General features: G+C 44.0%; 1 protein-coding gene across 1 annotated transcript; it reads right to left on the minus strand.

Moving 5' to 3' along the window:
* Window positions 1–71,833: 71,833 nt before the first annotated feature.
* On the minus strand, window positions 71,834–118,669 carry TNFSF14 (TNF superfamily member 14). The gene is made up of 4 exons (XM_073622828.1): window positions 118,262–118,669; window positions 81,923–81,965; window positions 80,033–80,074; window positions 71,834–75,763 (listed from the first exon to the last, which is right to left on the minus strand). The coding sequence occupies exons 1-4, from the start codon at window positions 118,478–118,480 to the stop codon at window positions 75,351–75,353; spliced, it is 717 nt and encodes a 238-aa protein (XP_073478929.1). The 5' UTR covers window positions 118,481–118,669; the 3' UTR covers window positions 71,834–75,350.
* Window positions 118,670–121,896: the final 3,227 nt, after the last annotated feature.

Consider the following 121,896-nt stretch of genomic DNA (forward strand, 5'->3'; position numbering starts at 1 on the left):
CCAGGGTATAATACTATTCTTTACTTAGTCATAAATTATGAAGTCTAAAATTAATTAAAACACATTTAGCCGATGAACATTTCTCATGCAAAGCACACACTTTCCCAAGGTACTTGGATCGTTTGGAATCCTTTTGAATTTATGACTATATTAAGAAGAATGATATTCTTTGAGTGCCCTGGACTTCATTTTCTTTGATTACTGCATTTGGCTATTTACTTACTAGGATCACCTAGGCCCCCTGTTGTGATTTCACAGAGGTCAGAAGTGTGAAATCTTCACGGACAATCTTTTTACTATGCTCTCTGTGCTCCCTCCCGAGTTACTAATGGTGAGTGCCACACATCTACTTTAGTTGCAGAGTCAGTAGTATGTAACAGTGCAGAGGTCAGGAGAAAGTCATGCAGAGTGCAGATGTTAGAAGCATAGAATGCAGAGGTCAGAAGCAGGTAATGGAGTATGTAATGCAGAGTGCAAAGGGCAGGATTAAGTAACGCAGAGCAAAGAGATAACAGTATGTAATGCAGAGTGCAGGGGTCAGGTGTATGTAATGCAGCATTCAGAGGTATGTATTATGTAAAGAAGAATGCAGGGGTCAGGAGTATGTAACACAGAGTGCAGAGATCAGTGGTATGTAATGCAGAGTGAAAAGGTAAGATGTAAATATTGCAAAGTGAAGAGGTCAGAAGGTGTAATGCAGAGTTCAGGGGTCAATAGTATGTAACACAGAGTGTAGAGGTATGGAAAAAGTAATGCAGATTTCAAAGGTCAGGAGTAAGTAATGCAGATTGCAGAGGTCAGTATCCCTGCAGCCCCCTGTGAAGGAACATGTTGAATACTTACCTGGCATGCAACAAGTCAAATTCTAAGGCATGGGTGCTAAATCTGTGGCCTTCCAGCTGTTGTGCAACTACAAGTCCTATGAGGCATTGCAAGCCGCTGACAGTTACAAGCATGTCTCTCAAGGGCAGAGGCATGATGGGACTTGTAGTTCCACAACAGCTGGAGGGCCACAGGTTGAGCACCCATTTTGTAAGGTATATATGGACATTGCTTCTCTCTAACACTTTCAGGTGTGTCAGATAGTGTGTCCCCAACATCTTGTGCTGCCTTCTACTGGCCACTGTCTCACTACAGGACACAATAGTGATGCAGTGGTCTGAGGGAGGAAAAAACAGCATACAGTAGGGGGGTATGCTGTTAGATAGCAGTGGATTCAGTGGTGGCTGGTGCTCAATATTTTGGGGGATCTGGCAATCCATCACTACCCTCCACGCGGGAGACAGACGGGAAGACGGCGACCCCCCCCTCCACAAAAGATGGACGGGAAGGCGGCGATCAGAGGCCTCCTTACCTTAGGAGGCAGATGACAAGGATCCAGGGTATGGCTGCTGCTTCTCGCTTCAGCTACTCCTCGCTCTGGGGCTGTTGCTTCTCCTCCTGGCCAAACAAAATGTGGGTCCTGAGACCTGAGTCCTAAGGAGTCCTAAGTCTCAGGACCCTCTTCTTGATTGGCCAGGATGGGAATCAGGAAGAAAATAGCAAATGTTAATTTGTTATTGTTACACAACTGGGTGGGCTTAGGGCGCAGTGCTCTGCTCCCCAAGCCCACCCTTTATTGAAGCCAATAAAATAATATAATTATAAATAACATCAGAAAAAAAGAGTATTTAGTGGAAGTCTACAATATATTATATTTATATGTCTGATAAAGAAAAAACCCTTTGAGCGTCACATCTAGGCTAGGTGGACCTCCAGATTACTGTCTTAAGGTTAGGTTCCCAGTAAGCACAAGCAGCTGTGATGTTCACAGAAAAAAAGACATGTTAAAACATTTACAGGGCAAATATAGCAAAGAGATTTAGGTCCTGATTTGTCAGGGTGCAATTAAAATAGAATAATTAAGGGTCCATTCTTACATTGCCGATCTGGTGTGTTGCAGTAACTTCACACGGAGGGCTTTTAAAATGAAATAAAATGTATAAAATACGTTAAATACACGTTAAATACACATATGCCTTTATTGGAAGGTTTGGTCTCTTTAAAAGCCAAGTCCCACAGTATCACACTTTTCCTTTTTTCCCCAGTTACTCTATTGGGAACACTTGAAATACCTGGTACTTCTAGGTATGAAGGAGCATGTAAGTCACCCCATGTGACAGCACCACTGCTTAGTGATTGGCTCAGTGCTCTTACATGGGTGGTTTTGGGGATAAATCCATCCCTGAGTATGCTTTGACTGTTATTCCAACTAGGAGCTTACGCAGGGTGTTCCCTTTTTCCCCATAACTGAAGGGGAGATCGAAAGGAAGGGTAAAGTGACACTAATCTCTGGTTTAAAAAATAAAATTCTATTCAAATATACAGTGGGGACGGAAAGTATTCAGACCCCCTTACATTTTTCACTCTTTGTTATATTGCAGCTATTTGCTAAAATCATTTAAGTTCATTTTTTTCCTCAGTAATGTACACACAGCACCCCATATTGACAGAAAAACACAGAATTGTTGCCATTTTTGCAGATTTATTAAAAAATAAAAACTGAAATATCACATGGTCCTAAGTATTCAGACCCTTTGCTCGGTATTTAGTAGAAGCACCCTTTTGATCTAATACAGCCATGAGTCTTTTTGGGAAAGATGCAACAAGTTTTTCACATCTGGATTTGGGGATCCTCTGCCATTCCTCCTTGCAGATCCTCTCCAGTTCTGTCAGGTTGGGTGGTAAAAGTTGGTGGACAGCCATTTTTAGGTCTCTCCAGAGATGCTCAATTGGGTTTAAGTCAGGGCTCTGGCTGGGCCATTCAAGAACAGTCATGGAGTTGTTGTGAAGCCACTCCTTCGTTATTTTAGCCGTGTGCTTATTGTATTGTTGGAAGGTAAACCTTCGGCCCAATCTGAGGTCCTGAGCACTCTGGAGAAGGTTTTCATCTAGGATATCTCTGTACTTGGCCGCATTCATCTTTCCCTCGATTGCAACCAGTCATTCTGTCCCTGCAGCTGAAAAACACCCCCACAGCATTATGCTGCCACCACCATGCTTCACTGTTGGGACTGTATTGGACAGGTGATGAGCAGTGCCTGGTTTTCTCCACACATACCGCTTAGAATTAAGGTCAAAAAGTTCTATCCTGGTCTCATCAGACCAAAGAATCTTATTTCTCACCATCTTGGAGTCCTTCAGGTGTTTTTTAGCAAACTCCATGCGGGCTTTCATGTGTCTTGCACTGAGGAGAGGCTTCCGTCAGGCCACTCTGCCATAAAGCCCCGACTGGTGGAGGGCTGCAGTGATGGTTGACTTTCTACAACTTTCTCCCATCTCCCGACTGCATCTCTGGAGCTCAGCCACAGTGATCTTTGGGTTCTTCTTTACCTCTCTCACCAAGGCTCTTCTCCCCCGATAGCTCAGTTTGGCCGGATGGCCAGCGCTAGGAAGGGTTCTGGTTGTCCCAAACGTCTTCCATTTAAGGATTATGGAGGCCACTGTGCTCTTAAGAACCTTAAGTGCAGCAGAAATTTTTTTGTAATCTTGGCCAGATCTGTGCCTTGACACAATTCTGTCCTTGAGCTCTTCAGGCAGTTCCTTTGACCTCATGATTCTCATTTGCTCTGACATGCACTGTGAGCTGTAAGGTCTTATATAGACAGGTGTGTTGCTTTCCTAAGCAAGTCCAATCAGTATAATCAAACACAGCTGGACTCAAATGAAGGTGTAGAACCATCTCAAGGATGATCAGAAGAAATGAACAGCACCTGAGTTAAATATATGGGTGTCACAGCAAAGGGTCTGAATACTTAGGACCATGTGATATTTCAGTTTTTCTTTTTTAAGAAACCTGCAAAAAATGTCAACAATTGTGTGTTTTTCTGTCAATATGGGGTGCTGTGTGTATATTAGTGAGGAAAAAAATTAACTTAAATGATTTTACAAATGGCTACAATATAACAAAGAGTGAAAAATTTAAGGGGGTCTGAATACTTTCTATTCGATGGAATATCAAAAGTCCATAACAGTCTATGAAAACTTTAAATTCATAAAGTTCATGAGATGTCAAAAAGTTCCAGTAAGGCAATGAGAATAATAAAAATCTAGTTATACTAGAGGCTGCTCCAGTTTGAGGTTGAACTGATCTCTTAAAAAACATAGAAAAGGACAACAAGGGGCACCAACTAAGTGTAGAAAATCGGTACTTTTATGAAAAAAGTTGGCTTGAGAAAGGAGCTCTGATGCTCCGAAATGCATAGCCACACCCCGGGTCTGCACTCTGTGTGCACTCCAGGGTGCTGTCAGGGGACCTATACTCTCACAGCTCATTCTTGCACAGCTAATGCTCATTCCCATGAAGCTAATGCTCATTTCCGTGCAGCTAATGCTCGTGCACATGTACCAGCACACAGACGAGCTCGGACTAATATCCAGCCGTACACTGACACGTAGACGCATCTGTGTATGCCAGCCTGCATGGCCACACACATAGGCACCAAGCTTTACCTTTTCAAAGGTAACCCGGTGTGTTCTTCAGCTTTCCTATAACTCACGCTAAGCGCTGGTTGTTCTTCAGCTGTCCCATAATCCGTGCTTTCGCTGACTGCTGTTCCATTGCTGACCCTCTCCTGACCTTGCTCTGTGGATTTTGGTTACCAACCTTGACTTGCCTCTGACTATTCTCTACCTGTTCCCCTGGTACTGACCTCAGCCTGCTATTGGACATTGCTCTGCCTGCTTCCCTGGTACTGACTTCAGCCTGCTTCCTGACCATGCTGCTACTTCACTATGTATGACCCTGGCTCACCTTGACTATGTCTCTGTCCGTGGCAATTACCTGCCTCCAAGCTACAGGCACCCATGCTTCTTTGAGCCTTGTACCTTACCACATTCAGGGGTACTCAGACCAGAGCCGCAAGGGAAGCCCTCTCGTTAACCTGACCTCCATCCAAAGTACATGGCAGGTGCTTTCGGGACTTCCGGGTCCGGCTCACCAGCATTTTGTGATCCATCCAGCGGCTGCACCAGCATCCTACCCTGCAAATTTTTGCCACCAGGCTAATCAGCAACACTGGCATATAGTATGAGATGAGCAATTCTTAAAGTGGACCTTCAGTCATTTTTTCAACTTTCCATCTATTAAATCTCCTGCCCTTGTTGTTTAAACTTTGGATAGTAAAACATTTTTTTTCTGCCAGTAAATACCTTATACAGTCCACTTCCTGTTTCTTGTCTGGTAAAAAGCCTAGGCTTATGACATCATGCACAGCTCTCTCTCTCACTCCCATGAGAGTTTGCCAGGAAAGGAGGGGGCGATGAGTCATAAGAGGGCCAATGAGAGCTGCAGAGCTGGAGGTGTGCCTCTGTGTGTCTGTGTAAATCCAGGAAGTGAACAGGCAGTAGCTTCAGCTGCCCATAGTTAAAATGGTTGCAGCCAAACTCAGTGGAGGGAGATTTCTACAGCATATTTGGCAAGTACAGAATCACAGTATATTTAAATAAATACGCAAAGTGGTTGGAGAGAAGCTTCAACATGGCAAAGATGTTTTTATTACAAATTATGTGAGCAGACTGCAGTTCCTCTTTAATGTTTTACAAGTTAGTTGCCATTTGTCTTTTTTAATGAAAGTACTGATATACTACACTTAGTTGGCACCCCCTGTTGTCCTTTTCTATACCATGGAAAATAATTCTTTGTTTTGACCATCCACCATTGCTGCTCCTACTGCTGCTCATGCTTCTGTCTTTTGCTGCTATCTACCACCAACAGAGACCACATTCTTTTCCCCAGGCTCTAGGTCACCCTTTCTCAACCAGGGTTCCTCCAGAGGTTGCTAGGGGTTCCCTGAACTGTGACTGATTGACCTCCCACAGTCATGGGCCAAAGCCAGCTTGCAGGACATCAACAATCTTTTTAGCTCTCTGTATGTGTGGCCTTCTGACCACCACTGTAATGCCCCGTACACACGGTCGGATTATCCGATGGAAAATGTTCGATGGGAGCCTTTTATCGGAAATTCCGATTGTGTGTAGGCTCCATCGAACAGTTTCCATCTGAATTTCTGTCGCACAAAATTTGAGCTCTGGTTCTCAAATTTTCCGACAACAAAATCCATTGTCGTAAATTCCCATCGTGTGTACACAATTCCGACGCACAAAGTGCCACGCATGCTCAGAATCAAGCAGAAGAGCCGCACTGGCTATTGAACTTCATTTTTCTCGGCTCGTTGTACGTGTTGTATGTCACCGCGTTCTTGACGTTCGGAATTTCCGACCAACTTTGTGTGACTGTGTGTATGCAAGACAAGTTTGAGCCAACATCCGTCGGAAAAAAAACATGGATTTTGTTGTCGGAATGTGCGATCGTGTGTATAGATGGTGCATTCTTTCCACAGGCCACCAATGTAAGGGGTGTTTTATCCGCTGACCCCCAATTAATAGGTTTTAGCAGGTGTTTCCCAAGACCCAAAAGATGACCTTCAAATCACCACTGTTATGCCGCGTACACAAGAAACACACAAACTTTACGGCAGACTTGGTCTGGCGGACCGGACTCCGTCGGATAATTCGATCGTGTGTGGGCTCCGGCGGACTTTTTTTTCCCAAAAGTTCGACGGACCTAGAAATTAAACATGTTTCAAATCTTTCCGATGGACTCGAGTCCGGTCAAAAAATCCGCTCGTCTGTATGCTAGTCCAACGGACTAAAAGCGACGCTAGGGCAGCTATTGGCTTCTGGCTATCAACTTCCTTATTTTAGTCTGGTCGTACGTCATCACGTACGAATCCGTCGGACTTTGGTGTGATCGTGTGTAGGCAAGTCCGTCTGTTTGTAAGTCCGGCGCACCTACGCTACAAAGTCCGTCGGAAAGATCGTCGGACCAAAGTCCGCCGTAAAGTCCGCTCATGTGTACGTGGCATAAGGGGTGCATTCTTTCCACAGGCCACCAATATAAGGGGTGTTTTTCTCACTAATTGGTTTTAGCAGGGGTTCTCCAAGACCTAAAAACGATTTCAATGGTTCTTTTAAGGTAAAAAAATGTTGTGAAAGGCTGCTCTAAAGTTTCGCTTAAATAAAAAAAGGTACATTTTCACCAAGATAAAGCTGGCTACAATGCAGCAAACAGCATACTTCCACACACAAAAAAACACCCTAGAATGCCTTATAGTTACATTTTGAAATGTGATGATTCAGCAAGAGGAGTTCAGTCACGTGGAGCGAGTTTTGGTCACACAATTCTACAGCTGGCAGCAGAGCAAAAGTTTCATGAGGTGTGTGAAACACTTTAAGTGTCACATCTCACTATGGGCCAACAGTGTTAAAAAGAAAACCAAAGGACGGGCCATGACATCCTACGCTGCTTTCATTTGCATTACAATGTGATTATGAAATATTTTTGTTTTTTGGTAATGGTAGATTAAAGTGAAATTTAAAAAAAAAACATATAATCAAGCATATATTTGTAAATCAAGAAAGTATCTTCTAATCCTGTCAGTCTCCTCAAAATCTCTGAATACTTTTCTATTTTTGATGCTTTGATCTGACTTTCTGTTAGAGGGTGGCTATGTTCATACTCCATGGTCCCTGTACGTAGGAATGTAGCCATGCTGTTTTGCTTGCTCCTGAAATGGAATATGTACTATGGGCTATATGAGCTATGGAATCTGTAGTGTACATTGAGCAGTGTGTATGTGGAGTAGTGGATGTGTATGGGTTATTTGTGGATATTTTTCTGCCATTGTTGCAGAGACAGGGCTTTGCTTTTCTATATCTGAGCCTCTACAAAGAAGAACTGTGACACCATCAAATCTCATTTCAAATCTCTTATGACTAGTAGTCAGAGGCAGCAGTGCCTTAGATCTTACACTGGAGATATACAGCTATGCGGCTGTAGACATGGGAAGCACAGGTGTGCCCAGGCACAAGCGCATATGTGGCCTCCCGTCTGCAATGCTAAGTGAAGAGGATCGGCTGCAGGTTCATTTTGTCTGCTGCTGCCCTTGTTGTTCATGTTTGCCGAGAGATATGGCCAGGGCTTTTTTTCAGCAGGAACTAGGGGGAACTCAGTTCCACCACCTCTGGCATCAGGTCTTCTGCTCCCTGCTCACCACTATCACTTGGTAACACTGAAGTCTAGCTTCTGCGTTTACAAGTGATAGCTTATCTCCCAGTAGCTCCCACAGGTCAGATCTCCTGTGCAGATCCCACTGAGTGCCTGACAGGGACAAGGGAGATACAGAACAGGTGCCCAGGGTTCAGTGCAGTCATAGGCAGGAGAGGGTGCGTGGTAGGCTGCACCCTCTGTGGTCTCCATTTTTTCCCTGGCGACCAGTTGTTGATACTCCTACTGCATGATCCCCCTTGCAAGTGACTATAGTATAGTATAGTATGATGGGAGGTACTACAGCCGGATAGGTGTTTCAACTTAATATTGCAACAAAGGTAAGACATATGACAGATGGTGAAGCTTTTAAGGAGGGGGGAGAAGATGAGGGCAGTGGAGGGAGGGGGTTGTATGCAGAGGGAAGAGCTACTATTTGATGCCATTTGGCAGGTATGTGTGTGGTTGGCATGGTTGAGTTCCTGCACCTATTCTCTGAGAAATAAAGCCCTGGATATGGCAAACAAATGCCTATGTAATGCACAGCTGTAAGATACTGCTATCCTGGAGCTGTGTATAGCCAGTGTTAAAGTAGAACTATAGGCAAAACTTTTTTTTATTTTGGATAGCGTAAGAGATGGTCATAACCCCTGTGAATTTATTTTTTGCTATCTGCATCCCATTGTGGAGATTTACCTTCACTTCCTGTCCCATAGCCAAACAGGAAATGAGAGGAAATATCTGAAAATTAAGGGAATCCCTAGGGGACCCCCAGGTCACCAGAACTAGTGTCCCCATTGGAAGCCAGTCCTCTACCCCAGTGTTTCTTAACCTTTTTTCAGTCAAGGCACCCTTTAAAATCATGGACAATCTTGAGGCACCCTCCAAAATTATGGACAGGCTTGAGGTGGCCCATTCTAAAATGTAAAAACTATTATAATAGTGTTACTTAATGCAGCAAAATCAGTACACGTAGGACACCCATCGTTAGAGGTAATTCATTCTTCCAAAGCAAATACATTTATGCAAACTGGTACTGACTAGTATTCCCAAGTTTCTTTTCTCCCTCAGTTTTTCTCCATCACTTAGCTAATGAAACCCCAAAGGAGAGAGTCAAGGGAGGGTCAAACAAGGATGATATGCAGGCAACTGACATCCTCCTTATCAACTAATGATGTTATTGGTCGTCAGGAGGTTGGCAGCTAGAAGGTTTTAATGGTGTGCAATGAAAACCTGTGGCTTTGTGTAACTAAAAGGCAGGTTTCATCCAACCACCGGCTTGTATACAATTTTTGCCCAATATTTAAGCATTTTGCTAAGGCACCCCTGAAGAAACCTCAAGGCACCCTGGTTGACAAAGTCTGGAAGAGGAAGAGGATGTTAAGTACTAGGAATATTGGGAGGAATGGAGGATTATGGAAGGTTTAGTTTTTTACAGACTAAGCTGGCTTGGTAGACAGAGAAAATAACGATCCTGTATTCACTGGAGCTCATAATAGGAGCAGTTGTTGTATCTGGACTGAGGAGAAGAGTGTGGAGGACATTCAAAGGGACTTATGCTGCGTACATACAAGCGGATTTTCTATCAGAGTAGACTCTGACGGTCTCAGACGGAGTTCCGCTGAAACCGACTTGCCTACACACGATCACACCAAAGTCTGATCGTTTAGAACGTGATGACGTATGACGGGACTAGAAAAAGGAAGTTCAATAGCCAGTAGCCAATAGCTGCCCTTGTGTCGTTTTTGGTCCGTCGGACTAGCATACAGACAAACGGTTTTCCCTATAGAAACTGAGTCCATCGGAAAGATTTGGGATGCTGACAGAGTACACTGGGGACACTGACCAGGAAACAGAGGGACATCACCTGCTATTACAGGAAATGGTAAAAGGCCACTGGCAAGACCCCAATACATTTTGACGAGGAACAATGTTGCCTGCAGGTATTACAGTGCTTGTGCCTTTATCAGTGTTTAAAGAGACATTCTCCTGAGCGCTCCAACAAAAGAGTTGGGCCCCAACAAAATGGGCAGCCGGCAAAAGAGAGAGAGAGGGTAACTTACTGACTGCTGAACTGTTATGATGATTTGCTCCAGTATAGGGTTTAGAAGGGTTTCTCTCCACACTAATTGTTTGTTAGTTTGAAGTATATTTCTTGCCACTGTTCACTTATTTGCAGCATATCTCTTGCAATTGTTTATCTGTTTGCTGTGTCATTACTGTGTTTTATATCTCTTTTGGCACTGGGGTACTTTTAACCCCAAAGAAAGGGTTAAAAAGGCCTGTGTTGCGGCGCTTCCGAAGCGCTTTTCAGGCGCTTCGGAAACACTGCCCATTCATTGCATGGGGCAGGGCATTTTGGGAGTGATGTATACAGCGTTCCTAAACTGCCCCAAATATGCTGCTTGCAGGACTTTTCCTAACATCCCACAAGCGCACCGCCACAGTGTGAAAGCACTCTTTTTCATATTCAGACGGCATTGGAGGCAAATTTTAGGCACTTTACAGGCGCTATTTCTAACGCTAAAACGCCTGAAAATTGCCTCAGTGTGAAAGGGCTCTAAGGCCTCAGTGCTACCTGACGTTCTCTCCTCTTCTATGCCTCTGAAACAGTAAGACCCCTTTCACACTGAGGCACTTTTCAGGCGCTTTCACAAGCGCCTGAAAAGCTCAGGAAAACCTATTTCTATTAAAATCAATGAATGCTTTCACACTGGGGCAGTGCGCTGGCAGGGCAGTGAAAAAATGCCCCCCTCCATTGAAATGAATGGAAAGCTCTTCAAAAGCACCTGAAAAGCTCTTCAAAAGCGCTCAGTGTTTTACTGGCAGATAAGATAGCGCCTCAGTGTGAAAGGGGCCTGATTCTCAAACTGTGTGCCGCATGAGATTTGCAGGTGTGCCGTAGGAGTTTTAAAAAATATTTAACATTGCCAACGTTTTGAAACCTTGAACATATTGAAAAATGAAATGGTAAATCAATGTCACAAAAGTTAAAAAAGTAACATATAAAATGCAATCTCTGTCAGTCTGTCATTCATTGCTTCCTTTCAAAACCCAAGACTTGTGTGAGATCTCGGGAGAACTCGATCGCTCTAATTATATTATAATAATAGAGACCATTCCATTCCAACTTTGATGCTTATAAATAAAGTTTGTTAATTGTTTAGTGATGGAGAAATACTTAATCATGTCTGGAACTCTGAAAGAGAACCTGTTAAATGAAAAGCAAAGAAGCAAGCGAAAGTACAAAGAAGATTACAATCGCTTTGATCGGATTTGCTCTTGAAAGCAGGCATATCCTTCACATTAAATACAGTGGGGAGAACAAGTATTTGATACACTGCCGATTTTGCAGGTTTTCCTACTTACAAAACATGTAGAGGTCTGCAATTTTTATCATAGGTACTCTTCAACTGTGAGAGACGGAATCTAAAACAAAAATCCAGAAAATCACATTGTATGATTTTTAAAAAATTAATTTGCATTTTTTTGCATGACATAAGTATTTGATCACCTACCAACCACTAAGAATTCCGTCTCTCACAGACCTGTTATTTTTTCTTTAAGAAGCCCTCCTGTTCTCCACTCATCACCTGTATTAATTGCACCTGTTTGAACTTGTTACCTGTATAAAAGACACCTGTCCACACACTCAATCAAACAGACTCCAACCTCTCCACAATGGCCAAGACCAGAGAGCTGTGTAAGGACATCAGGGATAAAATTGTAGACCTGCACAAGGCTGGTCTACAGGACAATAGGCAAGCAGCTTGGTGAGAAGGCAACAACTGTTGGCGCAATTATTAGAAAATGGAAGAAGTTCAAGATGACGGTCAATCTCCCTCGGTCTGGTGCTCCATGCAAGTTCTCACCTCGTGGGGCATCAATGATCATGAGGAAGGTGAGGGATCAGCCCAGAACTACACGGCAGGACCTGGTCAATGACCTAAAGAGAGCTGGGACCACAGTCTCAAAGAAAACCATTAGTAACACACTAAGCCTTCATGGATTAAAATCCTGCAGTGCATGCAAGGTCCCCCTGCTCAAGCCAGCACATGTCCAGGCCCGTCTGAAGTTTGCTAATAACCATCTGGATGATCCAGAGAAGGAATGGGTGAAGGTCATGTGGTCTGATGAGACAAAAATAGAACATTTTGGTCTAAACTCCACTCGCCGTGTTTGGAGGTAGAAGAAGGATGAGTACAACCCCAAGAACACCATCCCAACCATAAAGCATGGAGGTGGAAACATCATTCTTTGGGGTTGCTTTTCTGCAAACGGGACAGGACGACTGCACCGTATTGAGGGGAGTATGGATGGGGCCATGTATCATGGGATCTTAGCCAACAACCTCCTTCCCTTAGTAAGAGCATTGAAGGTGGGTCGTGGTTGGGTCTTCCAGCATGACAACGACCCGAAACACACAGCCAGGGCAACTAAGGAGTGGCTCCGTAAGAAGCATCTCAAGGTCCTGGAGTGGCCTAGCCAGTCTCCAGGCCTGAACCCAATAGAAAATCTTTGGAGGGAGCTGAAAGTCCGTATTGCCCAGCGACAGCCCCGAAACCTGAAGGATCTAGAGAAGGTCAGTTATGGAGGAGTGGGCCAAAATTCCTGCTGCAGTGTGTGCAAACCTGGTCAAGAACTACAGGAAATGTATGATCTCTGTAATTGCAAACAAAGGTTTCTGAACCAAATATTGAGTTCTGCTTTTCTGATGTATGAAACTTACAGTATGTCATGCAATAAACTGCAAAAATTGCTAAATCTTTTCAGGTGTGCCGTGAAAACTTTTAGATCTTTTGCTGCGCCGCGAGAAAAAAAAGTTTGAGAAACACTGCTCTGAAACATAATGATATTGCACACTACAAAATGATTGGAGAGAGTACAGATTCTTTCAAACCTTGTTTTTAACTGAAACATTGCATGTCTACATACAACACCACTTGACTGACTATAAGTGTTTGTTACTCATACCTTCCAGCCATCCCGGATTCCGCGGGACCGTCCCACAATTTCCTCACATGGTGAAGAGCCTCTGACGGAGACTCTTCACCATGTGATCAGCAGTGTCCAATCACAGCTGATCACAGTGTAAACAGGAAGAGCTGTTTATCGGCTTTCCCTCCACTCGCATCTGAAAGACGCAAGTAGAGGAGAGCTGGCTGCTCTCCTGACAGGGGGGTCTGCGCTGATTGATTATCAGTGCAGCCCCCCTGAGGATGCCCACCCAGGACCACCAGGGATGCCACCCATGTCTACCAGGGATGCTGACCATGGATGCCCACCCAGAGCCAATAGAGATGCCACCCAGGACCACCAGGTATGAACTTTAGAGGTGCCAATCAGTGCCCATTGTAGTTGCCAATCAGTGCCCAGCAGTAAAGCCTGCCAGTGCCTCCTCATCAGTGCTGCCTATCAGAGCCATCTAACAGTGCCCATCAGTGCCGCCTATCAGTGCCACCTATCAGTGCCCATCAGTGCCACCTATGACTGCCCATCAGTGCTGCCTATCAATGCCCATCAGTGATGCATATCCGTGCCACCTATCAGTGCCCATCAGTGCTGCATATTAGTGCCTCATCATCAGTGCCCATCAGTGCCACCTCATCAGGGCCACCTCACCAGTGCCCATCAGTGCCACCTCATCAGCGCCCGTCAGTGAAGGAGAAAACTTACTTATTTACTGCATTTTATAACAAAAACAAAGAAAAACTTTTTTTTCCCAAAATTTTTGGTCTTTTTTTATTTGTTTAGCAAAAAAAAGAAAAAAAAAAACAGTGGTGATCAAATACCACCAAAAGAAAGCTCTATTTGTTGAACAGAATGCTAAAAATTTTGTTTGGGTACAGTGTTGCATGACCGCGCAATTGTCATTCAAATTGCAACAGCGCTGAAAGCTGAAAATTGGCGTGGGCAGGGAGAGGGGAAAGGTACCGGTATTGAAGTGGTTATTAAGCATTATATGTTCAAGTTAACCATAATCTAGTTTAAGCATGTAACTTACAAATAAAACAATAGACAAAGTTGAAAATTTTATGTAAAACAAAAACTCATCAACAAATCAAAAATCAAACAAAAAAAGGATAAAATATTTCTGAATACTAGAACATAGGAAAATAATTGACCACCCCCCCCAAAAAATGCATTTCTCAAAGTTAAAGCAAATACACACATCTGTACAAGTGTACAGTCATACAATGTATAGATACCTGGTATGGTGTAGTGTAGAGATGCCAAAACAGCCCCTTGTTCCTCTGACCTGCCTGCAATACATGTAAGTGACTAAGCTCTGCTTCACTTTATATGCAATTCATCACAATTCACCAACATGAGGTGGCTTTAGATTTGCTAAAAGAGTTTAATCTTCCTAAAAAGGACATGTTTTATTATGCTTATTGGACAGTGTGTCTATCCTTTGTTTCCACTCACTATCCAAGTCATTAGCATTTTAATACTGGGAGAGAATATAACAGGAAGGAAACTTAAATAAATATTATACATGATGACTGGCTCAACTGATATCAACAACCGATGACACAATCATTTCTTTATGAATTGAATTGACCATCAAATACTTTGTGGTCTTTCCCCAAAACTGTTTGTTTAGATATTGTTGCATGAATGACATGGATTCTCAAGTAATCAGTTATATTTAGGGTGTCTTTAAACTGACCCATCCTGTCACTAATTCATGGCCTAATGTGATTCTCAGCACAGGTTCTGCTTTATAAGTATATCATAGAAGTATATCAAAGAAGGTTATAAAAAGGTGCTAACCTCCTTCTGAAAATGCTGTTTGCTTTCTCTTTACTGACCCTCTGACCCCTGAGCTGCATAGATGATCTGTGCCAGTGACACAAAATACAGAAACCACAAGGTCAGTATGACATCTCTTCTCTCTCTCTCTATTTTCTCTCTCTCACTTTTCTTTAACAAACACCTCTGCCCTTCAGAATACTTGCTATTACAAATGTGTGGGAGAGGATCTAAAGCTCACTTGTGAAATATCACTTTATTGGTCAAAACACAATACTAGTGTGTTCCGGGGTCCCACGGATCTGGGTTAGAGTCCTGGAAAACACCCTTCAACCCTGCACTTAGTATGTAGCACACCCCGCAACCCTGCACTTAGTACGTAGCGCAACACTGCACTCTGTACGTAGTGTGCCCCACTACCCTGCACTCTGTATGTAGAGTGCCCCACAACCCTGCACTCTGTACACAGTGCACCCCACAACCCTGCACTCTGTACGTAGTGTGCCCCACAACCCTGCACTCTGTACACAGTGCACCCCACAACCCTGCACTCTGTACGTAGTGTGCCCCACAACCCTGCACTCTGTACACAGTGCACCCCACAACCCTGCACTCTGTACGTAGTGTGCCCCACAACCCTGCACTCTCTACACAGTGTGCCCTGCATCCCTGCACTCTGTACGTAGTGTGCCCCACTACCCTGCACTCTGTACGTAGAGTGCCCCACAACCCTGCACTCTGTACACAGTGCACCCCACAACCCTGCACTCTGTACGTAGTGTGCCCCACAACCCTGCACTCTCTACACAGTGTGCCCCGCATCCCTGCACTCTGTACGTAGTGTGCCCCACAACCCTGCACTCTGTACACAGTGTGCCCCGCAACCCTGCACTCTGTACGTAGTGTGCCACACAACCCTGCACTCTGTACACAGTGTGCCCCGCAACCCTGCACTCTGTACGTAGTGTGCCCCACAACCCTGCACTCTGTACACAGTGTGCCCCGCAAGCCTGCACTCTGTACGTAGTGTGCCCCACAACCCTGCACTCTGTACACAGTGCGCCCTGCAACCCTGCACTCTGTACGCAGCACGCCCCGCAACCCTGCACTCTGTACGTAGCCTGCTCAGCAACCCTGCACTCTGAAGGTAGCGCGCCCAGCAACCCTGCACTCTGTACGCAGCAACCCTGAACTCCGTACATAGCGCACCACGCAACCCTGCACTCTTTATGTAGTAAAAGAATGTAGTAAAAAAATGCAGACTCCAAACACTCCTGACCCTTGCATTCTGTGCATTACACCCTCCTGACCCCTGCATTCTGTGCATTACACCCTCCTGATCCCTATGTTTTGTGCATTACACACTCCTGACCCCTGCATTCTGTACATTACACACCCACATTTTGCCACGGCATGCACCACAGGTTGTCCCCTGCCTCAAGTGTCCCTCATTGGGAAGTTCAAAAGTTGGGAGGTATGGTTATATCAAAATATGAGTTTAACCACTTAAAGGAGTTGTAAAGGCAGAAGGTTTTTTATCTTAATGCATTCTATGCATTAAGATAAAGAAACCTTTTGTGTGTATAAGCCTTCCCAGTACCCCCTAATTTCTTACCTGAGCCCCATCTCTCACCAGCGATGTCCACGAATGTCTAAGCCGTCAGGGACACTTCTCCTGATTGGCTGAGACACAGCAGCGGGGCCATTGGCTCCCGTGGCTGTCAATCAAAGCCGGTCAGCCAATCAGGGGGGAGAGGGGGCGGGGCCGGGTTGGGGCTGACTGTGGGGGCACTGGATAGGAGGGAGGGTCCAGGAGCAGCAAAGAGGCACCCAAGAAGAGGAGGATCCGGGCTGCTCTGTGCAAAACCAACTGCACAGAGGAGGTAAGGCTAACATGTTTGTTATTTTATTTTTTAAATGAGACTTTACAATCACTTTAAGGACCAAGCCTTTTCCGACACTAGTTGTTGCTTACAAGTTAAAATATGTATTTTTTTTGCTAGAAGATTACTTAGAACCCTAAGAAGATTACTTACAAACATTACAGTAAAACCTTGGATTGCAAGCATAATTTGTTCTGGAAACATGCTTGTATTCCAAAGCACTTGTATATCAAAGCAGATTTCCCCATAAGAAATAATGGAAACCCAGGCGATTCGTTCCACAACCATTTATTCATAAGTCCTTCAGTTTATAGTCCATATAAAAAGATTATAGCAATGTGATAGGTTGTGTAACCATAAAATGTCCATCCACAAGGGGATTAGAAGAAAAATCAAGCAGGAGCTACACAGTATAAAAGAGAAGAGAGGCTCCTCTAAGTGTAGCAATATGGTTACATTTAATGAAGGTACAATATTTAGCAACTCACATGGATGATAATTTATACAGGCACATCTAAGTATGGAGGCATCCGGGGTAAAGCTGTCCACATAGACCGTCCCTCGCACCGCCGGCTCTCATCGCTATCAGTTTGCAAGCGTGGCCGGGAAGACAGTAGAGCGATCTGAAAGCGAGGCTTGAAGCGCTCGTAGAGCGCAGCGTGAGGGATGACATCAATGGCGGTTAATCATCAACCATGTGAGTTGCTAAATGTTGTACCTTCATTAGATGTAACCATATTGCTACACTTAGAGGCGCCTCTCTTCTCTTTTATACTCTACTTTATAGTTGTGACGTGACGCTACTTGTATATCAAGACATCGCTTGTATGTATTGTATGTATTAAAAAATGTTGCTTGTCTTGCAAAACGCTCTCAAACCAAGTTACTCTAAAAAAATGGTACTGGGGTGAAGCCTGCAGCTGCAGGCTCTGCCCCGGTGCAACCACTTCCTCAAAGCAATGTACAGGTACAACGTTTTGTGGGAAGTGGTTAAGTTATGATGTATGTAACAAACCCTTTTTAAAAAATCTTTGAATATGACTCATGTACCTACACTATATTATAAATATGATACTCCTTATACCTCTGATGAAGGAGACGTGAACTCTCCGAAATGCGTTGGGTGGCAGAAGATTCAACATATTTTCATACCTTTCACAGTTGGTGTAATAGTAGCCTAGTTAGCGATGTCTCTTCTTTTTATATGTTAATGTACCAATAAATTCTGTTTTTATGCGTTTCACTTCTCATATATATTTTTGTAATTCAAGTGCCTTAAAAGTCCCACAAAAATAGCGGAATTTCTCTGGCTGTATACATTTAACTATAGAGATGTGGCACTTTGCCGAGGTTTGTCACCTTGAGTCTATATGACTGCTGCACTCTATAAATTATGTTATATATTACCTACTACTGACCCCTACACTCTATCCCCTGTGCTGTACATTACATAGTCCTGACCAAAGTGTTATGCCCTGTACACACGGTCGGATTTTTCGACGGAAAAAGTGCGATCGGATTGTGTTGTCGGAAATTCCGATCGTGTGTAGGCTCCATCGGACTTTTTCCATCGGAATTTCCGACACACAAAGTTTGAGAGCAAACTATAAAATTTTCCGACAACAAAATCCGATCGGTTAAATTCCGATCGTGTGTACACAAATCCAACGCACAAAGTGCCACGCATGATCAGAATAAATAAAGAGATGAAAGCTATTGGCTACTGCCCCGTTTATAGTCCTGGCGTACTTGTTTTACGTCACCGCATTCAGAACGATCGGATTTTCCGACAACTTTGTGCGACCGTGTGTATGCAAGACAAGTTTGAGCCAACATCCGTCGGAAAAAATCCATGGATTTTGTTGTCGGAATGTCCGATCAATGTCCGACCGTGTGTACAGGGCATTAAAGTTTAGTCAAAGAAAAAAAAATCAGCACAAGGGGCAGTCACTGCTGAGGCCTGATTCACACCTGTGCATTGTTAGTGCTTTTTGCATTTTGCAGATTTGCACTACAGCCCATTTAAAAATGGTTTCCTATGGAACATGGTCTGTAGTGTAAATCTGCAAAATGCTAAAAGCACTAAAAATGCATAGGTGTGAATCAGGCCTTAGTGTCCCTTGTGCTGGTGGCTGCAAATTTAGATGTGAACTCTTCAGTTCACATGGGTAAACATCCCTCCCTCACATTTTTGTCATCATTTTTCGTGAATTTACGAAAATGTGGGGAAATTTTCGCTTAGTTTTCATCACTGAAAAATTGGCGCTGACAAAATTATGACCAAAAGGTTTTCGTCAATTAAATTAACACTGGGCTGTAGTATAGTTTCCATGAATGAAAAGCTATCTATGAATGGAGGAGGCAAACCTTGTGTTCATCTACCAGTCCTCCAATGCTACCATTTAATCAAACTGCACTCTTCTAGGAACCATAAACCAAGCAAACTTTGCCGAGTATTTTTTCACTTTTATCCGTTTATATTACTGTTACTTTTGTTTGTTTTGTATAATCTTTTCACACCACTTTCTCTTCTTTTTTTATCAAACAATATTTAAAAATCGGGATGCTGAATCTCTAAATGCTCTAACAAGGAATTAAAGTGGTTGTAAACCTCCATTTTCAGGTTGTTCCTATAGGTAAGCCTATAATAAGGCTTACCTATAGGTACAGTAAATATCTCCTAAACGTGCGCGTTTAGGAGATGTTTACTTTGTACCGTGCCGGTGATGTCATTGGCGCATGCGCTGTTAAGAAACGCCCCCCCTTGCCGTTTCTTCACTAGCGAGTGCCGTGGCTGGCGGCTCCTACGACTTTGCGAATCCGGCAAGTCACAGAGCCGGAAGGAAAAGGGGCGAACAAGAATGTGGCCTCCAGCAGGGACAGCGCGGGCTTTGTTTGCAGGTAAGTGTCACATAATGTGCTAGAATGTGTTGCATACTAGCACATTATGCTTTTACTTTGCAGGGAACAAAAAAAGGAAGTAAAACCCATCAAGGTTTACTTCCTCTTTAACCACTTCCATAACGGGCCATTGTCAAATATCCGCAAAAACACCTTGCCATCCCGGTTGGATATCATATGAAGGCCTCTACAGTGCGGCGATTGGGGATCAAGTGTGTCTCTCCGATCAGGGTAAAGAGCCAATGAAATCGGTTCTTTACCGCGTGACTGTCTGTGTCCAATCACAGCTGGTCACATGTTTTTTGCTCACGATCGTCCCTTGTGCGCGCCCCCCAGGACCTTGGACACAGCCCATCCCAGATCAGGGTAAAGAGCCAATGAAGTTGTCTCTTTACCACTTGACCGGCTGTGTCCAATCACAGCCAGTCACAAATGTCAACAAACCGCTGTAGCGCTGTTTCCGGTTTCACCTCCTCAGTGTTTGAGGAGGAGACCTGGCTTAAAAAATGCAGAAATGTGCCCGATTGCCCCCCCCAAATAAAGAGGACCTGTCACAGCCCATCTCAGTACCTGTCACAGATGCTGGTGACAGGTACTCAGATGCTGGTGACAGGTACTCAGATGGTGGTGACAGGTACACTGGAACTCGTGACAGGTACTCTGGGGCTGGTGACAGGTACTCAGATGGTGGTGACAGGTACACTGGAACTCGTGACAGGTACTCTGGGGCTGGTGACAGGTACTCAGATGCTGGTGACAGGTACTCAGATGCTGGTGACAGGTACTCTGGAACTCGTGACAGGTACTCTGGGGCTGGTGAAGGTACTCAGATGCTGGTGACAGGTACTCTGGAACTCGTGACAGGTACTCTGGGGCTGGTGACAGGTACTCAGATGCTGGTGACAGGTACTCAGATGGTACTCAATCAGCCCCAGAGTACCCGTCACCATCCTACAGCTCACCGCGGTCACCCGCTGCCTGATCCCGCACCAAGATGGGGTAAGTGCCGGGCAGTCAGAGAGCGGGGGGGGGTCACAGTGGCTGCATTTGATGGGCACAAGTGGCTGCATTTGACGGGCACAGTGCATTGATGGGGCATAGTGGCTGCATTTGACAGGCACAGTGATGGGGCACAGTGGCTGCATTTGATGGTCACAGTGCCGGCGTTTGAAGGGCACAGTGGTGACATTTGACGGGCACAGTGGCGGCATTTGACAGGCACAGTGGCTGCAATTGATGGCACAGTGGCTGCATTTGATGGTTTTTTTTTTTCAGTATTTTTCAGAATTTTTTTGTTTGTCTGCGCCCCCCCCAAAGATTTTGAGCACCAACCGCCACTGGTTTGCAGGAAAAGAAAGAGGAAGTAAAAACCTATTCCAGCGATGATCAATCTCGGTCTGTTGGTGCTTAGATTGTTTTCCCTAAGCAGGAAAATCTTTTCACAGGTTGGGTTCTGAGAGTGTAATTCGTCGTGTTCTTGTGCTGCCAGACAAAGCTGTGCTGTGTGGCAGAGCTGTGTAAATCTCATGAATGTGTGGGCAGAAATGCAAATCCTTTGGTGGGTAAAACACCTCCCTTATTTGCATTTCATCTGTCTATTTAGAGGTTGACCTAAGCTTTAAATGTCTAACACTTCCCTAAAAAAAATTCCAGTGCCAACTCTTTACCCAGACAGTCCTGCATTGTTGGCAAGTTTGGTTATGGTTTGAAAATTGTCAGCTTGCTATTTTTTCTTATTTTATATTTGAAGCCCTATGAATAGTTTCCCATTTTCAGTTTCCCTTCCACTCCTTCTGCCTTTTAATCTCCTCCTACCTCCCATGTGACCATTACAATTGTTGTTCTCGCCGGTTCTCCCACATTATTCTTTCGCAACCCTCTCGTTAATAAGCTGCAAGCCATTGCATGACAAACATTACAGGAGGCTTTCCGCTTTCACTCTGACAGATCTGTGACTTTCCAATTGTTTGGGTTGTGAAGGCAGCGAAGGAAATTTGACAGAAGTGTCACTATGTTGGATTTTTGGAGGGGATGCATTCAATTCCTCTAATCTTGTCTTCAAATAGCTGGATAGAAAGTAATCACAGGTGCTTCCAGAATTATGAGAAATCTCACACACTAAAAATAAATGTATGGTCACATGGTAGGAAATTTTTTTTCCAGAATTTTTTTTTATTATTATTATTTAATTATCAGTAAAACAAAGAAAAAAGAAATAATCCAGCTCATTTACTCTCAATACCTACTTCATGCATCCTTGGACCTCCCCCATCCCCTGCGCATCCTACGCAAATAAAAGTAAATAGGATAATATAATGTTAAATAGAATAATATTTAATAAAAATAATTAAAATAACAAATAACAAAAGTAAATTTAAACTAAATACAATTAAATATGTTAAAAGTAAATAAATACAAATAAACTGATTAAAGAAAACTAAAATAACAACATTAATAATAATAAATAAATAAGATAGGATCTTATAATATAATATCAAAACTTGCAAGCATCGTGTTTTTATCAGACGTCACAAACCAACAAGATCCATACCCGTTGGGAGTATGGAAATCCAACAATTGAGGTATGGGAACCAAATGGTGGGGTATGGGACTGAATCGTTAGATGAGGGTTTCTCAACCAGTATATAGTGGAACCCTAGGGTTTCTCCAGAGGTTGCTAGGGGTTCCTTGAGCAATAAGAGATTTCTGCTTCTCAGATGAGAAACCACTGACACCATTGATCTTTTTAGCAATCTGTAATAAGGATTCTTCCTAATGACCACAACTATAAGAAGCATTCTTCCCACCAGTGGTGGCCCATCCATTAGGGGCGCCTAGGCGCCACCCCCTCTCTCCTCGCAACCCCCTATATGCAGTGGATAGATTCATTCGTGCCCTTTCAGGGCACCAGGCACATGAATAACAGTCGCAAGGGTTTTTTTTAAAGCACCTGATTATAGCCAGAGGCTCTAATAGGCTTCAAAATAGGGTGGGCTCGGGTCGCAGAGGCTGCGTCCGGAGCCCACCCAGGTGTGTTGCAACAGCGAATGAATATTTGCTGTTGCAACACTGGTCCTCCTCCCTGCCACTCGGGAAGCAGGTATGAAACCCGTTTCCCGATTGGCCAAAATGTCAGGCGATCCTATTGGATACCTAGCACCGGGAGGAGCAGAGAGAAGATGCACTGCCTCCAGGAGAGGACACCGGAGCAGCTTTCCCGGAGCCCGCCACGCTGGAAGATGGCCGCATCATCCCCACCCACATTCAGGGTAATAACAGCGGGTGGTGGGGTGGGTATTAGTGCCGTGCCACGGGGGGGAGGGGGTAGGTGGCAGTTGTGCTAGTGCCACTCCACCATCAGCCCGGGGGTCGTTTGCCACCCCCCCAAAAAAAAACCCACCAGCTGCCAATGCTTCCCACTGACCATCACAATAATGTACATATAATAATTATTAGCAGGGGTTCCCTGAAGACAAAAAAGTTATTTTAAGAGTTCCTCCATGTTAAAAAGGTTGAGAAAGGCTGCTCTAGATAGTAAAAAAAATGAACCAAATGATAGACGTATGGGAACACAATGATGGGGTTATGGGGATCAAATGATGGGGGTATAGGTGTCACATTTTTGGGATATATACACAGATTAGCTATAACATTATGACCACCCACCATAACCCCTTCAGGCATGGATTCCACTAGACCTCTGAAGGCATGCTGTAGTATCTGGCACCAGTAGCAGATCCTTTAAGGCCTCTAAGTTGTGAGGTTTTTCCAGCACATCCCATAGATGCTGGATCAGATTGAGATCTGGAGAATTTGAAGGCAAAGTCAACACCTCAATCTATTCGTAGCGCTTCAAAAAAACATTCTTGAATTCATCAGACTGGGCCACCTTCTTCCATTGCTCCTTGGTCCAGTTCTGATGCCCATTGTAGGTTCTTTTGGCTGTGGACACGAAGCAGCATGGGCACACTGACTGCTCTGCGGCTATGCAGCCCCATACGAAATAAACTGCGATGCATTGTGTGTTCTGACACTTTTCTATAGGGACCAGCATTAATTTTTTTTAGCAGTTTGAGCTACAGCAGCTCTTCTATTGGATCGGACTACAAAGGCCAGCCTTCACTCTCCACATGCATCAATGAGCCTTGGCCACCCATGACCCTGTGGCCAGTTCATCGGTTTAAAGAAGGGCCCCACCAAGAGGCGGCCAATGTTAAATATCAGTCTCCAGGTACTTTCAGCCACATTTAGGAGTACTCCATACACTAGAGACACATACATCCACCTGCCATAGGGGGTTATAGGCATAGCATGCACAAAAGGACTTCTTTTTGTCTTCTAAGGTAGCTGGTGCCATTCTAGAGACTCTAGTTGCATCTGTTATTATAGTCCAGTTGAACCTCACTATAGTGCACGTTAGTGGGTTACTGACCAGTTACTCTATAGTGTCTGGGTATTTACTTGTTGTTGATTTACACCTAGTTTATCTGTATTGCCATAATACTGTAACCACTCCCCCATATGGGTTGCTGAATGTAATGGCTCACCCTGCCCAACCCGATATCCATCTCTCAGACACTCAGAGGCATACAACAGTCTAAGCTTTATTTTTTTTATTTTTTTTTTTATTGAGGAGATTGAACTTGGATGGGAAATGGGACATTATGGGATGCCCAGCAATATTCAGTGCAACTCGCTTGAGACTTCTATATACAGTGGATATAAAAAGTCTACACACTACTGTTAAAATGTCAGGTTTCTGTGATGTAAAAAAAAAGACAAATATAAATCATTTCAGAACTTATTCCACCTTTTTAATGTGACCTATAAACTGTACAACTCAGTTGAACAACAAGTTGAAATGTTTTAGGTGGATGGAAGTAAAAATAAAAAACTAAAATAATATGCTTGCATAAGTGTGCACACCCTTAAACTAATGCCACGTACACACGACCGGACTTTCAGGCAGAAAAGGTCCAACGGAATAATTCCGTTGGACATTCCAATCGTGTGTGGGCTTCATCTGACTTTTTCTTCCGAAAATTCTGACGGACCTAGAAATAGAACATGTTTTAAATCTTTCCGACGGAATCAATTCCTATCGGGAAAACCATTCGTCTGTATGCTATTCCGACGGACCAAAAACGTCGCAAGGGCAGCTATTGGCTACTGGCTACTGAACTTCCTTTTTCTAGTCCCATCGTACGGCATCGCGTTCTAAAGGATCGGACTTTGGTGTGATCGTGTGTAGGCAAGTCCGTTTCAGCGGAACTCCGTCGAAAAAACCGTCAGAGTTCATTCCGACGGAAAAAACGGTCATGTGTATGTGGCATAATACTTTGTTGAGGCACCATTTGATTTTATGACAGCACTCAGTCTTTTTGGGTATGAGTCTATCAGCATGGCACATCTTGACATGGCAATATTTGCCCACTCTTCTTTGCAAAAACACTCCAAATCTGTCAGAATGCGAGGGCATCTCCTGTGCACAGCCCTCTTCACATCACCCCAAAGATTTTCAATAGGATTCAGGTCTGTGCTCTGGCTGGGCCATTCCAAAACTTTAATCTGCTTCTGGTGAAGCCATTCCTTTGTTGATTTGGATGTATGCTTTGGGTTGTTCTCATGCTGAAAGATGAAGGTCCTCTTCATGTTTAGCTTTGTAGCAGAAGCCTGAAGGTTTTGTGCCAATATTAACTTGTATTTTTAACTGTTCATAATTCCCTCTACCTTGACTAAGGCCCTTGTTCCAGCTGAAGAAAAACAGCCCCAAAGCATTATGCTGCAACCACCATGCTTCATAGTGGGTATGGTGTTCTTTTGGTGATGTGCAGTGTTGTTTTTGCGCCAAATATATCTTTTGGCATTATGGCCAAAAAGTTTCAACCTTCGTTTTATCAGACCAGAACACATTTTCCCACAGGCTTTTGGCAGACTTCAGATGTGTTTTTACAACAGCTGGGCCTGTATGTTTTTCTTCGTAAGAAAAGGCTTCCATCTCGCCACTCTACCCCATAGCCCAGACATATGAAGAAAACGGGAGATTGTTGTCACATGTACCACACAGCCAGTACTTGCCATATATTCCTGCAGCTCCTTTAATGTTGCTGTAGGCCTCTTGGCAGCCTCCCTGACCAGTTTTCTTCTCATATTTTCATCAGTTTTGGGGGGACATCCAGTTCTTGGTAATGTCACTGTTGTGCCATATTTTCTCCACTTGGTGATGACTGTCTTCACTGTGTCTTCACTGTGTTCCATGGTATATTGATAGCCTTGGAAATTCTTTTGTACCCTTTAACAATGAGATGCCTCTGATGCTTTGGAAGCTCTCTGCGGACCATGGCTTTTGTTGTAGGATGCGACAAAGAAAACTCTTGCTTAGACTAGACTAGACTAGACATGTACATTGCCGAAAAATTTGTTTGTTTTTGTTTTTTTCGTAAATTTGTAAATTCTGAATTCTTAAACTTGTAAATTCAAAAATAAGAAAATGAGAAAATCCAAATATTGGAGTCTCTTAGCAGTGTACTCTCCCGCTGTCCTCTCCTTGCTCTCTCATGTGCTTCTCCTCCAGGATCCACTATCTCCTCCCAGATGCACCCGAGCCCTGCCCCAGGGTAACCCCCCCCAACTGGGGGGCTTCCCGTGGGCCCAAATAGCCTCCACACTCTCTGACTCCAGCTCTTCCACCCGACAACTCCTCCCCAGCTGGGCTGACCCTGGGTATTTCAAGGAGGCCTGCCCCCTGTCAATCCAAGTTGGGGATTGGTCAGGGCTCCTTAAAATACCCCAAACAGCTCCACCAGCTAGGTCTGCCTAAATGTCCCTACTCTAAAAAAAATCACTCTAGCACCAACCTACCTAACTAGAGGGTGCTACAATACATTCAGTTATTCTATCACCAAGCTGCCTGTGGCTTAATTCCTGTGCCCTTTTATGTAGTCATAGCGTATTAACATGTAAGTCACACAGGTGTAACAGACTTTTAGTCTATGATCAAGTGTATTAGTGGGGATTGAGCAGAGAGTCGGGAGAAAGTAGAGGACACACCTCCTGCACCATTAACGTGGGGTAAACGTGGGGGTAAACGCTACAATAGATAGACCCCTTTGATTATTAATATCCAGCCTATACTATCCTGTTCCAATTACAATGGTTCTACATTTATTCTTTAGTCACAGGCAGAGGAAGTAAAAATTCTTCCCAACTTTTTTCAAAAAGCCTAAAAAAAACAGCCCGGAGTTTGGCTTTAAACATATACCAAAAACTTGTGTGAATGTTCTTTTACTTACAAAATGATATAAAGAAAGTAAGTAATTGGTTTTTTTTTTCATGTTGCATCAACTAAAGGGCTATGGGTTGCATAATAGTCTTCATAGAGAGCATATTTCAAACCACTAAGTACATTTAGATCTAACATTTCAAGCTCAGTTTGGGTCTTCGCTGAGAGTTTCAGTTCACACTCAGCAAGTTATGTGTCATCAAAGGGAGGCCATAGAACGCTGGATTTTCCTCTGGTCATATGTCTGTGTGGGAAGAGAGAAAAAAACAGCTTTGTGCAGTGTAATCAAAGGAAGTACCCGAAACATGTGTATGTTGCATTTGTTGGAGAAGAGAAAAATTAACTATTTTTACTTTCATCGAGAAAATAAAAAAGTTACACCTGGACTAGTACACCCAAGCATAGCCAAATTCCTCTTTTATACAAGTGCTAAAATCTTTTCTCTAATATAATGCTAACCCTAAAAGGGCTGCTGATTGTTGACGATGAAATATAATAAAAGCACAATCTAAATCCGGGTACACACTACAGTTTTTTTTTTTTGTGCAAAACAGTCCGATCAGCACTCTCTGCCATTGGCTGAGAGCAGGGCCGGTACTACCACTAGGCAAACTAGACAGCTGCCTAGGGCTCACTGCTGCCTAAGGCGCCCGGCCATTGGTGTTCCTACTCTCATCTCTCTGCAGCAAGCAACTAAGTCTCAGCATTAGCAGGCAGCCACCGCTCCGCTCACACATAGTGTTAGTGGCGGAGGACTGTGTCTTCGTCCCAATTCCCGAATGAATAGAAGCAAGGGAACATTCATTGATGGGCGCTGGTGAGGCTGCATTTGATGGGCGCTGGTAGGCTGCATTTGATGGGCACTTCATTAAAAAGGTGGGGTATACATAGGCAGGGCAAAGGGGGTGGAGTCAAGGGTGGAGCCGGGGGGGGGGGCGGCAAAATGAGGTTTCACCTAGGGTGTCAAAAATCCTTGCATCAGCCCTGGCTGAGAGCACTGATCGGGAGTTGGCCGGCTGCTGGTTTTCCAGGTGGACATACACACAGCCGAATGTCAGTCATTTTTTTTTAAACCGGTCATTGTCTCCCGACATTCGTCCCGTGTGTACTAGGCTTTAGCACATCCCCTAAAAACAGCTGTACAAATGATGATGACCAGCAGGACCCCATACCGTTACTGGTAGTGAGGTAGCAGTGATACACTGGACAGGTGGATGTGGACAAGGCTTAGCATGTCCCTCCTACATGTAAATTACAGATACAGTGTACATTGACACGGGGACCTGAGAGTTAGCTGAACATCAGTTATGGTGCAAGTGTAAACTGTGTACATATATCTTTAAAAACAGAAGTAAAGGTACCTCATGTGTAGTCAAGTGATTCTGGTTCAGGTGCCGAGCATAGCCCAGAAGAACCCACTCTGGGGTAGGCCTCTCATGTGACCCTTGCTTGGTGCCCAACCAGGAAGGCAACATGGAGGATGTGACGACCATGACCTACCCACACACTGACCCAGTAACCAGTCTAGGGGATGTCTTTTTAGTTTTTAATGCTGAAAAACTTGTAACTGGGGAGGGGTGTAGGGCATGCGATACTCTGATTAATGATAGCTCCAAAGAAGTGGACACGAATGCTACTGTCCTGTAAATAGTACTTCTTGACCTCATAGACTGTAAAGAATGGCCAAATCAGGGACACTGTGGGAATCGTGCCCTGTAAAGCTGCAAAGGCTCTTATATCCTTAAAGCAATAAACATCACCCGGATCAGTGAACAGTCTTTTACTCACAAGGCCACCGAAAAACTGCCCAGACCTAGCTTTCTGTTGCCTTCTAGTGAGGTAGTAGTAGACTGGATCGTCAAGCGTGATGTCTCAGGGGTGTCTTTGTAGTTGCAGGTATGGGCCCTCCTGATGAGCCTCAAAATAGGTCAGCGGCAATGCCTTCAAAGATAGCAGCTTTCCCAGCTGGTAAATCTCCTAGGCCAAACGCGTAGGGCTGTCCCTAAAGCGCAGGCTAGGCCCCATTCAGACTTCTTGGCCCAGCAGCATAAACAGTTTCCCAACCTCCCAGGCCTCAGCTAGAGGCAAGAGAGCTAGGACATGGCCGCCCCAAATGTTTATACCCACCCCTTCATCATGCCCCACAGGTTCTGAATCTCCAACTGGGATGGCTGGGGGGAATATGAATATTCATAACTCAGCCTGGCAGGGAAACCTCATGCTGTAGCTGGTGGCACTAGTGACACCTACTGGCAACAGTGAGAAATCACAACCCCACTGAGCCTAGTAAGAAACCAAGTGCACAACTATGCTAATCAAAACTGGGTTAACTACCACCTAGTCAAACAAATGTAAATTTTCCTATCACTTAGCAACTTAATTAGGAAGGTGCTACACTAGTAAAGACGACCGTAACATTATTTATAAATGATATAATTTTATTTACCATTTCAATAATTTATAATTAAAGGAGCTCTACAAAATGACTGAGCAAAATGGTTAAAAATAAAAAAAAGTTTAAATATAATGGTAAAAAAAAGTAAAACAAAAATAAAAAAAGCTAAGGGAAGAAAGGAGAAGGGCAATAAGAACTAATTAGTGTTAAAGAGGCCCTGTCACCATCTACAAGAAATGTAGTTAAGAAAAACATGAAAATATTCACCTGTCCCACTTTCCACTGCTGTAGTAAAGTGATACCACTGGAGAATCTTTTGCATCTGACAAATGTCCAGGGGTGTTGGATACAGGCACTCCCTTTTTAATGTAGTTTTTTTTTTTTTATTTCACTTGGGTGGTTATAGGATCTCTTACTAATGCCTTCTTCCCATTCCCCTATAGCCCTCTGTGGTTCAATTTGCTGGTCCCTACATCGTTATAGGACACAGTAGTGAGATAGTGGTGGGCGATTAATGGGGAGAGAAGCATCCAATACTCCCTGGATGTGTGTGTCCAATGCCGAAGATTCTTCAGGTAATTCCACACAATGAACATCGGTGATGTGGGCAAAGGAATAGGTTAGTATTTCAATGTTTTCCTTTTTTTATTTCAATTAGATGTCAGTAGTCTCTTCATCTAAAGCATAAACAGCTAACCTTTCAGCAACAAAAGCTATAAGTGCATCGCAGGTGCTCAGTGCCTTCTCAGCCTAATGATGAAGACCTTTCCCCCACACTTCTATAAAACATAGTGAACTGGTAAGCAAGGATAGATTATGGTCTGTGGTGGCCTCTGGGTAAAAATTGTGTTGGTAACCCTAACCTCTTTGGATTTAGATGTTTCCTGGTATGCTCCAACTGACAAGTGAGCTAATCATTCAAATTGTATTTGGCTTGCTGCTTACCTCTTGGCAAGACAATGGAGGAGAAGGAGAAGTGGTTGTATGGAGGCAGTTGCTGGAGGCAAATGAGAAGCACAGTATAGAGGAGGTCATCAAGATGGAGGCAGAGAAGCCATAAATTGTGGAGCTAAATGAGTAAGCAACATGGGGTACAGAGGGAGGATGTGAGGCAAAAGCAGTATAGGAGAGCACTGGAGCTGGACGAGAGGAGCAGCATTAAGAGTGTGAAGAAGTGATGGGTGAATGGTGCATAAGTAGATCAAAGGATATGAAAAATGGGAATCCCGTTGGGGTAACACATAGTAACACTCACCACATATATTAAAGAGGGTGTGATCAAAGAACTATATTAAGAAAAAAGAAAAAACTAAATGACCAAGGCACACCAAAAAGAGTAAACTACAAAAAAGTTTATTAGCTATACAAAATTAAACACAAAAATATGCACAACCACCCCTAAAAGATAGATATGGTGGGGATACCAATATGAGGAATCCCACCAAACTATCTATACCCTCCCTGTAAACAGTATACAAATCCTCATAAGAAAGAGAGGAAGCCCGCAATTGGGGAGGGGATCCTCCCTACCCCAATATATAGCACTCCCCTATAGCACCTATAGACCCCCTACTACCTGAAATAACAGGCTAAACCATGCAATTCCTGAGGGGACAGCGTGGTAATACTAATGCACTAAATATTCACGCTGTTCCCAAACACGAATAGCTCAGTGGCAGACCATGGTACCTACAGTCCGTCAGTCAGTCAAGAGGAGAAATGGATAATAGAAAAAGGGACAACGTGGGCAAAAAAACAATGTGAGGACAAATTTTTTTTTTTTTTTTAAATATATAAGATCAAATGCTATGATGTGGGAGACAACAAAAGAAGCTGATTCCACCTAGTAGGAATGGCTTTTTCTGAGATATGTATCAACCTGAAATTCTCTTCCTGTGTTATTTGAGTAAAAGTATGTAAAATGTCCAGCATAGTTCATTTGCTTTTGGATATAGAAACGATGTTTGACCACACAGATGAGGACATGTGAGTAGGTAAGTATGCACTATACTCATATGCCGAGGAGTCTATGATAAGACGGTGTATCCTCACGGCTGGATGAGTGCTAGATGAGGACACAAATTCAATAGACAATTGATAGCTGTAAGTCCTCCTTATATTGTAGCAAGCATAAATGCAGAAAGAGTATATGCAAAGAAACCAAAGTTACTCACTGATGGTGGATAATATGGATGTTCCTTCGAGGTGATTAACCTTGGTGCAGATCTGTATGGTATATATATCCAAACAATGTTCCAATGTGTATTAGGGGGCAAATTTACCAAGGGGAGGCGTTTGAAACATATACCCCAGGGACTTTTAAGGTGCTTTTAAATATACAATATACTAGAAAATCGATAAATCTGTACAATCATTTTATAAAAAATCTATAGTTTTTATTAGAAAAATCATTATTAAAACCCTATGTCTCCAACAAGTGAGACATCATCATAAAAATTTTTTTTTCACAAATAAATCCACAAATAAACCCATTAAAGGCACATAAAGATAGAGCTACTTAATTAAATCCATGACAATCTGCCGCTCGACATGTTTCGCTCTGATACGAGCTTCTGCAGGAGTTTATGGCAAAGATTGTAGTAGACTCAGGCTGTTGTGCACCAGCAATGCATTGAACTTGAAATAGCTGATAAACTGCTAAATATTTTTTTCCAAAGTATGGGCTCTCATACATAGGGGTTCCCTTGTCTTGATGTGACCACAGGGGAATACAAAGTTTTGTATAGTCCTTAAATAGAACCAATTGATAATTGCTTGAGGCGAAACAACCTCCCAGCAAATAAAGATATTTATGACCGAGGTAGATTGATGTCCAATGGGATGGCAAATAATGAGGACTATGATTGGTTGTGCAGAGGAAGAAATCCCCTCTCAGCAACAGTTTTTGCTACAGGCGCCTCATTACAGGGAGTGTACGGATCGCTCTCAAGCCTATGTGCTGTGTGGATGTTTCACAAAAACTGTTGCTGAGCGGCCCCCTGTAGCAGTAAATGTGCTGTGGGGCAGTCGGCAGGTGGTTAAGCCCCCCTGCCATTGGAAAATGGTTTGTCTCTCCCATGTAAACTAACACATTTTGATGGAGAGCTTGCAATTTTGAAAATCAACAGACTTGCTGGCTGTACCATCAGATGAAAATAAAAGAAAGAAAGTATATAAAAAAAGAAAACTAATGCAGCCATCACATCTAAGACTAGGTAAGCTGCAATATAATAAATGTTTGCTTTTGGGTTTAATACCCCTTTAAGGTTTGCACACACTATAAGGGAAGGAGAATGCTTTGGCTGGGAGCCTTAAAGTGAAATTAAAGTCTTGTTTTTTTTGGGGGGGGGTTTGCACAGAGCAGCCCAAATCCTCCTCTGGCTCTCCTGGCTCCTCGCTCCTGCCGAGTGACCCCACAACAAGCAGCCTGCTATGGGGGCAACCGAGCCGCTGCTCTGTGTGTCCATTCAGACACGAAGCCGTGGCTTGGCCCCACCCCCTCTCTCTCCTCATTGGCTCATTGACTTTGAGAGCCAATAAGGAGGGAGAGTCCCGGACAGCGAGTCTCTTGCATCCAACGTTCCAACATCGCTGGATCAAGGTGGGGCTCAGGTATGTATTAGGGGAGCTGAGGGGACTGCTGAACACTGATGCAGAGTACACACGGGCGGACTTTTCGACCAGACTGGTCCGACGGGCTATCCGACAGACTTTCGGCGGACTTCCGACGGACTGTCCCAACGAACGGACTTGCCTACACACGATCACACCAAAGTCCGATGGATTCGTACGTGATGACGTATGACCGGACTAAAAAAAGGAAGTTGATAGCCAGTAGCCAATAGCTGCCCTAGTGTCGGTTTTTGCCCGCCTGACTAGCATACAGACGAGTGGACTTTTCGACCAGACTCGAGTCCGTCGGAAAGATTTGAAACATGTTTCAAATCTAAAGTCCGTCAGATTTTTGACCGAAAAAGTCAGCTGCAGGTCTGATGGAGCCCACACACGGTCGGATTGTCTGCCGGATTCGGTCCGTTGGACCAGTCCGGTCGAAAAGTCCGCCCGTGTGTACACGGCATGAAGGTTTTTTATTTTAATAAATAGAATGCATTAAGTTAAAAAAAAAAAACTTCTGCCTTTAGAACCACTTTAAAGTCAGCATTATTTGTAACTCTTTCTAATGCCCCGTACACACGGTCGGATTTTCCGACGGAAAATGTGTGATAGGACCTTGTTGTCGGAAATTCCGACCGTGTGTAGGCTCCATCACACATTTTCCATCGGATTTTCCGACACACAAAGTTTGAGAGCGGGCTATAAAATTTTCCGACAACAAAATCCGTTGTCGGAAATTCCGATCGTGTGTACACAAATCCGACGGACAAAGTGCCACGCATGCTCAGAATAAATAAAGAGATGAAAGCTATTGGCCACTGCCCCGTTTATAGTCCTGATGTACGTGTTTTACGTCACCGCGTTTAGAACTATCGGATTTTCCGACAACTTTGTGTGACCGTGTGTATGCAAGACAAGTTTGAGCCAACATCCGTCAGAAAAAATCCTAGGATTTTGTTGTCGGAATGTCCGAACAAAGTCCGACCGTGTGTACGGGGCATTACTCTTGTGAAGCTGCAATAATTCCAGGATAGTATTGCTTGGTTTGATTGAACTTATTTCCTGGAATCACTCTTAAAAATATGTAGAAAATGCAAGTTTATCTTTCCTAGAAATCTCTTTGCCGGCAGTACTTCCTCATAAGTCTTGCCTGGTACAGATATGAAATTAAAACTTTTTATTGATTTCTTGTAGTAAATTACCATATTTTTTGATGTCAAGAATATATAAGTCTTTACTAACTAGAAATTGTAAATTTAAGAGAAAGTTTATTCAAAAAAAGAATAACTTTAATTTCATCACATTGATTCCAATGCATTTAGCTTAAAATCTCCAGAATTTTACCAAAATTTGGGGAAATAAAAACTCCAAGGTTCACTCAACTGTACTGGTGACAGTAATGAGCGGTTTGAAAAAAAGGCAACATAAACCTAAAATGTCCAGCATTTTACCAAAATCTGGGGAAATGAAGACTCTAATGCCCTGTACACACGGTCAGATGTGTACAGGGCCAATAAGGAGGGAGAGTCCCGGACAGCGTGGCTCTTGCATCCAACGATCAAACATCACTGGATCAAGATGGGGCTCAGGTAAGTATTAGGGGGGCTGAGAGGGCTGCTGAACACTGATGCAGCGTACACACGGGCGGACTTTTCAACCGGACTGGTCCGACGGGCTATCCCACAGACTTTCGGCGGACTTCCGACTGACTTGCCTACACACGATCACACCAAAGTCCGACAGATTCGTACGTGATGACGTATGACCGGACTAAAATAAGGAAGTTCATAGCCAGTAGCCAATAGCTGCCCTAGCGTCGGTTTTTGTCCGTCGGACTAGCATACAGACGAGCGGACTTTTCGACCGGACTCGAGTCCGTCGGAAAGATTTGAAACATGTTTCAAATCTAAAGTCCGTCAGATTTTTGACCGAAAAAGTCAGCTGCAGGTCTGATGGAGCCCACACACGGTCGGATTGTCCGCCGGATTCGGTCCGTCGGACCAGTCCGGTCAAAAAGTCCGCCTGTGTGTACACGGCATGGAGGTTTTTTATTTTAATAAATAGAATGCATTAAGTTAAAAAAAAAAACTTCTGCCTTTAAAACCACTTTAACCACTTCCAGCCCACGGACGTCATATGACGTCCTGGGCTTTGGGTGGGTATATCTGAATGATGCCTGTAGTTACAGACATCATTCAGATATTGCCGGTTTCAGCCGGCGAATCTCTACACCATAGGAATGATCATAGCGGCCGTTCCGCCGATTGATCGTTCCTATGGGAGGCGAGAGGGGACGTCCCCCCCCCTCCCGCCGCCCTCCGGTGCTTGCTCCGACTCACCGTTACGATCGGTGAGGCGGAGAGTGGATCCGCCGGCGCCGGATGTAGATCATAGAGATTTCCGGCGGACCAGATGGTCCCCGGAGTCTCTATGATCGTCGGAGGCCGGGCGCGATGTTATGACGTCACGCCCAGCCTCTCCATTCAAAAAAACGGCGCCGCTTCGGCTGGGAAGCGGCGATCATTTTATTTATTTTTTTTTATTTCAGGCTTCCCAGCCTAGTGGTGAGATATGGGGTCTTATTGACCCCATATCTCACTATTAAGAGCACCTGACATGTCATATTGCTATTACAAGGGATGTTTACATTCCTTGTAATAGGAATAAAAGTGATCAATTTTTTTTTAAAAAAGTGTCAAAATAAAAAAATAAAATATATTAACAATAAAAAAAAAAAAAAAATTTTAAAGCGCCGCTGTCCCCGTGTGCTCGCACGCAGAAGCGAACGCATACGTAAGTCCCGCCCACATATGAAAACGGTGTTCAAACCATACATGTGAGGTATCGCCGCGAACGTTGGAGCGAGAGCAATAATTTTGGCCCTAGACCTCCTCTGTAACTCAAAACATGTAACCAGTAAAAAAATTTCAAGCGTCGCCTATGGGGATTTTTAAGTACCGAACATTGGCGCCATTCCACGAGCGTGTGCAATTTTGAAGCGTGACATGTTAGGTATCTATTTACTTGGCATAACTTCATCTTTCACAAAATGCAAAAACATTGGGCTAACTTTACTGTTTTGTTTTTTTTTTAAACACAAAACATTTTTTTTCCCCCAAAAAACGCGTTCGAAAAATTCCTGCGCAAATACTGTGTGAGATAAAAAGTTGCAACAACCGCCATCGTATTCTCTAGGGTGCTAAAAAAACATAAATAATGTTTGGGGGTTCTATGTAATTTTCTAGCAAAAAAAATGATGATTTTTACATGTAGGAGAGAAATGTCAGAATTGGCCGGGTATTGAAGTGGTTAAAGTCAGCATTATTTGTAACTCTTTCTAACTCTTGTGAAGCTGCAATAATTCCAGGATAGTATTGCTTGGTTTGATTGAACTTGTTTCCTGGAATCACTCTTAAAAATATGTAGAAAATGCAAGTTTATCTTTCCTAGAAAATTTCTTTGCCGGCAGTACTTCCTCATAAGTCTTGCCTGGTACAGATATGAAATTAAAACTTTTTATTGATTTCTTGTAGTAAATTACCATATTTTGCTTAAAATCTCCAGAGGTTCACTCAACTGTACTGGTGACAGTAATGAGCGGTTTGACAAAATAGCAACATAAACCTAAAATCTCCAGCATTTTACCAAAATATGTGGAAATGAAGACTCTAATGCCCTGCACACACGGTCGGATTTTCCGACGGAAAATGTGTTATGGGACCTTGTTGTTGGAAATTCCGACCCTGTGTAGGCTCCATCACACATTTTCTATTGGAATTTCCGACACACAAAGTTGGAGAGCTTGCTATAAAATTTTCCGACAACAAAATCCGTTGTCAGAAATTCCGATCGTGTGTACACAAATCCGACGCACAAAGTGCCACGCATGCTCAGAATAAATTAAGAGACGAAAGATATTGGCTACTGCCCCATTTATAGTCCCGACGTACGTGTTTTACGTCACCGCGTTCAGAACGATCGGATTTTCTGACAACTTTGTGTGACCGTGTGTATGCAAGACAAGGTTGAGCCAACATCCGTCGGAAAAAATCCATGGATTTTGTTGTCGGAATGTCCGATCAATGTCCGACCGTGTGTACAGGGCATGAAGCCTCGTACACACGATCGAATTGTTGGCAGGCAAAGCGGCAGACTTTTGTCCAAGGGGCATGTGCCCAAGGGGCATGTGTCTGGATTTTGTCTTGCATACTAATGGCACACAATTGTCGGCCAACAAACACGACGTAGTGACGTACTAGACGTACTACGTGGAATTTCAGCTCTTGAGTGCCACCCTTTGGGCACCTTCTTCTAATGTCGTGTTTGGTGAGCATTGATTCCGAGAATGCATGTTTGTACTTTGGACTTTTGTGTGACGAACTTGTGCACAGACGAGACGAAAATCTGTCAACAGACCGTTGTCCGGCGAAAATTTATAAGCCTGCTATCCAACATTTCTTGGCCGAAAGTTGGACAACAGTTGTCTGATGGAGCGTACTAACAGTCGGATTTTAGGTAAACAGTCTGTCATCAAACAATTCCCTGCCAAAAATCCGATCGTGTGTACGAAGCTTAAGGCTCGGTTCACACTGCATGCCGATGCGACTCTCAGTAGGGGTCCTGTGCATCCTGGTTCACCATTTCAGGTCCAATTTCAACATCCAATTCGCAATAGTGTGAACCCGGCCTAAATGTCACTCATCCATACTGTTGACAATAGTAAGGGTTGATCTCCCCAACAGATAATAATAAAAACCTGATAACCCTTCTGGAGTTCTATTTTAACAGCTTCCTGAAGTCCTGGTACGTAGGTTGTGAAGGACCTTAACCACTTCATCTCCATTAGCTTTAACCCCCTTCATGAGCAGGCCATTTTTTAACTCGCAATTGCACGGTCATGCAATGCTGTACCCAAACTAAAAATATTTCACACAAATAGAGCTTTTTTGGTGGTATTTGATCACCTCTGGGGTTTTTTTTTTATTATCTAAACTAAAAAAGACCGACAATTTTGAAAAAATATATATTTTTTACTTTCTGTTATAAAACATATCCCATAAAAAATTTTAAAAAATCAAATCTCTTCATAAATTTTGGCCAAAATGTATACTGCTACATGTCTTTGATAAAAAAAATCCCAATAAGTGTATGCTAATTGGTTTGCGTGAAAGTTATAGCGTCTACAAACTATGGGATATACAGTATACTGAAATTTTTATTTATTTTTTATACTAGCAATGGCGGCGATCAGCGACTTATAACGGGACTGCAATATTGCAGTGGACAATTTGACACTAACTGACGCTGGGGGGAACTAACTGCCACTGACATCACCAGCGCCATTATTACAGTGATAATAATAATATGCACTGTCACTGTACTAATGACACTGAGCAGAAAGGGGTTAACAACTAGTTCCGGGTAAATTTCCCAGGGATGCCAAAACCCTCAGGCTGGGTCTTATGCCGTGTACACACGGGCAGACTTTTCAGCATAAAAGGAAACTCCAACGGACTTTCGAACGACCAAACTTGCCCATATACGAACGGACTAAAGTCCGTTCGAAAGTCCGTTGGTTTGAACGTGATGACGTACGAAGGGACTAGAAAAAGGAAGTTCATAGCCAATAGCCAATAGCCAATAGCTGCCCTTGCGTCCTTTTTTGTCCGTCGGACTAGCATACAGACGAGCGGATTTTTCGACCGGACTTGAGTCCGTCGGAAAGATTTGAAACATGTTCCACATCTAAAGTCCGTCTGATTTTCGACAGAAAAAGTCCGCTGAAGGTCCGATGAAGCCCACACATGGTCGGATTGTCTGACGGATTTGTTCCGTCGGACCAGTCCGGTCAAAAAGTCCGGTTGTGTGTACACGGCTTTACTCCCCCAGGAACAAGAGACCTCTGTTCTGGGCCATAGCCCATTTATACCTCCCTCAGCCCCCTACTGGTCACCTGCATATTCAAAAGGGATTGGCTGGGGGGATATTAACATGCAGGCTGAGATCATATTCTCCCACCCACTATGTGCCAGGATCCCCTTGGGGATAGGGAAAAGTAATGGAGCTCATACCTCCAGAGCCCAGAGTAGACCTAACTAATCAAATAATGTTCTCCCTGATTACAGAGAAGCCAAAAAATACATTTAGCAAAACAGTAGTTCTATGGGACATTACACTTATTATGGTGGGGAAAGTAAGGCCACACCTCTTAAACATCTCCTTATGGGGTAAACTGTCTACGTTGGAAGCTTGTTTCATTTTTTGAAAAAAAAATCACAACCGTACAGATTTTGAAATTCCATGAGATTGAACTTTTGCACACCAAGCAGGCATTGTTACTGCATGTGCCACAAAAGAGTAAACTACAGATCTAATGTGCAAAGTGCGTCATGGCAAATGAGGTTTTCACATTAAACATGTGCCAGTGATTATTTAATTATAGTTCTTCTTATATTAGTCCACATAAATGGATCCGGTGCTTCAGTGCAATCAAGTGAAAGATAAATGAAAATCAAATAAATATGAGGCTTTCTTCACAAATCCTCAAACGTGCTTTATATTAATTCAACACAGTGCTCCTCCATTAGGTATGCACTCACCTCATAGAGTGTGAGCTCACATTTAAGTTTGGTCCAAGACAGCCTTTTAGTTACCTTGGACTAACAAATCGTGTTTTCCTCTTTCCCGTCCTGTCAGTTTTTCTCCACCATTGGTCAATATATGTGAAAAGAGAGGAGCTCCAAATAGTGCTTATATCGTTTAAAACCAGTAATGCTTATTAAAATAATGGTATCAAACTCACATTTATCAGGTGCTCCAGTGCACCAACTGTCTACAGCATGTAAAAGTCTAGAATCCACGATACTGCAACAAATTTGTACCTGTCAGGGCTGGGTTCAGCCCTTCCTTCTCTGAGCTGGCTGCACAACTGTCGGCTAATTGGCAGCTCCTATCTGTTCACAGTGACTCACCTGTTGATGATATCCTGCTCGTCAGTCCTGTCTACTTAAGCCGTCCAGCCCAGATGATCTCTGCCTTCGCCTTGGTCAACATCAGAGATTATCGCCTGCGTTCCTGTTAAAGACTTGCTTGGCTGACATTCCTTCTGGCTCCAGATCCTGCTTGCTGTTCCACTACGCTGATCCCTGACTTTCTGGCTTGTCTGACTATCCATTCTGGTTACCGAACTTTGGCTATGTTTTGACTACGTTTGTTTTATTTACTTTTATTATTAAAAAGGTGTGATTTAACTGTACTTTTGTCTCGGCCAGATTCATGGTTTCTGACAGTACCGCTCCGAGGGAATTCAAAGCGTCTTATCAAAACCATTTGCCCCTCCCCTACGCATTACACCACAGGGTCACGTGACTCATCAGGGCCTTCTTCATTATATATGTAGACTTCATTTACCTCCTATCATTTTCTATATGTAGACTTCATCCATCTTTTAGAGTTTTCTGTATGTAGACTTTATCCACCTCCTACAATTCTCTGTATGTAGACTTCATCTACCTCAAATTTTCTGTATGTAGATTTCATCCACCTTCTAAAATTTTCTGTTTGTAGACTCCATCCACCTCCTAGAATTTAAATCTATTAGGTGGGGACTTTTCTATCTAAATGTCTTTTGTTTATAGTTTGTGCCACTATATTTTTTTCTGTATTTTCTGGAACTTTCTGTATGTAGAGTTCATCCACCTCCTAGAATTTTCCGTATGTAGAATTCATCCACCTCCTAGGATTTTCAGTATGTGGATTGCATCCACATCCTAGAATTTTCCGTATTTAGACTTCATCCACCTCCTAAAATTTTCTGTATATAGATTTCATCTACCTCCTAGAATTTTCTGTGTGTAGACTTCATCCACCTCCTAGAAATTTTCAGTATGTAGACTTCATCTACCTCCTAGAATTTTCTGTATGTAGAATTCATCTACCTCCTAGAATTTTCAGTATGTAGACTTCATCCACCTCCTAGAATTTTCAGTATGTAGACTTCATCCACCTTCTAGAATTTTTTGGATATAGGCTTCATCTACCTCCTAGAATTTTCTGTGTAGACTTCATCCACCTGCTAGAATTTTTTGTATGTAGACTTCATCCACCTGCTAGAATTTCCTGTATGTAGACTTCATTCACCTTCTAGAATTTCCTGTATGTAGAATTCATCCACCTCCTAGAATTTTCTGTATGTAGACTTCATCCACCTCCTAAAATGTTCTGTATATAGACTTCATCTACCTCCCAGGATTTTCTGTGTGTAGACTTCATCCACCTCCTAGAAATTTTCAGTATGTAGACTTCATCTACCTCCTAGAAATTTTCAGTATGTAGACTTCGTCTACCTCCTAGAATTTTCTGTATGTAGAATTCATCTACCTCCAAGAATTTTCTGTATGTAAACTTCATCCACCTCCTAGAATTTTCAGTATGTAGACTTCATCCACCTCCTAGAATTTTCAGTATGTAGACTTCATCCACCTCCTAGAATTGTTTGTATATAGGCTTCATCTACCTCCTAGAATTTTCTGTGTAGACTTCATCCACCTGCTAGAATTTTTTGTATGTAGATTTCATCCACCTGCTAGAATTTCCTGTATGTAGACTTCATCCACCTTCTAGAATGTCCTGTATGTAAAATTCATCCACCTCCTAGAATTTTCTGTATGTAGACTTCATCCACCTCCTAGAATTTTCTGTATGTAGACTTCATCCACCTCCAAGAATTTAAACTATTAGGTAGGGACTTTTCTATCCAAATGTCTTATGTTTATAGTTTGTGCCATGTTATTTGAAGTGCAATGCTGCATAAAATGTTGGAGCTATAAAAATAAAGGATATTAATATTACCCCTGGAGCTTTCATGAAATAAAAGATATTATTCAACCAATTAGTGTCTATGTATAATTTTGGGGGGTATAATTAGTGTCTACGTATAATTTTGGGGGTAGGTGGCTCTCAGCGGTTGGCAGTCACAAGATTCTGCCAGAAGTCTCACTTTTTGTCAGTGCAACCACAGCAAAAAGTACCAAACATGAGATCAGCTGCATTTGGTAAGAAAGGTAAACCAGCATCTACAGTAATGTATGCTTTAAAAGGTGAAATTAGTAAGGCTCACTTCCTGTCTTATTAATTTCACATATGTTGGCTTTTAATTACCACTAAATGAACACTTACGGGGGATGCCCACCCTGATCTTGTCGTGATCTTCTTGTGAACCGATGCTCTCCTGTCTAACTTGAGGTTACAAAGTAGTCACTTTTAATGCAAGTCTAATTTCAACATTCGGCTGGCATGTGGCAAAACAGTATAAAGCACACATTCTAAGTAGTTTGGAGTTGACAAGCACGGTTCCTAACCTGCTCCTGTTCTGTAGATGCTGAGTTGTTCCAGAGCATTTGGTGAAACCTTTAAACCCAAAACCCAAAATGTAATATATTGCAGTTACCAATCGTTGGATGTGGTGGCTGCATTAGTTTACTTTTTAAGATCTGGCCAGTAACACACCTCCTGTATTACACAGACACCACTCTGGATTAAGAAGCACAGTGGGCATATTTGGAAAGCAGCATTGTCAGTCGGGGGGGGGGGGGGTAGATTTATAGTAGCACATTTAGATACACTAACAAATTAATACTGAACTCCAACAATACTTAATAATAGGTTATAGCAATTTTTTTTCTTGTGGGATAAGGCTTTTACATAAATACAAGCTGATCATTTTAAGCATCCCTGTCAGTGTTAAATGGTTTGTCTCATCCCTTTAATGTCACCGGTGGCTCGGCATGCTGGGGTGATGATATCATGAGACGGTGGGGTGGCCCCACCTCTTCGTTTATTTAGTGGGAGGAGGCGGCGGTTCTGTCAGATGGCGTGAGCCAGTGTCAGGTGCAAAAAAAATTTCCTTTTAGGGTCAGCGGCGGCGGCATTCATCGTGATTGATGCTGGATTTACTTTGGGGAACATTGTTTTAATTTTTTTTTTTGTTTTAACACAGGACTTGTCAATAACTGTCTCTGTGTTTTAATTTATTTTTGACACTTTTTATTGGTGAATGAGTAGGGGTACATTGTACCCCATACTCATTCACATGGGGGGGTGTGGAATCCGGGGGCTCTCTTGTTAAAGGGGGCTTCCATATTCTGATTTTCCCCCTGCTCACAGACCCCCACAACCACCGGCCAGGGTTGTGGGGAAGAGGCCCTTATCCTCATTAACATGGGAATAAGGTGCTTTGGGGGTGGAGTCTCCCTACTTCAAAGCACCCCCTACCTCATGTTGAGGGCATGTGGCCTGGTATGGTTCAGAAGGGGGATGCTCGCTCGTTCCCCCCATTTCCTGGCCTGTCAGGCTGCATGGTCGGATAAGGGTCTGGTATAGATTTTGGAAGGACCCCCACGCCATTTAAAAAAAAAAAATTGGCATGGGGTTTCCCTCAAAATACGCACCAGACTGGTATGGATTTGGAGGGGTCTCCACTCCGGTTTTTTTGTTTTATTTTAGTGTGAGATTCCCATTAAAATCCATACCAGACCCCAAGGGCCTGGTATGGATTGGGGGGGGGATCCCCATGCTGTTTCTTTCTCAAATTTTAGTGCCAGCAATTATCTGATTTACATTCAGCTGTCAGTGGGGAACTGACAGTTGTTAAGGACGCTCCTAAAATTCCCATCAGAAACATATCTAAATCGCAGCTGAACCACTGAACAGCTACTTTGGAAATTCGCAGTGAAAATGGACCTGAAATTTGCACTGCACATGTGTGAACCCATCCTTAAAGATCAAACACAACTTTATTATAAGGTTCAGAAGGTTAATAAGACACAATAGACCTCCAAGGAGAAAGACATATCATAGGCCTGTTATATTTTTTGTTTACCAAATCCTAATCTCATTCAAATAAATAATGTGTTGGTTTTCGGATTGTGAAACTTTGCCACATGGAAATGTAAATCATAAATCAACTTGGATGAAAGACCACTCAGTAGTTCCGTGGTTAACAGATGTCTATCAAAAACCTTCTTAAGGAAATATTCTCTTTGTGTGCTTGTAGCAACCCAGCAGCTCCAAAAGTGATGTGATACAAGGCTTATGCCCCGTACACACGATCGGAAATGCCGCCAGCAAAACTCCGATGAGAACTTTTGGTCGTAAAATGGGACCATGTCTATGCGCCATCGGACTTTTGCTGGAGGAACTCCAGCCAGCAAAAGATTGAGAGCAGGTTCTGTATTTTTCGGTCGGAAAAAGGTCCTATCCGAAAATGCGTTTGTCTGTATGCAATTCCGACGTGCAAAAAAACAGGCTCAGGTCACACTGTATTGTAAGTGTACTGTCTGCCCTCATGTTGTAAAACACTGCGCAAAATGGTGGCGCTATATAAATCCTGTATAATAATAATAATAATAATAATAATTATTATATACACTTATTGCAGCACATTTGTCGGACGGCAAACACATGCCTGCTACCCGTGCTTGAGGTGCCATTAACATTTCATCGCAACGCACGCATGATGAACGTTTGCAGCATGTTTCCAAAACGCACGGTAAAGCATGTGTTTTTTCTGTGCGGATTGCCATGGATTTGGAAACACACTGATGTGAATGGAGCATCATTGTTCTTGTGTAAACGCACCAATTTCACTTTCAGGCCACATTCACACTTAGCGTAGTGGGAGCGCCCGTCTCTTTGCTCATTTTTCCCACCACACGCATAGAGCAGCTCATTGATTTTTAATGGCGAAAAAAAGTTTTTGATCCCTTGCTGATTTTGTACGTTTGCCCACTGACAACGAAAATTAACAGTCTATAATTTTAATGATGTTTAGTATAACAGTGAGAGACAGAATAACAACAAAAATATCCAGAAAAAGGCATTTCAAAAGAGTGAAATAAGTATTTCATCCCCTATTAATCAGCAAGACTCCTGGCTCCCAGGTGTCTTCTATACAGTTAATGAGCAGAGATTAGGAGCACTCTCTAAAGCCCTGGTTCACACTGACTGCAGGAATGACTTTGGGGGGCGATTTCAGAGACATCAGTGCGGGTTTCTGCACAGATGTCAATGGAAATTGCACTCCGAAATCGCCCAAAGTAATACATAAACTACTTTGGGGAATCAATGCGGCGACGCAAATGCGGCATTGCACCGATTCGAATGCTGCCATTGCCGGTAATTACCGCCGATTTGACATGCGATTTGACACGTCAAATAGCATGCCAAATCGCATCAATGTGAACCAGGGCAAAGGGATTGCTCCTAATCTTAGATTGTTACCTGTATAAAAACCACCTGTCCACAGAAGCAATCAATCAGATTCCAATCTCTCTACTATGGCCAATGCCAAAAAGCTGTCCAAGGATGTCAGGGGCAAGATTGTGGACACAAGGCTGGAATGGACTACAAGACCATCACCAAGCAGCTTGGTGAAAGGGTGACAACAGTTGGTGTGATTATTCGTAAATGGAAGAAACACAAAATAACTGTCAATCTCCCTCGGTCTGGGGCTCCATGCAGGATCTCACCTTATGGAGTTTCAATGATCATGAGAACAGTGAGGAATAAGTCCAGAACTACACGGGAGAATCTTGTCAATGATCTCAAGGCAGCTGGGACCAAAGTCAGCTAGAAAACCGGTAACACTAAGCCGTGAAGGACTGAAATACTGCAGCGCCCGCCAGGTCCCCCTGCTTAAGAAAGCACAGGCACATGCCCGTCTGAAATTTTCTAATGAACATCTGAATGATTCAGAGGAGAACTGGGTGGAAGTGTTGTGGTCGGATGAGACCAAAAACAAGCTCTTTGGCATCAACTCAACTCACCTTGTTTGGAGGAGGACCCCAAGAACACCATCCCCACCGTCAAACATGGAGGTGGAAACATTGTGCTTTGGGGGTGTTTTTCCGCTAAGGGAACATGACAACTTCACCGCATCAAAGGGACGATGGATGGGGCCATGTATCATCAAATCTTGGGTGACAACCTCCTTCCCTCAGCCAGGGCATTGAAAATGGGTCGTGGATGGGTACTCCAGCATCACAATGACCCAAAACACACGGCCTAGGCAACAAAGGAGTGGCTCAGGAAGAAGCACATTAAGGTCATGGAGTGGCCTAGCCAGTCTCCAGACCTTAATCCCATAGAATATATGTGGATGGAGTTGAAGGTTCAAGTTACCAAACATCAACCATAATGACTTGGAGAGGATCTGCACAGAGGAGTGGGACAAAATCCCTCCTGAGATGTGCAAACCTGGTGGCCAACTACATGAAACGTCTGACCTCTGTGATTGCCAACAAGGGTTTTGCCACCAAGTACTAAGTGCGAAGGGGTCAAATATTTATTTCACTCATTAAAATGCAAATCAGTTTATAACTGTTTTGAAATGCATTTTTCTGGATATTTTTGTTGTTATTCTGTCTCTCACTGTTAAAATAAACCTACCATTAAAATTATAAACTGATCATTTCTTTGTCAGTGGGCAAAAGTACATGGGACATTTCTTTGTCAGTGGGCAAACGCCCATGGGACATTTAGGCATGTGGGGGTATGCATGTTTTTTACTGTGAGTTTTGCTGCGTTTGACCCTTGTTTTCATGCAGCAAAATGTGTGTTTGATTCTGTGTTTGGTATGCCGTTAACAATTAATGGCACCAAAAGAGGAAATAGCTTTGTTTAAGGTATATAAAGGTGGCCATACAATATACAGTTTGATTGTACAATCTCTGTATGATCCCCTTTAGCTTTACAGTACCAAAACAGTATACTTTGATAGAGGACACACTTATCTATCCAGCCATTCTGTATCCAATCAGGCAGGCCTTTGCACTACATAGTCAATAGTAGATTTAACGGAGATTGCACAATCAGATTGCATGTGTGTAAGGTGTATGGTGAGATTTACAGACTTCCAGGGACATACTTCTCCTGTTTTCAATACTACAGCTCTGCTCCATATAGTCTGTCATGTGATTGCTTAGCTTCTGCACACTCTGCCGACTGAACGATCTATGAAAGAAGAAGGTAAGGTACAAAACGAGGAAGACCCTGGCTGTGTATTCAGTGAGAATGGCACTCATTGACATTGATTGTACAGTGGGGAAAATAATTTTGATTCCCTGCAGATTTTGTAAATTTGCCCACTTACAAAGAAATGAAGGGTCTATAATTTTTTATCATAGGTGTACTTTAAATGATAGAGACAGAATATCAACCAAAAATGCAGAAAAAAACATGATAAAAATGTTATAAATTGAGTTGCAGTCCAGTGAATAAAATAAGTATTTGATCCCCAAGCAAAACATGACTGAGTACTTGGTGGAGAAACCCTTGTTGGCAAGCACAGAGGTAAGATTTTGGTCCACTCTTTTTTACAGATCTTCTCTAAATCCTTATGGTTTCTTGGCTGTCGCTTGGCAACTCAAAATTTTAGCTCTCTCCATAAATTTTCTGTAGGATTAAGGTCTGGAGACTGGCTAGGCCACTCCACGACCTTAATGTGTTTCTTCTTGAGCCAATCCTTTGTTGCCTTGGAGGTACTGTATGTATTGGGTCATTGTCATGCTGGAAGACCCATCCATGACCCATCTTCAGTGTTCTGGTTGAGGGAAGAAGATTCTCATTCAAGATTTTACAATACATGGCCCCATCCATTGGCACAGAAACAGCCCCAAACCATAATGTATCCGCCTTCGTGCTTGACTGTAGGGATAGTGTTCTTAGGGTCATAGTCAGCATTTTTCTTCCTCCAAGCACGGCAAGTCGAGTTAACGTCAAAGAGCTCAATTTTGGTTTCATCTGACCACAGCACTTTCTCCTAATCCTTCTCTGAATCATTTAGATGTTCTTTGGCAAACTTCAGATGGGCCTGTACATGTGCCTTTTTGAGGAGGAGGACCTTGCAGGTGCTGCAGGATTTCAATCAATGGCAGCATATTGTGTTACCAATGGTTTGTTTGGTGACTTGGTCCCAACTGCCTTGAGATCTGTCAGGGTTGGGCTCAGCTCTTCCTTCTCTGAGCTGGCCGCACAGCTGTCGGCTAATTGACAGCTCCTATCTCTCCGCAGTTACTCACCTGTTGATGATATTCTGTTCGTCAGTCCTGCCTACTTAAGCCGTCCAGCCCAGATGATCTCTGCCTTCGCCTTGGTCACATCTCTAGAGATGCTTTCCCTTGTTCCTGTTAAAGACTTGCTTGGCTGACATTCCTTCTGGCTCCAGATCCTGCTTGCTGTTCTACTAAGCTCATCTCTGGCTCCCTGACGTTTTGGCTTGTCTGAATATCCGTTCTGGTTCCTGAACTCTGGCTATGTTTTGACTATGTTTATTCTGTTTACCTTTTTTTATTATTATTAAACAAGTGAGATTTAACTGTACTTCTGTCTCAGTCTGATTCGTGGTTTCTGACAAGATCATTCACATGCTCCTCTCCTGTAATTCTGGGCTGATCCCTCACTTTTCTCATGATCATCCTTACCCCATAAAGCAAAACCTTACATGGAGCCCTAGACCGAGGGTGAACTATGGTTATTTTGTATTTCTTCCATTTGCGAGTAATCACTCCAACAGTTGTCTCCTTCTCACCAAGCTTCTTGTTGATGGTCTTGTAGCCCATTCCAGCCTTGTGCAGGTCCACAATCTTGTCCCTGATGTCCTTTGACAGATCTTTGGTCTTGCCCATGATGGTGAGGTTTGAATGAAAGAAAGTGATTCTGTGGACAGGTTTCTTTTATACACATAACGAGTTGTCGTTAAGAGCACCTTCTTAACTTAACAGGACTAATCTGTGTACCATATTAGCACCTACTGTAGCCAGTCTGTAGGAGCCAGAATTATTGTTGACTGGTAGGAGATCAAATGCTTATTTTGCTCACGGAACTGCAAATAAATTTATAACATTTGTATTGTGTGTTTTTTTGGTATTTTGGTTGATGTTATGTCTCTATCATTAAAAATACACCTATGACAAAAATTATAGACCCTTTTTTTCTTTGTAAGTGGGCAAACTTACAAAATCTGAGCGGGATAAAATCATTATTTTCACCACTGTATGTGAGTACAGAGGGGGACGAGAGCAATCTCCTGGAGGGGGAGGGCAAGTGCAGGGTGTGAGTTAATGAGGTCAGCTGGTGAACTCTTTCCTGTGTCTTAACGGTTTTCCCAACGTAAGGCAGGAAAGTAATAGAGGAGTTTTTTTTACCGTAGGTTGAGGTGACGCCTAGCTTATAAAACAGAGAAAGCTTTTTCTTTTCTGCAAAAGAGATACACTAATTATATACTGGCACAACATAGAGAAGCTGGAATTTAGAAATAAAAAAAAAAAAAAAAAAAAAAGGTGACCTTAGCCTTTAAGTGCAAGTCTTTGTACAAAATATTAAGTAAATCATGTAAAAAAAAGTGCTAATGCAGCAAAGCAAAATACAAATAAAAGACTGAAAAAAAAAAAAAAAAAGAAAACAGTATTTCAAATAGGGCTAAACAAGCATTGACAAACCAATTAGCTCTGACAGGCACTTCTCTAAAAGGTAAGTAACATAAATAGCTTTCAACACCAGTATTGCTGTACTGCTGTTGTAAGGAGTGGACAAGAAACTGGCTCAAGGAAGACACCTGGTGGTAAAAAGCCAAAATGCATGATTAGAACAGCACAGCGCCAACAGCAGGAAATTCTTGTGGAGCTAAACTGCAAGGAGAAAAAGCTACATACTACATCTGCATTTTACTGTGTTAAAACTGAAAATACAGAGTAATGCTGCGTACACACGAGCGAATTCCGCTGAAGCTTGACTTGCATACACACGGTCACACAAAAGATCGCTGAACTTTCGACCGTCAAGAACGCGGTGACATACAACACTACGACGAGCTGAGAAAATGAAGTTCAATGCTTCCGAACATGTGTCGAATTGTTTCCGAGCATGCGGGTTGGAATTGGTACAGACGATTGGAATTTCCGATCAAAACTTTTTCCGACCGAAAAATTGAGAACCTGCTCTCAATCTTTTGCTGGCGGGAATTCGGCCAGCAAAAGTACGATGGAGCGTACACACGGTCGCATTTTCCGACCAACAGTGGCCGAATTTCCAATCGTGTGTACGCGCCATAGGATTGAACTGGTTGTAAACTCTTACAAACACTCAGTGAAGTGAGTGGCCTCAGGTGATATACAGAGATGAAACAAATACTCCTACATAGGTTGTATCTGTTTATCTGCTGTCTTCTCTTCTCTTCATTCGTTAAAAGTCCAGAATTTTTAAAGCTTTTCTGAGCTATCAGAAAGAAGGGGGTGGAGAGTTGAGTTGAAGCAGAGCTCAGTGAGGAAAACTCTAATAGGGCGTACACACGGTCGGACTTTGTTCGGACATTCTGACAACAAAATCCTAGGATTTTTTCCGACGGATGTTGGCTCAAACTTGTCTTGCATACACACGGTCGCACAAAGTTGTCGGAAAATCCGATCGTTCTAAACGCGGTGACGTAAAACACGTACGTCGGGACTATAAACGGGGCAGTGGCCAATAGCTTTCATCTCTTTATTTATTCTGAGCATGCGTGGCACTTTGTCCGTCGGATTTGTGTACACACAATCGGAATTTCCGACAACGGATTTTGTTATTGGAAAATTTTATCTCCTGCTCTCCAACTTTGTGTGTTGGAAAATCCGATGGAAAATGTCCGATGGAGCCCACACACGGTCGGAATTTCCGACAACGTGCTCTGATCAGACATTTTCCATCGGAAAATCCGACCGTGTGTACGGGGCATAAGAGCTGATTGGAGGGAAGGGACATACCTTTCTTCACACGGTATACAGGAATAGAGCTAAGACTGTCAATGATAGGCTGTGTGTTGGAGCTCCCTCCCCTGTCACCATTTTTTTCTTGGTGTCAGAAAAAAATTGTCAGAAGTGACTCATGCAGATAGCAGAGGAATGAAGCAGCAGACATAAATTACACTTAGTGCTCTGGATTGAGACAAGTACACACTATAGAGTGATATGCTTTGATCATACTTCATGTCTGAGGTTTACAACCACTTTAAGGCAAGCTCTGTTTTTTTGTAACAGAGATATGAATGAACCTAATTGCTTTGTGTGACTCTTCCCCGGCTGCTGTGTTTTACTAAAGCTGCTGGTTGTGTTGTATGACTGGAGAACCCTTGATTTTCTAACATATTTCAATGCTGTCTACGGGCCAATTCACACTTGTGTGTAGGTTAAAGTGTAGAAAAGCCTGGAGCAACAGCATGCAATGATGTATGCAAAGGGCGCACATGACAGTGGTAGCAGTGAAAGGGTTAAGGATAAGGTGATACAGTAGAGCCGAAGGGGAGGGAGTATTAGGGGAGGGGTCATTTAAAAGGGGTTCCCGCTCTAGGTGGGACAACAGAAAATTGAGGAAAGTTAGTGCAGCAACATGTCTGAGTTAGGGATGCTGATGGCCCAATTGCGGGAGGAAGCGGCGGTGCGGGGTACAGTGTGGCTACAGGAGACGATCACATCCGCTCTCCACGGCATAGAACAGCAGGCAAGTGGGGGAGAGAGAAGTGGCACCAGAGCGCGCCGCTCTCGGCCGCCTGAGCGGTTCTCTCCGGACCGCGTGACCTCAGCACAGCGGCAATCGGGTAGTCTTTCTGCAAGACTCCCGGTGGGCCCACCAGCCAAACGAACGGTGGGAGGAGAACGGGTCAGTGGGCGTGCGGCCCCGGTGGGAAGAGATGGGAGGCAAGAAGGGGAATTGTCCAGAGTGAGGCCTAGTAAAAGGGGACACGCGGAGAGCGCAAGCACCGCCCCCAGGATGACGGCGGGGAGCTCCGCCATCGCGGCTACAGCACTTCCTGGAGGGGTCCCTGGGCCTTCTAGTTCCTCGGCAAGGGACAGGCAGAATGGAGAGAGAGGAAGAGCTGGCCTGACACCTAACAGAGCGGAGGCCTGCAGGACTGCGGTAGCCCACACCGGTCCTGGGAAGGCTGTCCGGAAGTCGGCAGGAGGCTTCGCAGCGCGGAGGAGGGGAAGGATGTCGAGTCATGCGGCAGCCACGGTCACTATCCCGGGAGGGCCTCCATCTGATGACGGAGAAGAGTCGGGTCGGAGTGTGAGAGATGTGGCATCCAGATCGGAAGAGGATACAGCCCCCCTGTCCAGGAGGATGGTGCCAGGAGAGAGCAGACGGTCGGCTGATGGGGCGACACCTGTGCAGCCCGGTGAGTCATCACATGTAGTTTCCAATACTATTTTAACTAATGCTGCGGGTGCAGGAGTTGAGGCAGTGGGGACAGGTGACAGCACGGTAGGAAATGTTAAGGTTGGGGTGGCTTCGGGTTTCTTGGGGTTTTTAAGGGGTATAAAGGAGCTAGTGCAGAGGTTTGAGGCTGCAGAGAGGCCGGTTGGGGGGTCGATAGCTGCTTGCGTTCCGCCGGCAGGGGCAGAATTGGAGGGTACAGGGCGGGGGACAGCGACACCAGCAGTTGCAGCTGTGGTCACGTTGCCCAGTCCGGATGCCATGGGGAGTGATGTTACGCAGGGGAAGGAGAAAGCGGTGCCGTCAGCAGAGGCTGCGGGGAGGCAGGAAATAATTAGGCTGGCGAACGCAGCTCAATGTGAAGTGTATGTGTGCTACGAATGGCCGTTAGGAGCTCACCTGAAACAAGAGGTTCGGGAAAAATTGTGGAAGGGTGAGTATGTGGAAATATTTTCGTTACTGCCCTTGGAAAAGTTCAACCTCGATAGAGTCAAGCCAGATGATTCCAAGAAGGGGGATGAGGAGAAGAGGAGGTATAGGCTGATACCTAGGACATTTGCTAATTGGTTGCAAGCGTTTGCAATTATGGCAAGTGTTATAGGGGAAAAGCAACCGGAACACTGTTCGGCGCTTTTCTGCTGTCAAGACGTGATAGGGGAAGCGTATAGAGTATATGGCGGCACAGCATGGCTGAGATACGACGAACAGTTACGGCAGCGGAGAGCGATACGCCCGGAGCTACGTTGGGACCATAAAGACATCAGCCTGTGGATGCATTTGATGACGACGGCGAGGGCACCGAACCAGTTTTTTCAGGGAGGAGCCGGTGGACCTTCGGCCCAAGGACATTCGGCTGGAAACAAAAAAGGGGTTTGTTGGCAGTATAACACAGGGGCCTGTAAGTTCGGAGGGACATGTAAGTATAAGCACGAGTGCTCGGGTTGCGGGGGAACGCATCCAGCATCCAGATGTTTTAAGCAAGGAAAAGGTCGACCTGGAGAGGCTGGGAACAAAAGGGAGGACTCCGGTGATAGTGGAAAGGATGCGGCCGTTTCTCGGTAAGTACCCTGAGAGGAAAGCGGCACTGCTACTAGAAGAGAGTTTTTCGGTAGGTTTTCAGATTCCATGCACATTAGCGGCTATCCCCCCGGTGCCACAAAATTTAAAGTCAGCCCTGCAACATCCGGAAGTGGTTTCGGAGAAACTGCAGAAGGAGGTTGCATTGGGTAGAATGAGTGGTCCTTTCCCAGTAGCGCCAATAGCCGATTTGGTTGTGTCACCGCTGGGCGTGGTGCCCAAAAAAGAGCCCAACAAATTCAGGTTCATTGACCACTTATCCTTCCCAAAAGGGGGATCAGTGAATGATGCCATAGACCAAGAAGCGTGCTCGGTGACTTATACGTCATTTGATGCCGCTGTAAGGTGGGTGCGCCACTATGGAAAGGGAGCTTTGATGGCAAAGGCAGATGTGGAATCAGCTTTTCGGCTGCTGCCAGTTCACCCGGATAGTTTCCGGTTGCTCGGGTGCCATTGGAATGGTGGATTCTACGTTGATCAATGCCTACCAATGGGTTGTTCAGTATCGTGTGCGATATTCGAACAATTTAGCTCCTTCGTAGAATGGGTAGTAAGGGACGTATTAGGAGTGAATTTGATAATTCACTACTTGGACGATTTCTTATGCATAGGCCCGGCCTCTTCTAGAGTTTGTGCGGTGTTGCTGGCTTCATTGCAGCATATAGCAGAAAGATTTGGCATTCCATTAGCGGATGAAAAGACGGAGGGACCCTGCTCGGTCATCACGTTTTTAGGCATTGTACTAGATTCTGAGGCGATGGAATGTAGATTACTGGAGGAAAAATTGGAGGATTTAAAGAAAGAGGTTGCAGGCTTGATAGGACTGAGGGAGGTACAACTGCGAAGGTTACAATCGGTGTTGGGCAAGCTGAATTTTGCTTGCCGCATACTACCGATGGGGAGAGTGTTTAGTCGCCGGCTGGCGGCTAGCACGAGTGGGATCAAATCACCTAAGCATTTTGTACGGTTAGTAAAAACGCATAGGGAGGATCTAAGGGTATGGCATACCTTTCTGGAATCCTTTAACGGTAGTGCAATGTGGATGTCAGGACCAGTCAGCAATTTTGACTTGGAACTGTTTACCGATGCCGCAGGATCTACAGGTTTTGGGGTGTTTTTTCAAGGTCCATGGCCGCAATCTTGGGTAAAAGAGGGCTTCACAAAGAATTTGGTTTTGCTGGAGTTGTTTCCAGTAGTTCTGGCGGTGGAGCTATGGGGTGCATCGTTCAGGGATCTGAAGGTGCGCTTTAATGGGGACAATTTGGGGGTGGTGCAAGTGATAAATAGGGTCACAGCGTCGTCTCCCCCAGTGATCAGGTTTCTGCAGCACTTAGTGTTACGATGTTTACAACTGAATGTCTTCATTCATGCTGTCCACTTACCGGGGGTGGAAAACGTAATTGCTGATGCGTTGTCTCGCTTCCAGTGGGACAGGTTCCGAGAGTTGGCGCCGGAAGCGGAGCAACAGGGGGTACCTTGTCCAGATTGGCTGTGGGACATAGCATTGGCATCGTCGAGGGATGGATTAAGCAGTCGGTAAGTGGGGCTACCTGGGCAGCATACACTAAGGTATGGCAGGAGTGGATGTCGTTCGTACACGTTTTGGGGGAGGAGCCGATAGGGCAGGGAGTACGTTCGTTATTGCTGTATTATATGGCAAAGAAACTGAACGAGGGTGCGTCGGTGTCAGTAGTTAATACACATTTAGCGGGTTTGGCTTTCCTTTTAAAGCTACAAGGGCAGCCCGACGTAACCAAGGATTTTTGGGTGCGACAAGCTTTAAAGGGTTACCGGAGGGCGGTGGTCAAGCGCGACTCTAGGAGAACTTTTGAAATTCTGAAGGGTACTGTGGATCAATTGGTGGAGGTTTGCTCATCAGCTTATGAAGTTACTTTGTTTAAGGTGGCTTTTGTGTTAGCGTTTTTTGGAGCATTCAGGATAGGAGAACTGGTTAGTCCTTCCAAAAAAGTGCAAGGGGGAATTGGGTTCCAGGAGGTTAATCTAGAAGAGGATGGGGTAACGATATTCTTAAGGAAGTCTAAGACGGATCAGGGGGGAAGAGGCAGGATGGTACGAGTTTATCCCATTTAGGGATCCCCCCAGTGCCCCGTGGGTACAGTCAGGGAATTTTTGAAGGTTCAGCCGGATTTTCAGGGCCCCTTTTTAGTTCATTTGGATGGGAGTATGTTATCACGTTTTCAGTTTGGGGCGGTTTTTAGGAAATGTTTGAGTGGTTTGGGGCTGGAGGAGAAGGATTTTTCATCCCACTCATTTAGGATAGGAGCCGCTACAGAGGCAGCCAGATTGGGTATGGATGTGGAGTTAATAAAATGGATTGGGCGGTGGGAATCTAACAGATTCCAATCTTATGTACGGCCGCACTTAGCGGTAAAATTGTAATGAGACAGGGGTGGGTTGTTGCTATTGGGGATGTGTTAGAAGCCGCTGTTATTGCCGGTGGTGTAGCTTTTCATATTCAATGTTTGAGTATAGTGTTCTTGTTTTCTTCTAATTTCAGGTTCAGCACCAGGAATGGTCTGGATTATGGGCCATTCTTATGTATGTTGGGGGGCAAGGAGGGGAGACGCTCGGCATGAGGGTAGGCAGTTAGGTTTTGATAGGCGGGAGGTGTATCCGGGCATGTTGTGGGGTAGATTGGTGCTTGAAGTACAGCGTTACGTACAAAGGGAGGGGCCGCCGGATGTATTAGTGATACATGTTGGCGGCAATGACCTAGGCATTCGATCTATGATAGACATCACACGAGACATTAAGTTTGATGTTTGGCGCTTAATGACGGAATTCCCCAAGATGATCATTGTCTGGTCGGACATGGTTGCCCGGGCGTCTTGGAGAATGGCCAGGTTGGTGGAGGGTGTGAATAGAGCAAGGAGGAAGATCAACAGGGAAGTGAGTAAATTTGTGGTGTGTAATGGGGGGTTGGCAATTCGGCATAGGGAACTGGAATTCGAGACATGGAGGTATTTAAGACGTGATGGGGTACATCCCAATGATGTGGGCACAGATTTGTGGGCTTTAGGCTTACAAGACGGGATACAGCAAGCTATTCGGGTGTGGAGGGGCACCCAAAAGTAAGGTATTACTATTGGGGTGCTGTGGCGGGCGTTGGTCTGGGCAAGGGAAGGAAGATGGCAAAAAAGTAAGAGTGGGGATCTAACGTTGGTATGGGTCCGGAGGTTTTTGGTTCCTGGTTAACGGAGGTTAGCCGGGAAGTGATAATGGGGCACTGCGGTCATGGCAGTCTCTGAGCCAGCTTGTTGGCTTAAGGCCTATTTGAGATTTTGGATTAGGGCTGCAGTGCCATAGTTGTTATGGCCATCAGATTGATTTGCTAAGCTATTGCTCAGACCAACGGTCTTTTGATTTATAGGTTGTGTAACAGATGTTTTTTGGTTATTGTTTTTTGATGACAGAATTTTATATTTTTATCTTGAAAATAGATATTGTTTAAATAAAGCAGGCTGCTACGGCCTTTTTTGTTACTCCAAAAAGCTGGTGTGGTCTTATTTATTTGGAGTAGAAGTATAAGGGGTTTTTTGATAATGGTTAATATACATCTGTTATCCAACAGTCATGATTGGTACATTCGCATCTGCATATTGCGGTGCACTGTAGCACTTGTGATTAACCTACCAGCATGATTTGGGTAATATGGTATTTATTGAATGGCCACAGGAAAATCAGTAACAGGAGAAATACAGGAGCCCCATTGCTAGTCTTCTTCCAAATGTGCTAGATTCCTAGATTTTTCTGATAGCAATATTCCTCCAGTCTAGGACTCAACAGGTTTTTGGGTGGAGGAGAAGCTCTGCTGACTCAGTCAGGGAGAGAAGATCTACTGTCTGGAGTCCACTCGGACCATGTTGCATGACCAAGACATAAGTCTTGGTCAAGACATGCTACATTGCAAGGCATAATATAAAAGAACTTGGTCCTTAGGAAAGTACTAATAAAATATGTTGGATTGGTGGACCTAAATGGAAATGCTTCACCATTATGATATTAATTGGCGTGGAACCCACAATTAGTGATACATAATGGGCAATATATATACATAATGGTACCACACTACCAGGCAGAAGCAATAAAAAAAATCCCAGAATTGGTGTTACATAAATTTTGTGTTGCCACTAATCCACTGACGTGTTCCCAGTTCCAAAATATTTTATATCAAAAAGTGCAGCACAACCAATTTAAATATCTGTGCAATCTCAAAATATAGTACATCCAGTAAAAATAAATATAAATAATAAATAATAATAATAATATAATTCTTGCTACAACAAAGTGTCTGTGTAATTATTTAAAGTCAGTAAATCTAACAATATCAAACGTGCAAAACAGATATATTTGTAAGTCCTTTTTTCTTCCAAAGCAGTGGTCTCCAAACTTTTCTTGTTTTTATCCAGCCCTTGGGAACTATTTTTATTCACTAATACCAACAATGGGATATAATTCCTCCCAATGACCCTGAAGATGGGGCATTGTTTATTCCTAGTGCCATCGAGACCTTTTCTACTCCCAATGGCCAAAATCCGGCCCTCCTTAAGTCTCAAGGACAGTAACCGGCCCTTTGTTTAGAAAGTTTGGAGACCCCCGTTCCAAACCATACTTCCATCATATCATAAAGTGCAATTTTGCCATTCATATTTTAATAATATCAATGCCTGCTTCACCATGTGTGCCACCACTATTAATGCATATTGCTTGCCTCAATGTTTGACCCACACTTGGTAAGGTCAATAATTGCTTTGTCCTTTAAACCAGGTATTTATACAATGAAGTGAGAAGAAATCCTGGATAGCCGCACTCTTGGATAAGGACATCTTTATTGGTTGCTTATTCGTAGCTACGAATAAGCATCCAAATGATGTGAAACGCGTTAGCAGTCTATTACCCTGTACTCCTCTGCATTTTGACTGTATTGTTGGATTTTACTTCAATAAAGATGTCCTTATCCAAGAGTGCGGCTATCCAGGATTTCTTCTCACTTCATTGCAATTCAAGCAAAGCCAGCACCTGGAATTAGTTCTCACTGGGGCGGTGTTATCTCAGAACAAAGAGTGTTTGTGAGCTGCATCTCCTCTTTCCAGGTATTTATACACCAAGGAAATCCACCAAATTTACTGTTAACCAGTCTGCAATCTTCCTTATACCTCCACTCTAGCTGGGATAACACTCACCAAAAGAGAATAAAAATTCCTCTTATAGTATAGTATTTTCACAAACCCCCTCTTTTATGTAACTAGAAATGGAGTAGCTCTTACAAAAAAGTGCACTTAGAATCAGTGCACACAGTAATATCACCTCTTTAATTTAAAACCGTTGTCCCTTAAGGATCAGCATCAGCTCCTCAGATATGCAACAAGATGGCTTGCTTCTGGGTTCCCGGCATTATAATATCACGTGGCCCCGCCCAGATGCGTTTCATCATGTGAGCAATGAATGTGAGCAATGAATCAATGGATTTGATATTGCTAGATGTACAGACTTTAAAAAATAACATGGACACTTTGTTGTTACAGGAATTGTATTTTCATTATTTATTTCACTGTATTCATTATATTTATTGGTTTTATTATAGTTTGCACTTTTTGATATAGGATGTTACTGTACAGTATATAGCTACCTGCTCCATTTACAAACCTAATTACACAGTATCAGGCAGAAGAAAGTCTTCCAGCATTGTCCTTCTATGTCATGTGACCAAATACCAAGAGTCTTAAAGTAAGCTGATGCTAGCAGATGTAAAGAGGCGCATCACCAAAAACTATGTCTTTTAGGAACACTCATCATTCAACATTGCCCTCTCTGTGTGGTACACTATAACACATTCTTTAACCCATAGGAGTGTGTTCCTACCATGATTTTGCTCTAAGGATGTGTTTGCCTTAGGGGCACCAGTTCTTAGTGCTCCCATGAATGAATTGAGAATCACTGGTCCAGAGTCACATGACATAGTAGGTTGTCTATTTGGGAAGAGGTAAAGGGAAAGACCTTTTGTGTTATAAATTTGTGAATATTACGTGTTGGTGATGTCACTGATCTCTAGTGAATGGTTAGGCTGTGTTCTCATGAATATGAAGTGTCAGTGTTGCCTCTGGTCTCTACCAAATGGACAAGCTATGTTCTCATGAACATATAAAGTGTTTATGATGACGCTGATGTCTAGTGCAACTATCTTCAACTCTAGGGTTCTTCCTGAGGTTGATAGGGGTTTCTTGAGATGTGGCTGCTTGACCTCCCATCTAATGGTGTCTGCATAGTTCTGGGTCCAACCCCACTTGGCAGAGCCAGCTCCATGTCACCAATGTTCTTTTTAGCTATCTGTTAGGACAGCATTCCGACCACCAATGTAATGGACATTATTCCCACTGACTCAATTAAAGTGGTTGTAAAGCCTTAATGTGATTGTAAAGGCAGAAGTTTTTTTATCTTAATGCATTCTATGAACAGCAAGCAGGATCTGGAAGGAATGTCAGCCAAGCAAGTGTTTAACAGGAACACAGGAGAACGTCTCTAGAGATGTGATTAAGGTGAAGGCAGAGATCATCTGGGCTGGACAGCTTAAGTAGGCAGGACTGGCGAGCAGGATATCATTAACAGGTGAGTCACTGTGGAGAGAAAGGAGCTGACAATTAGCCGACAGCTGAGCGGCCAGCTTTGAGAAGGAAGGGCTGAGCCCAGCCCTGACAGTACCCCCTCCTCAATGACCCCTCCCCCTCGGAGGACCACCAGGCTTGAGGGGAAAACGTCTTTGGAAATCACGGAGGAGGACAGGGGCATGTACATCTGAGGATGAGACCCAAGAGCGTTCCTCCAGACCGTACCCTTTCCAATGCACCAGGAACTGTATGCGCCCACGGAACCTACGGGAGTCAACAATGGACTGTACTTGATACTCCTCATGGCTGTCAACCTGTACAGGGTGAGGATGAGGCACCGAGGTGGTAAAGTGGTTGCAGACCAAAGGTTGTAATAAGGAGACATGAAATACATTGGAAATACGCATATTAGAAGTAAGGTCTAATGCGTAAGCTACTGGGTTAATCCTGTGAAGAATACAGAAAGGCTCAATAAACCGAGGTGGGAACTTCAGAGAGGAAGCATGAAGTCGGAGGTTGTGAGATAACAGCCAGACCCTGTCCCCAACCTGGTAGGAAGGCGCAGGCAGGCGTCTGCGGTCAGCATGGAGTCTGTACCTATCATTAGCATGTTGCAAAGCCTCCTGGACTTGTGCCCAAGTGGAACGAAGACCACGGAGATGCTCCTCTAATGCAGGAATACTCTGCAGAACAAATGATTCAGACAACAGGGAAAAATAAATGGGGACAATCGGGAAGCAGAATTCAAGGCACTATTGTGAGCAAACTCTGCCCACGGTAAGAGATCTGACCAGTTGTCATGATGGTCACAAATATAGCAATGTAGGAATTGCTCCAAGGACTGATTGGCTCGTTCTGCGGCCCCATTAGACTGCCGGTGATACGCAGAGGAGAAAGCAAGTTCAATTCCAAACTGTGCACAAAAGGCTCGCCAGAATCGGGACACAAACTGACTACCCCTGTCCAAGACAGTCACCTTGGGTAGCCCATGTAAGCGCAAGATCTCTCGAGCAAAAATGGAAGCCAGTTCCTTAGAAGTGGGCAACTTCTTAAAGCAGGGGTCCACCTTAACCGCCAAAAAAAAAAATATTAAAAGCCAGCAGCTACAAATACTGCAGCTGCTGACTTTTAATACATGGCCACTTACCTGTCCCAGGGTCCAGCGATGTCAGCAGGCAACGCCGAGAACCCGCTCGGTTCTCGGCAGCTGCTGCCGCCATCCTAGGTGAGGGAATCAGGAAGTGAAGCGTTGCGGCTTCACTTCCGGGTTCCCTACTGCGCATGGGCGAGTCGCGCTGCGCTTCCTAACTGGTCCCCGCTGTCTCTGGGACCCGTGTGTGTCCCAGCAGACAGCGCAGTGGGGACGGGAAGAGGCATAGACTCCCATGGGAGTCTATGCCGGAAGTGGGTGCAAATACCTGTCTTAGACAGGTATCTGCACCCCCCTCCCCCCCTGAAAGGTGCCAAATGTGACATCGGAGGGGGGGAGGGTTGGGAAAAGCGGAAGTTCCATTTTTGTGTGGAACTCCGCTTTAAGTGGAATACAATGGGACATTTTCGAGAACTGGTCAACCACCATAAGGATAACTGTGTGGCCCTGGGAGTTGGGTAACTCCACAATTAAATCCATAGACAGGGTGCTCTAGGGCCTCTCTCCATTGGGTATGGGTTGTAGGGGGCCCACTGGAAGGTGTCGTGGAGTCTTACTCTGAGCACACACGGAACAGGCAGCTACGAAGGTGGCTACATCAGCACGTAGACTAGGCCACCAGAATTGTTGGGAAGTGACCCAAAAGAGTTGATTCTTCCCAGGGTGGCCAGCAGCTTTGTAAGAATGGTAAGTCTGGAGCACAGCAAAACGGAAACTCTCTGGGACAAAGTCACAAGATTTCTCAGGAGGAGCATGGACCTGAGCGGCAAGAATTTTGTCACCCAACGGAGAAGTGAGACTGGTACGAACCGTAGCCAGAATACGATCAGGAGGAATCACAGGGACTGGAACCGACTCCATCTTGGAAGTGGAGGAAAATTGTCGTGACAAAGCGTCAGCCCTTACCGTCTTAGTCCTGGGTAAGAATGAGACAATGTAATTGAAACTAGACAAGAAAGGAGTCAATCACGCCCTTCTGGGAGAGAGGCGTTTAGACAAGAATGTGAGATTCTTATGGTCAGTAAGAATGAGAACCGGCACAGTGGTACCTTCGAGGAGATGTCTCCATTCTTTCAGGGCTAAAATGATCCTTAACAGCTCTCTGTCACCAATCTCATGATTGCACTCTGCAGGTGACAATTTCTTGGAAAAGTAGCTAGAAGGATGCATAGCGCTCTCAGAGGTAGGACGTTGAGACAGAGGGCGCCAACTCCAGTCTCAGAAGCATCAACTTCAAGGATAAAAGGTAACATAGGATCAAGATGTGCCAATACAGGAGCAGAAACAAAGGCAGCTTTGAGACTCTCAAAGGCCTTAAAGGACTCCGGAGAACAACTCTGTGGGTTACTGTCCTTTCTGGTCATATCAGTCAGGGGCTTGACCAGAGACGAGAGGTTACTAATACATTTCTGATAATAATTGGCAAAGCCAAGAAAACACTGAAGAGGACGTAAACTCACGATTCGGGGCCACTGTAGGACTGCTGAAAGTTTCTCTGGGTCCATCAAAAAACCAGCAGTGGAAATGAAAGCCCAGGAATTTAACCTGTTCACGATGGAATTCGCACTTCTCCAATTTATAATAGAGATTGTTCTCTCTTCGTTTCTGAAGCACACAACAGACATCTGTGTGGTGACTCTCCAGGGACTTGGAAAATATGAGGATATTGTCGAGATAAACCATCACATATATATCTATATATATATATAGATATATATATAAAGATATATATATATAGATATATATATATATATCTATATATATATATCTATATATATATATAGATATATATAAAAAACCACATATATAACTGCAACAAATCTCACAGGACATTGTTAATAAATTCCTGGAAAACTGCCGGGGCGTTACAAAGGCCAAAAGGCATTATGAGGTACTCATAATGGCCTGTTCTGATATTGTATGCCCCTCTCAAATCAAGCTTTGTGAAAACCATTGCTCCCTTGAGGCAGTCAGATAACTCTGTAATCAACGGAATTGGATAGGCATTCTTAATCGTGAAACGATTGAGACCCCTATAATCAATACAAGGTCTCACTTCACCACTCTTCTTCTTCACAAAGAAGAAACCAGCACCAGCAAGAGACGAGGATTTGCAGATGAAACATTGAGAAGGTGCGTCTGCAACATACTCCTCCTTGGCCCTATCCTCCAAGACCAACAAAGGGTAAACCCAGTCACAAGGGGGTATGGCACCAGGTTGAAGGTCAATTGATCAATCATACGACCGGTGTGGAGACAAACTACCTGCTTGACCTTTGTCAAAGACATCGCTAAAATCATAGTACTCCTCTGGCAGGGAGGAGAGTGAAGAGGTGCACAGGACCTTGGCTACCTTCTGGAAACATGACTTACTGCATTGGGGCGACCAGGAGAGAACCTCAACATGGAGCCAATCAAAAGAGAGGTTGTGCCTCTGTAACAAGGATAACCAATAACCAGCGGAAACTTAGGTGAGGAAATAACTTGGAATTGGATTATCTCATGGTGAAGAGCCATGGACAACAGAACAGTCTCATGAGTCACATGGGCAGGCTGTAGAGGTCTCTCGTCAAGAGCCTCAATGGCAGGTGGAGTGTCACGCAGCTGCAGCGGAATCGAGTGCTTCGATACAAAGACAGCATCAATGAACAGGCCTGCAGCCCCAGAGTCGATTAGAGCCTGTATCTCGATGGACGACTCAGCCCAAGAAAGAGTAACCGAAACCAGGGGCTTATCATTCTGGATAACTGGGGAAGAAACAACGCCACCTAAAGTCTGTCCATGACAGAACCTCAAGGTTCAGGCGTTCCCTGAATCAGTAGGACAAGACTTCAAAAAGTGACCTGCCTGGCCACAATAAAGGCACAATCTCTCCCTCTTCCTAAGGGTTCTCTCATCTGCAGAGAGACTCGTGAAGCCCGAGTGCATGGGTTCATCTTCACAGACCAACTTGGTACCAGAAGGTACCTAAGGGTTCTCTCATCTGCAGAGAGACTTGTGAAGCCCGAGTGCATGGGTTCATCTTCACAGACCGACTTGGTGCCAGGAGGCATGGGAGGTGAGGGAGGCAAGGGTCGGACTGCAAAGTTCGGAGACAAATGTACAGGAGGCTTCCACAAGCGCTCCTTAAAAGGAAGTCTTTCTCTGAGCCTGGAGTCAATGAGGATGGCAAACGTGATCAACTTCTCCAGCTCAGTGGGTATATCTCGGGCTGCTATCTCATCCTTGATGGTATCCGAGAGACCATGAGAAAAAGCAGCCACGAGGGCCTCATTGTTCCAAGCAACCTCTGTTGCCAGAGTACGGAATTCAATGGCGCAATCGGCAACAGTTCTTGTACTCTGTTTGATGGACATGAGGCACTTGGCAGCAGAAGCGGAGCGTGCGGGAACGTCAAATACCCTTTTAAAAGAAGCCACAAACTCTGGGTAACTCAAGACAACAGGTTTTTACCTCTCTCAGAAAGCAAAGATATCACAAAACCTACTTTGCTTCTGTCTGTGGGAAACGCCTGGGGCAACATCTCAAAGTATATCTCAACCTGGTTGAGAAACCCTCTGCATTGGACTGGATCGCCCACAAATCGCTGGGGAAGGGGAGCAGAACCAGACATACCTCTTATAGAGGTAATACTCGAGGCGGGTGCCTGCACAGAGACTGAAGCAGCAGCAGGGACGGCCTGCAACACAGGTTGTACCCGAGCAGCCACAGTGGGAGGTTCGTGCAAGCATTTTGTAATGCCATGGCAAACTGATCCATGCAGTGATCCTGCTTCGCCTACTGTTAGAAATCATGAATCAGACTTAGACAGAAGTACAGTTAAATCACACTAGTTTAATAATAATAATAAAAAGGTAAACAGAGTAAACGTTGTCAAAACATCGCCAGAGTTCAGGAACCGGAACGGATAGTCAGACAATACAAAACATCAGGGAGCCAGAGATGAGCGTAGTAGACCAGCAAGCAGGATCTGGAGCCAGAAGGAATGTCAGTCAAGTAAGTCTTTAACAGGAACACAGGAGAGCGTCTCTAGAGATGTGACTGAGACGAAGGCAGAGATCATCTGGGCTGGACAGCTTAAGTAGGCAGGACTGACAAGCGGGATATCATCAACAGTTGAGTCACTGTGGAGAGAAAGGAGCTGGCAATTAGCCAACAGCTGAGCGGCCAGCTTTGAGAAGGAAGGGCTGAGCCCTTGAAGGTTTAGTAGCACTTTATTTAATTGTAGATTAGGTAGGTAGATAGGTGCTAGGATGTATATAGATCAGCATAGTGTGATCTCCTTCTTAACATATCAGCTTAACAGAAAGCTTGAATTGCTTAGAGCAGGTATCCTGTGTGACTCACAGTGCTGCTTCTGCTGCAATTGGCTCCTCTGTATCCAGGCAGCTTTGGAAAGTGCTGGATGAACAGGAGTGAACAATGCATAGCAGCAGCATGAATATGAATGTCCTCTCAGCCAATTACAGGGAGTGGTGCCCCTGAGCATGCTGGGTGCTGGTATTTATATTTAGTGAGCACATGGAATCTGGGTCTTTTTCCAGAGAGGAGAGGTCCAGTTGGGGAGGGGCTGCTGCCTTTCTCTAGCACAGGCTACCATGCAGCCTTTGGTGGGCAACCCGAGGGCCTGAATACTGAAAGCTGAAAACCAGGGTTCTCCTGAGAGCTGACTGAGGGAGGATGTCCATGGATCCTGTCTGGCATCATGGAGGAAGGTGACCTGCGACCAGGGCCTTGTGAGCACAGACCCCCAAAACAGGATCCTAAAGAATGCTGCTGAATTCCCCTCTGAATGCTAGACATCAGCTGCTGGGTGTAGGCTAACGGGGACACCGGCGGGTGTACTGAAGAGCAGGGTCCACTCAATCCCTTCTACTTAAACGGGACTTTGCTTCACTTTGTACAATTGGCTACACAGTTCTACTGGGAAAGCTGTCCTCAAATGTGAATAGTTAATTTGGAGTATCCTACTTTATCCCTTCCTCTATCAAAGTTCCTAAAATAAAATGAACAACAAAATAAAACCCTAGACTAGTCACTGGAGTAACGAGCAGAAGTTGTGCGCCTGGCTGTGGAAAATAATGTTTGTCTGACTGCAGGTCTGAAATAACGGAGAATACTAGTGACTGTTACAGGCGTGGCGCTACATCATTTTATAGGTGTTCCCTGAGACTTGAAAATTATTTCAAGAGTTCCTCTGGGGTAAAAAGTTTGAGAAAGGCTGTTCTAGTGAATGGATCAGCTGTGTTCTCATTCATATGAATTGTCAATGATATTACTGGTCTCTAGTGCTGCCATTCTCAACCATAGTTTCATGGAACCCTAGAGTTTCCCCTGAGTTTGCAAGGGGTTTCTTGAGCTGGGTTAATTGATCTCCCATCTGATGATGCCTGCAGAGTTCTGGGCTCAATGACACTTGGCAGAGTAAGCGCCATGACACCAATGATCTTTTTAGCTGTCTGTAAGGGTTGGCATTCTGACCAGCGCTATAAGGGCACATTCCTCAAATTGATCTCCAATTAAATAATTTTGGCTAAGGTTCTGTGAGACCTGAAAATTATTTCAAGGGTTCCCCTGGGGTTAATAGGTTGAGAAAGGCTGATCTAGTTAATTGACAGGCTGCGTTCTCATGAATATGAAGTGTCATTAATGTCACTGGTCTCTATTGCATAATAAGGTTGGGTTTCCATGAATATGAAGGGTCGTTGATATCACCATTCCCTAGTGAATGGACAAGTTGTGTTCTCTTGAATCTGAAGCATCAGTGATGTCACTGGTCTCTGTTGGTTGGATTGGCTGCATTCTCGTGGTAATAAAGTATCGGTGATGTCACTGGTCTCTAGAAAATGGATAGGCTGCCTTCAAATTACTATGAGTGTACATTTTTTAATTGATTGGAAAATTCTTTTATGCTCATAAAATGGTTGCTTCATAGCAACAAAAAGTCTACTGTTAAATTCCATTGAGGCAAGGCTTGTGTTGCTCTTTGTAATGTTTTGTGGTATTTTCTGTCTACAGACCGGAACAATGAGCAGAGCACAGACTCTGATGAAGCTTTATCTCAGTACTCATAGCTGTGCCCTATCTGCTACTCATAAACCCTTGTGGCTGCTTAATTTCTAAAGATAACTTTTACTTTGCTTTGTGGTGAGCTCCAGACGAGTGTTGAGGCAAGAAGGGGGTAGAGAAGAAGGAGGAGTAGGAAGATGAGGGGGGTGAAGCTTCGCTAAAATGACTCAACCCGAACAATTGCTGAACTGACAATAAAGTAGCACTTTTAGTCAAAGAGATCCAAATTATGACTTAGTAGGTTTCACATTCATTTAGTAATAGCTTATATCGTGTTATCCATATCTCTGGGGGGGAGGATGTGTGTAGGTGGGGTGCAGCATGGTGCGGCGGCAATAATTCACACAGTCAGGTGCAAAGATAAACTTGTGACAAAGCAGTGCAGCAACAGTTCACAAAAATCCTGGTGGGAAGACTGCCCAACCAGGTGCACTCAAGGTTCCAGCAACGTGAACAGAGTGGCTTCCAGCCAGAGTGACAGCATCTGTAGAGAGGGGCAGAATGCAGGCTGGCCGTCTCATGCCCAATCAGGAAGATTTCCAGAAGAGATGCGACCCTACACTTTCCCTCTTCATCAGAAATCTTTCTCTACCACTAGTACTGTCCCTAACAGACAGGGTACTTTTCCCTGCACTACCCACTCGCCAAAACCCGGGAGGCAGGGCCTTAAATGGGCTCTGCCTGACCCATGATGGCTGCCAGATCCAATATGGGGCAACAGCATCCAACCAGATCACTTCCCCAGTGACCCAGGAAACCATAGAGGAACCGGTTTCCTCCTAACTTCCTCTCCAACTGCAGAGCTGCTGCGGTTGAGTGCCACCTGCAGTGGAGAAAATAAACTTCACCTGCCTACATGTGAATGGGTGTATGGGTGCCATAATGTACTACGAAAAATGACAGCACTCCTTGAATACAGGAAATACATAACCTGGTGGGATGAGCTGTAACTGGAAAAATATATTGTGGAACCTTATGGTGCCTATCGTACAAAGGAAGTCCTATTCAACTTAATTAGTAGGTTATTTTTAAGAGAGTCATTTATCTTACTCATTACTCATACTCATACTTTCTCATATCAGTTGTTTTTTTTTGCAAGTCTGGGCAAAGTACTGCTTACACACGGACAAGGTAGTATCCTTGACTTTAGCGCTTATTCATCAACTCATGGATGGATTGATGGGCAGCCCATTGAGGTTTATGCTGCTCTGTCATATATTTGCTGTACTGCGCCATAGGTGTGCGCAGCCTATTGCATTAGGGTGTGCACCTCAAAGCTCAAACACACATGCCTCTCTTTGCAGTCTCAGCTGCACGGGGCAGTGAATGAATGGGAATTGCTCTATGCTGAGCAGCTTCCAGTTCATTTACAAATAGAAGCATAGTAAACGCCCTTTCCCCCGCTCTCCATCCTGAAACATTCCCCTGCAGTAGCTGAGGGGAGAGGGGAGTAGAGGGGGGAAGCCAGCAGCACTAAGGGCGGGGGGAAGGGGGTGCAACATGGGGGGGAAGCCCAGGCAGTAAGGGAAGTCTGCACTGCACAGAGTGATTAGGGTGTGCCCAGGCACATCTGACACACCCCTGTGCATGCCTATGCACTGCGCCTAGCCATGCAAAAATGAAATTGGAGCACTGCACATCTTCTAACTGGTGAAATGAAAACTACTGATGTGATGCCTGCATTTTTACATATTTTAAGTGTTGGGGAGGGCAGGAAATATTTCTCATTATTCCATTTCCACATTAAGTTTATCCATGATGGCACTGGGCAATGAGGTCAGCATATAATCTCTTTTTTCCATGTCTGGTCTTAATTAGGTAACTTTCTTTTTTCTTATGGTGTGACCCAAAGCTTCCTCTTTCTATAAGCAGCAGCTCAATATTTCACAGTACACATTTATTACATGTTTATTCAAAAGGAAAGGTTGTATTCTACTTCTGTATAATATAATCTGTCCTTATTAGGGTGGTGATGCCATACAAGGGGTGCCCTCACCCGTGTGACATTATCATCCCAATAAGGAAGTGTTCTGCTCCACTTTCATGCACTTTTTTTGTGTTGCATTGAACTACATTTGTTCTTGTATTTGTATGGAATATCTTTAACAGAAACAACATGGAGCACAAATAAATAACTCTTTAATAAAACAAAAAGGCCAATCACACCCACATTTCTAGTAAAAGAAAAAAGAACCAGCTTAGATCAGGTGTCCCCATCGGAGTGTCCCCTTACATCAGTGTCGCCTTACATCAGGTGTCCCCTTACATCAGAGTGTCCCCTTACATCAGTGTCACCTTACATCAAGTGTCCCCATCAGAGTGTCCCCTTACATCAGAGTGTCCCCTTACATCAGGTGTCTCCATCAGAGTGAACCCCTTACATCAGGTGCCCCTATCGGACTATCCCCTTACATCAGGTGTCCCCATCAGAGTGTTCCCTTACATCAGGTGTCCTTATTGGACTGTCCTCTTACATCAGATTTCCCCATCAGAGTGTCCCCTTACATCAGTGTCACCTTACATCAGGTGTCCCCATCAGAGTGTCCCCTTACATCAGAGTGTCCCCTTACATCAATGTCACCTTACATCAAGTGTCCCCATTAGAGTGTCCCCTTACATCAGAGTGTCCTCTTACATCAGGTGTCTCCATCAGAGTCCTACCTTACATCAGGTGTTCCTATCAGAGTGAACCCCTTACATCAGGTGCCCCTATCGAACTATCCCCTTACATCAGGTGTCCCCATCAGAGTGTTCCCTTACATCAGGTGTCCTTATTGGACTGTCCTCTTACATCAGATTTCCCCATCAGAGTGTCCCCTTACATCGAGTATCGCCTTCAGAGTGACCCTTACATCATGTGTCCCCATCAGAGTGTCCCCTTATATCAGGTGTCCCCATCAGAGTGTCCCCTTACACCAGGTGTCCCTATCAGCATGTACCCCTACATCAGGAGTCCATATTAGAGTGTCCCTGTACTTCATTGTCCCCATCAGTATGTCCCCTTACATCAGGCGTCCCCATCAGAGTGTCCCCTTACATCCAGGTATTCCCATCAGAGTGCCCACCTTACATCTGGTGTCAACACCAGAGTGCTCCCTTATATCCGGTGTCCCCATCAGAGTGAAAACCTTACATCAGCTGATCCCCTCAGAGTAACCCCAATTATATCAAGGGTTCCCATCAAAGTTCCCTTTTATATCACTGTCCCCAGCAGATTGCCCCCCTTACATCACTGTCCCCAGCAGAGTCCCCTCTTATTTCAGGTGTCTCCATCAGAGTGACCCTCTTACATTAACTGTTCCCATCAGAGTACCTCCTTACATCAGGTGTCCCCAACAGTATTCCCCACTTACATCAGATGTCCCCATCAGAGTGACCCCCTGATATCAGTAGTCCTATTAGTGTCCCTTTACATCAAGTGTCTCCATCAGATTGACCCCCTTACATCAGGCGTCCCCATCAGAGTGACCCCCTTACATCAGGAGTCCCTGTCAGAGTGACCCCCTTACATGTGGTGTCCCCATCAGAGTGACCCGCTTACATCAGGAGTCCCTGTCAGAGTGACCCCCTTAATCAGGTGTCCCCATCAGAGTGAAAACCTCACATCAGCTGATCCCCTCAGAGTAACCCCCATTATATCAAGTGTTCCCATCAAAGTTCCCTCTTATATTGCTGTCCCCAGCAGATTGCCCCCTTACATCACTCTCCCCAGCAAAGTGCCCCCTTATTTCAGGTGTTTCCATCAGAGTGACCCTCTTACATCAGCTGTTCCCATCAGAGTACCCCCTTACATCACGTGTCCCCAACAGTGTTCCCCCCTTACATCAGATGTCCCCATCAGAGTGACCCCCTTATATCAGTTGTCCTATTAGTGTCCCCTTACATCAAGTGTCTCCATCATATTGACCCCGTTACATCAGGTGTCCCGTCAGAGTTACCCGCTTACATCAGGAGTTCCTGTCAGAGTAACCCCCTTACATCAGGAGTCCCCATTAGAGTGACCCCCTTACATCAGGAGTCCCTGTCAGAGTGACCCCCTTACACCAGGTGTTCCCATCTGAGCGATCTCTTTACATCAGGTGTCCCCATCAGAGTCCTACCTTACATCAGATGTCCCATCACAGTCACCCCCTTATATCAGGTGTCCCCATCAGAGCAAACTCCTTACATAAGGTGTCTCCATCAGGGTGACCCCCTTATATTCAGTTGTCCCCAACAGTGCTCCCTGAAATCAGGTGTCCCTATCAGAGTGACCCCATTACATCAGGTGTCCTTACACCAGGTGTCCACATCAAATCAATCTCTTTACATCAAGTGTCCCCATCAGAGCGATCTTTTTACATCAAGTGTCCCCATCAGAGCAATCTCTTTACATCAAGTGTCTAAATCAGAGTGACCCCCTTACATCAGGTGCCCCATCACAGTGACCCCCTTACATCAGGTGCCCCATCACAGTGACCCCCTTACATCAGGTGTCCCTGTCAGAGTGACTCCCTTACATAAGGTGTCCCCATCAGAGCAAACTCCTTACATCAGGCGTCCCTTCACAGTGACCCCCTTATATCAGTTGTGCCCATCATTGATCCCTGACATGAGGTGTCCCTGTCAGAGTGACTCCCTTACACCAGGTGTCCACAACAGAGTGTCCCCCTTACATTAGGTGTCCCCATAAGAGGGATCCCCTTACATCAGGTGTCCCTATCAGAATCATACATTTTTTTATATAAATGTTGCACAATAAAGCAAAAATGTGTATTGAATGATTTTTTTTATTGATTGTTTTAAATAGAACATTATTTTAGAAAAATCTGATTTTTTTACATAAATATGAACAGAACAGTATTTAATAAAGGGATGTAACAGAGACGGATACATTCTAGAGCCAAGAGGCAGATCTACTTTCTGTGCATACATAAGTATTGTTTATTGAAGACAACGGAGAAGAAACAAGACTTGTACACATATAGTAATAGTAACCGATAAGGTGGAGCGTGTCGGTGTGTATACAGAGATGGGCCAGTTGGGCATAGCTCCCAACTGTCCATCTTTTGGAGAATTGTCCCTCCTTTTCCCCTTTCCTTCTGGTCAAGACGTATGGACCTTGTTAAACACTGTGATATTTAACTACCATATACTCTGCTAAACCTTTTATCATTCTCCCTGCTGATTTGGGGCAGTATTTGAGCCATTTTACTTTTTTTTTTTTAATCAAAAAGAATTTTAATTTCAAACAAATTTCAATTGTTTGGGTCAATTTTCCTTTTTTTTTTTTTTTTTTTAATCAATATTTTAGATACGTTTTATATATATAATCTTTGTCACTGCTCTGATCCATTCAACTGCATGTGCAAACTTCTTCTTGAGCTACTGAGCTCTGTGAACAACAGACTTTTTACAACAAAGGTGCTAAGGAGAATCAGCAAAACATATAAAATATGAGCGTAAAGGCTCAAAAGGAGAATACACAATATTAATAAGCAATATTTAATATGTAGAAAATACCAGGCATTCCCTTTAAGGGAGTTGAAATGAGGTCCCAGGAGTTTCCAATAGGCTTAAGTACATTAACCCTTCTGGTACATACACTAGAAATGCTAACATGCTAGTCCAGGCCCCCTTACAACACTCCTTTTGGTGTTTGTACAGTGGAAGGATGGTTCAATTTTTTTTCCAGAAGAGCAATAATCAAAATATTGATAATATAATATCTCTTCAGGGTCATTTGCCCCACCTCCTGTACTGGTTATCAGTAATAGCACTCCTATAGTTGACAGCACTGATCATTGCTTTCTGCCAGTGGGAAAGTCTCCCCAATGGCAGAATACAAAAGCTCAGCAGGAGTGATTCCCCCATCCACACTGAGAGTGTAGATGGGGGATTCGATACATTTTTATTTTCATTCAACCCACTGGTTGAATGAAATTAAAAAAAAAAAAAAAGATCAATGTACGGGAAGCCTAAGTATTACTCGCAGAAAATCTATTAAAAAAAAAAAAAAGAAAAACATTTTTTGAGAACACCATTGATTTTTAAAGTAGTAAATTCCTATGGAATATTTTATATTACCGAATTGAAAAAAAAAAATAGAACCGGACAGAAATAAATAACAGAGATAAAAGAAAAATAAACTTTCTTTTAAAAAAAAAAATACATTTCTTTGAACAATAGTCATTATCCAGTATTATAATAATGTTTATGTTCAATTAGCCATAGTAGACCTCCAAAACGAACGTTCGTACAAACATTTGTGCGAAAATTCCAATCAGGCCATTCGATGACTTGACAAATGTCGTTCACAAGTATTTCAAAGGTTTGTTTGCTTTTAACATTCATTTTTGGAACTAATGATCTTTCCCAAACGAAAACCACATAGACTGTAATGCTGTTTACACACAACCGGACTTTCGACGGACTGAATCACGTCGGACTTTTCGACAGACTTTCGACTGACTTTTCGACGGACTTCCGTCGAATTGGACTTGTCTACACACAATCACACCAAAGTCAGACGGATTTGATAATGATGACGTACAACCAGATTAGAATAAGGAAGTTCATAGCCAGTAGCCAATAGCTGCCCTAGTGTCGGTTTTCGTCCGTCGGACTAGCATACAGACTCGAGTCCGTTGGAAAAATTTGAAACATGTTCTAAATCTAAAGTCCGTCACATTTTTGACAGAAAAGGTCCGCTGCAGGTCCGATGAAGCCCACACACGGTCGAATTGTCCCACGGATTCGTTCCATCTGACAAGTTTGGTCGAAAAGTCCGGCCGTGTGTACACGGCATTAGAAATTCAATTGAAAAATAGAAAAATTTTCCATCCTACCCCTTCGAATTTTCATTTCGCATTTATAGTCAGCTTGACTGCAGGCAGTGATGAAATTATTAAAAGTACCCCACAGCTGATAAAGAACATATTGCTCATTTTGCCTAGGGGATGGTCTAACACTGAATTACATTTACCATGGTCTACCCTGTTTCACGATAGTTGGCAGTCTTGTCCTTCTCTATTCCAGTTCTAGTCACCAATCCACAGGAAGGATGTGCTAGAGCTGGAGAGAGTCCAGAGAAGGGCAACAAAGCTAATAAGGGAACTGAAGGACCTCAGTTATGGGGAGCAACTACAAGCATTAAACTTATTCTCCCTGGAGAAGAGACACTTGAGAGGAGATATGATAGCAATATACAAATATCTCAATGGTGATTCTAGCATGGGGAGGAAACTATTCAGTCTCAGGTCGCTTAAGAAGACACACCACCACTCAATGAAATTGGAGGAAAAGTGGTTCAACCTTAAACTGCATAGGGCATTTTTACTGTCAGAGAGGTAAGGATGTGGAACACCCTTCCACAATTGGTGGTCTCAGTGGGACGTGTTGCTAGGTTCAATATACTCTTAGATGGGCATCCTAGCAAACGCAATATAAAGGGATATGGGAGGTGGTAGAGACATAAATGCATGCACACGTCCACACAGGTTGAACTGGATGGACTGATGTCTTTATTGAAACTTATCAACTACAGTATGTAATTATATGTAACTATATATTCAGCTCAAGAGATTGGGCAGGTACCTCTTGATTATTATGTACAGTTCATGACCAGAAGCCATGTCATTATTATGGGACATGGCCACTGGTCCTGCATTATGTATGATGATATCAGAGAGGGTATTGTACATGACAACATCAGAGATAAAAGAAGGCAACAAAACTGTCAAAATCGGAACTGGCCAAAAAATTATGGGACCATCGTTTAATCTGTGTTAACCTGTCCCATGGAAAAACAGGCAATATATTGTAGCTTCTTCGAGGTGGGGGGGGCAATATTAGTTTTGTTTTATCATTGCTGTTAGACTTCATATTTGCCTCCTGGTACATGTGCTTTCTCAAAGGACCAAATGCATGCACTAATCAAAGATATGAGGGTTTAGTCATGCTGTCACCATACTGTTTATACTCTTAGGGGTTGATTTACTAAAACTGGAGAGTGCAAAATCTGCTTCAGCAGTGCATGGTAGCCAATCCGCTTCTAACTTCAGCCTGTTCAGTTAAGCCTTGACATAAAATCATGGAAGCTGATTGGTTTCTATGCAGTGCTGCACCAGATTTTGCACTGTTCAGTTTTAGTAAATCAACCACTTAGTATTCTACTAGGAGTTCATCTGTGATCATCAAACAAAAAAATAAATTTGTAGGAGGAATAAAAGTACGTCCATGCTCATGATGATTTGGTTAACGTTAGTGAGTTCATCTCAATTGAGTTCTCTACAACATAAAAAGTCCAAAGAAGGTTGTGCTTTGTAGCTGGGCCCGTATGAGGTTTCTGTGAGACATATTGACAAAAATGTCATCCCCCTCTTCTAGCAGGAAGCTGGATCCCAGGAAGCTGCTTCTCTTCCATACTTTAGAACCTTGATTATCACAGAACCCTCCACTGTTCACCATTAATTGAGTGACGGAGCCCATTGTTCTCAAGTTTACTGAATGGGTAAATACTAAAGAAGGGTCCCCTGTTGCACAAACTACTCCCAATTGCAGCTTGGAGTACACAAAATATAGTCCGGATTTTTTGCATCGAATTGATCCATCACTGTACTCCATTTCATGGAGGAATGCCAAGCCATGTGTAGATTCCCATTGAAGTGGTTTGTCCAGCGATGTGTTCTTGACTGTTAGACCTAAAGGTAATTGAAACAGATGTTGTAAATGCTTAGTTATCCGTATTTACCAAACTAATGTTGTTCAAAGCTCAACTTTCTGCACCACTATTCCCCCATAGGTCCACCCTCACACACTTATGGCCCACAACTGGTGTCAGAAAAAAATAGCCCACAATTGAGCTTTAAAGAAAAGATCCACTTTCGTCAAAAAAAAAAAAAAAGATATATAATAAATAGTCTTAAAACAAGCATTTTGTTCTTTCAACAGGGACATAGACAAGAACAAGTTTTCTTATGAAAGAGGGGGGGATTAAAACGGGTAGGTATAAGGTTCTTTTTTTCAGAATGTAAATAAAAAATGTTCATTTTAACTATCGTAACTAGCTATTAAATGAGTAGTGAGGATATAAAGTGTGGCGCTGAAAAAAACAGCAAAAATGTGTATAAAAAGAAACTAAGGGGTGTAGAGGGGTATACCACAGTTGAAGTCTCTTAAGATGAAACGCGTAGGGTTAATACGCCGGCCGTGGCCACCTTTTACTGCGCTCTTTTTACTTGTTTATTGCTTTTATTGAACATTTTTTGGATATCTGTTTTCTTTGTTGCCAATAAATCCTACCATACGGATTTACACATGCTTTTAACATCACACATCTGAGCTGGAGGAGAAGCTCCCGGTAAGCTAATACCGGTTTGGTGTCGCAGTCTTCCATTCATCTCCGTAATTGGCATCCTTGATGTCCACCTGCCTACTGGAGAGGTCATCGTGCAGCCCATCTCGAGAGTTCGGCTTCAGTTCTCCATTTCTATGCCTTATTGACCCACCACCGTACGGTGAGTTGGGTCCATCTCTCCCGGTAAGGGTACCTCTTTCTCCCCTTTTCCCTTTGATGGTGAAGGCACTCTCGGGTGTTCATCCACCACCGAAAATATCTACCCCAGAGACTGTTTGATTCTTGCTGAAGTTGCCTCTTCACTACATCCCTCTTATCAATACTACTCTTGGGACTCATATTTATTGTTCAACTTGTTTGAGTTACTACTACATTGCTATTTATATAAGATCCATCATTGGGTCCTCTATTTGTATGTTATATTGCTAGTCCACTTTTATTAGTCACCTATATTTGTTGCCTTGCAGTTCATTGCACCTATACTGTTTTGCACTTTGGCTTGCAATACATTACTAACACTTGTGACACCACATATTCTTTTGTTGTGTGCGACTCTAAGTTGCATGACAAAATTATTTTCACTTTTACAGTTGTGATACACACTATTCTCATAAAGAGAGAGATTAGTCTCTTTAGATAGCCTCTCTCTACACCCCTTCTTTTCTTTTTATACACATTTTTGCTCTTTTTTTTTCAGCGCCACACGTTATATCCTCATTTGCATCACAATCAGTCTTATTGTTGTGTTGGCTGCTCACACTTCATAGGTTGACGCAGTATTTCACATTTTTATTAAATGAGAAGTGACTCCTGTGTGGACTGTGCCTCTCCTATAGCCTGCTACTATCTCTTCGGGGAGATTCTATAGGTGCTTGCAGTACCATTTTAATAACCATTGTATAATGATTTATGAATACTCCTGGTAAGGGGCTCTCCAAAGTAACCGATGTATATACAATAAAGATATGTAATAAAACTTTTATATGTTATTTTGATTAAATACATGTGTTAATTATTTTGTTTCGTTCCTAGTGGTATGAATGTGAAGTACTCCTAAGACTCCTGAGGAAGCCAACAATTGGCAAAACATGTTGAGCTGAAGTAGCTGCATGCACAATAAGCCATTTGGATGTTTCTTGATTATTTTTATATGAAAAATTGAAAATTCTATGTATCGTTGTCTTTAGTACATTTTGTAATAAAATTTTAATATTTTATTATGACTATCTTGTTATTTTTGGCACCCTTAAAATCCCGCTTTCTTCTTTTGGTTTAATGGTATTAAATAGGAAGATGAATACGCAGTCATGGCACTTGATAAATTTCCATATCAGTCTGCAAGTTCATGTGGACTACTAAGAACAATAAAATGAGCTTTCCTAAAATGGCTTTTCTGTTCTTATAAGTGCTTTTAATCTAAGGTGGTAATTTTAGCTACTTTAATTGGAATATTTTTTTGTAAAAAAAAAAAACAATTTTTCATTTAATTGTACAAATGTTATTGCGATACTTTCAGCATTTTTTTTTTTATAAAAGTCCCATATTTGCACTTGACAGCAGTGTATCCTCAAATTATTCACGTTAGCACTTCCACCTAGCAGCACGTTGGTTCGAATCTCAACCATGGCATTAGCTGCCTGGAGTCTGCATGTTCTCCCTGTGCTTGTGTGGGTTTCCTCCCACACTTCAAAGACATTCTGGTAGGTTAATTGGCTCCTGTCAAATTTGGCCCTAATATGTATGTGTATGAATGTGAGAATTTAGATTGTAAGCTCCTTGAGGGAAGGGGCTGAAGTGAATGTACATTATATAGTATATATATATATATATATATATATATATATATAAAGATCTACGTAAACTGCGATATATAAACACCTGCAATAAATAAATTAATATGCAGTGCATCCAGAAAGTATTCACAGTGCTTCACTTTTTTCCACATTTTGTAATGTTACAGCCTTATTCTAAAATTGATTAAATTCATTATTTTTCTCAAAATTCTACAAACAATACCCCATAATGACAATGTGAAAGAAGTTTGTTTGAAATCTTTGCAAATTTATTAAAAATAAAAAATGAAAAAATCACATGTACATAAATATTCACAGCCTTTGCCATGACACTCCAAATTGAGCTCAGGTGCATCCTGTTTCCACTGATTATCCTTGAGATGTTTCTACAACTTGATTGGAGTCCACATGTGGTAAATTCAGTTGATTGGACATGATTTGGAAAGGCACATAGCTGTCTATATAAGGTCCCACAGTTAACAGTGCATGTCAGGGCACAAACCAAGCCATGAAGTCCAAGGAATTGTCTGTAGACCTCCAAGACATGATTGTATTGAGGCACAGATCTGGGGAAGGGTACAGAAAAACTTCTGCAGCATTAAAGGTCCCAATGAGCACAGTGGCCTCCATCATCCATAAATGAAAGAAGTTTGGAACCACTAGGACTCTTCCTAGAGCGGGTCACCTGGCTAAACTGAGCGATCGGGGAGAAGAGCCTTAGTCAGGGAGGTGACCAAGAACCCAATGGTCACTCTGACAGAGCTCCAGTGTTTTTCTGTGGAGAGAGGAGAACCTTCCAGAAGAACAACCATCTCTGCAGCACTCTACCAATCAGGCCTGTATGGTGGAGTGGCCAGATGGAAGCCACTCCTCAGTAAAAGGCATATGACAGCCCGACTGGAATTTGCCAAAAGGACTCTCAGTCCATGATAAACAAAATTCTCTGGTCTGATGAAACAAAGATTTAACTCTTCGGCCTGAATGGCAAGCTTCACGTCTGGAGGAAACCAGGCACCGCTCATCACCTGGCCAATACCATCCCTACAGTGAAGCATGGTGGTGACAGCATCATGCTGTGGGAATGTTTTTCAGTGGCAGGAACTGGGAGACTAGCCAGGATCGAGGGAAAGATAAATGCAGCAATGTACAGAGACATCCTTGATGAAAACCTGCTCCAGATCGCTCTGGACCTTAGACTGTGGGCAAGGGTTCGTCTTCCAACAGGACAACGACCCTCAGCACACAGCCAAGATAACAAAGGAGTGACAACTCTGTGAATGTCCTTGAGTGGCCCAGCCAGGGCCCAGACTTGAACCCGATTGAACATCTCTGGGGAGATCTGTTGTGCACTGAGGCTCCCCTTCCAAGCTGATGGATCTGGAGCGGTCCTGCAAAGAAGAATGGGAGAAACTGCCCAAAAATAGGTGTGCCAAGCTTGTAGCATCATACTCAAAAAGACTTGAGGCTGTAATTGGTTGCAAAGGTGCCTCGACAAAGTATTGAGCAAAGGCTGTGCATGGGATTTTTTTTTTTGTTTTTTCTTTTTAATAAATTTGTATGAATTGCAAACAAACTTCTTTCACATTGTCATTATGGGGTATTGTTTTGTAGAATTTTGAGGAAAATAATTAATTTAATCCATTTTGGAATAAGGCTGTAACATTAACAAAATGTGGAAAAAGTGAAGCGCTGTGAATACTTTCCAGATTCACTGTATATACATTTATATATAAAAAGCATTACCTCTCTGTGAGATTAGAGCAGACAGATGCTTTGACTTAACATATAGAATCAATCTACTGATCTGAAACCAAACATACCTGTGAGGTGAGCAGATGGAAATAACTGACCATCCCGGAATGCTAAAAAAGAAAACAAAAAAAAAGTTATATAACAGTCCAGAATAAACTGACCTAAAAGCCCTTTCGGACAGGTGGAATGTTTACCACTCTCTGAAAAGTGATCCGCTGTGAGAATAGGTTTTTAAAGGCTGGTACAGCAGCTTCTGACACCTGGCTGGCGCTGCCTTCTGACACCTATTTTTTTTTTTTTTACCTTTTTCAATTATTGAATGGCAATTTTACCTTGCTTTGCCGCACTTTAACTGCAATCCAAGTATTTGGCTCAAGCTTGCAGTAAAGCCCCATTGGTCTCAATGGGGCGGTGCCGCCTGTCAAACTCTGTAGCCCGAGCTTTGTGGCCATGACATGTGTACAGCCCTGTCAGGCTGTAATGTTTACCACCCCGTGGCAGCCAGTATGCAGCCTTATTTAGACTTAGCTGCAAAAAGCAGCGGACAGGGATATTTACATGCCCTGGCCACAATGCTTTGCAGCAAATTTGACCCATGTAGCAAGCGGCCGGCAGCAAGCCTGCCAAATGCTACACATTCAAGTAATTAGGAAAGCACTGCAAAAACCCTGCAACTGCGCGCATTGCTGCATGTTAATTGGCAAAAATGTGGTTAAAACAGGTGGTGGTGAGGTGTTGCATCACTTCCTCACCCCCTGTCAGTAGCCTCTGGAGCGCATTTGGTCTTCAGAGGCAAGGGAGATTTAGAGGCATGTCTAAATCTACTCTGAAGGAGCCCTTAGGCTATCATCCTTGGCTTAAGAAGATAGAAGGGCTTTAGGGAAGTTGGTGTATTTGGTGGGGGCAATGCTGGAACAAGGTCATCTAGTACCCAAGGGGATGATGCCAACGTTGAAGATACCAAGGTCAGCTAGCACCTAAGAGCAACAGGTGAAGCACTGCTACAACCCCCACTGGATTCCAAAGCTCTGGGCTGGGTGCTTGCTCAGGCGGAAAGACTTCCATCCACCTCCAAAGCTGAACACATGCAAGGAGAAGCTGGAACTCCAGTATATCAGCATAAACAGGCTTCTTTTAATATGACACAGTAAAATAAAGCTGAAAAAACAGCATTTCAGCTGTTAGGCCATAACCGCGGCCATGATTAAGGTTTAATGGCTGAAACGCATTGGCTGTTTTTCGGCTGTATTTTACCATCTTATACTAAAGGAAGTCTGCTTATGCTGATATACTGGAGTGCCAGCTTTTTCTTGCAGGCATCTATCACCCAAGTGAAATATGTCAAAGGTTAAGATACCAAGGTCATCTTTCACCAAAGGGGAAAATGTCAAAGGTGAAGATATCAAGGTCATCTAGCACCAAAGGGGAAGATGTCAAAGGTGAAGATACCAAGGTCATCTTTCAACGAAGGGGAAAATGTCAAAGGTGAAGATATCAAGGTCATCTAGCACCAAAGGTGAAGATGTCAAAGGAGAAGATACCAAGGTTATCTATCACTGAAGGGGAAGTTGTCAACAACAGTGAAGATAACCAAGGTCATCTAGCACCTAAGGGAAAGATGCCAATGTGCTCCCCTTCCCTCCCAAGCTGAGATAAGTGAAGTTTTTAAATACACACTTTCATTGGTATGGCCAGTGCAGGGTACCAAAATTACATGTCCACTGGCCCTAGGGTTACCAGGTTGTGTTCAAGGACAAGGAGTAAAATGAAGAAGATGTTGCAACATGGTTAAACCAGCATAATTAAATCATAATTATGAGTGAATTCCTAAAAGCTTCAGTCAGTTGTGGTTCATTGTCCCAAGTCCCCATGAAGTCAATGGAAATTTAAACCACGCGCTGAAAAAAGTGTGTCTTACAGAGGAGCAAAAATGTGGCCATGCTTTTATATGTTCTTACCTGGGTTCATTTTCATTTGCTGTGCCTCCAATTTCATGGTGACCTTAAAGACACAAAAAGTAAATTTTTTAGAGAAAAAAAAGTGAATTTAAACACTTTCAGTAGGATTTAACCGCATTCTGAGTTTGACTACTTAGCATGGGAATATTTAAAGTGACACTGTAATAAAAGAAGTTCTTTGCTTACCTTTCAGTTAAAACAAATACACCAGGAAGATTCACCTGCAGCAAATGTTTGTTGAATGCAGATTCACTGCCTTATAAATATGCCCCTAACGTCAATGGTGGCCCCACCAGTTACCCATGCACATCTTTACTCCCCCCGTGGTTCCATTCACTGCCAAAAATGAAGAGACATACCCAGTATATCTGGGTACAGGGAAACAGTAGAAAATGAGGGGTTCTGTTGAAACCAAACCACGGTCAGGTAGACCAACTAAAATTTCAGCCACAACTGCCAGGAAAATTGTTCGGGATGCAAAGAAAAACCCACAAATAACTTCAGGTGAAATACAGGACTCTCTGAAAACATGTGGTGTGGCTGTTTCAAGATGCAAAATAAGGAGGCATTCACATAGTTACATAGTAGGCGAGGTTGAAAAAAGACACAAGTCCATCAAGTCTAACCTATGTCTGTGATTATATGTCGGTATTACATTGTATATCCCTGTATGTTGTGGTCGTTCAGGTGCTTATCTAATCGTAGCTTTGAAATTATCGATGCTCCCTGCTGAAACCACTGCCTGTGGAAGGGAATTCCACACCCTTACCGCTATTACAGTAAAGAACCCTCTACGCAGTTTAGGTTTAAACCGCTTTTCTTCTAATTCTAGTGAATGGCCGCTCGTCTTATTAAATTCCCTTATGCGGAAAAGTTTTATCCCTATTGTGGGGTTAACAATACGGTATTTGTACATTGAAATCATATCCCCTCTCAAGCATCTCTTCTCCAAAGAGAATAAGTTCACTGCTCGCAACCTTTCCTCATAACTAATGTCCTCCAGTCCCTTTATTATTTTTTTGCCCTTCGCTGAACTCTCTCCAGTTCCAGTACATCCTTCCTGGGGACTGGTGCCCAGAACTGGACAGCATACTCCAGGTGCGGCCGGACCAGAGTCTTGTAGAGCCGGAGAATTATCGTTTTATCCCTGGAGTTAATCCCCTTTTTAGTGCATGCCAATATTCTGTTTGCTTTGCTTGCAGCAGCTTGGCATTGTATGTCATTGCTGAGCCTATCATCTACTAGGACCCCCAGGTCCTTTTCCATCCTAGATTCCCCCAGAGGTTCTCCCCCCAGTGTATAGATTGCATTCATATTTTTGCCACCCAAATGCATCATTTTACATTTTTCTACATTTAACCTCATTTGCCATGTAGTTGCCACCCCATTAATTTGTTCAGATCTTCTTGCAAGGTTTCCACATCCTGCGGAGAAGTTATTGCCCTGCTTAGCTTAGTATCGTTCACAAATACAGAGATTGAGCTGTTTACCCCATCCTCCAGGTCGTTTCTGAATAAATTAAATAGGATTGGTCCCAGGACAGAACCCTGGGGGACCTTGAACAAAGATGGGCTGCATGATCGAGTTGCCAGAAGAAAGCCATTGCTACGCAAATGCCACAACGCATCCCATTTACAATACGCCAAACAGCACAGAGACAAGCCTCAAACCTTCTAGCACAAAGTCATTTGGAGTGATGAGACCAAAATTGAGCTTTTTGGCCACAACTATAAACGCTTCATTTGGAGAGGAGTCAACAAGGCCTATGATGAAAGGTACACCACTCCTACTTTGAAACACGGAGGTGGATCGCTGATGTTTTGGGGATGTGTGAATTACAAAGGCACAGGAAATTTGGTCAAAATTGATGGCAAGATGAATGCAGTATGTTATCAAAAAATACTGGAGGAACATTTGCATTCATCAGCCAGGAAGCTGCGCATGGGACGTACTTGGACATTCCAACATGACAATGATCCAAAACACAAGGTCAAGTCAACCTGTCATTGGCTACAGCAGAATAAATGGAAGGTTCTGGAGTGGCCATCTCAGTCTCCTGACCTCAATATCATTGAGCCACTCTGGGGAGATCTCAAACATGCAGTTCATGGAAGACAGCCCAAGAATTTACAGGAACTGGAGGCTTTTTGCCAAGAGGAATGGGCAGCTTTACCATCTGAGAAGATAAAGAGCCTCATCAACAAATACCACAAAAGACTTCAAGCTGTCATTGATGTTAAAGGGGAGCAATACACGGTATTAAAGCGGAGTTCCACCCAAAAATGGAACTTCGGTTTTAAGTGTTGGTGACCCCCTGACATGCCACATTTGGCATGACATTTTCTTGGGGGGGAGCGGGAGCGGGTACACCATTTTTACAGGCACCCAGCTCCCACTTCCTCCCCTGGCGCCGCGGCGCCAAAAAGAAGATCACCTCTCCCCCCTCCCTCCCTGCAATCTTCTGAGACATGTCACAGGTCCCAGAAGATTGCCCGGCCAATCACAGCACGCAGTGCGGCTCGCGCATGCGCAGTGCGCACCCGGCTGTGAAGCTACAGCCGGGCGCCCACAGTTAGAATGCCGGCGCCGCGGAGAGGAGGGGGAGAGAAGCGGGGCTTCGTATGCCCGCATCGCTGGACCGTGGGAAAGGTAAGTGTCTGATTATTAAAAGTCAGCAGCTACACTTTTTGTAGCTGCTGACTTTTAAATGGGTGGAACTCGGCTTTAAGAACTGGGGTATGTAAACTTTTGATCAGGGTCATTTGGGCAGTTTCTGCTGTCATTATGATTTAAAAAAAGAGTAAACACAGTTGATTGATAATAAATGGCTTCAGCCAAACACTAACCATGAGTGAAAGAAAAGTTTTTGTGTTATCATTCATATTCTCTGAAAATGGGCCAAGAAATCATAAATTCCGCCATAAATTATGAGCACAACTGTATGTTTCCATTTCAAATTCATTTTTTGAATTTAGATAATTCATTTTGTTATCATTTATTTTGGATTTGTTGAAATTCATTAATACTACCCCGTTTCCCCGAAAATAAGACCTAGCGTGATTGTCGGTGATGGCTGCAATATAAGCCCCACCCCCCAAATAAGCCCTAGTTAAGGTCCTTGTAGGTCTTATTTTCAGGGTAGGGCTTATTTTTTGGGGAAACAGGGTAGGGCTTATTTGGGGGGTAGGGCTTATATTGCAGCCATCACCGACAATCACGCTAGGTCTTATTTTCGGGGAAACAGGGTATGATTCAGAAATTTGGAAACATCTGAATCTCTGAATAGTGTAAATTTAGTCACACATGTCTATAAAGCAGTTACAATAAACTAACTTTTATCAAACATTCACTGGTTGTGAATCAATCACTGTCACCTAAAACACATTCACCCGCAGAGGATGTTTGGTAAATCAGTTTAACTGCTTTAAAATATTCCCCTTACAGAGGAACTAAGCTCTAAACATTCAACTTAGCTTCAATATTACCATGAGGTCCCTCGCCGACATCTTCTCTCTGGCTTCTTCCGAATGGCAGTCTTCGGCCATGTGTGCATTCACAGGAGTTCAGCCATCCTGGCACACAAGCACAGTGCCGGAATGTATACTGAGCTGTGCATGTACAGTGCCGGAATGTATACTGAGCGGTGCATGCACAGTGCCGGAATGTATAGAGCGGTGCATGTACAGTGCCGGAATGTATACTGAGCTGTGGATGCACAGTGCCGGAATGTATACTGAGCGGTGCATGCAGAGTGCCGGAATGTATACTGAGCTGTGCATGCACAGTGCCGGAATGTATACTGAGCGGTGCATGCACAGTGCAGGAATGTATACTGAGCTGTGAATGCACAGTGCAGGAATGTTTACAGAGCTGTGCATGCAGAGTGCAGGAATGTATACTGAGCTGTGCATGCACAGTGCCGGAATGTATACTGAGCTGTGCATGCACAGTGCCGGAATGTATACTGAGCTGTGGATGCACAGTGCTGGAATGTATACTGAGCTGTGCATGCACAGTGCCGGAATGTATACTGAGCTGTGGATGCACAGTGCCGGAATGTATACTGAGCGGTGCATGCACAGTGCCGGAATGTATACTGAGCGGTGCATGCACAGTGCCGGAATGTATACTGAGCTGTGCATGCAGAGTGCCGGAATGTATACTGAGCTGTGCATGCAGAGTGCCGGAATGTATACTGAGCGGTGCATGCAGAGTGCCGGAATGTATACTGAGCGGTGCATGCACAGTGCCAGAATGTATACTGAGCTGTGCATGCACAGTGCCGGAAGGTATACTGAGCTGTGCATGCACAGTGCCGGAAGGTATACTGAGCTGTGCATGCACAGTGCAGGAATGTATACTGAGCTGTGAATGCACAGTGCAGGAATGTTTACGGAGCGGTGCATGCACAGTGCCGGAATGTATACTGAGCTGTGCATGCACAGTGCCGAAATGTATACTGAGCGGTGCATGCACAGTGCCGGAATGTATACTAAGCTGTGCATGCACAGTGCCGGAAGGTATACTGAGCTGTGGATGCACAGTGCCGGAATGTATACTGAGCTGTGCATGCAGAGTGCCGGAATGTATACTGAGCTGTGCATGCAGAGTGCCGGAATGTATACTGAGCTGTGCATGCACAGTGCAGGAATGTATACTGAGCTGTAAATGCACAGTGCAGGAATGTTTACAGAGCTGTGCATGCACAGTGCAGGAATGTATACTGAGCTGTGCATGCACAGTGCCGGAATGTATACTGAGCTGTGGATGCACAGTGCTGGAATGTATACTGAGCTGTGCATGCACAGTGCCGGAATGTATACTGAGCTGTGGATGCACAGTGCCGGAATGTATACTGAGCGGTGCATGCACAGTGCAGGAATGTATACTGAGCTGTGCATGCACAGTGCCGGAATGTATACTGAGCTGTGGATGCACAGTGCTGGAATGTATACTGAGCTGTGCATGCACAGTGCCGGAATGTATACTGAGCTGTGGATGCACAGTGCCGGAATGTATACTGAGCGGTGCATGCACAGTGCCGGAATGTATACTAAACAGTGCATGCACAGTGCCGGAATGTATACTGAGCGGTGCATGCACAGTGCCGGAATGTATACTGAGCTGTGGATGCACAGTGCCGGAATGTATACTGAGCTGTGCATGCAGAGTGCCGGAATGTATACTGAGCGGTGCATGCAGAGTGCCGGAATGTATACTGAGCGGTGCATGCACAGTGCCAGAATGTATACTGAGCTGTGCATGCACAGTGCCGGAAGGTATACTGAGCTGTGCATGCACAGTGCCGGAAGGTATACTGAGCTGTGCATGCACAGTGCAGGAATGTATACTGAGCTGTGAATGCACAGTGCAGGAATGTTTACGGAGCTGTGCATGCACAGTGCAGGAATGTATACTGAGCTGTGCATGCACAGTGCCGGAATGTATACTGAGCAGTGCATGCACAGTGCCGGAATGTATACTGAGCGGTGCATGCACAGTGCCGGAATGTATACTGAGCTGTGGATGCACAGTGCCGGAATGTATACTGAGCTGTGCATGCAGAGTGCCGGAATGTATACTGAGCGGTGCATGCACAGTGCCGGAATGTATACTGAGCGGTGCATGCACAGTGCCAGAATGTATACTGAGCTGTGCATGCACAGTGCCGGAAGGTATACTGAGCTGTGCATGCACAGTGCCGGAAGGTATACTGAGCTGTGCATGCACAGTGCAGGAATGTATACTGAGCTGTGAATGCACAGTGCAGGAATGTTTACGGAGCTGTGCATGCACAGTGCAGGAATGTATACTGAGCTGTGCATGCACAGTGCCGGAATGTATACTGAGCTGTGGATGCACAGTGCCGGAAAGTATACTGAGCGGTGCATGCACAGTGCCAGAATGTATACTGAGCTGTGCATGCACAGTGCCTGAATGTATACTGAGTGGTGCATGCACAGTGCCGGAATGTATACTGAGCTGTGCATGCACAGTGCCGGAAGGTATACTGAGCTGTGCATGCACAGTGCAGGAAGGTATACTGAGCTGTGCATGCAGAGTGCCGGAATGTATACTGAGCGGTGCATGCACAGTGCCGAAATGTATATTAAGCTGTGCATGCACAGTGCCGAAATGTATACTGCGCTGTGCATGTACAGTGCAGGAATGTATACTGAGCAGTGCATGCACAGCTCAGTGTACATTCTAAGGAAGGCTGCAGGCAGGCAGGTAGGTCTATTGTCACTTCTGCATGTCTCTTCTGCAATTAACATCCTGCCTGCCATAGGTGTGCGCAGCCTATTGCACTAGGCTGGGCACCTCAAAACATGGACCTGTTAGTAGGGCAGTGGACAGTGTCAGTAGTTTTTTATTTTTAATTTGTTAAAAAAATTTTTTAGGAGCCCTGTTCAGAGGCATTGGTGCAATATCAGCAGGAGGAATGTTCCCCTCACGGGGTGATTAGGCTGTGCCCAGGCACACCTGGCACACCCCCTAAGCACGCCTATGCGTATATATATACACACATATATACATATATTTTTTTTTAAGAGTTTAGTTCTGCTTTATTGTCCCTGTTGCTTTGCCCTGCATAATTCATTTTAAAGTGAGCACAGACCTGAGAGGAGGATGATTCACCGACATTAAATGTGATTACTGTCAGACCGGGAAAGGTTCAGACCACAAAACATCTCAGATATACTCAGCAATGTTATATCTGTAAAGGTTGGCTGCCTCTGCATGAACCCAACCACCACAAGCTGATAAAAAGAGAGATATTTATACATCTCTATCCATGTGTAGAATAAAAAAAATGATTTGATTCATTGTTGAAAATGCTTTTTTTTCCCCTTATGCATATGTGTGGCAAACAATTAATGCGGTATTAAACCCAAAAATGTAATATATTGCAGCTTAAATTAAATGGCTTTGCTAAAGTTAAATGGTTTGTCTCATCTCTGTAAACTGATATATTCTGCTGGAGGGTTTGGGCTTTTGAAAAAAAAAAACAGACTTGCTGGCTGGATCACCACATGAAACTAGACGAAAGAAAGCCTAAAAAAGGAAACGAATGTTGCCATCACATCTGATGATTGGTAAGCTACAATATAATAAAGGTTTGCTTTTGAGTTCAACCACTTACGGGCCGCCCGCCGTCATTATATGTCAGCACTTTGAAGAGGAATAACGTTGTTATGGCAGCAGCTAGCTACCATAACCCCGGTATCCTCTTCTTCAGCTGGCGGTCCACTTTCAGATAAAAGTGGTCTCTGTGGCGGATTTGCCGCTAGATCACTTTTATCAGCGGCGGGAGAGTGTAAATATGAGATCTGAGGTCTTTTTGACCCCAGATCTCCTATTTAAGAGGTCCTATCATGCTTTTTTTCTATTACAAGGAATGTTTACATTTCTTGTAATAGGAATAAAAGTTACACATTTTTTTTTTAAAAAAAAGAACAGTGTAAAAAAAAAAAAGAAAAGGTAAAATAAATAAGAAAAAAAATTTTTTTTAAACGCGCCCCGTCCCACCAAGCTCACATGCAGAAGAGAACACATACCGTGTTCATTTTTCCAAGATTGGGACTACCTCCGTCAGAGGGACATACCATTCAACACTCTTGTGGACACTTTTTTCACCTACTTACTGGGCTATATTTAGTCTAGCCAATATGTTTTGGTTTTACATTTAGTTTTCTATTTATACTTTTTAAAAGCGCTACACTGTCACTGTATTATCTAATTTGATCAGTGTTCAAACCACACATGTGAGGTATCACCGCAATCGTTAGAGTGAGAGCAATAATTCTAGCCCTAGACCTCCTCTGTAACTCAAAACATGCAACCTGTAGAATTTTTTAAACGTTGTCTATGGAGATTTTTAAGGGTAAAAGTTTGTCGCCATTCCACGAGCGGGTGCAACTTTGAAGCGTGACATGTTGGGTATCAAGTTACTTGGCGTAACATTATCTTTCACAATATAAAAAAAAAATTCAGCTAACTTTACTGTTGTCTTATTTTTTAATTCAAAAAAGTGTATTTTTTACAAAAAAGTGTGCTTGTAAGACCGCTGCGCAAATACGATGTGACAAAAAGTATTGCAACGATCGCCATTTTATTCTCTAGGGTGTTAGAAATTTTATATATATATATATATATATATATATATATATATATATATATATATATAATGTTTGGGGGTTTTAAGTAATTTTCTAGCAAAGAAAACAGATTTTAACTTGTAAACAACAAGTTTGAAAAATAGGCCCGGTCCTTAAAGCAGAATTCCACCCAAAAATGGAACTTCCGCTTTAAGGGAAGGTGACCCCCTGACATGCCACATTTGACATGTCAGTTTTTTTTTTGGGGGGGGGAGCGGAAACCCTATTTTTAGAGTGTTCCAGCTCCCACTTCCTCCTGGCGCACCCGTGGTGCTGGTAGGGAGATCACCTCTCCCCCCCCCTCCCTCTCGGCAATCATGCTGGACACGTCACAGGTCCCAGAAGATTGGCCGGCCAGTCACAGCGCGCAGCGTGGCTCGCACATGCGCAGTGCGTGCCAGGCTGTGAAGCCACAGCTGGGCGCCCACAGAGACAATGCCGACGCCGCAGAGAGGAGGGGGAGACAAGTGGGGCTTCGTTCCCCCGCATCGCTGGACCCCGGGACAGGTAAGTGTCCGATTATTAAAAGTCAGCAGCTGCAGTATTTGTAGCTGCTGACTTTTAATTTTTTTTTTTTTTAAGCAGTACTCCACTTTAAGTGGTTATTACTGCTTTAGGGAAAAGCTTTGTTTAGAGACATATGGTGGCTGCTATTGCTGACTTCTAATTCTGAAAATACTAGTCGTCTTGCTGTCCTGCTGATCCAATTCAATATCTCCTAAATAACTGAGCTGGAACAAGTATGGCGGTCAGTTGTTCTGACTTCACTCCCTGCATATCTAATTAACCACTTCCGTACCGCCCGCTGTCATTATACGTTGGTACTTTGACGTTGAATACTGTTGTTATGGCAGCAGATAGCTGCCATAACCCCAGTATTTTTAAAAATGGTGGGTGGTCCACTTTTGGATAAAAGAGGTCTCTGCGGCGGATTCGCCACAAGATCGCTTTTATCTGTGGCCGGAGAGGTGCCCACCCCCCTTTAGCACCTTTTTTAGTGGTTAAAAAAAGTGCTGAAGTCAAAGGATCAACATGACAACTGGGGTATTAGCATTTTCAGAAAACGACAGCCTGCATATTCCCCTCAGTGCAGGTTTGCCTAAAGTGATAGTAAATGCTTGCTGTTTTTTTTTTATGTAGCACCGTCTACCTTAGGTAGGTGCTAGGTGTAGGTTTGTGTAAGCTGCCAGCGCAGATAAATTTAGGCAGGCCTATTCTGTGAGCTAGGCCTGTTTGTTTTGATCTGAAGGCAGGGGAGTGGTTTAGTATAGCAGTAGGTGACTGACATGTGCCTCAGCTCTTGGGTGCTTCCTCTGTTTCCAGGGAGAACGTTCTGGAAAAGGGGCAGGGCAGAGAGCTGGAGTGACATGGGGTGCATGTGAGGAGCTCTGACCAATCCCCAACTAGGATTGGCAGGGGGCAGGACTCCTACATATACCTATGGTCAGCCTGCTGGGGGAGGAGTTGTCGGCTAGGTGAACTGGATGATGGAGTGTTAGACTGTCGTGTCTGAGGGAACCCCCTTTCGGGGGGGTGTACCTCAGATGGGGAGCTCTGGAGCTGGGAGGGAGCCTCTCTTTACACGGTCATGTAGAGGTGTCCTGGAATAGGAGCTGGAGGAGACAGTTGGTCCGGAGTAAAGTCATTCAGGAGGGATCCAGGGCTGGTGCTGGTGAATGGAAAGCTCTGGAAGAGATATGCCAGGAGTTGGATGGTGAGCCAGAGGGAGAGACTGCGGAGTTTGTGTCAAGTCGTTGCAGCCAGGAGGGCGGGCAGGATTTGCAATCGGACCTGCTGGGATCAGTAGTTCATCAAGTACATTTATTCTTCTCAATCAAATCGGTTGCTACCACAAAGGTGTACTGCAGACCCCGGCCTGCAAAGGGCTATCAAGGAAAGACACTGGGACTTATTCAGAGTGAGGCCTAGTCATGTTCTGATGGTGTGACAGGAGACGAAATTTGGACAGTGAAGCAAGAGCTCCTAAGTAGTGTGCTGGAGGAGAAGTAAAGTTGGTGATCCAAAGTAGTGTGCTGGAGGAGAAGTGAAGTGAGTGCTCCAAAGTAGTGTGCTGGAGGAGAAGTGAAGTGAGTGCTCCAAAGTAGTGTGCTGGAGGAGAAGTGAAGTGAGCGCTCCAAAGTAGTGTGCTGGAGGAGAAGTGAAGTAAGTGATCCAAAGTAGTGTGCTGGAGGAGAAGTGAAGTAAGTGATCCAAAGTCGTGTGCTGGAGGAGAAGTGAAGTAAGTGATCCAAAGTCGTGTGCTGGAGGAGAAGTGAAGTGAGTACTCCAAAGTAGTGTGCTGGAGGAGAAGTGAAGTGAGCGCTCCAAAGTAGTGTGCTGGAGGAGAAGTGAAGTAAGTGATCCAAAGTAGTGTGCTGGAGGAGAAGTGAAGTAAGTGATCCAAAGTCGTGTGCTGGAGGAGAAGTGAAGTAAGTGATCCAAAGTCGTGTGCTGGAGGAGAAGTGAAGTAAGTGATCCAAAGTCGTGTGCTGGAGGAGAAGTGAAGTGAGTACTCCAAAGTAGTGTGCTGGAGGAGAAGTGAAGTAAGGGATCTAAAGTAGTGTGCTGGAGGAGAAGTGAAGTAAGGGATCTAAAGTAGTGTGCTGGAGGAGAAGTGAAGTAAGTGCTCCAAAGTAGTGTGCTGGAGGAGAAGTGAAGTTAGTGATCTAAAGTAGTGTGCTGGAGGAGTAGTGCTGAGGAGGAGACTGTCAAGTTTAGAGTCAAACATATTTTATTCTACTAATGCCTCGTACACACGAGCGGACATTACGGCGGACTTTGCCCGGCGGACTTTTCGATGTACTTTCCGACGGACTTTCTGAATGAACGGACTTGCCTACACAATCAAAGTCCGTCGAATTCGTACGTGATGACGTACGACCGGACTAAAACAAGGAAGTTCATAGCCAGTAGCCAATAGCTGCCCTAGCATGGCTTTTTGTCCGTCGAACTAGCATACAGACGGCGGACTTTTCGACCGGACTCGATTTCAACGGATAAATTTTAAACAAGTTTCAAATCTAAGTCCGTCCAACTTTTGAGAAAACAAAGTCCGCTGGAGCCCACACACATCGAATTGTCCGACGAAATCCAGTCCGCCGGGCAAAGTCTGCTGTAATGTCCGCTCGTGTGTACGTGGCATAAGAAGTATACATGCAACTACTTTTATTCTACTAAGAAGTGTTGACGCAATTACTTTTATTCTACTAAGAAATATTCATCCTATGGGCATCCCATGTCCCTTTTCCCCGACCAAGTTAAATCCCCTAATAAAAACAACAAAAACAAGCAAGAGACTGTTCATTGTCTGAGGAAGCGTGCTTACAATGGATGTCTGACCAGCAGGGTGAAATGTGTGGATGCTGTACACGTAGCAACCCCACGGGGCCATCGCTACATTTATAAAAAAAATAAACAGCCTATACTCACCTGCTCTGTGTAATGGTTTTGCACAGAGCAGCCCGGGTGCTCCTCTTCTCGGGTCCCCCGACGGCACTCCAGGCCCCTCCCCCTTGCTGGGTGCCCCCAGAGCAAGCAGCTTGCTGTGAGGGCCACCGGAGCAGGTGCGCTCCCAAGCCTCTTCAAATACACAGAGGCATGGCTCTGCCCCACCCCCTCTCTCTCTCCTCATTGGATTACTGGCTGTGATTGACAGCAGCGGGAGCCAATGGCTGCCTCAGCCAAGGAGGAGTGAGAGTCCCCAGGGAGCCGAGGCTGTCGTGCACATTGCTGAATCACCATGTGGTTTAGGTAAGTATTAGGGAAGCTCAAATAATCAGGAAGAATTACCGCGCCAATCACATAAACTTAAAGAGCAGCCAACACTACAATTGGACAAAAATTGTGCAGAATAAATTGGTGTGGGAAGTGTAGCGCTAATACTGAAACATATATATGAGTGAAATTCCAAACACTTAAAAAATGTTAATAAACAATTCACGCCTGTGTGAAGGAAATAATAAACTTAAATTTTCTCCCATATAAGGGGGAGTGCAACACTAAAATATGAAAAACTCTGTAATGTGCAACACTAAAATATAATGTGAAAATTTCTGTAATGTGTTATCATGTATATTGGAATATCACAGTCTCTTATGATAAGAGACTCAAACCATGATGCAGAGAAATATACAAGTGAAAAATGCTAATATTAGAAAGTTCACAACTCAGATTCAAGAATGTGCCCACAATCTCCCAATCAAGTTCATAATTCATATGATAAAAAAATATAGTCCAAAAAAATATTGTAAAAGTGGCTGGAACAGCACAAGGGTGCAAACCAGGTGCAAAACAGATGATGCAGTGCTATTCTTTCAATGATGATCCCAAACAAATAAAGGATGAAATACTCTTACCGACTTCGGTGGACTCACAGGCCGTTGGCGGCTGGGGAGCCGAAGTCTCCTTAGACGAAACGCGTCGGGTCTCTTTGCTGTACCCAGCCACCTTTACCACGCTTTGTTTTAAATCATCTTCGTTGGAATCGATTCTAATTTTTTATATTTTTATACTGTCTGTCGGATGATCTTGTTTGATCAATAAAGCCCAACTGATTTTTTGGATTTACAGCGTGTGGAGGCTCCCTGTTTTTCTTTCTTACATATCATAAGCATGGCTCGCTTGTATTGGTGACGGCGGTAATCGTATCAGCCACTTGGGCAGGCACCTGGTCCCCCATCCAAGGAGGAGGTTCGTCACCATCACAGACCATACTCATACTGTCATCCATCATATGACAGTTCAAGCTCGTTTGACTCACTGCCAACGTCCTGTGAGTCCTACGAAGTCGGTAAGAGTATTTCATCCTTTATTTGTTTGGGATCATCATTGAGAAGAATAGCACTGCATCATCTGTTTTGCACCTGGTTTGCACCCTTGTGCTGTTCCAGCCATTTTTACAATTTTTTTTTTGGACTATATTTTTTTTATCATATGAATTATGAACTTGATTGGGAGATTGTGGGCACATTCTTGAATCTGAGTTGTGAACTTTCTAATATTAGCATTATTTTTCACTTGTATATTTCTCTGCATCATGGTTTGAGTCTCTTATCATAAGAGACTGTGATATTCCAATATACATGATAACACATTACAGAAATTTTCACATTATATTTTAGTGTTGCACATTACAGAATTTTTCATATTTTAGTGTTGCACTCCCCCTTATATGGGAGAAAATTTAAGTTTATTATTTCCTTCACACAGGCGTGAATTGTTTATTAACATTTTTTAAGTGTTTGGAATTTCACATATATATATATGTTTCAGTATTAGCGCTACACTTCCCACACCTAAGTATTAGGGAAGATTGGCGCGGTTTTTGCACGAGGAAGGTTTTGCATGAATGCAGGAAGGTAAAAAACATTGAGCCTTACAACCACTTTAAAATCGGATGAGTCATTCTGAAAAAAAAAACGAAACCCTATCCATCAATGCTTGATTTGGCCCTGATTTTTATAGCAATGCTGTTCACCAAAAATACTGAATGCACTGTCTGACATACACAGAGACACTAGAGGGCAGGCATTGACAAGCCTGATTAACCACTTGCTGACCGTATACTTTATATATACAGTGGCAAGGCAGCTCCCCTGCACAGAATTACGTTCCTAGTATGTGATTCTGGATCTGGGACGCACGCCCAAGTGCCGCCAGCGCCCGCTCCAGCTGTCCTTACACACAGCGGGAGCTGATCGGCAGGTACGGCGGACTTGATGACCACTGCCACCCGCCGATGCTTCGGTACACAGGCAGAACTGTGGTCTGCCTATGTAAACAAGGCTGATCGCCGTTCTGTCAGTACAGAAGACATGGACCCTGTGTCTCTGCTAAACAGGGGCACCGATCCATGCCATCTACTAGTACAAGCACCTCCCCCACAGTAGTAAAGCACTTGTCAGGCACACAGTTAACCCTTTGATCGCCCCTGATGTTAATCCTCTCCCAGCCAGTGTCATTAGTACAGCGACAGTGCATTTTTTAGTGTATTAGTGTCACTGGTCCCCAAAAAGTGTCCGTTAGTGTTCGAGTTGTCAGCCACAATATTGCAGTCCTGCTATAAGTCGCTGATCGCCACCATTACTAGTAAACAAATTTAAATAAAAAAAAAAAAATTATATTATAATATATATATATATATATATATATATATATATATATATATATATATATATATATATATATATATATCCCATCATTTGTAGATGCTATAACTTTTGCGCAAACCAATTAATATACGCTTATTGGAATTTTTTTTTACCAAAAATATGAGATATCGGGAGCTTGGTCCCCAACCAAGTTACCATAAAGAACAGGGGAAATTGGACTATCTCGGTACAGATTAAGCTAGAGTAAATATGTAAACAAATATGTAGAAAAATATATAAAGATTCTTTAATACATAATTAATAAGACGTGGCAAATAACCAAAAACAGATTAAAAGCATGGTAACAATCCATGTGTATCACCAAAATAATGTTCCCCAAACGGGGAAGATCACAGTGGGATAGTTGATCACGGATAACATCTCAACTAGTTTCGCAGTCTAATGGCGCTTCGTCAGGAGGATATCTAAGACCCAGCATACACAGGGCACAGGACGTCACCAAGAGGTCCCCCGCAGCGACTGGGGGGGGGGGGACTAACAAGTCAATGGACTGGTATCTTGTATGAAGATACAACAAGTTTAGGGGTCCTGGGAAGTAAAGGCTGGCTGGCAATGGGGGTACCAATGCTCAGCAGGGATTTGCACCACTACAGGGAAGAGGTAAGAAGTGGGGGTGCGTTGAAGTACACACACTCCTGCCCAATATATGTGGCTCTGGATGATGCTAGAGCATACCTCCCAACTTTTTGAGATGGGAACGAGGGACACCTTTTAGGAAATGTATGTAGGCATAGGACACACCCCCTGTCACGCCCCCTTAAGAAGAATTTTATATATATATATATATATATATATATATATATATATATATATATATAAAATAAAAAATAAAAATAAAGAGTTAAACCCACAAGTGCTTTTTTTTTTAACACTAATATTCCTTTATATTGGCTTTTAAAAATTGGATGAAGGTTTAGCACTGGGAAACACTTTTTGAAAGATAAAAAGTGCATTTTATATACAACTACATAGATCAGACCAAAATGAGGGACAAATGAGGAGGAAAGAGGGACAGAGGGACTTTGTTCCAAATCAGGGGCAGTCCCTCAAAATCAGTTGGGAGCTATGCTAGAGTACACGAGTCCCGGGCCCGGCGTCCAATACCCTCTACCACTATTACTGTCATAGAGGTTATCTCTATTTTTTTTACCAAAAATATGTCTCAGAATATATATTGGGGCTTTGCTCCTTCAATGCAGCATCTTTTTTTGCATGCGGTTATTTTTTTGCATGCGGTTATTTGTTTTAAGAGCACATTGACAAAGTTTGTTAATAAAATGGGGTCATGAGATCATGACACCACAACCAAAATGTGACAGGTATTACTTTTGGGTGCAATTCAATGACTTGCTCAAGCAGAGACACCAATAAATGCAGATCTGTAATCATGAATACATCTATAGTTTTTTAAGCAGTTTAAGTATCTGAATTTGACTTGGTGTCAGCCTCTTATAATTCCTGCACAGCAGAGACTGGGGTAGGGAGAAGCAGCACTAGTAGCCAATCGGTTGTGCTGCAATGCTCATAAGCAGACATAGAACAGCAGACATAGAACATACTGATTGGAGCAAAGTTACAGAGAGAGATGAGTTTATTATTCTGCTGCTTCTCCTTTCACTGTCCAGTCATAGGGATGAAAAATGTTACTTTATTGTAGCAGAGAAAAAAAATCTGATCTTCTGCTCTGCCAGACAGAGGTGTCACATACACATCCTTTGGTAAAACTGCTCTCATATGTGTATAGCTAATGTTTTCTTTTAGTTTCGGATAGACTGGAGATGGATTAGACCCCCTGTCAGGTTTTTATTGCTGTCTGTGCCCCTGTTAGGGAGAGTCACCCTCTCGATTTGTCCTGTTATCACTGTTACCGTTATCACCAAGAGTGAAAATAAAAGAAAATCCCCAAATTTGGTTTGTCACCAAACAGGAATCTTTTGACAGGAAGTGATGGGAAATCTTCCCAATGGGACACAGAAGTATAAAAAACTTTTAACTGCTTCTGGACTGCCCCACGTACATGTACTGCAGCGGGGTGTCCTCTCTGGTCTCTTCCTGGTCTGGAGTGCGCACCCGTGTTGCCGGTGATCAGCTGAATCAGCCAGTGATTAGTGATAAGCAGTGCCTGGTTTTCTCCACGCATCCTGATTAGAATTAAGGCCAAAAAGTTCTATCCTGGTCTCATCAGACCAGAGAATCTTATTTCTCACCATCTTGGAGTCCTTCAGGTGTTCTTTAGCAAACTTCATGTGTAGGCTTTCATGTGTCTTGCACTGAGGAGAGGCTTCCGTCGGGCCTCTCTGTCATAAAGCCCCGACTGGTGGAGGGCTGCAGTGATGGTTGACTTTCTACAACTTTCTCCCATCTCCTGACTGCATCTCTGGAGCTCAGCCACAGTGATCTTTGGGTTCTTCTTTACCTCTCTCATGAAGTCTCTTATTCCCCGATAGCTCAGTTTGGCCGGACGGCCAGCTTTAGGAAGGGTTCTGGTCATCCCAAACGTCTTCCATTTAAAGGATTATGGAGGCCACTGTGCTCTTAGGAACCTTAAGTGCAGCAGAATTTTTTTTGTAATCTTGGCCAGATCTGTGCCTTGCCACAATTCTGTCTCTGAGCTCTTCAGGCAGTTCCTTTGACCTCATGGTTCTCATTTGCTCTGACATGCACTGTGAGCTGTAAGGTCTTATATAGACAGGTGTGTGGCTTTCCTTATCAAGTCCAATCAGTATAATCAAACACAGCTGGACTCAAATGAAGGTGTAGAGTCTTGCTATGCCTCATGGGACTTGTAGTTCCGCAACAGCTGGAGGTCCGCTAATTGCATATCCCTGGTGTAGAACCATCTCAAGGATGATCAGAAGAAATGGACAGCACCTGAGTTAAATATATGAGTGTCACAGCAAAGGGTCTGAATACTTAGGACCATGTGATATTTCAGTTTTTTCTATTTTAATAAATCTGCAAAAATGTCAACAATTCTGTGTTTTTCTGTCAATATGGGGTGCTGTGTGTACATTAATGAGGAAAAAAAATGAACTTAAATGATTTTAGCAAATGGCTGCAATATAACAAAGAGTGAAAAATTGAAGGGGGTCTGAATACTTTCCGTCCCCACTGTAGATGTAAAATAATCAAAGCTGATGACTGTAAGCATCTTAGGCAGTGTTTTGTGGTTTACCCCAAACCCTGTAATTGTGGCTTTTGCCGGACAGCTTGGCCTGCTTGTAAATGTAGAGAAACATAAAACTAAAGATGTAAAAGAAAAAATCAGGAATCAAGTATTAACCTGTAGAGTTACCATTTTTTATTTTTCGCGCTATAAACAAAAAAATAAATAAAAATACAGACAATTTTGAAAATAAAACAATATTTTTTTACTTACTGCTATAAAACCTTTCCAATAAAACAATTGAAAAAAAATCTAATTTCTTCATCAGTTTAGGCCAATATGTATTCTGCGACATATTTTTGGTTAAAAAAAATCCCAATAAGCGTATATTGATTGATTTACGCAGGTTATAGCATCTACAAACTATGGTATAATTTTATTTATTTATTCTTACTAGTAATGATGGCGATCAGCGACTTATAGCGGGACTGCGATATTGCAGCAGACATTCTGACACTGACACTTTTTGGGAACCAGTAACACTAATATACAGCGTTCAGTGCTAAAAATATACACTGTCACTGTACTATTGACACTGGCTGGGAAGAGCATCAGGGGCGATCAAAGGGTTAACTGTGTGCCTAGCCAGTGTTTTACTATATTGTGGGAGGTGCTTTTACTAGCGGAAGACATGGAATTTATTCCTTGCTTTGCAAGGACACAAACTCCATCCCTTCCCTCCTGTCAGAATGGTAATCTGCCTTGTTTACACAGGCAGATCGCAGTCCTGTGTCTCTAACTGACAGTGGACAATGAGTACCTGGCACCTGTCGATCGGCTTCCACTATGTGTAAGCACAGCGGAGACGAGCCGCCAGTGGTGCGCATGCGTGCCCCTACCCGGAAGTGTCAGGTAACATATGTAGATATAGATATATCTATATATAATATAGATATATCTATAGATATATCTATAGATAGATAGATAGATAGATAGATAGATAGATAGATAGATAGATAGATAGATAGATAGATAGATAGATAGATAGATAGATAGATCTATATATATATATATATATATATATATACATATACGTGATCCGACGCGCACAGGTGCCACCTTGTAGCAGTAAGAATGCTATAGAGTGGACCTATAAGATGTATCATTATAATTTTTTATAATGATTAGGAGTTTTGGTAATGTCACTACTGTAATGCTCACTGTTCTCCTTGCTGGAGAGGAAGCTGTACCTGAGGTCTTCCAGTACAAGGATCTCTCTGCTTCTGCTTCATTCTGTGGATCTGTGCTACCTGAACCTTTCCTGCTGCTTTTTAGTCATTGCCTCCTTGAGTCTTTAGATCACATGGGGGGGCAGCTCTGATAAGACGAAGCAGTGCCCTGCTCCTCTACCAAGATGGCCACCTCCACACAGAGACACTGTGCAGAACAATGCATAGTAAGTCAGTAGAGATCAGCTGCAGGGGGATCACAGCCAATACTGTTAACTATTCCTTTGCTCTCTGCTTGCAATTTTTGGCCACAGCTTTCACAGTACAGGTCCTCTTTAACCACTTGCCGACCGCCGCACGCTGATATACGTCGCCACAATGGCAGCGGTGGGCAAATGGGCGTACCTGTACGTCCCCTTTAATTGGCGGGGCTAGCGGCCGCACGCGCCCGCCGCGTACAGCGTGACCGTGCCCGCAGGACTCGCGGACTCAATGTCTGCCAGTCTCCCGGCGATCGTGTCACAGAGCTGCAGAACGGGGAAGTACCTATGTAAACAAGGCATTTCCCTGTTCTGCCTAGTGACATGACAGAGATCACCGCTCCCTGTCATCGGGAGCAGTGATCGTTGTCATGTGACTAGTAGCCCATCCCCCCCTACAGTTTGAATCACTCCCTAGGACACACTTAACCCCTTGATCGCCCCCTAGTGGTTAACCCCTTCCCTGCCAGTGTCATTTACACAGCAATCGGTGCATTTTTATAGCACTGATCGCTGTATAAATGACAATGGTCCCAAAATTACTAAAAAAAATAAATAATAATAAAAATTACATAGATCTATCCCTTTGTATACGCTATAACTTTTGCGCAAACCAATCAATATACGCTTATTGCGATTTTTTTTACCAAAAATATGTAGAAGAATACGTATAAGCCTAAACAGGAAAAAAAATGTTTTTTTATATATTTTTGTGGGATATTTATTATAAAAAGTACATAATATTGCGTTTTTTTCAAAATTGTCGCTGTTTTTTTGTTCATAGCGCAAAAAAAAAAGAAAAATGCAGAGGTGATCAAATACCACCAAAAGAAAGCTCTATTTATGGGGAAAAAAGGACGTCAATCTTGTTTGGGTGCAACGTCGCACGACCGCGCAATTGTCAGTTAAAGCGACGCAGTGCCGAATCGCAAAAAGTGCTCTGGTCAGGAAGGGGGTAAAATCCTCCGGTGCTGCAGTGGTTAAATGAATCTGGTTGTCTACCTCTGCTTTCAACCTTTGTAGCACCAATTCTTGTTATGAAGCAAATGTCACAGTTCTCAGACAATTCGCCATATCTGTTTCTAACCACTACAAAGAAACACAAGGTCATTTCTTAGTATTCTTCACCAGTTACAAAAACAAACAGGAACAGGAAGTCAGTTAGATGTTCTGTCATTATGATAACAAAGAAGTGAATAATGTCCTTCATGTCTTAAAGAAGACCTGTCTCTGTTGCCCAAAAGCAAACCAAGATAAATCCACTTATAATTTGCCTTTCCTAGTTCCACCCTCCCTCTTCTTATCATGCTAAAAAAATTAAATAAACCTTTTTTTCTGTTTTCGTTACATACCATCTAATAATGCTAGTGATGCCATCACTGAGCCATTGTGCTACTCTATGCAGTTTGGGTGGATCATGGCTGATGGGTGGGGTCCGACAACATCATAGCATCAGTTCTTTTCTCAAGAGCCTTCAGTATGGAAGGAGTGGGCTGGCTTGATGGATAGAGGATACTGAGTCTCCATGATCGGGAGAGCTTCCACTCATCCTTCTGCTCCCTCCCTACGCTACCAAAATTGGTATTTTTGTTCTACTGGAAGTGGGTACCTGTCTGTGATTTGGAAGCCAGGTAACCACTCCCATTTCCGCAATTTTCGCTGAGACAAGAATTACGTAATCTTGGCCTGCCCACAACCTCCATGGACACGTCACACGCTCAAGGAGGCTGTGGGACCAGTGCTGTGTGATCTCGCACATGTGCAGTAGGAGAGCCCGCTGTGGCTCCTCAGGGAATTATAGCTGTCTCCCAAATCCAAGATGGCGGTGCTAGGGTCCCATGCGGAGAGAAGAGTTGACTATGGGAAGACAGCACTGGACTCCATGGACTGGTAAGTACCTCGTTGTTATTTCACAAAGTTTTTATTGGGTTTTTAGGTTTTGTTTTAAAGTTGTGAAATGTTTGTCTGTACAATGATACAGCGTAAAAGAAGTAACAAAGGCAAGAACATAACAACAATTCCACCAAATGTTGGGAGGTAGTTCTTAAGAATCACGTATCGAACTTTGAAGGTACAGATAAGTGTAACTTATAGACCAATAGTTTGACTTAGAAGGCGGTCTAGTGTTAATGCAGGCTACCAGTAAAGACATTTGGCTCTGCAAGGATGAAAAATAAAAAGGAGGGGGAATGCTCTGAAGCCTGAAGAAGAGCACAGTGTTAGAAAAGAGGAAGTGAGGAATGGAAAATGGCTGCTTAGAGGCCTCAGCGGATGAGGGGAAGAGAAGAGGGGAAGGAGAGTTGCCTTAGGCTACTTTCACACTGAGGAGGCGCCGGCGTTAGCGGTAAAGCGGCGCTCATTTTAGCACACTTTATCACTGTTATAGTGGAGCTTTGGCGCTGCATTGTGGGCGGTAGTGGGGCGCTTTTACCCCCCTAAAAGGGGTTAAAAAAGCTTTGGAAGAGGTGTTCATTCTTTCCAATGGGCATGGCCGGTGTATACAGCGCTCCCACACCGCCCCAAAGATGCTGCTTTTTATTCCCGTCCTGCAAGCACACCACCCCAGTGTGAAAGCACTCAGGCTTTCACACTGGGGTGGCTTGAGAGGCATTTTTCAGGTGCTTTACAGGTGCTATTTTTAGTGCTAAAACGCCTGAAAACTGCCTCAGCGTGAAAGGGGTCTAAGAGAAGGAAGGGGGTCCGGGGAAGATCCTGCGCTGTCCAACCCGCCACACAGCACAAGAATGGGCTAGCCGGCATCCATATAATCATAGATCGGGTCATAGAGTGGGGGTCTCCAAATTTTTTTAACAAAGGACCAGGTTACTGTCCTTTAGACTTTAGGGGGGATCAGATTGCGGCTAGCGGGAGCTGAAAATGTCCTGGTGTCAGTGGGATTAAATAATGTCTCAGGCTTAGTGTTCGGAGGGTGCCTGTGGTCAGTAGGAGAAATAATAGAGCCCTATGATTGGTGTCAGTTGGAGGATTAGTGCCCCATCATTGGTGTCAGTGGGAGGAGTAGTGCCCCATCATTGGTGTCAGTGGGAGGAATAGTGCCCCATCATTGGTGTCAGTGGAAGGAACAGCATAGCTCCCGACTGTCCTTGATTTCGAGGGACTGTCCCTGATTTGGAGCAATGTCCCTCCATCTCTCATTCTTCCTCATTTGTCCCTCATTTTGGTCTGATCCATATAGCTGTAACTTTTTATCTTTCAAAAAGTGTTTCCCAGTGCTAAACCTTTTTTCCAAATTCTAAATTGCTGCATTTGTACATTTTAAAAGCCAATATAAAGGAATAGTAGTGGTAAAAAAAAAGCCCTTGTGAATTTAATTAACCTTTTTCTTGGGTAATTCTCCTTTAAGGTTGTGTGGCAGGGGGCGTGTCCTATGCCTACATACGTTTGCTGGTAGGTGTCCCTCATTCCCATCTCAAAATGTTGGGAGGTATGGAACAGTACCCCACCATTGGTGTCAGTGGGAGGAATAGTGCCCCACCCATCATTGGAGCACAGGTGTGTCAGGAGGAGGCTGTCTCTCTGGAGCTGCTGCAGATCTGTGTGAGAGGGGACTGGTGAGGAAATCTATCCCAGCTCTCCTGGCCCCTTTCTGGGGAAGCCATGGAGGCCAGCAGGGCCTCTCCTGCTGGAAGCTCACAGCCATCTCCTGGGCCATCAGGTAACATACCTGCCCCTATACAACCCATGGTTGGTGATCTCTCTGCCCCTGGTGAAGATGAAGGTTCCGGGGCCATCCGGGAGCGAGTGGTGGCCGGGATTAAGGTCCTGAATAGGGAAAGAGACAAGCTCTACAAGCTCAGAGCGGAGCTGAAGCGCCTGAGAAGGCAACGTGAGGGCTTACATAGCCAGAAACGTGGATCCATGGATCCGGAGATCCAACTGGCCAAGGTTCGGGTGGAACACCAGGAGACCATTGTGGCCATGATGGAAGGCAGAGATGGGCCATTTAAAGAAAAGTTTTGTAACGATAAAAGATTTGCGAGGATGACAAAGATGGAGGTGGAGGAGGAGACCCCCAGTTCTGACCCCCTGCCCCCTCAGGGAGAGGTAAGCAGCCCCATGCCTTCCCAGGACTCAGGAGGCATGCTCAGGGCCATCCAGGTAATGGAGTCTCCTATGCGGGGGGATCAGCTGGCATTTAATGATGAGGACATTACAGACAATGTGCCTGACAAGGTAAAGCCTGTCAAGTCCCATATTGTGGATAAAACAATTTTTGTGGCATTCAACACTGTGACTGATACAGACAATGTGCCCAGTGAGAGTCAGGCTGCTAGTCCTATCTGTAGTAATGCTGTGCCTGCTGATACTGCAGTACAGCAAAGTTTGCTTTTAAAAAATGACATTCCTGCAGATGAACTACAAGATTCAGCAGAGCCTATTAACCCCCCTTTGGCTGAAGCTGTTTGCCCCACAGCTGCTGAGGACTCTACAGCACAGCTTCAGGAGACAGCTGATATTGCAGCAGAAACTGTGATTATTCCTGATGGGAATGTGAAGTTTTGTGTGACTGATAAAAATCATCCCAGTACCAGTGTGATGAACAATGGTCCCAGTTCAAGTGTGATGGACAGTCCTACCAACTCCGTTCAAGCAGTGAATAATAATAGTAATGTACAGACTGCTATGACTTCAGTGTGGGGCCTTGGCCCTGAAAAACTTACCTTTGCTCAGGTGGTACGCTCTGCTCCTGGTAGCTCTGCCCCCAAGCGGGGTTTTCCCCTACAGGCTACCACTTTGAGCACCCCAGGATCTGGTCTTGGGTCTCTGGCTTCTGCTGGGGGTCCCAGACGTAATGTTGTTATTCTGAAATGGGAAGGTGGTGCGATCCCTCCAGCACGGCGTGCAGTGGTGGACATGATTTTAGAGATGGGTTTTGGGGCAAATGATCTGTATGCCTTTATACATGTAGCTGGGAGCCGGGATTATACAGTTAGCTTCACCAGGCCAGAGGGTCTTGACCTGTTCTGGGAGAGATATGAGGCTCGTTGCAGGTCAAGACCTGAATGGGAAGGTCTGGCCCCAGTTGCAGTTTCTCAGAGGTCTACAGTAAAAAAAATCACAATTATCCTCACTAATGAGAGTGTCCCTGCCCGGGATCTAGAGGTTTGGTTAAGGAACTATGGGGAGGTTTTGACCAAGCCCAATAAAATCCTTGATGAGCGTAACATCTGGACTGGGGGTTGGTCAGTTACAGTCAGGTTGGCCAGGGATGGGAATGTTGTCCGTCACCTGCCCTCCTCAGCTTTTATAGGGAGGGATAGGATGACTGTTTTTTACCCTGGTCAGCCGAAGCTGTGTCACCGCTGTGGAGAAAAGGGGCATTTGAGTTCCTCCTGTTCAGCCTTGATATGTTCAGTGTGTCGAGGTCAGGGTCATATGGCTAAGGACTGCACCGAAATGATCAGGTGCAACCTGTGCCTGCGCCTTGGCCACCCCTACAGCAGATGTCCTGAAGCCTGGCATAATATGGAGAAGGAGGTAATTGATGACATGTCAAGGCTGGACAGGATGGAGGGTGAGGCCCCTGGTGTACCATCCTCCTCTGCGGTGACTGACTCCCCTGGTCCTGCTCAGGATCCCTCTCCAGTTCCTGTGGCCACCCCTCATGTGTCTGTAAGTATTCCTTCTGTATCTGTATCTGTCTCCCCCCAGCCTACTGTACCCTCTCCTCTTGTGTCAGAACCTTCCAAGTCTGTGCCCCCTGAGTCAGTTACCCCCCAGGAGTCTACCCCTCCTAAGTCTGATTCAAAGGGAGCACCCCCCCCACCAGCAGTGGTAGTGGGTACTAAAAAGGTTGCTTCTTCCTCTGTAAAGAAGTCTTCTGTAAAGACTTCACAGAAAAAAGTAAGAGATGAGGGCATCTCTGAAGCTGACCTGCAGTACCTGGAGGAGAGAAGGAAGGTTGGGAAGCGGAAGAAGCAGGTGGTGAGGACAGAACAGGCTCCAGTGCCTGTCTCCAACCGGTATAGGTCCTCTAATTGGGATATCTCTTCATCTGGAGCTTCTTCGGAGCGAAGTTCTGATTCCGAAATGGAGTTTGAGGCGGCCTCAAGAAAGAGAGAGGCTTCTGGTGATGAGCAGCAGAGGGGAGCTAAGAAGCAAACCACCCAATAACCCAAATGGCGGTTCCCCCTCCGTTAAAAGTGGTGACAATAAATGTCGCCAGCATTAAGTCAGTAAGAGCTCGTTCTATGGCCTTCTTTTTGTTCAGCCAATTAGATGCTGAAATTTTATTTTTGCAAGAGACTAGGCTCACCTCCTTGGCAGATATTCATATGGCCAAGAGAGAGTGGAGGTATGGTCCATCTTACTGGTCTCTTGCGGCCGAGCCTTACAGCGGTGTGGCGGTGTTGTTTAAAACCGGCATGGTAACTGTCCGGCGGGTTATTGAGGTGGAGATTGGGAGATGTATGGTCTTAGACGTCCTTGTGGGAGGGCAGGACCTGCGCCTAATTAATGTTTATGGACCGCACACAAAGTGGGACAGGAAATGCCTTTTTACAAGGATCAAGCCATTTCTTTTTACATCCCGGCAAGTGGTCTTTGGAGGTGACTTTAATACAGTAACTAGGCCCAAGGACAGGAAGGACTTCAAGGACAGGCTGGGATATGATAGCGTTTTTTAAAATAGTATGGTTAGGGATGCTGGTCTTGTGGATGTGCACATTAAGCACCTCCCGGATGACACTGGGTTCACCTTTCATCGAGGTAATAGTCAGAGTAGAATAGATAGGTTTTTTTTGAAGGAGACCTCTGCTTTCTCACCCCCAGTGGTGCAGGCAGTAGAGTTCTCTGATCACTGTATGCTATCTGTGGTCCTGAATGCTTCAGACGCCCCTCAGAGGGGCAAGGGCATCTGGAGATTGAATTCGACTCTACTCAAGGAAGAACATGTTAGACAATCCTTTGAGGAATTCTTTCAGGCACAGGTGACCATCCTGGACTTTTGTAGCAGCAAGGCTGAGTGGTGGGAGCTGACCAAAAAGAGGATTGCTGGATTCTTCAGGGGCCTAGCCAATAGAAAGCAGTTTAATAAATACATGACCTACCAACGTTTACGGAGGAAGCTGGATATTCTTGTCTCGAGAGGAGGAGATCCTGGGGCAATCTCCGAAGTGAAACTCCTTCTCAGGAAGTGTCAATATGACCGGCATGCCTCTTTGGTTCTGGAGAGGGACTATGGGAAGTACCACTCGCCTGACCCTTACCAGAACTGCAAACAAGGTGTAGCTGTTAAAACGGTCGTTGGCCTTAAGGACAGTACAGGTTCCTTGACAAAGTCCAGGTCAGGGATTCTGGAGGTCGTGAGGTCCTTTTATGCTGACCTTCTTGGGAGGAAAGAGCTTGACCGTGACAAGATGGAAAGCTTTTTGGACTCTACTCCAGGTCTAAATGATGAAGATGTCCCATTGATGAATTTGACAGAGGAGATCACAGTTGAAGAGGTGATAAGGGCAATTGAACAGCTTGCCATCAAAAAGTCACCTGGACCGGATGGCTTGACGGCTGAGTTTTACAAAGCTTTTAAGTCTATTCTGGCCCCACATTTGGTAGAGGTTTTTAACAGTTGCCTTGCTGAGGGGGTACTTCCCTCTTCCATGAGGCACTCAGCTGTGATTCTTCTTTCAAAGGGTAAAGATCCTTCGATGATTGAGAATTGGCGCCCCATCAGCCTTCTTAATGTCGATAGAAAGATACTGGCAAAGATCATTTTCTGGCGCCTATCGTCAGTAGCAGAGTCTTTGCTTTCTCGCCATCAGCACTGTTCGGTCCAGGGTAGGTGCACCTTCACAGCAGTTTTAGCTGTCCGGGAGGCCTTGGAGCGGTGCAGGGCTGCAGGCTGGGGAAAGTATTTGCTGACATTGGATCAGGCAAAGGCTTTTGATCGTGTTAACCATGAGTACCTGTGGTTGCTCCTTAGTAAGTACGGTCTGCCGGGTGGTTTTGTCGATTGGTTAAAAGTCTTGTATGAGGGGGCAGAGAGCTTTCCTCTTGTTAATGGTTGGGTTGGGCAGTCCTTTGAGGTTGGCTCCGGGGTGCGCCAGGGTTGTCCCCTGAGTCCCCTGCTCTATGTGTTTGCAATCGACCCCTTCATCAGGAGGCTAGAGAGCGGCATGTTGTGTGGGGTGCCAGTGGGGCTTCCGGGTGAGCCGCCTTTGAGGGTTGTTGCCTATGCGGACGATGTGTCGGTGATTGTCACTGGGGCGGATGAAGCAGAGGAGGTGGTCTCTCTGACATCACGGTATTCTGAAGCATCAGGCTCCAAGATCAATCAGGAAAAGAGTGAAGTTTTCTGGATGGGAAAGGAAGGTGAGGGGTTTGATCTCCCGGACACCTTTCCAGTGCCCCAGGAAAGAATTAAGATTTTAGGCATTGAATTTGGACCTGGCGATTATGGCCTAAAAAACTGGGAAGGCAGACTGGAAATTGCCAATACTAAGGTGGTCAGCTGGAAGAGATGGAAGTTATCTATGAGGGAAAGGGTTGATCTGATTAAGACTTACCTGATTCCGATCTTCTTGTATGTCAGCTTTGTCTGCATCTTGCCAGTGTCTCTCTATGCTAGGGTCAGTAGTGTGTTCTTCCAGATGTTGTGGGGGAACAGACTGAACCCCATCAAGAGGAATGTCACCTATCTATCCAGGAGGGAGGGTGGCTTAGGTATGGTCAACCCAGTTCTTTTCTTTTCACTGCTTTTTCTCAAGTTTAATATTGGTAATATGCTTGCAGTGGAACCTCCTGGATGGGCAGGCATATTTAGATCTTGGTTTAGGCCTTTTCTACGACTTTGGGAAGAAGGTGGCCAAGTGAAGAATCTCAGGGGTCATCGTGGTCAGCTACCAGCCTATGTCGCTCCGTGCCTGAAGTTACTACGGCAGTGGCGATTGTCGGCTGAAGATCTCAGATCGGTTCCGAGGAAAGTCCTTATGAGTCGAGTCTTGAGCGAAGTCTTTCATGACCCACTGGCCTTAAGGGATTGCCCAGGCCCAGTTTTGAGGGCAGGGTTAAGACTTATTAATTTGGACAGAGTACCCCCTAAATTCAGGGATCTGGCCTGGTTGTGCTTCCATGGGAGACTCTATGTTAGGGGCAATTTGAAATTCCGCAGTGGGGTGGATCGTAGCTGTCCTCGGGAGGAGTGTGCAGGTGAGGAGGAGACTATGGACCATTTTCTGCTTCATTGCCCTTTTAACATAGAGGTGTACAAACAGGTGGGACGGGCCCTCGGTGTCCCTTTCCTCTCCAGGCTGGGTTATGCTGAGTGGGTGTACGGAGCATTCAATACTGGTGGGGTTTTTTGTTTAGATACACTTTTTCTAGTTAGCCTAGTAGTCCGTTATTTCACTTGGAACGCACGGTGTCAGGTCTGCATTCGGCGTAAAATCCTTCCTGTTCAGGTGGTGGTGTATGACATTCTGCATGAGGTGGAGAAGATTCGGGTGCTCGAGAGAGACAAGCGGAGTCAGGGGGCTTGGTTGAAGGCGTGGAGGGGTTTCAGGCCTCCCTGACTGCCAGGAGTCTCTTTCCCGGGTGTGGCTGTCTGTCTCTTATCACCCTAGATTATTTTTTTTTTTTTGGATTAATTTTTGATAAATGGCTGCGTACATAGGTGATGGGTTGTGCCTCTTAGGCCCTCTCTGCTGCTTTATGTAAATAATTTTGGTAGTGGATTATGTATATATTGTATATATTCTGAACATGGATGTGTATTCCTTGGATTTCTGTTGAAGTTTTGTACTATGGTTTTGTTTTTTACTTTTGTATAAAATTGGTTGCTTGATTCTTTTAATAAAAGATCAATAGTGCCCTATCATTGGTATCAGTGGGAGGTATAGTGTCCGTCCTTGATGTTATTGGGAGGAATAGTGCCCCATCATTGGTGTCAGTGGGAGGAATAGTGCCTCATCTTTGGTGTCAGTGGGAAGGAAAGGTGCCTCATCTTTGGTGTCAGTGGGTAGGAATAGTGCCTCATCTTTGGTGTCAGTGGGAAGGAAAGGTGCCTCATCTTTGGTGTCAGTGGGTAGGAATAGTGCCTCATCTTTGGTGTCAGTGGGTAGGAATAGTGCCTCATCTTTGGTGTCAGTAGAACTAATGCACCTGGGGCTGGATAAAGCCAAGCATAGGGCCGGATCTGGCCTGCGGGCCGCAGTTTGGAGGCCACTGATACAGAGAGTAAAGAGCGGTTGAGATTTAGATGGTCGTTGTAAGTCATCAATGGGTCCCAAATCTTCAAAATATTGGCGTAGGTATCTGTAAGTATAGAGGTGAGCTACTCCTGAACCATGGTTCCCATGAGCCGCAATGCTGTTTAACGTAGCATTAAGGAATGATTGTCGCCAGTCCCTAGCCAGTCTCTGCCGGGTTGCCAGGAACACAAACCCCACCAGCTTCCTCTAGGCCTTAGTCAAGGCTGACTTGTGCAGCAAGGCTCAGTGCCACATTTTCTAAAGTTTTTTAAGACTTTTTTTTTTTAAAGAGAGTGATGTTCCTTTTTAAATTCAATGAATGGAATGGCCAGGCCAGGGGCAGTCAAACTGGACAGGAAAGCGCTAGAGTGCTGGTCAACCTCCAGCCAGGAAATCATCCTGGCTTTATCTGACCTGTTGCAGATTCTAATGCACATTATGAGAAGCTCACAGTGTGCAGTGGAATTAGAGTAAGCAATTTTAGCAGAGGAGAAGAGCCTATACAACTGTGCAAGACTCAAACTGGTTGTAAACCACTCATTGGTGGGAAGCAGCACCCCCACCTTCACACAGGAACAGAGCTAAGGCTGTCAGTCACAAGCTGTGTGCTGGAGCTCCCTCCCCTGTCACCTTTTTTCTCCTGATGTCAGGAAAACTTGTCAGAAGTGAATCATGCTGATAGCAGAACAAAACAACAGACAGAAATGACACTTATGCCGCGTACACACGGTCGGACTTTCCGATGTAAAATGTGCGATTGGCGATTGTTTTCGGAAATTCCGACCGTGTGTGGGCTCCATCGGACAGTTTGTTTCGGAATTTCCGTCGCACAAAATTTGAGATCTGGTTCTCAAATTTTCCAACAACAAAATCCGTTCGCATAAATTCTGATGTGTAAACACACAAAGCGTCACACATGCTCAGAATCAAGCAGAAGAGCTGCACTGGCTATAGAACTTCATTTTTCTCGGCTCGTCGTACGTGTTGTAGGTCACCGCGTTCTTGATGTTCGGAATTTCCAACAAGATTTGTGTGACCGTGTGTATGCAAGACAAGTTTGAGCCAACATCCGTCGGAAAAAATTCATGGATTTTGTTGTCGGAATGTCCGATCGTGTGTAAGAGGCATTAGTGCTCTTAATTGAGACAATTACACACTATAGAGGGATATGTTTTGTTAAAATTTCATGTCTGAGGTTTACAACCACTTTAAGGCTGGAGTTCAACTTTGAATGTTTAGTCTCCAACTAACATTTCCCATTGTAGGTTTCAGTAGGACTGGTTGCTACAGGGCAGAAAGTTACTATTTCAGACACGTTGATCATTTTGGTTCTTAGACTATGGAGCAGTTAGTTGAAGTGCTGGCCTCCTAGGGCTTTTACATTTTAAGAATAGTCTGACAACTCTTGGGCCTGGTGCTTTGGGTGCTGTTGTGAGGATCAATTCAGTGATAAGAATAAGCTTAGGTTTTACTGTAAATTAGTGTAATGAATAATGGTATACAAATCATTGTTGAGGTTGGGCTTTAGGGGTTTAAAGTGGAACTCCATTTTCATGTATTATTATGGTGAGGGGTTGTGCCCAAACCAGTCTAGTTGAATGGAGTTTTGCTGTAGGTTATAGTTTAAAGTGGACCCAGAATCATCAAGTTAACTGCTAAGGGTTAGGAGTTGGGTTAAGTTTTATGGATATTGTTAAGGTTTAGATTAAGTGTTAGGGTTGAGTAAAGGGGGAATAAGTGTTTGGGTTTGCTTCACACATAGGGATAGGTGCCAATCTTCAAAGATGCTACAATAAAACATACCACATGGACCAGTAGGACGGATCAATATAAACCCTTATCCAATAATCAAAGATTCATTCACCTTTAAGAGAACTTTGACATTTTGTATTCCTCAATAAAAAGTTCAGCCCTTGATAATTTATAACAGGGTCATTGTTATATTTCATGGCACTGATCAATTCTAAACATTCAGTGTTGTCTACAGGTCATTCATTGATCCCATCAGTGATCGGACAGAGCTATTTGGAACACCCGGAATTGTTACAAAGCAGCAGCATTGGCAGCTCTGCAAGAGAACAAAGACTGGACTCACAGCCTACCAGACAGTTACATTTTCATGTTCTTTAGAAGGTTCTTCTGATTACATTTTGCTATACTAATTAATGGTAAACTGATAACCCATTAAATCATCAACCCCATCCACTATTTTGTATCATTGGCCACGTTCTTTAAAATTAACCTGCCACTAAACTAAATTTAGCATTGTACCATATCTACTCTACATGTCTTCTCATAGACATTCCCAGATATACCAGGAGCCCACAAACCAATGCAGACCCCAATGTCAGCTCTGCATCAGGGATCTATGGAGAGATGCACACATTGCTGGTAGACAAGTCAGATTGGTAAGGGGGTTTCTTCTCAAGAGTAGATGTGGAAAGCCCCTCTGCTGATACTCTGATAAGGGTTGGTAAAGTTGCACTGGAAAACCCCTATAAAGGTTAACCTCATTTGAAGCTAATATCTCCATTTGTGTGGTTGATAAGTGGTATCACATGTTGGCTTTTTATATCATTCACTACTTCAAGTGGATTTTCCACTGGAGTTCCCAATTGCACCCAACTACCAATTAATAGAGGTTCAGTGAAGTAAAGACAAAATTGAGCAGCTTTGTGGGAGAGAGAAAAGCCAGGACAAAGGTCAGGCAGAAGGGACAGGTGCCCTTGGTGCAGTGAACTTATGTGAGGGAGGAGGGTCAGTTCCTACCCCTGTAGAATTTTCAGTCTGTAAGTTTCAGGGAGGGAGGGGGAATTGTACTGGGGACACAATGGGGAAATGGAGGCAGGATTCATGGTAGGAGGGGGGATTTAAATGAGGCATTTGACAGGCAGTGATGAGAATATTTGTGGTAGTAGGGGGGATTTGGGTAGGAGATAGAATTTGTGCTTGGAGGGCAAATTTGAGGGGAGAGTGTTTATGCTAGGAGGTGTGTATTTATAGAGGAATAATTTGTGCTTGGAAGGGGGCAATTAGAGTTTGGAGGAGGGGGGATTTGTGAGTTTTTTGCAGAATATTGTCTTGCAGAGGGAAATTATGCTTGTAGGGGGAAGCGAGTATGCAGATCAGTGGTGGAGGGAATTTTTGCTGAGACATGATGCTCACACTTTGCAGGGGGGCAGGAGAGAGTGGCTTTGGGATACAAACTACTAGAGACTAGGGGTGAGCTTGGGTTCAGCTCCAGGTTTGGTCCAAACCCAGAAGGCATCTCTCAGTACTGGGCCAATGAGCTGTAGGTCAGGGATCCCATTTACACAAGGGTGCAGGAACGCTCTTGACATCATTGACCTAATATGGCCACAAAGTTTTGGTGGTAGGTTGCCTTGATTTAGTTGACTCTGCAAATGAAAGCTAGTTGAAAGTGGTTAAAATTGCCTGGAGATCGTCATGTGTGACCATCATGTGTGACCATCAGAAAATTCAATGACCTAATAAAACAGTGAGCCTAAAATCTTAGTCTCAGAGTTATATCTTTGTGCTTCCTAGGTATGGTCTGTGGATATACACTTACCATTTCTACCAAGAACACATTTCTTGAGTGGCATCCAGGAGCACACCCCTTGCCGAGTCAGTGCTAGAGCTCTCCAATCAGCATGAAGCATGAACTTTGCTGATTGCAGAGTTGTAGCTCATACCCAGTAGGGGTAGTATTGGACCTCTGCAGAGAGACCACTGCTTCCATACTAGGTCCTTCTCTGCAGAATGCTGGCAGGAGAAAGACTTTTCTACCCAGGCTGAGGCTGCTTTCTAAAAGGAATGAACAGTAATACCCCGTACACACGGTCGGACTTTGTTCGGACATCCTGACAACAAAATCCTAGGATTTTTTCCGACGGATGTTGGCTCAAACTTGTCTTGCATACACACGGTCACACAAAGTTGTCGGAAAATCCGATCATTCTGAACGCGGTGACGTAAAACACGTACGTCGGGACTATAAACGGGGCAGTAGCCAATAGCTTTCATCTCTTTATTTATTCTGAGCATGCGTGGCACTTTGTCCGTCGGATTTGTGTACACACGATCGAAATTTCGGACAACGGATTTTGTTGTCGGAAAATTTTATAGCCTGCTCTCAAACTTTGTGTGTCGGAAAATCCGATGGAAAATGTGTGATAGAGCCTACACACGGTCGGAATTTCCGACAACAAGGTCCTATCACACATTTTCCGTCGGAAAATCCGACCGTGTGTACGGGGCATTAGATGTTGAGCACCTTTTGGTTTGATGCCCCTGGATTTGTTTTAGCTGACTGAAACTGGTGCCCAAGTACATAAGACAATGACCACCTAATCCAATTTATAACAGACCAGCAATCTTATCTTTCCACCTCTTTCCATCCACCAAAAATGACATGTGCAGTTCATAAGATACAGGTGCAAGTTGGTCATAATTGCCCTTTTTAAGCACTATTTTGTTCCTCCATATGGGCTGCATGTAGGAATTTAGGACTCAAGGCCTCTATGTGATTAGCAAACAATGAAAGCAACCACTCCCAAATCCAGAAATATTTGTCTTCACGGGTATATCCCACTCTGTTTGCATTTGCTAGTGATGTTTCTGGGTTTACAGTCCTGGGAGAAAAATCCAGCAATGTGATAGCTGGTAATGTTGCGGTCATGACAAAGGTGTGGTATATGTCCAGCAAATGTCTGGCAAGTCCTCTAATATGGAGTATAATGACTATCTCCAGTGGGCCTGGGGGCATGAATAGCATAACTACAATCCAAAAGGGTAGATTACAAACTGGTGACTCGAAAGGGTGAATGGTCACAAATTGTGTTTATGACCTTTATAGGTCCCTTACGACCTTTATATATAGGTTCCCTAGCTTAACGCTGGCATAAGTGTGAAGCAATCACTTAGGCAATTGTTCCTTCTATCAAGGCTGGATTACAAAGGAGGTTTGTTGGTCTCTTTAATTCGCTTGTGAGCTGATGAATTTATGGGGCACAGTCATCATTTTTTTTATATGCAGACCAGCAAATTTTACTAATTATGATCTGAAAATTCAATTCTTAAAAACGTTCTAATTCGTCATTCAAAATGAGAAAAGTGTATTTCACCTTTTTTCTAAGTTTTGGCACAAAGGTTGCCTAGAAATTATACTCTGGTTTTCTCAAAGTCTTGAAACCTGTTACCAGAAAGCAAAAGATGACACCAGAAAATTTGGGAAACAGTTCAAGGACCCCGAGATTGGGGCAAAATGAAGGGCATCCTACACACCTCGGATTGAGTGCTCAACGCAATTTGACTCAATACAGACCAGTTGAAGTTATCTGCAGTGAACCTTTACACCATAATTCTAGATTCCTAAGAATCATAAATTATACTAAATATCATGAACCACACAAAACATTATTCTTATATCAGAGGAAAATGTATCCCTGCAGTTCCTCTGCGCTGAATTTTCTTCTGTTCCCCTATTTTGTAGCAGAATACATGCTGCCTACACAGAAGCCAAGCTTCCGTCAAATTCTACCATTTTCAACCAGATGTTGATTGCAAAAATGACCACATGGATGAAAAATAGTTTACCACCAACAATGTTTATCCATCTAAAGCAGCCATTCTCAACCAGGGTTCCTCTAGAGGTTGCTAGGAGTTCCTTGAGCTGTGGCTGACTGACCTACCATCTGAACATGCCTGCGGAATTCTTGGTCCAAAGACACTTGGTGGTTCCTTTTAGCTGTCAGATCACTCGCCCCCCCAGAACCCCCCACCCTCCATGAATTCATTTTAGCAGGGGTTCATTCTTGAGACCTGAAAAGGACTTCAAGGGTCCCTCTGGGGTAAAACTTTTGAGAAAGGCTGATCTAAAGTGTAATGCCGCGTACACACGAGCGGAATGTCCGATAGAAAAAGTCAGATAAAGTCTTTTCATTGTCTATTCCGATTGTGTGTAGGCCTCATTGGACTTTTTTTTTTTGAAAATTCTGACAGACCTAGAAATGGAACATGTTCTAAATATTTCCGACGGAACCAATTCCTATTGAGAAAACAGGCCCAAAAACGACGCATGCTCTGAAGCAAGTACGAGACGTAAGCTATTGAACATCCTTTTTCTAGTCCCGTCGTACGTGTTGTACGTCACCGCGTTCTGGACGGTTGGACTTTGGTCAGGACTTTGGTTTGAACGTGTGTAGGCAAGACCACTTGAATGGAATTCCGTTGTAGTTCCGTCGGAGAAACCTTCGGAGTTTAGTCCGATGGCAAAGCCGGTTGTCATGAATATTGGAATAGTGACTGATTCATAATGCTGGGACAGATACTGTTAGGAGATGCCATGTGTACTTTAGTGGTAGAATGCCTTGATTTGTTGCCGTTTGAAAGTAGTTGAAATTGCATGTAGACTGGTGTATGTGTGTCCATCATAAAACAGGCAAACTGTAATGCCGCGTACACACGATCGGAATTTCCATCAGAAAAATCTTGGATGGTTTTTCCAACGGAATTCCGCTCAAGCTTGCCTTGCATACACACGGTCACACAAAAGTTCTCTGAACTTTCGACTGTCAAGAACGCAATGACGTACAACACTACGACGAGCCGAGAAAATGAAGTTCAATGCTTCCGAGCATGCGTCGAATTGTCGTTTTTTGTGCATACAGACAATCGCATTTTCAGATAGGAACTTTTCCTGACCGAAAAATAGAGAGCATGCTCCCAATCTTTTGCTGGCTGGAATTCCGCCAGCAAAAGACCGATGGAGCCTACACACGGTCGCATTTTCCGACTAAAAACTTTCAACTGAGTTTTGCTGGCGGCATTTCCGATCGTGTGTACGCGGCATAACACTTCCAACCACTTTCCACCACTTTTAATTCTATCAAATCCTCCCGGTAAATTCCTCCACTTTCAACCATATTTTGATTGCAAAAAAATGACCATGTGGATCAAAGGCAACTTACGACCAACCATTTGTACTAATCATAAATGTTGGTGGTAGATTGCCTTGATTTTGTTGACTTTGCAAATGAAAGCTGGTTGAAATGGGAAAAAAATGGCCTGGAAATTGTCATGTGTGGCAAATTCAATGAATGAATAAAACAGTGAACCTAAAATCTTAGAATCTTTGTGCTTCCCAGGTATGGTCTGTGCCCACCATCCCCTCCACACTTTCCAACTTACAAGTAAGAACACTTACCATTTCTTGAGCAGCATCCAGATTCGCCTGAACCTTTGAAAGGTAGTAGATCTGTAACACTACCCCGCACAGTGCCAGCAGGGCAAACAGCAGCAAAATCAGCTGTATCAGCAAGTTGCAACTTGCCCTTTTTCTTTCTGGAGGTGGACAGGAGGCAGCACCGTATCCAGGCTCCTCCACCGTGAACACTGACATTGGAGAAGTCACATACCTGTCCATTGTCAGAGCAGCAGTAGTAGCAGGGTCCTGTGTGAGAATGGGGAAACAGAAGCGACTCGTAGCAGAGGAAGGAGAGGCTGTGTGGTAGGGCGTTTCAGATGTGACCACAAAGAGGGAAAGTCATTTAGACACAAGAGATGCACTTTAACCAATTAATTGCATAGTCATTGGTGCCTTTAAAAATGACTTGTTTCCTGTATCAAAGGAAAAGCAGTGCCTTGTTAGAGAAAAATATAGTCACACATCATCACCATCACTCTACCAGTTTAGACTCTGCTCACATGTAACACGCAGATACCAAGAAGCAGAGGTGGCAAGGACAGGACAAAACACCACAGCTCGTTTGAAGTTAAAGTATATCTAAACCCTCATCTTGTAAAACAACCCATTCTGTTTAACCGCTTCCCGACTGCCTCACGCAGATATACTGCGGCAGAAGGGCACGTACAGGCAGAATCACGTACCTGTACATTGCCCTTTAAGAGGCGGCTTGCGTGCGGGCGCACGTGCGCGGCCGGGAGCTCTGTGAGATGGATCGCGGGTCCACAGAATACCCGCGATCGTTTCACAGAGAGGAAGAACGGGGAGATGCTAATGTAAACAAGCATTTCCCTGTTCTGCCTAATGACACTGTCACTGATCTCTGCTCCCTGTAATCGGGAGCGGTGATCAGTGTCGTGTCACACGTAGCCCCTCCACCCCCACAGTTAGAATCACTCCCTAGGACACACCGAACCCCTCCCTAGCCCCCTAGTGGTTAACCCGTTCACTGCCAGTGTCATTTTTACAGTAATCAGTGCAATTTTATAGCACTGATCGCTGTAAACATGACAATGGTCCCAAAAATTTTATAGCACTGATCGCTGTAAACATGACAATGGTCCCAAAAATTTTATAGCACTGATCGCTGTAAACATGACAATGGTCCCAAAAATTTTATAGCACTGATCGCTGTAAACATGACAATGGTCCCAAAAATTTTATAGCACTGATCGCTGTAAACATGACAATGGTCCCAAAAATTTTATAGCACTGATCGCTGTAAACATGACAATGGTCCCAAAAATTTGTCAAAATTGTCCGATGTGCCCGCCATAATGTCGCAGTCACGATAAAAATCGCAGATTGCCGCCATTACTAGTAAAACAAAAAAAAATTATTAATAAAAATGCCATACAACTATCCCCTATTTTGTAGATGCAATAACTTTTGCGCAAACCAATCAATAAACGCTTATTGCGATTTTTTTTACCAAAAATATGTAGAAGAATACGTATCGGCCTAAACTGAGGGAAAAACATTTTTTTATATAATTTTGGGGGATATATTTTATAGCAAAAAGTAAAAAATAATGCGTTTTTTTTCAAAATTGTCGCTATTTTTTTGTTTATAGCGCAAAAAATAAAAATCGCAGAGGTGATCAAATACCACCAAAAGAAAGCTCTATTTGTGGGAAAAAAAGGACATCAATCTTGTTTGGGAGCCACGTCGCACGACCGCGCAATTGTCAGTTAAAGTGACGCAGTGCCAAATCACAAAAAGTGCTCTGGTCTTTGGCCAGCCAAATGGGGCTTAAGTGATTAAAATAGAAATGAAAGGCAAAACTTTTGTGTATAAATCTAAAAAACATAAACCCTTTTTTTGTAAGTGATCACATTCCCTCTGTTCTCCGATACATAAGAGCCAGGGGAGGAGAAATAGCAGTACACTGAGCTTCCCAGTGAAAGGCTGTGCGGGGGGGAGGGGGCATGTCAGGACATGTATAATCATTGAAGGAGAGTAGGCTGAGATCCTAGCACAGCTTGGAAACTGACCGCACTGTGCTCTCATGCCTAGTGTGATCATTTTTTACTAGGAAAGCAGAGGGACTGGCAGGAACACCAGGGATTTCACACAAAGGAAGTAATACAAAGAGAACAGGATACTTTCTCATACAAGTACATGGCACATATCAGAAATAGGAAATGTTGGGTTTAACTTGTGCCCACTAGAGAATTTAGTAACACACCAAGGTGGTTTGATTCAGGAGGACCACTAAAGTAATTTATCAGCATACACAGAGCTCAAATCGAGTCTTAAGCTCCTACACATGCAATCCCAGGAAGGTGTGCCCTCCTTAAAGTGGAAGAAAACCCTAAGTATAAGGCCTGTTTTTGGTGGACAGGATCAGATGTTGGCGAGTGTCAAAGGGCACATGCCATCTGCTACACCATAGAGAGCAAAGGATAGTTTCATCGGGTCCGCCTGAAAAACTGACAGGTGGGCTCAATCGGCCTGTCCTTTCGATCCACACTGGTCTACTCTAACTAAGGGATCCCTCAGTAATGGTGTGTGAGTTGCGGGAGCCGTGACGTCACCCATAGGCTCCCATGGCCCAGCCATTTTCTGAGCTCTCTTCTTTCCCTTGCAGTAGCTGCTCACTGACACAGGGAAGCTGGAGCTACGGAATGACGTGACCAGACCAGAACAGATTAAAAAATAAGTGAGTACACACATCTTTTGTATACAGGTTAGACAGGATAGGTAGGAGCAGGGGGGAGGATACATTTTTAAGAATAGTTACAGTTATGCCGCGTACACACGAGCGGATTTTCCGTCAGAAAAATCTTGGATGGTTTTTCCGAAGGAATTTCGCTCATGCTTGCCTTGCATACACACGGTCACACAAAAGTTCGCTGAACTTTCGACCACCAAGAACGCGGTGTAGTACAACACTACGACGAGCCGAGAAAATGAAGTTCAATGCTTCCGAGCATGCGTCGAATTGTTTCCGAGCATGCGCCGAATTGTTTCCGAGCATGCGTAGGAAACGCGTGGGAATTGCTACAGACGATCGGGATTTCCGATCGGAACTTTTTCCGACCGAACAATTGAGCACATGCTCTCAATCTTTTGCTGGCTGGAATTCGGCCAGCAAAAGTCCGATGGAGCATACAACACGGTCGCATTTTCCGACCAAAAGCTCTCATCGGTCTTTTGCTGGCCGAATTTCCGATCGTGTGTACGCGGTATTAGGCTTTTCTTCCACATTAAAGTGATTGTAAACAATCACCTTGTAATACAACCCAATCAGTATAAATAGAGACAAAAGGGAAAACATTTGTGTATAGATATTAAAAAGCATTATACAGTATGTAGCACCCTGATGCTACAAGTAAATACCTTTTGCCCTTTTTTATAAGTGATCACATTCCCTCTGTTCTCAGCTGCATAAGAGCTGGGGGAGGAGAAGCAGCAGTACACCGAGCTTGGCATTGAAGTGCTGTGAAGCGGGGGGGGGGGGATGTCAGGACAAGTCTGATCATTGGAGGAGAGCAGGCTGAGTTCCCACCACAGCCATAGAACTGACCACGCCATGTTCTCCTTCTTAGTATGGTCAGTTTTTAATAGGAAAGCAGAGGGACTGGCAGGAACTC

The sequence above is a fragment of the Aquarana catesbeiana genome, linkage group LG03, assembly GCF_042186555.1.
Source record: "Aquarana catesbeiana isolate 2022-GZ linkage group LG03, ASM4218655v1, whole genome shotgun sequence".
Lineage (NCBI taxonomy): Eukaryota > Metazoa > Chordata > Amphibia > Anura > Ranidae > Aquarana > Aquarana catesbeiana.

Excerpts from the sequence above, each read along its gene's own strand:
- TNFSF14 (XM_073622828.1), bottom strand. The coding sequence starts at position 118,480 with ATGGACAGGTATGTGACTTCTCCAATGTCAGTGTTCACGGTGGAGGAG. Across the intron at positions 81,966-118,261 it reads TGGATGCTGCTCAAGAAATG|GTCACCATGAAATTGGAGGC; the intron begins GTAAGTGTTCTT and ends TGTGTCTTTAAG. Across the intron at positions 75,764-80,032 it reads TCCATCTGCTCACCTCACAG|GTCTAACAGTCAAGAACACA; the intron begins GTATGTTTGGTT and ends AATTACCTTTAG.